Below are 144,179 nucleotides of genomic sequence, written 5' to 3' on the forward strand. Positions count from 1 at the left end.
TTTTAAGTAAAACAATCAACAATCTGTCTAAATTCATAGGAGCAAAATAAAGATATCAGTACATATTAACAATCTAATAAAATTGCCGGGGGCCTTTAATATTTTATATTTGTAGTGGTCTCCAAACATCAGCCTGAGGACCAGATTGGGCCTTTGCTAGCCTTTATCCAGCCCTTGGGGCACTTTTCCTCCCAATGATATGAGGCACTATTCCTCCCACTGACACCAACAGTGGGAAATAATTCCTGCCATTGACACTAATGATGGGACATTATTCCTCCCCCTGACCCCAACAACAGGGCACTATTTCATCCACTGATACCAATGATGAGGTACTATTCATCCTACTAATTCAAGTGATTATTATTATACAGGATTTATACAGTACCAACAGTTTGCACAGCGCTTTACAACATGAATGGGCACTACTTCTGCTCCCACTGACCACCAACCCTGAGGCCATATTTATTCTCACTGCTGGGCCTAAGACATATTCTACTCCCACTGGCCACAATCCCCCCCTCACCAAAGTCTTAGAGACAATAAACTGCCCCTTTGAAAAGTTTGGAGACCCCTGTTTTAGATGATTTGGTATAATCACCCAGACTTAAGACATTTTTGATAATGTTGAGATGGGTTTTGAAATAATAAAGTTTCTTAACTTCCCTTGCAGCATTATTCTTACTTTTAATATAGTCCATTCATCACCATGTGTAGCACCCTGCAGGCAACTCCCATCAGCCATGAACTTCCTGCATTGCATAAAGAAGCACAGAGATCCAGCAATGATGCCACTGGTCAAAAAATGGGAATAAAATAATGAAAATGGAAAGGTTTTATTAAAAAATGTCATTAGCATATCATTAAAGGAAGAAGGAAAGGCAAAATATAAGCAATCAAACCTTTAGCTTTGATCAGATAAGTTACTTCTTTTCTTCTACTTTTACTCTTTATGTTTCCATTGAAGCCTAAAAGAATAGTTGTCCACATTTATCAGTAGAATGTTAGCACACTGGGTTTAATCAGGGGATTTGATCAACAGTGCTTTTAAAAAAAGACCATTAATATAAACCACTAAGCATAATTTCTCACCAATCTGGAGGAAATTCATTAATGGTTTGCAGCATCTTTTGTGAATTCCCCAAGCTTCAAGTGATAAAATAACATCACACCAGTATAACATTCTTCTGATTACTTCTAAATGTAGATTTGTATGAAGTTGAATAATTCAGTATGATGATACATTGTAGGAAAAATATGCGCAACGAGGTGTCTAGGTTTGAAAATAAAGTGGTAACAGGGTTTTAGAAAATGATTATTATAAGAATGCTAAAAATCCCAAATTTTTTGCATTGATTTGCCATCATTCTTTAGGAGAAATTTATCTTCTTAAAGAATATGTAAACCCAACATTTCATATTCCTGATAAGTGCCTGCTGTACCATGTACAGTTGGGCTCAAACGTTTGCATACTCTGGCAGAAATCATGAAATGATCATGCCAAAAAACTGTCCTTTATTTAAGAATAGTGATTATATGAGGCTATACCTGAACAAAAATTAGCTGCATAGTCGAGTTGCCAAAAACAAGCCTTTACTTTGCCAATGCAACAAAAAAGCCTGGTGAGGCGTGGCAAGGTGTTGTTGAGTATATTGTAACCGGGCTTTTTTAAGGCACAGGCTTGCTTTTTGGGGCACTCAGCAAAGGGGAGGAGCGAGGACCGCCAGCGGGGGACCCAAAAAGATGAGGCTTTTGGCTGCTCTGTGCAAAACCATTGCACAGAATAAGTAAGTAAAACATGTTTGTTATTTTTTTTTTAAATTACAACCCTTAGAATCAATTTAAATCTGCTAATGCATCTATCAATACCTCCTCTGAAATTTGCAATGCTGCTCTCCAATCTGCCCCTGTGCGCCCTCATCCCAAGTGTAGGCACCCTAACAGAGGAAGTGTGTTATCAGCCAGATCACCAGGTGAAAACAGAGGGAAAAAGCCTAAAAAAGAAAACTAAAGCAGTAATCTCATCTAACGATTGGTAATCTACAATATATTATGTTTTGGGCTTAATACCGCTTTACGCAGCTCTCTAACAACAAACTATCCTTGCTTTATATTATGGAACAGGTGAGCACCTACCTTTGATGGTTTATGAGCAATAATCTGCAGATGCATACAGGTACCTCCTCTGCTGATATTGCTACGTATTGGTAATTTCTGTATAAAAAGAGGCTAAACAGAGCCACAGAGTGTGTGTTCCTGCTGGAGTATAGGAAGTGGATTAGTTCCACATTAGGGTTAGCCAGTGTCAGCACATCTGCTGAGAGTTATTCTACAGGAGGGGGAGTGCATTCCAGATGAAATGCGAGCTGCGCTGTCTACACACTTTTAAACCTAGCAGCCAGGGAAGCCATTATCCTGTAACAGGGTCCACAGGATTCTCTGGTAAAATGTGTTGTGTGCAGCACAAAACTCTACAGACAGAGTAGCCTCTTCTCTAAAATATGTGTCTTGCAGTCAGGATGGATGGAGCTTGTGACCACACATACTGTATGTAAGTAGAATGACCAACAAGGTTAGGTTCGGTGACTAAACTCTACTGTGATTGCACAATTTCCCCCATACAAAATACAGAACTTTCTGTTATATTTGCATGTGTCACTAACACTGAGTATCCCACATCTCTCCCTTCCTGTCACTCAAGATGAACAATTTTTCATATGGGTGCCCCAAGTAGAGATGGGAAGGCCTGGGAAAAATATGGAAAAGCAATTGGGTAAAAAATGTTTTCAGTTTTTTTTCCAAAGCCATTTTTGGGTTTTTTTTTCAGAAACAAATAAAAAAACAAAAAAACAAAAAGGGGTGTGGAATATGTTCTTTTCCAATGATAAATATTATATCTATGACATGGTATTCAAAATATATAACATGAAGACCTAAATGAAAGATTTCTAAGACTATTTAAAGTCTTAAATTATTGAAAGTTCTCTCAACTGAAGCCAAGCAAATCTTGGAATACAATTCAAGAAACACTTTACATTTCAATGCAGTTCTCAAGGATCAAAGAGAAAGATGCATTTATGTCACTAGGGTCACTGCAGGGGAAAGGCTTCAGTTTAGTTTGCTTGTGGGCTCCATCTTGCACCTCCTACAGTTGGGTGATTGGATACAGTAGATGATAATTTCTGTCCTCCTCTCAGGCCTTAATTGACAGGTAAGAGGGTAAATTTGTCTGAAAAGTGATTCCTATTAAAGTTCTCCACCACCATAGCATAATGTTTCCCTATAGTCTGCTCAGTAAATTGTTTCGCCCCCCCCCCCCCCTGAGAAAAATGGTGAGACCAACATGTGAAGTTTGAAAACATTTCCACAGTGCAATTTCTGCTGAGAGTGAAGCTGCAATTTGCAAATATTGTGAGAAGAAATATTAATGTCTAAATGGTACAAGGATGACAACACACATCCTGGAATGCCAGAGGTTTGCTAAAGACATTAAAAAAAAAACTTTATGGAATTAAATTATGAGGACCAGAATGAAAGTGCAAGTAACCTCCAGAGTTCTCATCCCAGAAACACTCTTTCTGCTGCTTCTGCATCATCACATTTAAAAAATGTGTTTTGTTTATTTACTCAATTGCAAGTTTGTTTGCAAGTTTTGTTTATTTACTGAATATGCTGTACTTTTATATCAAGCATAACAGTTCTATATACACTGCATTTTATGTTCCCAGTGTATTTCACATTCCCAGTAAAACTACTCCACACTGAATTTATTTTTCATTTTTTTCTGGAAAAAAACATGGGAAAAATGTTCTTTTTCTCATGGCTTCAAAATTTCTGGAAATTTTACACCTCTAGGCCCAAGCAACGTGGTTGCATCCCTCAACCTAAAGCTGTTCATATACTGTAGATTGAATAAACCATTCTGTTGTATTGTTGTGTGCTGTGTATCTTCTCTTATGTGGTGAACTTTAATATTTGTTAACCAAGCGGACTCCAGTTCTAAGAAATCTGCTGATGTTATACCCTTCAAATGTCTAGTAGTAGTTAGTCAAATTCAAATGGACTTGTTCTTTAATGTTGAAGACGTTTCATAGCTTATCCAAGTGGCTTGGATAAGGTATAAAACGTCTTCAACATTACAGAGAAAGCTCAGTTGAAGCTAACTACAATTACATTTTAGATGCACCAAGATATTAAATTGACCTGGATAATGAGAACCTTCACAGACATATATCTAATGCATATCAAGAACAATAAATATGTGAACATAGTGTAAAAATTGTGTTCTGCAGCTTTCAGGACTAATCCTTATTTACATGTGGGAAGATCATCTCGCAATCCAATAAATTACCATTAGTGTCCATACATACAGTATGTCTATTGGGCCCATGCCCTTGTTATGCTGCATAACACCTGCCTCCTGATTCTCATATGGCATGGTAGTAGCAAAAGAGAGTTGATTAGTTCTCGGTGCTCTCTGAATTCTTCTATTGCTGACAGGAACTAATTGTGTTTTAATAATCTGGATTAGAGGTCCCCAAACTTTTCAAACAAAGGGCCAGTTTACTGTCTCTAAGACTTTAGGGGGGCCCTGCCATAGGGTAGAAAATGTCTTGGGCCTAGCATCAGTGAGACTAAACATGGCCTCAGGGATGGTGGTCAGTAGAAGGAGTAATGCCCCATCATTGGTATTAGTAGAAGGAAAAGTACTCCATCATTGGTATCAGTGGAAGAAATATTATTATTATTATACAGGATTTATATAGTACCAACAGTTTGCACAGCGCTTTGCAAAATGAATAGCGCCATTGTTGGTGTCAGTGAAAGGAATAGTGCCTAATATCATTGGGAGGAATAGTGCCCCAAGGGATGGATAGAGGCTAGCAAAAGGCCGCAGTTTGGAGACTCATGGTCTAGATAAGTGTTACACAATGGAACTCTTATGCTGGCCATACATTATACATACGGTATTTGTTGTATAAATTTCCTTTAGATTTACCAAAACCATATAATATGAGGTCAAACCTAAACACTACGACCCAACAGAACATGTAGAGCCGCTCGAAGCTGGAGATGTCCTTGAGTCCATGCCGGTACTCTGAATAAGGGAGCAAGCGCCCAGTGTTTCCTCACGTCAAACCAAAACACTTTCAATTTGTATGCAATCAGGCAGGCCCTTACACTACATAGTTGAAGGTAAATCTAAAGGAAACTGAACAATAAAATTGTATAATGTATGGCCAGCTTTACATGGATTTGTGACATGAGATAGTTATCTCCCAGCTGACCTGGAAAGTCCAGGAGATCCTATAATAAACAAAGTGGCAGTCAATGACTAGCCTTAAGCCTTAGCATTTTTTTTCTGCAACTTGCTTGACTCCCTCCATTGAAGTTATTGTGTTCTATGGGGGGGCAGGGGGTAACCATCCCCAGCGGGAGAACACAGTGATTACTGCTAGCGGCTATAATAGCCACTAGCAATAATCACATGTAAAAACCGACAGGCTCGTTGCACCCTAGTTGATCGATTGAACAACTTGGGTACAGTTGCCCTGCCCATACATGGTTCAAATCTCAGCCGGTCTCTACTGAACCAGCCAAGATTCGAACCGGCTATGGCTGGCTTTAGAGAGCTGCGGGATGAGGTACTCAGACAGGATGACCAGAGTGAGAATGATAATAATAACAAAGGACCTGAACCCCTTGTATTGGGAGGTTAATGACTGAACTACAGCAGAAGTTGTCTTCTGCACAAAACACCTCCAAGTAAAGCTTTCTGCTCATCCTAACACACTGAACCACATTTACCATATGCAGCTTATTTATTTTTAAGATAACCCAATTGACAACATTTATTCTGATACAGTACAGAAGTAACCAGTTCAGCCTTTCACTATGAAAATGCTGTGTGGTCTCTATGGCAGCAGAAGGATTAATGTCTAATGTGCCGTTTTATAGCATGAAAACAAAACAGATTAAATGTCATGTTAATGAAAGCTGCCAGAGGGCAGAAACAATTAAGATGAGACAGAAAAGAAAAAAAAAACTGTTCTGGTCCAGATCTAGTAATCTTGATCTTCTCCCTCTGGATTAAAAATGCTGCATGTTTAATTATCCTGTCTTGTACTTTTTTCCTTCCATTTTCATTGGTTCAAGTTGAGTTTTCATTTTCTTTTCATGCTTCATTTCAAACATACCCTTTAATTGGTGCTACTTGATTCAGCACGCTTTGCACTATCATTTAAGGAAAAGGCTTATTTTAAAAAGTTCTAAGTGCAGGTATAATATCTTCTCTTTACTGAAAGTGAGAGTCTATGAAATAGCTAGCTTAAGATATGGTTCCTATCATATGAAAGAAAAGGGTTTTTCATTGATATAATTGGTCGAAAGATCCATATTTGTAGGTTACAAGCCAGCAAAAGTCAAAATGTTTATGCAAAGTTCACAGAAGCTCTACCTACGAGCAAGTCGGTAGCAGGTCAGAACCCTCCACTTCCTGTGTTCCTTTCAACCACAGTTCAGAAAACTGTAGCTACAAGCTTGGCGTACTTTAGACATGGCGTCCTGGTCTAAAACGAACCTTCCTACGCTGCAGGGACAAGCTCATCGGTTGCTTCCCCATTCTTTCCATGATTTCCTTGATACGTGCTAGGTTAGACTTTGTCAGAACAAAGTCACAACGTGTGGCTCCCATCTCATATCCAACTGCACAATTCTTGGTTGATGGTGTGAAGCCTTCAGCTCGAGCGGTTACGGCATACTCTCCTGGGTTCAGAAGTCTCCAGTAATCCCCATCACTCGCTAGGTCCAAAAACAAGAAGCAAAATATCAGCATTAAGAATTTAAATAAAATTTAGGAATGTTATAAATAACAATACTGAACTAGCAAATGTATTAGTAAATAATTAAATAATAAAATACAAAGGTTTCCAAGATAAGGTGAGCATAGCAGTTGCTTATTTTAGGAAAAGCATGGATGGATGAAAGATGGCCACACTGAAGTAAGCAAGTGGCAAATAAATATGACGGATATCCACATCCTACGTTTTGGTAACCCACTGGCAGTAGCCAACAAATTATAACACCATTTAGCAAAATATGGGGGCCACCACTATTAGTCTTGTCAAATTAGAGGTAGGGCCGGGGGTTGGGATTGTTTCCTATGTGGGGTTTGTCCAGGACTAGACTTGCATTTTGTAGGAGGAAGGCACGTGAAATATAGTCACTCAGCAGTACCACCTGCAGGAACAAGGCTACTAAAGTATATGTGAACCCTCACCTTGTAAAACAACCCATTGGGGTTGATTTATTAAAAGTAAAAAAACTGTGCAGTGCAAGTGCAGTTGCTCTACATCTAAGGGGGACATGCAAGAAAAATAAAAAAACAGCATTTTGCTTGCACATGATTGGATGAAAGAAATCAGCAGGGCTTCGCCTCATTTCAGGGCTTTCCCTTGGATCTAAAGCAACTGCACTTGAAGTGCACGGTATGTTTACCTTTAGTAAATCAATCCCATTCAGTTTAAAATAGAAGTGAAAAACAAAACATTTGTGTATACATATAAAAACCACTATAATTACCTTTTTCCCCTTTTTTTATAAGTGATCACATACCCCCTGTTCTCAGCTGCATAAGAGTCTTAGAGAGCTGGGGAAGGAGAAACAGCAGCACACAGGAATGGTTGTGCAAGGAAAGCATGTCAGCACAAGCCTGATCATTGGAGGGGAGCAGGATGAGTTCCAAGCACAGCCAGAAAACTGACCATACTGAAGAGCAGGAATATTATTATTATTATTATACAGGATTTATATAGCGCCAACCAGGGGCGGATTGACCATTTGGAAACTTGGGCACTGCCCGAGGGCCCGAGGACAGTAGGGGGCCCCATGAGATGCCTCTGGTACCTTCTTGATAGGCTTTTTTGAGTTTGGGCAAGGACACAGGGGCCCAATGATCCCCTATTGCCCGGGGGCCCCATAAGTTGTCAGTCCGCCCCTGGTGCCAACAGTTTGTTCAGCGCTTTACAATATAAAGGAAGACAATACAGCAACAATAAAGTGCAATACAAGAGGGTTAGGAGGGCCCTGCTCCTTGGAGCTTACAATCTAAGAGGAAGGGGCTGGTGGTACAAAAGGCAATAACTGTGGGGGATGGACTTGTAGGAAGAATAGAAGATTCCGGTATTAGCTGAAGGCAGGATAGGCTTCCCTGAAGAGATAGGTTTTCAGAGATTGCCTAAAAGTGAGCAGAATAGGTGACAGTCTGATAGATTGGGGTAGAGAGTTCCAGAGAATGGAATATCAGGTATTTCACACAAAGGAAGCAATGCTGAGAGAACAGGATACTTTTTCATACAAGTACATGGTACAGAAGACACATACCAGGAATAAGAAATGTTGGGTTTACATATTCTTTAATTTTACATGTAGGCAGTTATTTCTCAGTGCACAAACTACTTTTACAAATCACATTATCCATTCAATGTATGCTGTACCAGTACCATGGCAGGCAAAATGTATTTGCTGAGCCTGGGTTTTAGCTTTAAAGCCAACAAAAAGCACTGACTGTCAGTAATAAAAATATAAAGAAGGAAGACAAAACATTTCACCCTGACTGATCTGTCTCAAACAGTGAAAAGCTAGAGAACAAGAACAAATGATTTTTCCTTCAAACTGGGCTGAGAAATAAACAAGAGATAGCTGAGCTACTTTTATTGAGAAAGAAAAAGCAGAAGAGAGCGTGGGAGGTTTAAACTAATCCTGGCTGCGGATGCGCCCAGCATGTGGCGGCTGGAATTATTCCCAGTATTACTGTAAGTTTCTAATTACTGAACTGTTAATTACATAGGGAAATATATACTTAATCCTGCTCTCGCTAAGAGTCTGGTTGTTTTAGGATAAAAGAAAAGGAGGAGAAGATTAATGGGATACTGTTTTTGTAATCTTTTACACTTGAGAAGACGTAGCGCTAGTTAATGAAAGGCCCCGAAATGCGCCCACCCTGCGCTATTTTCTCGGGAGATTGTCGGAGCCATTTCTGTGCAGAGAAATATAAGATCTTTTTCCACCCAAAATATTTAAACAATGTTGGTCCTTCAGTTCAGAAAAGAAAGGGTCTGTTTCAAAGTTCCCTGCAGCTTCTATGTCAAATGGATTTGAAGTTTTGTAAATAGGAAGCTGTGGAATGCGTGGAATGAGAAATAGTGTTTCTAGTAATGATACTCATCTATGCTCTTTCTTTTGCTGATCCGGGAAGGTAAAAAAGACGCTGGACAAGTTCCAGTCAGCTGCCATTTACCTGATGTATGTGTTTTTAATTTACCGATATGTCATGGTTACATTTTAGTTGAGTACACTGTTGAAAAAAAAAATAGAGAATGCATATTTGTGAACTGCTCTACATGCCAAACGATTTGTAATTCCTGTCAGTAAGACTGGTGATCCAGACACCCCTGCCAGACAGCATAGCCAAAGTACTGAAGAAAGCATGCAAATACCCACTGAACACTTCATACTTGTTCAAGCATTGATGTGACAGCATCAATATGATAGCCAGGCAGCTATCATTTTCAGGAGAGGTCAGCAATGGTTAGCTACATCTTTCTCTTAGGCTCCATTTACACTTGTGCAACTTGTTATGCGACTTCAGACACTAAAGTCACATGGCAAGTCCCACCCATGTCTTTTAATGACAACCGTTCAAATATGATTTAAAAAAAGTTCCTGTACTACTTTGGTCCAACTTGAGTGCCATAGACTGCAATGTAAACCCTCAAAAGTTGCATGAAAGTCGCACCTAAGTGTTATACATGTGACAGTTTTGCAACAGTTGTCCATTATCCTTGGTCAAAGCCAAAGTCGAATCCAAGTCTCACCCATCCAAAGTTGAATCAAACTTGCGCTCCAAAGTCACAGTTGAAATCACACTACTTTGAAGTCGCATTAGTGTGAATGGAGCCTTAAAGTGATACTAAACCCAGGACCCTGCATTCACTATATCTGGTCTCCCACAGTACTCACAACATGGAAATGCAATTATTTTAGTAAATATAAACTGCTAAATAACTTTTCTCATCAGAAGTTAGCGCAGTCTTGTGATTTCAGCAGAGCTCTGGTTGAAGCTTATAGGAGGAGTTTTCTTTCTACTCTAGGCGGATGTGAAAGTCCCGATCCTCTGTCTGGACACGATTGGCCCTGTGCTGATCACACTCTCCCAAAGAAAAAAAAACAAAACCTCTCTAGCAATACACACCAAACTGAGCATGTGCATGTGACTACGGATTCAGTCTGTATCAGGTAGACATTTCAACAAGAGGAGGGGCAGAGAAGAAAGGATCAAATAGCCTTTTTATACAATGCAGAGGATTAACCACTTAGGTTCCACAGTAAGTATAACATGCGTGCTTTACTGCATATACAGACTGATTTTACTGTTGTGGGTTTAGTAACACTTTAAGGACGCAACAGCGCAACACCACATGTTACATGTACTGCAGTGCCATTCAGTTTGAATGAAGGAAACGCGCACGCATGACAGCATGCCACAATGATCTTTGGTTGTGTTACAAAATTAGTGGCACATCAGATTTTTGGGGACGTTTTGGTTCCGTGGCAGTCCATTCATTTTAATGTAACAAAAATGTAAACTGAAGTACCACACCACTGCTAAAAGGTCCAGCTATGACTTTATTCCAATAAAAGTCATCACTTGCTTCTACTGAAGCACAAAGGCTTAGGCATTCTATGAGTGATAATGTTTGTAAGCCTGAAAGATATCACACTGCCAAGTAACAAAGATGCTTTCATCTTCTACATCGAATAAAAGATCAAAATTCAATTTGTTGATATATTTCATCACATTTTACCAACAGCAACAGCAATAATCTATAATACAAAGGCATCTCTGGGAGATGGCTGTTCTATCAACAATTTTTCTTGAATGCCACAAAGAAACATTACCTTACCTCATTCTTACCATCCCTACAATCACAATAGCAAGACCATGAAAGTGTATGTACAAGCAAAATCAAAATTTTTACTGTCAATAGTATATCAACATATGTGGCCTCTCATTACTTAATGCTCAGTGCTCAGTTCCCCATCCATCGTCAGTGTTGATCCTGCCAGTATGCCCCTTTCTGTACAGACTTGGACCTCTGACACTTCAAAAGTCTTAAAGTGAAGTTAAGGAGAGAATCCTTTTAAAGTTTCGGGATTTGGCCTGGCTCTCGTTCCATGGCACAATCTACGTGAAGGGCAACCTGAAGCATCGCTCTGCAGAGAACCGTGGTTGTCCAAGAGTAGAGTGCGGTGGGGTGGAGGAGATGATGGACCATTTCTTGTTTCAGTGCCCCTTCAATATAGAAGTCTACAAGTGGGTAGGTGGGGCTCTGGGGATCCTTTCCTTTCCCGCTTGAGTTACGCGGAGTGGACTTACAGTGCCTTTCAAACTCACTGGGACTTTAATTTTGAGACACTTTTTCTAGTTAGCTTAGAAGTCCGTTACTACACGTGGAATGCCCGGAGTCAGGTTTCCATTCACAAAAAAGTCCTTCCTGTTGAGGTGGTGGTGCACAACATTCTGGCTGAGGTTGGGAAGATTTGGGGTCTTGAGAAGGACAGGTGGCGGCCGGGAGCCTGGACAAAGGCGTGGAGGATTGTCAGATCTCCGTAGCTGCTGTCTGTCAGTCTCTGGGGGCGTGGCTTCTCTTTCTGTCTTCTCACGTCCCCTAGATTTTTGTAAGATCAGATTTTTGAAAAAAGGCTGCATGCATGGGATCAATGTTTAATTTTATAAATACTGTATAATAATAATAATTGTTTCTTAGCCTGAGGGTGTGTTTAGGTGATGGTCGGGTTTGTTAAGGTGCAATATACAGTAAAGATAATAATAATATTAAAATATGATTGGTTCTGTTTTGTTTTTTTTCTGGCAAAAAGGCTGTTTGTTTTCCTTGATGAAGTAAGCTGTTTTTGTTTAATTATATATATTTTTTTATTATGTATATATGTTTTTTATTATGTTGTTTGTTTGTAAGATTTTTAATAAACAAAAATTTACAGTGTGACTTGGCCCCATAGAATATGCAGAAATGCAAGTTGCATCAAAGTCGCACTACATGAGCGCACTAAAAGTCTCAGCAATATTGCATTGCAGTAGTGTGCAATGAGCCTAAACAACCCACAGCCCTCATTCAGGGAAGCCTACCCCAACCTCACCTAACACCTGACCTCACCTAACAACTAACCTCCTCCACTCCTCCCACCACTCCATCCCCCACAGCCATCTCCTCCTGTACCACCTTCCCCTCCCTCCTAGATTGTAAGCTCGAAAGAGCAGGGCCCTCGAACCCCTCGTGTATTGTATTGTTACTGTCTTGTCTCATGTTCTGTCCCCCTTGCTACTGTACAGTGCTGAGCAAACCCTTTGGCGCTATATAAATACTGTATAATAATAATTAATAATAATAATAATTCACCTTTGTAGCTATAGGAATTGCGAAAAAAATCATCTTCATAGTTTACAACAGTTTACAACAGAAGCCCTGAAATCTTTTTCCCCTTAGGCTCCTTTCACATTGACGGTCCGATCAGACCATCCATAGCTCTGTTAAAACATTAATAATGCCTGTTAAATCATTAATAATATAATAGTGGTTGTCCATAGTCTGGGTGCAGGGACACTTTAAAGAACAGTGGTACCCCTATATTGTTTAAAGGGGTCTCTTGTAAGCAAGGACTCCTCAGTAATATCTGAAGGGGGCCCCCAACAAATAATGAAATTCCATTTTGTCCTGGAAATTTGTGTTTAATATCCCACATCTGTTACTACTTTCAGAAATTTTGGCCAAGTATCTGCCAAATGTTATGGCTTCTAATCCAAAGATATTTGGATACATGGTTCACCGTTCAGAATAGAAGGTCAGAAAAATAAAGATTGAGTCACGTCACAATGAGAAATCTGGAAAACACACAATGCTTGCAGTCTACAAGTATTATTTCATGTGCCTTCATTGAGCCACGTAACTTTTTAGTCATTTGACAAAGATTAGAGGCCCGTGTAGCCCTCGCTCCTCACAAAGAGGTAATTGGAGGTGCACTGTAACTAGGTCTGTTTCTATTCACGCTGCAGAGAGTTATGGGTAATAAAGGGCTCCGGGAGCAGATTACGGGACGCACCTTTGGTTGTGCCAGAGGTGGGGTACAGACAAGGGGAGGATGAAAGCAGCTTTCCATCAGGCAAAGTCATTAAGACGGGAGATATTTCCAGAGAATGTGTAACTCCACGTCCCCAGAGCTGGGAAGGCTGAAGTAGTTATAAACTGTAAGAAATGCTTTCACATGCCAGCATAGTAATGAGAGTGTTTTATTTGTGTATCCTAGCAAATATTAAGGGGTGTAATTCCATGTATGGTGCGCACCATGGCAGCGAGAGGACTTTATAAAGGCCCCAACATAATCTGGTTTCTAAGACTCCCAAGTGTCTTTGCACATAAATCATTTAACATAGCCCTACAGATCCCTCTTAAAGTAGCCATATCATCAAGATCAATATGGGGGATGCCATTGTTACCTGCTTCTGATAAGCCAGGTGCCTGGCTATCATGCTGACCCTCTGGCTTCAATACTTTATTTAACCGATTTCCGACTGCCCTATAGCAGAAATACTGCTACAGGGCGGCACAGGTGTGAAAAATCATGTATCTATACGTGATTTTGCATTTCCGGGTAGGGGGCACGCACTACCCGCGCCGCCATTCGCGGCCACAGCTGTCAATCACTGGATCCCGGACGGTGATTACTCGCCCAATAATTACCGAAGATCTCCGACAGGGAGGAGAACTGTTTTGTTTACTAACAGTTCTCTTCCCTGTCAGCTCGGGCAGCACAGCCATCCAAAGCAGTGTGCTTAAAGTGAAGCACACAGATACCGCCCCATAGTAAAACACTCACAGCACACAGTTAACCCTTTGATTGCCGCTCATGTTAACCCCTTCCTGCCCAGTGCCATTAGTACAGTGTCAGTGTTTTTTTTAGCACTGATCACTGTATTGGTGTCACTGGGGATGTCAGTGACACCAAGTCAGTTCCCCCCAGTGTCAGAATGCCCGCCACAGTCCTGCAGTCCTGCTATAAGTCATTGATCTCCGCTAATATTAGTAAAAATAAAATAAAATAAAAAAAATCCCAGTATATGTACCACCATTTGTAAACACTATAACTTACTCATAAACCAATTAATTTACACGTATTAGGATATTGTTAGCAAAGACATGTAGCAGAATACATTTTGGCCTAAATTTATGATGAAATTTGATTTTTTTTTAATTTTTTAGTGGACATTTTTAATAGCAAAAAGTCAAAAATATTTTTTTTTCTCAAAATTGTCTGCCTTTTTTTTTAATAGTGCAACAAATAAAAAACGCACAGGAGATCAAATACCACCAAAAGAAAGCTCAACTCATGGGATAAAAAAGAACGTAAATGTAATTTGGATACAGCGTTGCATGACCACGCAATTGTCAGTTAAAGTAACGCAGCGCCGTAACGCAAAAAATGGCCTGGTCAGGGAGGGGGGTAAATCCTCAGGAGAGCGGTTAAAGTATTGAATTCAGAGACACACAGGCAACTAGCATTTTAAGAAGAACATTGGTATTGACGATCTGTGTTTTTCTCTGCAGGGAGATATGAGATGCATTATACAGAAGAGGAGGCATTAAAACAGCATTTTTAAAACCTCCCTTGATACAAGCAGTTCTAAGACTATAAAAGTCACACAGAGACTATGAATACTGATTTATTGCTAAGTCTTGGAAATCATAAAAGATGAGAGTCTGATTTGCTTAAAGTGGTTGTAAACCTCAGACATGAAATATGAACAAAGTATAGTGTGTATTTGTCTCAATTAAGAGCACTAAATGTCATTTCTGTCTGCTAGTTTGTTTCTCTACTATCAGCAAGAGTCACTTCTGACAAGTTCTCCTGACACCAAGAGAATAATGGTGACAGGGGATCGACCACCAGCATATTGACATTCTCATCTCTGTTCCAGTGTTCTGTGTGGAGAAGGGGGGACTCTTTCCTCCAATCAGCTCTTTGCCCCCTTTTTTCTGACCAGCAGTTTGAATGGATGTAGAGAAAAGAAGACTGCAGATAGACAGGCACAACTTATGTAGGAGGATTGGTTTCCTCTGTGTGTGTCACCGGAGGCCAGTCACTTCACTGGGTATATGTAAGGGTTTACAATCACTTGCATTTTCTGCATTAAGGTAAAAAACATTCTGAAATCAGTTCCCCTTCCCTCCACTTACCTGAGCCTGATCTTGATCCAGCGCTCTCTACACTCTCTCCCTCCTCACTGGGAATGGAGGCAGCAGCGGGAGCCATTGGTCCTTGATACTGTCAATCATACTAACTCCTATATAAGACAGCACTTTTGTTGTTTTCTTCGCTATGGTTAAGCACGAGATCATGTGAAACGCGTTAATAGGTCCTGTATTCATGTCCTGGTGTTTTGTGTGCCCTATGGATCAATAAATATACACTATATTCATCAATTCTCCAGTGTGCGGCTGATCCTTCTTCTGTTTGCATACTGTCAATAATAGCCTGTGAGGAGGAAGCGGGGGTGGGGGGGCATGATCTGTATGTCAATGGCCACACAGAGACCGGATTGGGATCAAGCCTCCACGAGTTCCCCCATAGCAAGCAGCTTGTTATGGGGGCACTCATAAGTGGGGAGGAGCCAGAAGTGCCAAAAATAAAAATAAAATTTTCCTTTACAATCACTTTAAAGTAAGTTTTGTTACAAAGAGAGCCGCTGCAGGTAATAACTCCTCCTGTGCCTCTACCCCCTCCCTCCTAGATTGTAAGCTCGAAAGAGTAGGGCCCTCTTACCCCTTGTGTACTGTTTGATGCTACTGTTCTGTTTCATGTATTGTCCCCCCTCTATTGTACAGCGCTGAGCAAACCCTTTGGCGCTATATAAACTCGATAAATAAATAAATAACAGCAAATCAATAGCATGACTCTTGCAATATGACTTTTCTGGGACTCCATCCACCTGACCTCTCATATCCATCTCAACACTACAGCCCATCCTAATGACTCATAACAGTTAATGCTATTCACTATAACCTAATATTACCCAAGATGCAGTGATCTCAGAGACTGCTACACAAACATGGGTATTGGCTCACAAATGCTCCCACCTCGTTCTATCCAGTCCAACGATATCACCAGAGACAGAGAAAGTCCAAATGTAGCCAAAGATCCTGTAACATATACAGCAATAACAGCAGTGCACTATGGCAACTTAGGCTAATAAAGTGCTATCACATACTGCAGAACAGGAACCACTGTATTACTGTATTGCACAATCAGTTAACAAGAGTTCTCTGACCTCTATCCATGGAGGATTATATTACTATTTATGTGGAAGGAGAGTTCAGAATCATACATAATTACAGGAGTAAAAACCAATAGTTTGCATTCCAGCAACAAAGAAGGACATGTAGATGGCTAACTGGGGAATTTTCGACCAGGCTTTCGGGACGGTTGGGCTCAAATGGTCTACAAGTATGACAATAAAATGACTTAACCTTTTACAGTTTTTTTTAATCCCTTCTGTTAAAGCCAGACTTAGACTTTTGGGGGCTCAGGCACTTGAGGTTTGGGGGGCCCCTCATGCACAGTGTATGTTTACATTCTCAATGGCAGTTACACAACGTCATTCTGAGGTCAGGCATGCACACATACATGCAGTCATAGTCGCTCTATGTGTGGTTCGCTTGAGCTGCCAAAATTTGTTTTTAAAAACAATACAATATACCAGTCCAGAGAAAAGCCTTTTACAGAGGATGACAGCCAAAATGTCATTCCCCAAGATACATTTAATAAAAACAATTTTTGTTAAATATATAATTTTAAATTATTTTGTATTATTTTATATAATTTTTTTTTATATTGTTTTATATTATTTTTGTATAGAGGGTGCCTTTCTGTGAGGGGGCCCAGGGCAGTTGTCCCTAGTGCCCTCTTCTAAATCTGACACTGCCTACTGAGGTCCTTTGCTGCACTATTTTATGGCAAAGGCGAATCTAGCTTTTAAAGCAAACCTTTGTTTTGCCAATTCAAAGCAAAATGCTTTCAGTACAGGCTTCAGCTTCTAATCTGGATTTACCCTGCAATCCCACCAAATATATATCATGCCATTTTGGGCGTGTGGGTTGCAGGGTAGGGTTTAATGCTCCTTGCTGTTTTATAATGTCTCTGGAACTCAAACCTCCTAAAACCCTTTCTTTGTTCTTGCCAGACTGCGCCTGTTTTTAAAGAGAACCAGTCACGAATGGCTTACATAAAGAAAAGAGTATTAAGTGATTATACATGTGCTGGAGTTTTTATGAAAATATTTTATTTCCTTCTTTATTCAGCTTTCCTTACTTTACAGGAGTCTCCCTCTTTGTAGTGAATGCCATAGGTCACGTTGTATTTGACAGTTGCTCCCTTGTTAAGTGTCTAAGATCACGCGTGGTTTTCCAAATCCTGAATACGCATTGTGGGAAATTAGACAAATAACAGGAGGACCTCTCACACCCTGACTCAGGTTTGGATCACATTAGCCCCCATGCTAAAACTATCCAATTTATCATGGGGGCTGATTTCTGATGTGCTTGGGTGAAGAGTGCCTTGTGTTGTTTCTACGAACCACTGCGGTGCAGTGAGTGGTAACTTCAGGTGAGCTCTGGCACATTGCTGGAATTTGCAGCATGTCTGCATTTTTATATAACTCACAGGACACATAGAACACAATCATTTTCTGTGTGCCCAGGCATTGAGCCTTCATTGATCTCTGTAGATCAACATAGTTAACTGATGTGAATGAGCCCTCAAACTGAAGAGTCAAGAACATACAGGGCAAGAAGACTGAAAGAAAGGCAAAGACAACACTTTTTTTCAGGTAAACCATAAATGTTTAATGGAATATTCTTGGGTAAGACCTATCATAGTTAGTTCTCTTTAATACAGCAGTAATAGTAGCAATGCTCACTTTCAGCTATTGGGGTTGATTTACCAAAGAGAAACAGGCTGTTTGCTTTGTAAGGAGGTTTCACTTTGCGAGAAATTTTTCTCCAGAGCTCAGTGAGTGAAAGAATACCCAGTCATGTGCAGGAAAAATAAAATACAATATTTTTGCTTGCACATGATTGGATGATGGATATTTGTAGAGCTTCACCTTATTCTCTAAACTCAGAACATTCCCTTGCAAAGTGCAACTTCCTTTATAAAGTGATTAGTCTTTTTGCCTTAAGCAATTTAATTCCATACTCTCTAAAGGCATACATGCATGAGCTACTTGTCTCTCTTAGAAATATATGGAATAATTAGCTCAGGATAAAAGCCACTGCCCAACTTAGGTGATGTATGTCAAGGACATAGCAAAGTTAGAAAGAGATCTCCCAAAAACTTGGAAGACTTTGGAGAGCAACCTACAGTTGACAATGGACCTTGGAGGTTTTCTAATTCTATTTTTTGCGAGCATTCTTTCTTGTTGTCATAGGACTTTTTCTGAATTTCAGTGACAAACATGGATGTTCTTTGCCTCTGACTAAGCACTAAATTGAACACTATACTTCCCAATTGGTTTCAGCTGTTGTTTCTATTATTCAGCTGTTCCTGAGTAGTCATGGCATGTGACTATGTTTGTTATCTCATTTCTTTAAAAAAGATTAAAACAAAAAAGAAATACCGCTTCTAAACTTGCAGAGATCTCTGTCAAGCCCTATCCCACTCCATTCAAAACTGAATAATTTGTTCTGCGCAGCATACTACTGTCACTGACCTGTACGTATGTCATGATTGATTCCTTCCACAGATATAACAGCATTTCCAATTCCTCGCCCATACATATCCTTCACAATACCCTTAATCCCACGGTGAACCTGAAGAAACAAAGGGGAATAAACACAAGGCCGACGTCAATCATGATCACCTAAAGAATATTAATAATATTCAAAATACAAAGAATGACAAGCTTGTAAGAAATTATATTTATTTCCCTTAAGTCTCTATTTAGTTTCCAAGCCTTGAACTACAAATTCCTGTGCAAGAATTAACATTTGTTGCCTATAAGCCATCATGAACCATAATATCTTTGTTTTTCTTCAGTATTGCACCAATATGTAAAAATATACTAAGACCAATAGGATAATATATACAGAGAAAGCTTTATTGGTCATCACAATATTGGCTGCAGTTGTCTGTTAAGCTGGCCATAGATAGATCGAATCTCAGCCAGATTTGGCCGAGATTTGATCCATCCATGGGTAGGCCGGTTTTACTGAAGTTGATCCATCGTTGACTTCAGTACAACCAGCCTTTCAGATTTTTTACATACGATTACTGCCGACACCTAGTCCTCATGCACACTTGACATTTTTACACCTGCTGTTTTTGGCTTTTGACGTTTTTTTCTACAGCTTGTAAAGTCCCCAGCATGTTATCCTATGTGTCCATGCACATATAGACTGTAATCAACGTTTTTTGGCAGGGACGTTTTTTGGCTGGGAAAAAAACCCAGGACTAGTGGATTTCTAGAGGAGTTTTTTAGCTGTAAAAATGTTCTAACGCTGAAAAACGTGGCAAAACGCAGTAAAATGTGGTAAACCGCCAAAAATGAGCGTTTTGGACCTTTTTTGTAAAAAAAAGCTAAAATGCAAACGCGGAAAGACACGGGAAAACTCCGATAAACAGAATGCCGCTAAACGCTAATGCAAAAACGAAAAAAAAGCTGAAAAACTCATGTTTTAAACATGACTTTACACAGCTAACGTTGTGCATAAGGGCTTATAGCCACTAGTAGTAATCATGCTCAGCTGGCAGGCAAGGCTCACCACCAGCAGAACACAGTAGCTCCGCGGGAGCGATTCCTCCAACACTGACTGTGTTAATGGGGGAATCAAACGATTTTCTTTCCCTTCATCCGCAGTTGCAGGAAAGAAAATCATATCATCTATGGCTTGCCTTAGTTCCGCCAAGTCCAAGTCATCATTACTAGTGGCTGGATGGACAAGAAATGAACCCAATGAATTAAAGCATAGATCAATTGAATGGACTCTGGTCTGATTAATAGAAAAGTATTAAAAAAAAACACACAGATCTGACTACACTAATAATGCTGCAATAACTAACATTTCATATTTAAACCCCTATTCAAATATACAAGATTTTACTAATCATTGTAGTGATATTCACAGCAATAATAAGAACTTTAAGGGGTTAAAGGGTTACTCCAATTAAATAGCTAAACACATTGCTGAAATAGGAAGTGGTTTACCTGCTAAATGTCTTGAAAAGTAATACGCTTAGTCCACCCACACTACTGTGGTATATGACTGCATTTTAAAAGGAGAGTAAGAACAGTTTTCAAAGCCTTCAGATTTCATGCCTCTGCTCCACCCCCTTCCTTTGCTTTGGGCTACTATATTACTGATGCGCACAGTGAGCTCATTTCTTACTATATATACAGTATCTCTGTTGGCCATCAAGCTTACAGAACAGACACCACAGAGCTTTTTTTCAGAAGCAAATAGGCTATTCACTTCAGGGAATTTGCATTATGCAAGATACATTTTTCCAAAGTCCAGTGAATATGCTAAAATGTCACTTTGCAAACAATATTCAGCAACAATAATCGTGCAAAAAAAAGACAGCATTTTTGCTTGCAAATGTTTGGATGATGGATGCAAACAGCTTTGCCTCTTTCACTAAGCTCTGGGTGAGGTTCCCTTGCAAAGTGAACAGTCTATTTACCTTTAATAATACAACCCCCTGTGAACTGGACGTTTCCTTGATTTTTGAAGGAATTCTGAAGGACCCTCTGCACACTGGTATGTACCCTTTCAAGCAAACTATGCAACAAATAGGGATATTTGGTTCACACATATTGCAATACATGTTTAAGATGGCCAACTGCGTCAAAGCGTGAACCTTGTAGCTCTCCCCATTGTGTCTTTTCCCCTATGTTAGCATTGTGTCCACAGTAGCACTTGTGTAGGCAGGGCAGAGTAGGACTGGCCATAGAGGGATTACTTTCACGCAGTTGGCCAGCTTAAGCATGTATTGCAATATGTGTGAACCAAATATCCCTATTTGTTGCATAGTTTGCTTGAAAGGGTATATACCAGTGTGCAGAGGGTCTTTCAGAATTTCTAGAGTTAATGTGGTTACACCCCTTTAGCACCTGATGGATAAATGCATGCACTAGCTGTATGGATTTGAGCACAGGGATCTCTTGTTTCTTGATGGAACACATATATGAAATAAAGGGTGTTTATCTGCTTTCTAGAAATCTGCACACATGCTTTATGTGAATTGTGAGAAAAGCAGCATAGTCAGAATTTATCATTCTAATAATAAATTTTATCATTTTCACCTGCAATATACAGCCATGTGCAAGTGTTTTTAAAAGCTGTGTCCATTCAGCCAAAAGAGCATTTGTGAGGCTGGATGATAACGTGAGCCAAAAGAGATTTATGAGGTTTGGATTTAAGTTTTGGCTCACAATCGGAGTTCCAATTCATACTGAAGGTGTTTAGTAGATTTGAGGTTGGGGCTCTGTGCAAGTCACTTGTGTTCCTCCACCCAAAACTAAACCAAACCGAACCATGTCTTTATAGGGTTTGGTTAAAATGAAAAGGTCTTTCCCCAAACCTCTGCCCCAAGGTTGGAATTCAAAAGATTTTTTTTTTTAATCTCTTTCAAATGCATATCTTAAAATAGAAATACTTGGAAAAGACTGAAGACTGCACCACATTGTAAGTTGCAATATCTACTCTCTGAGTTACCATAGGAAAGGATAGTTTCACATACGTATCTGCAAATGTTTGTAGTAGCTCCTTTGCCTAAAGTGAACTCCGGAGTATTAAATTCCTTACTTTTGGCTGATCTAGGCGTTCTCTCGGCTGATTTTTGCCACATTTCATCTAAGGTGAAAATAACACAGCAAAATCTCTTTCACAGATAATTTCATCACTTTATAGAGTTTTTTCCCAACTTTAATTTGCCAAAAACATATGCCCCTCTAAACCAGCTGTAATCCATTCTTTCCAGTGGCAGGAAGATGGAATAAGAATTCTCTATGGTGGCTTGTTTAAGTTTTGTCATTTTCAACATTAGTTGGGAGTTGGGACAGTGTGTAAAATCTACATAAAAACAAAATGCAATGATTTAGCAAATTACATAAACCCATACTTAATTCACTATAGAAAATAGATAACATATCAAATGTTTAAACTAAATAAATGTACAATTTAGGGGGAAAAAATGTCATTTTGAAATTGATAGCAGCAACATGTCTCAAAAAAGTTGGGACAGGGCCATGTTGTAGCATCCCCTCCTCTTTTACTTTCTAAATGTCTAGGAACTGAGACCAGTTGCTGAAGTTTTGGGAATGTTGCCCCATTATTGCCTTATTTAGGATTCTAACCGCTCAACAGTTCTGGGTCTTTTTTGTGGTATTTTTTTGTTTCAAGATGCACCAAATATTTACAAATGGTGAAAGGTCTGGACTGCAGGCAGGCTTGTTAAGTACCTGGACTCTTCTGCAATGTAGCCATGCTGTCATCATAGATGCAGTATGCGGATTAGCATTGTCCTGTGGAAATATGCGAGGCCTTCCCTGAAAAAGATGATGTCTGGATGGGAGCATATGCTGCTCTAAAACCTAAATATCTTTCAGCACTGATGGTGCCTTTCTAGAGGTGCAAACTGCCCATTCCATATGCACTAATGCACCCTCATACCATCAGAGATGCAGGCTTTTAAGCTGATAACAAACCGGAACGTCCCTCTGCTCTTTAGTCTCTTTAGGAGGCGGCGCCAATGGTTGCCAAAAAGAATTTCACATTTTGATTCATCTGAGCACAGAACAGTTTCCAGCTTGCAGCAAACCATTTTAAATGAGCTTTGACCTAGAGAAGACAGCGGTGTTTCTGGATCATGTTAAGATATGGCTTCTTCTTTGCATGACAGTTTTACCTTGCATTTTGGATGGCGAACTGTGTTCATAAACTGTGATATTTGGAAGTATTGCTGGGCCCATCCAGTGATTTCCATCACAGGCTCATACCTGTTTTTAATGCAGTGCCGTCTGAGGGCCCATGTTACAGACATGGTCCAAGCATACTGCTTGGACCTTGAACCTTGAAGAAGGTGGTACACCTCGAGAATTTGTCCTGAAAATTTGGATGTTAGTGCAAATAAAAAAATGATCACAAGTAATTGTTTTTGTAACAAGTGAACTGATAGGGCTACAATCACCTCGGGCAAAATCATCAAACCTTGTTCACTTGCAGTGATTTAAGATCTCAGCATTTAACACTTTCGACTGTCCCTGTGCCCATCCCTTCTCCCCATCTGCTACATCACTGGTGAGCTGGGAGGATGAAGGACCCACAGCAGGGGTACACACCTGGAGGTTTTCGATGCTTATAATTCTAGGTGTAAAACGTTCTGCAAGAGAACCAAGTATGGATGCAACCTACATGCCAAGGAAATGCACTGAACCTACATTTAAATTGCTGTAGTTTAAAGTTTTTACAGTCATGATAGTATCTCCTAATTCAAGACTGAATCAAGAAAAAGAGTTAGTTATGGGTGAGATTATATGTTAAGGGTTCAGTTTAAGGTTCAGGTTAAAGGATAAGTTCAACTTTGGGAGCATGTTACAAGTTCCACCCGTTTTTAGGGTGGAACATGTAACATGTTCCCATAGCTGCAGCCGCGCCAGCTGACCCCCCTCCCTTTGACAGATAGTACAGGAAGAATTTCCCCCGCACTATCTGTACTAGTACTAGCTGTGGAGCGCCGTAGTAGTTCATTGAAGCTTCCTGTCAGAATATCTGCTTGCTCATACATCCCGTGTGGCAAGCAGATATTCTGACAGGTCTGCAGGAGACATGCATGGCATCAGCAATCTACTGATCGCTGATGTAATGCTTTCCAGGCTCCTGCAGACAAAAAAAAATGAAGTGCACATTTTTTTACCTGCAAAAAAATGTGCATTTATTATTTTTGTCAAAAAGGTGAACTTATCCTTTAAGTATTATGGGGAAAGTTAGGGACCCATTTAGATATATCCACTTTGTTTTTGTGCATAAATGAACGCAGGTTAGCTTGTGTTTTTTTGTGCATTATTATGTTTTGCATTAAGACTGCCAACACACCACAATGCAAAGAAAACTGGTCATTCACTAGATTTTCAAAATTAGTGCATTACCATGCATTGTGGTACCCTGCAACATAGGTGTACTGGTGGAGCCCTGGGGTATCATTCAAAGGGAACGTCATAGCACCACACCACATTATATAGGTGTTGTGGTAATGCTCATTGAAACGTTTGTTACAACAATGCAACAATGTCAGTGGGCTCATTTTAAGGGTTAGCTTAAATGTTAGGCTTTGGGTATGGCAGCTTTTCTCAACCTTTTTTCAGTCATGGCATCCTTTAAAAGTATGCAAATTATGAAGAACCATAGTCTAGAACAGGAGTACTGAATTAAAATTCACGGAGGTCCAGTAGGTAACATTTTCTTTCTGCAGAGGTCCAAAACTCTTTTTCTTCTATTACTCAGGTCTTTCACATTACAGCCCCCTTTGCATTAATGTCCTCAGTCCCCCCTTTCCTATCACAGCCCCCTGTACATCACAACTCCCTTTCACATCAGAGCACCCCAACATTATAGTCCCGCTTCCATCACAGCCCCCCTTCACATCACAGTCTTTCCATGACATCACAGTCCCCCTTGCAATCACACTTGCAATCACACTCCCCCACATCACAGCTCCCCCTCTCCTGGCATCACAGACCCTTCATATCACAGCGTTCTCCTCTCACATCACAGCCCCCCATATCACAGTTCCCCCATATAACAGCTCTCATCACATCACAGCCCCCAATATCACAGCTCTCCTTCTCACATCAAAGCCCCCCAGTATTATAGCTCCCCCCTCTCAAATCACAACTCCCCTCCTATCATAGCCCCCCATTTCACAGCTCCTCCCCCTCACGTCACAGACCCCATATCCCAGCTCCCCCCTCTCACTTCTCAGTCCCCCATATCACAGCTGCCCCCTCTCACTTCACAGCCCCCCATATCACAGCTTCCTTCTCTAACAGCACCCCCATATCACAGCATCCCCCTCCCACAGCCCCCCCATTTCACAGCCCCCCATATCACAGCTCCCCCCTCTCACTTCACAGCCCCCCATATCACAGCTCCCTTCTCTCACTTCACAGCCCCCCATATCACAGCTTCCACCTCTCACTTCACAGCCTCCCACCTGAACACATTGTGGAGGGCGGGAGGAATGGCGAGGTAGACTCCTGTTCTATATGTACTCATCTGCCGCTGCCATCATCACCGCTGCTGTTGAAATCACAGCAGGGAAAGGAAGGGAGGATTGGAAGGAAGGACTCCTCTTCTGAATGTACTGGCTTGCCATCGCCACCACTGAACTTGGAGCAGAGAGGAGAGTGGGAGGAATGGAAGGACGGATTCTTCTTTTGAATATACCAGCTTGCCGCCGCAGAACTCCGAGCAGGGAGGAGAAGGGGAGGCATAGAAGATTTCCACTGAGGATGGAAGCTGCCCAACTCTTCCTGGTAAAAAGCAAAGGACCTGCATGAAAGGTTGGCTCCCCTTCCCCACTCCATTGTAGAACTGCAGTGTTTCCTGCCCTCCTCCCTGCTCTCAGTTCAGCAGAGGCGAGCCGGTACATTCAGATGAGAAGTCCTTCCTTCCATTCCTCCTGCCCTCTTCCCTGCTGAAATTCAGCAGCAGCAGCAATGACGGCCACGGCAGAAGAGTACTTACAGAACAGGAGTGTGCCCTGCCATTCCTCCCAATTATTAACAGCTGCAGCAGCGGGAGGAGGGGAGTCCACTCAGGCTGCTAAGTGGTATGATGTGGCCACGGTCCAGACAGGACTGTCATTGGTCCGTATTCGGACCGAGTGTCTGCCATTTAGTGATGCCTGGTCTAGAATGTAAAAAAACATAAATGCTGCTTATTAATGGAAAAACCTGAGTCTGGCATGATGCACACAACCGCCTTGAAAAATATAACTTCACATCGGAGGCCCACTTTCCAATCAGAGATTACACCATCACATCAGAAGTGCCCCATCACATTAGAGGACCCCCTTCACATCATAGTCACCCTCTCACTTCAGACTATCCCAATAAATGAGAGCCCCATCACATCAGTGTCACCCCAATACATCAGAGGCCCTTTATACAGGAGTCTCCATCACATCAGAGTACTCCCATCACAGACCCTCCCAGTCACAAACCCCCCACCACAGAGCCTCCAAATCATAGTTAGCCATCACAAAACTCCCCAATGACACAATGGCAACTCATGATACTAATACAGGGCAAACTAGGTTTTGTGCTTTCTGCACCTGGGAAACCCAAATGACATTCTGGTTGTGAAACACTGGAGGAATATATTTCTGCATGTGCATAACAATTATAGAACATGGACCCTTAAGAACCTATGTTATTTTTTCTTTTAAAGCCAAATTCTCTGTTAGTTCAGTTCTACAGTGTGTTTATCAAGTGATCCCACTCTCTGCTCAGGCACAGTACCAGCTGCATATACTGTATACAGTTGCCATTAGTGGGTATCTTCAACCATAGGAACTCTGCATTATATGGTCCACAACAAATGCTAAGTTACCAGTGGTCCACGATAAACTTTTCAAACAGTCTAAGGTGTGATTTATTTACGGATACCAGAATCTGCCAAGATGTATTTACTGGGGCCCCCAGCTGCCACTACATTTTCCATACATTTACCAATAAGAGAATTTGACATCACACTTTCACAGGTATCAAGGGCTGGTGTTATACTGTGTACTTATTGACACCACATGCTGGCATTCTGCTCCCACATTCCCACAGTTACCTGCTCCATGAAGACAATCAAAGACTCTCTGTTATTTTCCCACTGTTCAGCCAATTCATTCTCATGTGGGTACTTGTCACAGTCCAGATATATGGAAATCTCAAAGCAGTTGGTGTGGAGGTAGCTGAAGTCATTGATACCTAATGGCCGTAATAAAGAATATGCATGAAATACAAATGAAAGAATAAAAAAGCAACAATAGGATAATAAAACCAGGGCTTTTTTCAGCTGGAACTTGGTGTAACTGAGTTCTACCACCTTTGGCGTAGGCCCTCTGCGCACCACTATCACTTGTAAACACAGACGTCTGGCTTCTGAGTTTACAAGTGACAGCTTGTCTCCATTGGATCCCACAGATCTCCTGAATGGTTTCCAATGAGTGCAGGATGAGGACACGTGAGATGCAGGTGCTCAGGGTGCAGTGCGGAAGCCAACATCTCCACTGGATAATCCTCCTGCAAGTGAGAGAGGCAGAGCCACCTACAGTGTGCAGGGAGGTACTGCAGTCAGCTGGGTGCTTCAGCTTAACACAGAAACAAAAGTAATACATGTTGAACATGGTGGAGCTTTTTTTTTTGGGGGGGGGATGGGGACAGTAGAGGGGGGTTTGCATGCTGAGGCCAGAGTTGAAGAGGGGTGAAAGTGAGATGTGGATAGGGGATGCAGAGGTTAGCAGCTGTAAAAGAAGGTTGAATCCTGCACTGTGTGCGTAGCGCATCCCAGAACTCTGCACTCTGTATGCAGCTTACCCTCTGTACCATGTACATAGCACACCCTCAAACTCTGTACATAGCACACTCCTGAACTCTGCATTCTGTGTGTAGCACACCTCTGAACTCTGCATTTGTGCGTAGTGCACCCCTGAACTTTGCACTCTGTGTGTAGTGCACCCCTGAACTCTGCGCTCTGTATGCAGCACACCCTCTGCCCAATGTTCATAGCACACCCTTGAACTCTGTACATAGTGCACCCCTGAACTCTGCACTCTGTGTGTAGTGCACCCCTGAACTCTGCACTCTGTATGCAGTTACCCTCTGCACCATGTACATAGCACACCCTCGAACTCTGTACATAGTGCACCCCTGAACTCTGCACTCTGTGTGTAGTGCACCCATGAACTCTGCACTCTGTATGCAGTTACCCTCTGCACCATGTACATAGCACACCCTCGAACTCTGTACATAGTGCACCCCTGAACTCTGCACTCTGTGTGTAGAACACCCTGAGCTTTTCACTCTGTGTGTAGTACAACCCTGAACTCTGCACTCTGTATGCAGCACACTCTCTGCACTGTGTACATAGCACACCCTCGAACTCTGCATAGTGAACCCCTGAACTCTGCACTTTGTGTGTAGCACACCCTGAGCTTTGCACTCTGTATGCAGCACACTCTCTGCACTGTGTACATAGCACACCCTCGAACTCTGCATAGTGCACCCCTGAACTCTGCACTTTGTGTGTGACTCCCCAAACTCTGCACTCTGTACATAATGCATTCCTGGTATTTGATGCCACTTTAGGATGTTCCCACTGTTAGTGATATTTAACCACACCCACTATTTGATGCAGTTTGGCGTGTGTGTGTGTGGGGGGGGGGGGGGTGAAGTTCCTGCATATATTTTCTGAGAAATAAAAGCCTTGAGTAAAACTAACCAAGAACAGAGTCTCTTGCAGAAAGATTTTTGATTTGAAGTCTTTTTTAACTTTACGTTTATTTAAAGTACAGCGAAGAGTGTCTAGATATCTGTAATGCAGAGGACATTTAATTAAACCCAGTTGGATTGTTGGCATGTTTATTGTGTCTTTGTTGATTTTTCACACAGCTGCTTTTAATAACTGCCATTTACTGTACCATTAAATGTAAATAGGATGGTTATAGACTAAAATTTCCATTGAGTCTGTTATTTGCCTGGATTTGAGAACGCAGCTAATTTATGCTGGTGCAACAGGTGGCCCCATGGAATACAAGGATCCTTTGTCTTATTAGATTTTTCTTGTTTGTTGAGCATTGTAGTGTGTGGAATGAATTAACTGTGTACATTGTCATCCACATGACCACCCATTGCTGGAAGAGCCCTCGGGAAGCCCAGTAACAAGAGGGAGAATAATGCAATGAGTAAATACCAGTTTTCAATGTCTTTTATGAAGGCAAGGTTGGGGCTCATTCACACCCATGCACACATTATTGTGCAAATAAAGTGCGCTAGTTGGTGTGCGTTGCAAATGAGTTCTGACATGCACTGCATTGCATTGTTAAAATGCATTGCAGTGTTTGCTCTTTTTTTTTTCTCAGCTGCATGTAATTCCTATGCCCTGCAGTGCATTGTTATGCTCTACAACAAGCTGCACTGCACAAAAATACATTTCCAACAATTATCAATGTACGCCAACACAGCATGACACCATAGATAAAGCGGAGCTCCAGACAAATTGAAAAAAAAAAATAAAAGTCAGCAGCTACAAAAACTGTAGCTGCTGATATTTAAAATACACACACTCACCTGTCTCTCGATCCAGCGGTGTCCTCACAGCAGCTAGGTTAACCAGCCATCCTATCTCCCTGGCACCGGCATCTTCAGTGTGGGCACCCGGCTGTGACAGCTTGCGGCTTCATAGCCAGGTGCCCACTGTGCATTCGAGAGCAGCGCTGTGCTTTGTGAATGGACCCATAGTCTTCTGGGACCTGTCACATGTCCCAGAAGACTACGGGGAGAGGGGGGAGGACAACTTCTGCTTCCGATCACCTAGGAGATCATAGCGAAAGTACCCCGCACTCCTGAACGGTGCCAATCCTTAACGGGGAGCGTGGGACAAATGCTTAAAGCGGAACTTCCTCTTTTGGGTGGAGCTCCGCTTTAAAGAAATTGGAAAAATAGTGCTAGACCCATAAAGTTATCTCACTGGTATTGTTATCTTAAAGTATTGATGTTGATGCAAATGATCCAGTTCCCAGGTGGTTCTACCCCAGTGGTTCTGCACGGTTTCCTTGGCTTGAAGTGTAATGGAACAAAAATGGAAATTAAGCATCTCACCACTGCTAAGAGGTCCAGATAAATCTTTATTCCAATAAAAGTCAGGGGGACAATCCATAGATGGTGTCTACGTATGGCTATATAAGCCAGCACTAATAATATAACCACAAATTTCATACTTTCAATTTATTTCATACTTCAAGTGGTAAAATTTGTGTTTTTTACATAAAATTGACAAAAAGAGCTCCAGACAAGTATCTTAGGATTCCATGATCATTTATTGTAGAGCAACAGCAGGAACATGAAGGTGTATAAAAGGTAGCCAATGCTTTTCAGATGCCAACAGTCCCCCTTCATCAGGACTTTAATATGACAATGTTTCCTAAAGGACTATGATCTAGAAATTCTGGGTAGTGATCTATATCAGTTGTGATGGACATGTGCTGCTTGTCTCAGTACAATTATCTCAGCATACGTCCATCATGACTAATATAGATTACCACCCAAAGTTTCTAAAATAGAGTCCAATAGGAAATATTGCCCTGATGAAAGGAGGTTGTTAACCCCGAAACATGTTGGATAACTTTTACACCCTTTTAAATCCCTGAGATGACTGTTTGGTACTCTTTTTGACAATTATGTGTGGCTTTCTCAATTTGGGAGACCACCACCCCTTAAGAGGGCCATGGCATCTTGATAGAACATCCAAGCTTTAGTCACTAAGCCCAACAGGGGCATATTGACCATTCAGGGCACTCGGCACTGCCTGACAACTTCAGTAAGTTCAGGGACAGTTGGTAAAAAATTGTGATTTCTGTGAAATCTGTGATTTTTACATCCCTGAATGTTCTATGGACATCCAGTGTCTGTAAAAATCTACAAAAGCTACCGATGTGCCACTTCTCCACTGCCCCCTCAGCCAATGGGAACACACTGTACCTGCCCCTTTCCCCAGCGTGCTTTATTTGACTTTATTACAGGAGATGCTGGGCCGGGAGAGGGAGGAGAAAACACAGCCTGCAGTGGAGGACGGACTTCAGCCTACTAAAAGGTAGGCTGGCTGGGCTGAGCAAAGTGTAGTCTTGTTGATGGCTTACCTTGGTGGGCAGGAGATAGGGGGAGAGGCTGTGATCCCCCTAGCAGGGCTCCTGTCTTTGAGGCTGTTAGATCAATTGCCTGTGTGGGAAGAACTGCTCTGCTTCTGGAAGAAGGGCCTGTTCTGAACTTCCCCAATCTCTGCTACACCTTCCTGCACAGCCTCCTTCTCTCATTCAATACCACCTCCTGTGTCTTTGAGCTGCTGGGGCACCACAGGTCCCAGCATGTCAGAAGCTTGGGGTGGCAGGAATGTGTCGGATCAAGCTGATTTTTAGATGAAAAGTGCTGGTGTGTGTGTGTGCTTGTGTGTGTGTGTATATACTGTGTCTATATACTGTATATGTTTGTTTATATACTGTATGATCCATGAGTGCCCACTGCCAAAAAACAGAAGTCGATCTACCGATCGACTTCTGTTGAACAGACATGTTAGAAAAAAGCCACTCGATTAGTTGCCAACTGTCCATACATGTCCATAGACATGAGAGATATGCTCATAAAAAAACACTTGGTGTCATTCTGAGCCACCCGAATGGTGAACTGATGAGCTTAGTCACAGATATGGCAGCAGAGCAGGTCTGGGTGCTCACCTGAGCGATGTCATAATGGTCAAAAGGTGTGTGTAAGGGGACACTGATGAAAGGTGGCACTGTGGGGGCTCTTCTGAAAGGAGGCACTCTGGGGGCTGTGCTGTAAGGTGGCATTCTGGGGGCTGTGCTGTAAGGTGGCATTCTGGGGGTTGTGCTGTAGGGTGGGACTCTGGGGGCTGTGCTGTAGGGTGGGACTCTGGGGGCTGTGCTGTAAGGTGGCATTCTGGGGGCTGTGCTGTAAAGTGGCATTCTGGTGGTTGTGCTGCAAGGTGGCACTCTGGGGGTTGTGCTGTAAGGTGGCACTCTGGGGGCTGTGGTGTAAGGTGGCACTCTGGGGGCTGTGGTGTAAGTGGCACTCAGGAGGCTGTGGTGTAAGGTGGCACTCTGGGGACTGTGGTGTAAGTGGCACTCTGGGGGCTGTGGTGTAAGGTGGCACTCTGGGGACTGTGGTGTAAGTGGCACTCAGGAGGATGTGGTGTAAGGTGGCACTCTGGGGGCTCTGCTGCAAGGTGGCACTCTGATGTAAAATGAGACTCTGATGTAAGGGGGAACTCTGGGGGCTCTGCTGCAAGGTGGCACTCTGGGGACTCTGAGATGTAAGGGGGACTCTTTGGACTGTGATATATAGGGATAATTCTGAGGACTTTGATGTGAGAGAGGACTCTAATGTGAGCATGGCACTCATCCTGACTGCTGCACTCTGTATGTTGTTACTTACTCCTGACCCCTGAACTCACATACATACACTCATATACATTATTCTGTACATAGACCTGATGAAGTTCTTCTGTAAGGTAGGCTCAGTAAGACAGAAATATCCTTTATTTGTACATACAAACATATGATGTTAATGTTTATTATAAAAACAAATGATTCTTTGACTGAGATTTATTTGTGTCTGTGAGACTGTCAGTTGTGATACACTATTTAGTATTTTGTGGATAAAAGGCCTGTGGTATATGTGTGCAGTGTACACAGCAGACAGATTCTGTTCAGTGCTCCTTTCAGTCCTCCTCCCACTGACCATGCCCATTGTTTGCCATGGTGCGCTATGCGTGCCACAGGCACCATCTGCTTGGTAGGGGCCCCAGAGCATTACTTTTACCAGGGGCCCATGACTCTGTTAAGGTGGCAATGCCCTCCTGGTCCTTTTGTTGGGTCGCCAGCTTTAAGTCTCCTGCCACTCTGCATGTCACCAAGCTTGGTGCCCCTCCAAGCAGGCCTGCCGCATTAATGTTGCTTCATGAAGATGGCTGCTGCATGATCTCCTATTGTCCGGGGGCCCCATGAGGTATCAGTCCGCCCCTGAAGCCCCACCAACATTTTCTGTTTTGAGGAATTAAAGTTCCAAGTCTAGCACCTCATCTCAACTTTTTCTTGTGTTTTCCTGGTGTTTGTCAGCCTGAAAGTAGGATTTGTGCTTTACAATTCAAAAGTCCATTCCATTACCCAATTCAAGCTTGCTACATCTAAACCAAAGACTTACTCTGTTTCTGAAGTGATGGCACCATCCTGAACTTTATGGAGCCAAAATATACTTTTACTGAACAAGGACAATAAATGTTGGCAAGTTACTGAAACATCTACACGTACAATATATGTGAGTACTGCCTGTAAGGAATTATATAGAGGAAGTGCACTTACTGCCAGCAACTGTGTGCCATGAAGCCCCATTCACAGTGCCCTCCTCTTTGTTAAAGTCTTCAGAGTGGCAAGGCCTTCGGCTGGAGTCAGTCATATGCCGATGGGTAGAGGAGTATGAGTAGGCCAGCCATCGGAACACATGATCATCTGGTGTTCCTGTATATTCCTGGGTCTTCCATGGAGAACGCACCATGTCAAAGGGATATGACACCACCAGCTCCCCACCCTGCAGGTTTCCTCCCAATACAAAGGGGATCTTTTCCATCCATGTGATGACAGCACGGGTCTCTACTGCCACCTACAGGCACAAAAACAATGAACTAATGTATTTGTGAACTAAAAAGTGGCTTGAACAATAAAACCGTCAAAGAACAAAACACAAAGCACACTAAGTTGTACCTGTTCATTCGTCACAATCCAATTAAAGGCCATACACATGAGAGCATATTCAATATAGTGCAGTGAAAATGGGCAAAATGCATTAAAATTACAGTAGCATTAGATTCCAGATTGCTTTAGTCAAATCATTAAAAAAATAAAAATCAATCCAGTTGGTTGGTATGGGTTATTGCACTTTACAGATGGTAAGTTACACTTTGCATTGACTTCTTGTATAGGCCTGCATGCCAAATTCACAGCAAATAGGGGTGGGAGTGGCGCTGAATCTGAAATAGTTTTGACTCTTGATATAGAATAAGGCCTGGAGCTAGATGAGCAGCATAGGAGGAAGGCCTGATATGACTAGGTTGGCAGGATAGGCGGAGCAACGTAGGGTTAATAGAGGAGTTTTTGTTTAAAAAGGGAAAGTGTTAGCTGATTGGAGGGGTTTAGGGTGCTGCTTAAGAGGGGCCAGGTGGCTCGGGGAGAAAGTTGGGTGGTACCAAAGTGGTCGGAGTCAGTCGGAGTTGGGACAGTGTAGAACAAGCTTCTCCCGCCCTCCCTCCTGAATAACTTGTTGGCAGCTTCGTGTTCATGGGGTTCACCTTGTTTGATCCTTCCCGGCCTTTAAGTGGTTCTTGGGCAGTTTCCTAGATGGGTGGCTGCTTGGTCGTGCTCCTGTGTTTTGGGGGGTTTGCTTGTTTTCTTGGTTTCTTTTGTCATAGCAGTTGGAAGGGGTCTCAGAGGTCTTTGAAGGCAGTGACGGTGTTAAAATTTTGGAGAATGGTGGGTTGGTCCCATCACAGGTATGGGTATACCTACCCTAGCAAATTTATTGCAGTAATGGTTCAGGAGTAAGTTGGATGTATCAAGGGTAATTTGTAGGAAATTGTCCCCGAGTTTGTGTATTTTCGGCTGGGGGCCTTGAAGTCTATGTTGGTGGCAGATACAGCCAGTTGGTCGATATACAAATCACCTTCTAAGACCCTAGACTTTAATGAGGTAATCCGGAATAACAGTAAAGTGATTAATGTTTGGTGAGTTATTATAAAAATTTTGTATTTTTGGTAACAAAATTGTAATCTTTTTGTTTAATAAAAATGGCTGCTATGGCCTTTAAGCTCCAGTGTGGGTCAGTGTCGTTTTTTTGGTTTGGAGAGGTCACAGGGGTAGGTGGGGGTTTAAAGGTTTAGGAGCAGCTGTAATATCTGCAATACCTTAGTCATGTAGCATTGTAACACAATGTAGTTATTCAACTGCTCCTTGGGCCATAGATCCCCTCAAACCACTGGAAGACGTATGAAAATTTGAAGTGTAATGATAAAGAAGCATCAAAGAAATAAATCAAGAAGATTAGGTAGAACAGCATTAATCCTTATTTAGGTACTCCGTTGTTTAATTATAGTTAATAGCTTGTGCATCTCAGGGGTTACATAAATCCCCCTATCCTCAGGGTTAACAAGTGCAGAAGAATAAAATAAAATGATGTTATATTATCATATCTATTTAGAACTAGAATTATTACTTACCATAATTTGATGGCAATCCAAGAACCACTGCCATCCTCCTCTCCAGCCTGTGGGTGCACTCCTCCGGGATCATTCTTCCCACACATCGCACACATCTAGTTTGGAGTTGCACATCAGTTCCTTGTTGTAAAAAGCAACTTTATTGCACCAGAACAAATACAGACTCTCCACCTGTCTCTCTCCCTCTCTGACATGTTTCGTCTCCGGCTGCGACTTATTTGTAGAGCAAGGAACTGGTATGCAGCTCCAAATTAGATGTGTGTGGGTGTTGAGATAAAATTCCGAAACGTAATATAATGCAGCATAAATGACTGACACATAAATAAATCCACAAGTTGTACATACCCAGAATTGTTAACCAAAAGTAACCCAAAATGTATGCATTGCTATATTTTATTGTATTTCTCAGCACTTGTTAGCCCTGAAAAAGGCAGGGTTGCGTATAACCTAAAACGTGTTGGCTATCAACTCTGAATAAAAAATGATTTTATCATACCTTTTTACCCTCTTGATCCATTTGGCTCTCTATTTTTCATTATCTATTGTGTTTCAAAACAAAAAAAAACATTGGATTTTCCCTCACTTTCAGTCCCAGTGAAAATGGTGATAAAGAGAAACAGAAAGGGTGAATATACCAAGCTAGGACACTAACAGCAATAACAAAACAGAGGTTCTCATTCCCTCACCAGCTGGGATGCAACAACTGAGCCAAGACCCAAAACGTTGTATTTCTTTTTATAAGAAGGTTAACAAAAACAGAATAGACATAAACATACTAATTTAACTGACAGACCACAGCCACCAGTGCAAAAGATGAAAAGCTTTTGTTCATAAATATATGTGGTTGTTAGTAAATTATCCGAGATGTTTAAAACTGAAGAAAAAAGCTGCACTGCCTCAATTACCATGCAAGCTATATAAGATTTCATTACTGAGATAAACTAAAATAGATCAACAATCTGGCAGAGACTTCATCCCACGTTGAGGCACTTAAAAAAGAAAAAATAATTATACTGTGAAAAAGTCAAGTTTATTAAACAAGAATACGTAATTATATGTGGATATGCTGTATACTGATAACAAACACATTTCTTGATCTTGTTTGGCACAATGGTGGGCAATATGTGAGACATAAGTGGCCTCATAATACTCCCGAGGCAGTACTTGAATGCCTACCAGTACTAATCCCTGGACTCTCAGTTCTGGCTGTCCCTGTATTGTTTCCTCAGTGTCCATGGAAGCAGAACGTAGCTGAGTGCCAGAAAAGGAGGTGACAAACTTGTCTGATGTTTTTACCAGACTTGGGGGGGGGGGGCTGGCAGCGAAAACAAATCTCACTTTGCCTAATGGCAAGATGGCAAGAACAGTTCTGGTCCTGACACTTTCATTGCCCACACATTGTACTGTTTTAGACTTCTGACCGAATCATCATGTTAAATAAGAATACATTCTTATAGAAGTTGACTGGGCTTCCTAAAGAGTGACTAAACTAATAATGTAGTTATTAGACATCAGCACTAAATAGAAACATTGGAGTTTACTTTGTACATGCTTAGGAAACAGAAAAGAACCACAGAGATAAAATACAAAAGGTACATAAAGGTACAATAAAGTCACAGAACAAAGTAGGTAGAAGAGAAGAGTCATAGAACCGAGAGAACAAGAGAAGAGTCACCAAAAACAAGAGTCAGAGAATCACAGAGGTAACAGTAAAGAGTCAAACAACTACAGAGGTAAGAGAAAAGTCACACAACCACAGAAGTACAGGAGAATAGTCACGCAACCACAAAGGTAAAAGAGAGGAGCCACACAATCCCAGAGGTACAGAACAAGAGTCAGAGAACCAAAAAGGCACAACTGAAAAATCACAGAGGCACAAGAGAAGAGTCAGTGAACCACAAAGATACAAGATAAGAGTCATACAACCACAGAAGTACAAGATAAGAGTCACACAAATACAAAGGTAAAAGGGAAGAGTCACACAACCACAGAGGTACAACAGAAGATTCACACAACCAAAAAGGCAACAGTGAAGTCACACAACCACAAAAGTAAAAGGAAAGACTCACACAACCACAGAGGTAAAAGGGAAGACTCACACAACCACAGAGGTACAAGAGAAGACTCACACAACCACAGAGGTAAAAGGGAAGACTCACACAACCACAGAGGTAAAAGGGAAGACTCACACAACCACAGAGGTATGAGGGAGGAGTCACACAGCCACAGAGGTACAAGAGAAGACTCACACAACCACAGAGGTACAAGAGAAGACTCACACAACCACAGAGGTATGAGGGAGGAGTCACACAGCCACAGAGGTACAAGAGAAGACTCACACAACCACAGAGGTACAAGAGAAGACTCACACAACCACAGAGGTACAAGAGAAGACTCACACAACCACAGAGGTAAAAGAGAAGACTCACACAACCACAGAGGTACAAGAGAAGACCCACACAACCACAGAGGTACAAGGTAAGAGTCACACAACCACAGAGGTACAAGAGAAGAATCACAAAACCACAAAGGAACAAGGGAAGAATCACACAACCACAGAGGTACAAGGGAAGAGTCACATAACCACAGAGGTACAAGGGAAGAGTCACATAACCACAGAGGTACAAGGGAAGAGTCACACAACCACAGAGGTACAAGAGAAGAATCACAGAACCACAAAGGAACAAGGGAAGAATCACACAACCACAGAGGTGCAAGGGAAGAGTCACATAACCACAGAGGTACAAGGGAAGAGTCACATAACCACAGAGGTATGATGGAGGAGTCACACAACCACAGAGACAGAGAAATGTCACACAAAACATGGAGGTAAAAAAGAAAAGTCAGGGAGCCACAAAAGGTACAAAAGAAGAGTCAGAGAATCACAGAGGTACATTAGAAGAGTCACAGAGGTACAAGAGAGGAGTCACATAACCATAGAGTAATCAGAGAAATGTCACACAGAGGTAAAAAAGAAAGGTCAGGGAACCAAAAAAGGTATAAAAGAAGAGTCAGAGAACTTCAGAGGTACATTAGAAGAGTCATAGACCCACAATGGAAGAGTCACAACGATAGACCAATGGAAACACACAGGTACAATGGAAGAGCATAGAAGTAAAGTGGCAATGAGCTACAGAGGTACAAAAGAAAGGTCACAGAGCAACAGAGGTACATAGAAGTGTTGCAGTAAAACAGAGACACAATGAAAGAGTCACAGAACCACATAGGTAAAATGGAAGAGCCACTGAACCACAGATATACATGGGAAGAGTCAGAGAACCATAGCAGTACAACAAAAAAATCACAGAACCATAGATGTACACTGGAAGAGCCACATAAGTGCAGAAATAAAAGAGTCACAGGAGTCACTCAGGCATCAGTTCAGCCACTAATGCGGTCCTTTGATGTTTTTTTTCCCATAAGCCCACTTATTGTTTCTAATCTCACCGTGGCATTCTGGTACTGATACCAATCAGGGACTGGGATGTGGTTATTAGGGACTCTGCGGAGATTCCTGGGGCGATCCTCGGACTCCCACAACAACGTGTTCAAATCTGGAAAATTGTTGTTTATGTCAATCCCATCGGACGTCCATCTTCCCAGTGACCAACCACCTAACTCTGAGCCCTGGAAACGATGCAAACAATTAATCCTTTCTGACCTAATATAATTAAAACAGAAATGTAATACTTATGTTATTGGACAGCATACCATGACAAGAGCTCTTTAAACTAGCGTGTTCATCATTTAGCTCCATCATCCAGTGCAGGAAAAATACATTGACAAAAGAAAATCCATTGTTTTAAACAAAGTCTATTCACACCAATGCATTGCATTTCAAAAGATTCGGTATTGGGTACATTGACTTGCAATTTATCATTCAAATCTATTTAAAGATTCTTTATAAAAATGCATCATATCTAAACATGTTAACACATCTCAAGGCAATGGGGTTGATTTAGTAAAACTGGAGAATGCAAAATCTAGTGCAGCTATGCATGGTAGCCAATCAACTTCTAACTTCAAGTTGTTCAATTAACTGCTTCACGACTGCCCTATAGCAGAAGTACTGCTAAAGAGCGGCAGGGCTGCGCAAAATCATGTATATATATATGTGATTTTGTATTTCTGGGTAGGGGCGCCATTGGCAGCTACAGCTGTCGATCACCGGGTCCCGGCCAGAGATTTCCTGCCGGCACCCAGCGATCATCGAGGAACACTGACAGGGGAGAGGTCTGTATGTAAACAATACAAATCTCTCCACTGTCTGCACCAGCATGCTGCTTTGTATTGTTCTGCATAGCAGAGCAATACAAAGCAGCATACTTACATTGTAAAGCACACACAGACAAAATAGTAAAACAGCACATAGTTAACTCTTTGATCGCCCCAGATGTTAACCCCTTTCTGCCCAGGGTCATTAGTACAGTGTCAGTGCTTTTTATTAGCACTTATCACTGTATTAGTGTCACTGGGAATGTCAGTAGCCATTAGTGAATTTCTACCCCAGTGTCAGAATGCCCGCTGCAGTCCTTCTATAAGTCGCTGATTGCCACCATTACTAGTATTAAAAAAAAAATTCCAGTATATATACCGTCATTTGTAGATGCTATAACTTTCATGCAAACAAATTAATTTACATGTATTGGGATTTTTTTATAGCAAAGACATGTAGCAGAATACATTTTGGCCTTAATTTATGGCGAAATTTGATTTTTTAAATTTTTTTACTGGATACGTTTTATAGCAAAAAGTCAAAAATATTGTGGGTTTTTTCAAAATTGTCGGTCTTTTTTTGTTTATAGCGCAAAAAACAAAAGCCCAGAGGCAATCACATGCCACCAGAATAAATCTCCATTTGTGGGGAAAAAAAGGACATACATTTAATTTGGGTGCAGCGTTGCATGACCGCACAATTGCCACTTAAAGTAATGCAGCGCTGTATCGCAAAACATGGCCTGGCCAGGAAGGGGAGTAAATCCTCTGGAGGGCAAGTGGTTACGTTTTGACAAAAAACAGGAAGCTGATTGGTTTCTATGCATGGCTGCAGCAGATTTCTCCAGTTTTAGTAAATTAACCCCAATGTGGGCTAATGTATGTGTTGGGGTGAAAGCAAGAGATAACATACATGACAGAGAGATAATTGTGGGGATGGTCACAATAATCTTCCAGCACATTGGAAAAAGTTGGTTGGTGCATAAATCCATTTTACTTAGCAATCCATGGAGAACAGACATTTAACTGTGCATATGTACTATAATAATAAATTATACATATATAAATTATAGTAATTAAAAAAAACATTTCAGTATGGTGATTCACCCACTATGGGGGTTCATGATGACTTGGAGAGAGTGGAATATATGTTTTCCTTATTACAAACCAAAGACCTGGCTCTGTATAGTCAACTGAACACATGCTGACTATCATAATTACAACATCAGTTTAGCTTATTAATATTCTTTAAAAAAATGTCTTTAATACTCCAAACCATTAATGCATATAGAAAAGGATAAAGGACTATGCTAAATAAATAACTAGATTTCTGCTTTAAATCTCTTTAGAGATTACCGCATTGTATAAATGATTTTCTCCAACGTGAACTATAAACATATGGATCTAATAAATACAACATATGTAATGATGGACCTGTCTGACATGAATTTGCTCACCAGTTCTACAGCCTTCTCATATCCATCAGGGTTGGCAGATGGGAGGAAATGGAGGCGGGTGTTGTGAATTAGCCGTAAGATGCGTTTATTGCCTGCCTTGTACTCCTGACAGAGGAACTGCATCAATAACAGTAGGAGTTCTCTTCCTAAGACTTCGTTTCCATGGGCTCCTGCCATGTAGCGAAACTCTGGCTCCCCTGCATAAATGGAAAGAACAAGACCACCAGAAAAGAGTAGAATTACGTACAGTCCTGTGTCATAGGAATTGTGGGCCTAGCAGCATTGTCATCAAGCATGATAAAAAGGAAACTGCTGAGATAAGATTAATTAGTCACATAGTGCATCTGTTTTTTAAGCGAACTGCATTGAAAGAGATGAACAATAAAGCACAATAATTATGCAACATATGAATGAAGAAGACCTTGCACATATAGTATAGACATAAGATTTCTGAAACACAAAAAAATAGATTTTTAAAAACGCACCTCCAGTTTCATATATTTCTGAAAGACTCTGATGGAGAGATCTCTACTCCTAAATTCCCACTTCTGCCCATCTGTCCTATACATTACAACAGGGCCTATTCTCTATGATGGATTTCTCTATAACCGTACATCAGTGAGACTGTATTATGAGGTCATTGATTCCTTTTACTGCAACAAAGGGCAAAACTCCAAAGCTAAGCAGGTAGGGGTTGGATCTCCATTAGGAAAAAAGTATTGCCACTATAATCTCACCAGCACCCATACTGAGTGAATGGACCCTTTAAATGACAAGTACCATTTCAGTGCAGGTTGATGGAGAAGCCTTATTAAAATTTTGTTTGAACTAAAGTCACCTCTAAATAATGCACGCATTACAGGAACATATTTTACACTGGATTTTTTTTAATGATTTCCTCTGTCCTGCCCTCACCTGGCCACTGCTGTCTACAACAGTTCGCTTTCATCCACATTAGACTCACTTGCTCCTCTAACAACAGGAAGCATCAGACCCCGACCATTACAACCTTGGCAGACTGACGACACCAGAAATCTTAAACGACATAGCCGTGCGCTGGAGCGATTGTGGCGTAAAACCAAATCTCACCAAGCATTGACCCTATATAAATCTGCTTTCTTAACATACAATTCTTCCCTTCATGCTGCCAAACAAGCCTACTTTGTCACTCTTATTAATACCTTGTCATCCAGTCCTCATCGTCTCTTCTCTACTTTTAACTCTCTACTTTCTCCACCTCCACCCAGTACCTCACTCACTGCTCACGAGATTGCAAATCATTTCAAAAACAAGATTGACACAATTCGTAGGGGCTTTGCCACTGCACAGGCATCCATCCCACTTAGCATACCTTATACTAAACCTCCCTCAACACTTTCCTCTTTTGACCTTGCTACTACCGAAGAGGTCACTAAGGTTTTTTCAGAAGCCCGTCTCACTTCCTGCTCTCTGGATCCTGTCCCCTCACAACTACTACGGTCACCCTCTTCTTTCATCCTATGCTCTCTCACTCACATCTTCAATCTCTCCCTCTCTACTGGTGCCTTCCCCTCCCCTCTAAAGCATGCACACATCACTCCCATACTTAAAAAGCCCTCCCTGGACCCCACCAACCTGAACAACTTAAGACCCATCTCTCTGCTGCCATTTACCTCTAAACTCCTAAAACGCTTAGTCTACAATCGCTGAACTCCTACCTCATTGACAACAACTTTCTTGACCCTCTACAGTCTGGCTTTCGCTCACTACACTCCACTGAAACTGCCCTACTAAAACTCACTAATGATCTACTAACAGCTAAAACCAATGGCCACTACTCCTTACTCTTACTACTTGACCTATCTGCGGCTTTTGATACGGTTGACCATCCCCTCCTCCTCAAAAAACTCAACTCTCTTGGCCTCAGAGACTCTGCTCTCTCCTGGTTCTCCTCCTACCTATAGCAGCACTCCTTCAGCATTATCTATAACGTTGCCTCCTCCTCTTCACTCTCTCTTTCCGTAGGGATCCCCCAAGGTTCTGTCCTTGGACCCCTTCTCTTCTCCATCTACACCTCCTCCCTTGGTCACTTGACAAACTCCCATGGCTTTAAGTACCATCTCTATACTGATGACACACAAATCTATCTTTCTATCCCTCATCTCACCTCTTCAGTCTCCTCTCTCATTTCTAACCTGCTAAGTGACATATCGGCATGGATGTTGCTCCACTTCCTCAAACTCAATCTTTCCAACACTGAGCTCTTAGTATTCCCCCCAGCCTGTGCCCTCTCCCCTGACATCTCCATCAAGATCAATAACACAATCATCATTCCCTCCCCTCATGCCAGGGTACTAGGTGTAATCCTAGACTCCCATCTGTCCTTTCAGTCCCAAATCCATTCACTGTCCAAATCTTGTAGACTTCACCTCCGCAACATCTCCAAGATACGGCCATTCCTAACCTCGGAAACCACTAAGCAACTTATTCACTCCCTTGTTATATCTCGCCTTGACTATTGTAACTCCCTCCTCATTGGCCTACCTAATCACAGGCTATCCCCTCTTCAGTCTATCATGAATGCTGTTGCCAGACTCATCCACCTTACTAACCGTTCTGTATCTGCCACCCCTCTCTGTCAATCCCTACACTGGCTTCCCATTACCCAACGGATAAAATTCAAAACATTAACAAAAACGTATAAAGCCATTTATAACTCTGCCCCAAATTACATCACCGATCTTGTCTCTAAATATCACCCAAACCGTACTCTCCGCTCCTCACAAGACCTCCTGTTCTCTAGCTCCCTTGTCTCCTCCTCCCATGCTCATCTCCAGGACTTCTCCAGAGCTTCCCCCCATCCTCTGGAACTCTCTACCCCAATGTATCAGACTATCGCCTACTCAGCTCACTTTTAGGCGATCTCTGAAAACTTATCTCTTCAGGGAAGCCTATCCTGCCCTCAGCTAATAATGGAATCTTCTATTCTTCCAACCAGTCCATTCCCCGCAGTTACTACCTTTTGTACCACTAGCCCCTCCCTCCTAGATTGTAAGCTCCAAGGAGCAGGGCCCTCCTATCCCTCTTGTACTGAACTGTATTGTTGCTGTATTGTCTCCCGTTATATTGTAAAGCGCTGAGCAAACTGTTGGCTATATAAATCCTGTATAATAATAATAATAATAATAATAAAAACTAACTTTAATCAACACTGGTGCTCCAAAGTATTCATTATGATTCTGGTATAAAATTAAAAGAAAACTATCAGTAATTATGCTAAAGGGAATAGATCAATAAAAAGTATTTGGACATGCAGCAGCTCACTACTTTAATGTTTGTACAAAATTTGTCAATACTAAAATACTAAATTCAATGCAGATGTGGACATTTTTAAGAATTATTTGCTGTGAGCAACACAAACCATGGTAAAATCTGCCAACTAGAAGGAAAATGTATGATACAGAGTAACACAGGCACTATTACTTTAAAGAAGAGGCTTCCTGCTTTGTTGCAACCTATGTTTGAACTCTGTTGTCCTAATCCACATATGACAGATTCACTTTAGTGTCTCTGTAGTTAAAACCAAAACCTAAAATAAAGCTGCCTTTCTCAGCTGAGCCACTAATCTCTGCTGCACTGAAAAAAAATTACCAGCCAAACAAACTTCATAAACCGACACTTCTGGAAGTGTCAGTTTCCTGGCCCTCCTGCTGTGCTCACTGGTGCGATCCACTGGCATCGGCACATGGAGAGAGACCAAGAAATCTCCTCCACTCCTACATGTTTAGGTTTCTTATGATTTTTTATCTGACAATTTGTCTTCGATACAGATATCAGCGGAAATGGGACTGTGGGAATGGGGCAGCTTTTTTTTTAGGTTTTGGTTCTAAATTACGTTTAGCTTTAAGAATGTATCTTATATATACACCCCAGAACATCACCAGAGTACTTAAAGAGTATCTTCTTTCAAAATTTAAAGTATATTATACAATTTAAATACGTTGATTTTGCCACTTAGTGACCCATTGGCAAGAGACTACATCAAAATTACTAGTTCTATCTAACTACCATGGCCATTACAAGGCCACGTGTCACAACACCCCTAATAGATTCTCTATAATGAGGAACAAGCAAAAACTCTTCTGTGAGAATGTCACACCTTTGAGAAGGAGCCTATATCTACATATCTGTTTTAGGTCAACTTGGCCTTTAAGTTCTCAGGTATCATTATTACAGCGGACAGATCGAAAAATAACTTGAAAAAGCCTACAAGATGTAACATAAGTAGAAAGGAAAAGTTCAGGTTCTGACTGATCTGATATTTGTTTCAAATTATATGTTTACCATTGCTGGTGGCATCTTATTGGTTGTTATGGACATTATTCTCACTTTTCATCCCTACTAGATTTTAGAAATCGGATCCATCAATATTTAGAGCATTGGTCTTTCCTCTATAACCTGAAAGACACTGGTACACATAGTTGCAATGAAAGGGTCTGCCTCATACAAATTAGCACATTCAAAAAGTATTCACATGGTCTAGGTTCAGCATGCGATTAGTTGCTTTGGGCAACACACTGATGTGTAAATCCTTTTTTTCCCCAGAATGCTTCTAGGATGCCAGGTTCTGTTACACAGACATGAGTTTGCACACAAGGGCAGCAAAGTAAAGAGACAGCGACAGCATAGACAATGGACATGAAATCACAGAGAAAGGGCTGGCAACTCTTTCTAAATACATTATACAACACAGTCAGGATGAGGGCTTGTGTCAATGGGCTATGGGCTTGTATTGATGGCATCAGTTTGACATCAGTATAAGATGCTTATGAGATCATTCAAAATTCATTGACAGGTGCAGTTGACCTCCATATGACATGCATGTAATCTACTTCTAGCACGTTTTGCATACCCATAGTCGCGAATGCACAATCCAGTTGAGGCGAACAAAAGCTGATCAGCAAAAGTCCTTATGACGTTTCAACCTTGTTTGCCAGGATATATCTGCATTTAGCCCTCCTAAATGCAGTTATCCTTATTAACCTATTTGTATATGTATCAAGTAGGAACAGTTCATTTTGTCCCATAGCCACCATTTAGATCAAAGCTCTACTGTAAAATGAGAGCTGGATAAGTAAATTGTAAAGTACAAATCCAGCTAATACTTTAAGGCCAACTCCTTCAAGTAATCATCCATTGGGTTCTTACATCTCTCAAAGACTCCAATAGTCAAATTCCCCAGTAGTAGTTTACGACTTGTAAAGATTTAGTCAAAGCTTTACAGGATCTGAGCTCCTCAATAATTTGTTTTTTCTAATTATATGGCAACTCCATTGGGCAGCATGACACCACATAATTTGGCTCTGTAACGACTGCAGCCGTTGGGCCAAACTAGTGAGGGTGAGAGTATCTCAACAATGGAGTGTTCTAAATATGCAATACAAGTAGGCAACTTGTGATTCAGCTTGTCATCATTACTTTTAGCCTTTAACGTGTAAAAACAAAGTGAATGGGGATAACGCAAGAAAAGATTAAACAAAGAAAGCTTCTTTCAATTAGGTTGAATGTCAGGAACATATGGTTTTTATAAAAAATTTAAATTATTTGTATTTGTTGCTATGCTATAACTTCCTGTAGGTAAACATTTATGTAGCTCTGGTGTTGTTGAGTTCAGAAATCATAAATAGATATTGTATATAAATGTGCAGAAAAATTATTTCCTGGCTTAAAATATCATCTCTAGCTGCCTCTCAATACTTGACATACCCTTGGTGCCAGCCTTCCCTAGGTGGAATCACAACACAGAACCAGCCAATTTTAATGCACAGGAATAAGGGAAGATGTAGAAGAGACAGGCGGGAAGTCGCAGGACATACATAGAGTGTGTTTAGTCTCCTAACCGACTTCGTGCTCCCCGGGGTTGTCAGACATCTCCATGGCATAGAGCTTGAGGCCCTCGTGACTACGTCCAATATTATAGACACGGGTAATGTTAGGACACATTTCATTCACCACCTTCATCAGCTGAAAAAGATGAGTAAGTCAACTTTAGCAAAATGAAATTGTAAAAAACATCAGGAAGAAATGGTCGAGTAGGACATCTAAAGACAAGTTCCTGGAGTCAACTCTGCGGTGGATAATTCAGTAGTATTCAGAATAATGACAATGGCTTTCTAAATGGATTACTATTCTCTGCAGTCTTTTCTTGGCCTTATTAAACACTACAGGGTTATAATGTCATGGGGATGTACCTGTCTCATTTCCTTATAGTTGTGATGTCGGAAGTCCAGATTGTCTGATGTTGTCAGCTCATTTCGTCTATAATAATAATTATTGGGATCTAGGGAAGGAAACAGAAAATATCAAATTAATGCATATGTACTTTAAGTTTTAAGGTTCTCCTGTTAGTTTGCATTCCCCCTTTTTTTTTATAGGGAATGTATTGTAAATAAGATCAGATTTACAAAATAATGGTATAAATGTATATTAAAGCTTTTTTTAAAGTTCAGAATTAAATCTGTACATGTGAGCAGCCATGTTTGTTCAATACATACTCAGGTTTTTTTTTGTGCTTTGCAGTGTAATCCAGTAGTTGTGCTGCTTCTCAGCCTATATAACAGCCAACTCCCTGAAAACAATGCACTCCCTGAGAGGCTGATATCTTATTTCAACAGTTGTTAAACAGGAAGGCTAAACTGGGGCTCAGTCAAACACAGAGCTCCCTCTATTGGTTGGTCTACAAGCCTCTATATGTAAAACAAAATAGACTTTTAACCACTTCCCGACCGCGCTATAGCCAAAAGACGGCGACAGCACGGTTGGCTAGTTCTGGGAGGGCGTCCATGGATGTCCTTCCATAACCACACCCTCCTGTGCTGTGCACAATCTGTGATCACTGTGTCCTTCGGACACAGCTGACCACATGTTCAAGTAGGGGGCTAATCAGAGCCGCCTTTTAATTGTCCAGTCACAGCTGATCACATGTAAACAAGAAATGCCAGTTATCAGCAGTCCTCTCCTCACACTGACAGCACGTGAGGAGAGGAGAGCCAGCAAATGGCATTTCTACACTGATCATCAGGGCACTGATCATCAGTGCCCTGATGATCAGTGTAGTCCCATCTGTGCCCATCTGTGCTGGCTTTTAGTGCCCATCTGTGCTGGCTTTTAGTGCCTCCTCATTGATGCCTGTCAGTGCCCATCAGTGCTGCCTATCAGTGCCCTTCAGTGCCGCCTATCAGTGCCGCCTATCAGTACCACCTATCAGTGCAGCCTCATCAGTGTCCATCAGTGCAGCCTCATCAGCGCACATCAGTAAAGAATAAAAATCACTTATTTATAAAACTTTTTAAGAGAAATGAACAAAAACTTTTTTTTGTTTGTTTAGCAAAAAATAAAAAAACCCCAATGGTGATTAAATACCACCAAAAGAAAGCTCTATTTGTCTCAATAAAATGATAAAAACTTAATTTGGGTACAGTGTTGCATGATCGCACAGTTGTCATTCAAAGTGCGACAGCGCTGAAAGCTGAAAATTGGCCTGGGCAGGAAGGGGTTAAAGGTGCTGCTGTTCCTTCACTGTGCAGTCACCAGGCAGATAGGGTAAGGAAAGTTGAAAAATAGTGCTGGCCCGTTAAGGTTATGTTTTTGGTAATGCTATCTTATCCTCAGGTATTGATGTTGATGTAGGTGACTATGGTTCCCAGACAGAAGAGGATCTCCATGGTCGCCTAGGCTTGTGGTTTAATGTAACAAAAATGTAAATTGAAGTGCCACACCACTGCTAAAATGTCCAACAACTTTCTTCCAATAAAGGTCAAGCGGGCAATCAAAAGGGGCTTTTCGGGAATCCAAAACGGTCCCTTTCCTCATGGCTTGAGATTGGGTACAATATAAATAGATTAGGAGCGAACTGGACCTGTAATGGTATTTCTTCCAGTGTAATTACAAGGATACTCTGTGCTTTGCACTACACAGTAGTTGTGCTTTACTGCTGCTGCTCAGTCTATAAATCAGCCAACTCCCTAAATTCAATGCACTCCCAGAGAGGCTGATATCTTATTTGGACAGTTGTTAACCTCTTTGGTCCCAGAGTACCCAAATATGCGGCCTCTCGGTGGGTGGTCCTTGATTCCAAGAGACTGCATACTTGCATACCAAAATGTGACAAGAGCGTGCACACTGTAGGTCCCTACCACAGTTACCAGTGCCTAATAGAAAGCTCCGGATCACTTCTTGTGATCATGAGTTTTCCGATCATACGACCACTGTGACAGCCAATCACGGCGGTCACATGATCATAAACCCCGCCCTGCCTCCTGGCTTTAAAAACCCCATTTAAGGGCCGGGAGAAGTTGGTATTCAGAGGTTAAGCAGGAAGGCTAAACTGGGGCTCAGTCAAACACAGAGCTCCCTTAGTGGTTAGTCTACAAATCCCTATATGAAATACAATAACAACAATATGGAAGCAATAAAAAATGTGAATATTAAAAGAATATTAGGGCAAACACTACAATAATAGCTTTACCATAAATACATTATGATTTTCCTACTACTCTACTCTTCTCCTACAAATGCTGATATTTGAGCAGATGAAAGAAAGGAGATCCAACACAGCAGGCACGTGAGCCTCAAAAAGACCCAAGACTAGAACACAGCAGGATACCTCATTAGTATTGCATTAGTATTACTGGGGGCCACTCTTTCCCAACTGCAAATATACAGTGGAACTGACTTAACATGGCAATTATATGGTATGAAAATTGCAAAAATATCTATAAAACTATTTATTCATATATTATAAATTTAGATTTTTCCATATATCAATATTAACCTTTCACTGGTAAGGGCATTCAGAAGTCTGCTTGCCTTTACAAACTCAAAACATACCAATAGGCTGTATGAAAAAGACTAAAAAGCAATAAAAATAAAGACAGCATCACCTGTCATTATGAACAAATGAATTCACTGTATTGCCGACCAATGGAAGACAAAAATAGAAATAACCAACACCTGTGGGATGGAATGAGGGACATTAATAAATCAAAACTAGTCCAGGTATAGAGGAGTGCCAACGAGGGACAGGCAGGTGGCCATCAGGAAAGCAGGGTGCTTCCATTTACACATTTCTGGGCACAGCCCCTTTATCCGCCATGACACCATGGGGTTTATTTACTAAAGCTGGAGAGTCCAAAATCAGACTCCCTTCTGCATAGAAACCAATCAGCTTCCAGGTTTCATTGCCAAAGCTTCATTGAACAAGCTGAGGTTAGAAGCTGATTGGTTTCTATGCAGAAGGGAGTCTGATTTTGGACTCTCCAGCTTTATTAAATAAACCCTCATGTCTCAAAGCAGAGGTTTACGACCTGTGATATGCAATTTATCAGGTTTTTATTCTGTAAGTGCATCTTTTTAAATGGATTTAACCAGGTGACAATTCAGTGTGCTCTCTCTTGTTGCATTACAGTCCTTCAGCAGGTAGCCTAAAGTTATAACTTGACAAATCATTATAAATGTATAAATTCTGTAAAAAGAAAGCAAAGATGTTACACTAATACTGAGTATTATTTTTGGGTGGGTTCCCTGTCTGTTCCGAGCCTGCTTTTGAACTACAGCCCCTGCTGACACCACCATGAATCTTTGACCAGAAGGACTCTCTGACTTTGAAACCATAAAATAAACACACAGTTTAAAGTGAGCAAATATTCTAATTGTACTGAGGTCAGAATATAAAGAGTGCAAGCACAACATGAATAGATGTGCATAAAAGAAAAAAAATTAACCACTTGCCCTCTGGAAGATTTACCCCCCTTCATGACCAGGCCATTTTTTTCTATATGGTGCTGCGCTACTTTAACTGACCATTGCGTGGTCATGCAACACTGTACACAAATGAAATTTATATAATTTTTTTCACACAAATAGAACTTTCTTTTGGTGATATTTGACCATCACTGGGCTTTTTATTTTGTACTATAAATGAAAAAAGACCAAAAATTAAAACTGCTATAAAACTTATCCAATAAAAAATTAAATTTCTTCATACATTCCAGCCAAAATGTATTTTACTATATGTGTTTGTATATGTATTTGGTAAAAAAAATTCCAATAAGTGTATATTATTTGTTTTTGCGTGAAAGTTGTAGCGTCTAAAAAGGGCAGCATATATACTGTAATTTTTTTTTTAATACTAGTAATGGCGGCGATCAGCAATTTATAGTGGGACTGTGGTAGTACAGCAGGCATTCTGACACTGGGTGGGAACTGACTAATTGCCACGAACATCTCCAGTGACACTAATACAGTGATCAGTGCTCATAAAAAGCACTGACTCTGTACTAATGACACTGGAAAGAAGGGGTTAACATCTGGGACGATCAAAGGGTTAACTGTGTGTTAGGGATTGATTAAACTGTGTACTGTGTAGTGCTTTACTAAGGGACGTGCTGGCTTTTATCTCCCTGTTTTACAGAGAGATAAAAACCAGCATGTCCCTACTGACAGGAGAAGGTTCTGTGTTGTTTGCATTCACAGATCTCTCTCATGTCAGCTGCTCCACTGATCACCAAGTCCCAGCTATGAATTGCTGGTGGTTGACACCTATGGGAGCCAATGACAGCGTGGGTAGCATGGTGTGTGTGCGCCCCCTACCCGGAAATAAAAAATCATATATATATATATGTATATATATATATATGTATATATATGCACCCGTGATTTTGCTCTGAGTAACCACCCTGTAGCAGTCTGCAAGTGGTTAAACACTTCAACGAAGATTCAACAAAGTAATAGGGTACAGTATCACTTTAAGCAAACCCAAATGTCCTGCAGGATCAGAATTTAAACATCAATTCCTGCTTCTGAGATATCTCTCCCCAAGTGAACTATCACGTTGTCAGGCTAACTCACTTTTGGGTTCTCAGTTGCTGGTAACTGAGTTTAACTCTTGAAATGAATAATTTTGCTATAAGCAGTAATGTCCCCCTTTTGTATCTCATTAAAGAATGGAGACACAAATCTTCTGCACACTTGATGGGGCCCTAATTGTTGCACATTAAAGTGTTACTAAACCCACAACAGTAAAATCAATCTATATATGTAGTAAAATATATGATATACTTGATATACTTACTTTGGAACCTAAGGGGATAATCCTCTGCATTGTGTAAAAAGGCAGTTTGATCCTGACTTCTCTGATCCTCCCCTTCTTCCAGTGTCCCCCTCTTATCACCTGATAATACATATTATGTAGAGACACTGTGCACATGCTCAGTTTGGTGTGCATTGTTAGAGAGAGTTTTTTTTTTTTGGGAGGGTGCATGTGATCAGCACAGGGCCACTCAGCACTGTCCAGACAGAGGTCAGGGGTTCTGCATCCTCCTAGAGCAGAAAGAAAACTCCTCCTACAAGCTTTAACCAGTGTTCTGCTGAACACTGATAGAAGTCACAAGACTGCTCTAACTGCTGATGAAAAAAGGTATGTAGCAATTCATATTTACAGACATAATTGAATTTCCATGTTCTGTGTACTGTGGGAGACCATATAGTGAATGAAGGGTCCGGGGTTTAGTAACACTTTAAGGTTCAGATCCCTTCTTGTGTAAGGACAAGATTTCCTCAAGATGGTAAAGCCATAGAGAGATCCCCCATTTGAGTGATGTTTAAATTGAGTAAGGCTTCTTTAACAAATAGGATGAAGGCTAGAATTGGATAAAATTGAAGGAAAAGGTGGAAGCCGACTTCAGCTGAGGTTGATTCTCTAAGGATGGTGAATTAGACTGGTGAAGCAAGTTCCTTTGGAGCTGGAAGAGATTTGAAATGAGATACTAAGTGTAATCCTGTCTGCAACAGGCATGTGCTGTAGCCAGAGTCCTGCAGTTTCAGGATTTTAGTGAGACAATAAAGCAGTAGACCATAAAACTGAATGGGCTAGGCAGTCTGAGCCTCAGCGTGATAATCTGTGGTGTAAGGTTTACTGAACAAAAGAAATGAACACAGTCACTTGCGATGTTCTGGGTTATGGAACCCTCTCACCCAGTTCGTACCCTTTGCAGGGTCTCTCTGTGGGGGGGAGCCCATATTCTCTCGGATTGACTTCCTGCTCGACTTCCAGTAGTCTGCAGTCCTTCTTTCCTTCTCTATGAAGTGGCCTGATCAAGTCCAGATCCCTGGATCCCTCACTGCCTTCTCCACACACATACACCCGTCTTCCACCTCTCACCATTTACTTCCTTCCTGTAACATTCCTGGGTTTCTCAATATATATACATGCTCCTGCCCCTTTGTCAGCTCTTCTGAGAAATGTAGTCTGGTCACTCCTTGTCTGAGTGCAGAAGTCATGCTACCAGCATACAAGTTCAACAAGGCTTTGCTTCCATAGAGTCTACATAACTGAACCGCAGAACATTGCCATCTTGTGTTTAATTAACATCCTGCAACCCGTATTAATGCAGTGTATTACATAAGTATTAGATTAAGAAGCAGCAGAAGGACCAAGCTTTTTGAGTGCAATGGATTTATACACTGGTAAGTCAAAGGATCAGAAGTAACAGATACATGAAGCTTTGTGAGTGTGATGAATTTTTATACTGTTCAAAGTGAGAGAGGCCTAAACTGTGTGAGGTCAAGCATTCACAAATCCAGAACATAAATACTATTGTGTCATCTCTTTGTCCAGAAAGCAGATGCTAGCCCGAATGATGTCTGAACAAAAATTGCACTGGAGAATACAAAGAAGGGAAGTAAATAAGATAGAGACATTGGGAGTGATTTTATAAAACATAGTGTAGTGCATGCATGAGCACGTTTTTATTATTTTTCCTTGCAATTGATTGGGTATACTTTGTAAAGTGCATTTTCACTTAGCTAAGTGAAAATTCACTTTGCAAAGTGAATATGCTCTACAGAATTTTGTAACTAGTTTGTGAATTATCAAATACCTATGCTCTGCCATTTGGCTTCCCACTACCCACTGAGAGTTGTTTTACAGGCCACTACCCAATGAGAGTGGTCTTACAGGCCACTACCCAATGAGAGTGGTCTTACAGGCCACTACCCAATGACAGCGGTCTTACAGGCCACTACCCAATGAGAGCGGTCTTACAGGCCACTACCCAATGAGAGTGGTCTTACAGGCCACTACCCAATGAGAGCGATCTTACAGGCCACTACCCAATGAGAGCAGTCTTACAGGCCACTACCCAATGAGAGCGGTCTTACAAGCTACTACCCAATGAGAGCAGTCTTACAGGCCACTACCCAATGAAAGCGGTCTTACAGGCCACTACCAAATGAGAGTGGTCTTAGAAGCCACTGAGATGGTCTTGTTGAACAGTGGAATGGAAGTCAGCTTAGCCTATCCAATAGGTCAATAAAAAGTCTAGATCAAAAATCAAGGACATAAAAGAAGTTTTTCTGGCTAAAAAGGTATTTATTTATTTCAAGTTCTATTGAATGCTCTTTTCCAGTACTTTTGCAATAAAATGTTAAAAATAGAGAGCAATAAAACTACAGGTACCGGAAATTTAGCTTTCCATAATACACTGCACACTAGGACACACACAGTGTCAAGCGTCTGTGATAGTGAGCCCTTGTAGAACGCCAACTTGTGGTTCCACGGGGCACAGAGTCTAAGCCCCATCCTGCTTCTACACCAGGGCTCTTTATGGTGGGGATGGACTTGCAGCAAGCTGGAACCAGATACGCCCAGCTGAGGATGCTGAGACCACTCGCATTAGCAGAGTACAGCAGCAGGAGACAACAGGAACTCCAGTAGACAAGCCGAGGTCTGGATGGGCAGCAAACAAGCACAGACTGTGGACGAAGCCAGGATCGGTACATGGGTAGTCAGACACAGGATACACAAGTAGCAAACAAACAGGAGCTCAGAGAACTATGAAGTTGCTCGGGCAATGTGAGCTAGACTGAGCATATCTTATATAGGAAAGCAAACTAGGAGGCAGGCCAGAAAGTGATGGAAGGAAATTTACCCACAGAATAGCAGGCGATGCACATAGGTGAGCACAGCCAAACCACACTTGTGAAAGGAATCAAGGTAGGAAAGGCACTGCAGCAAGGAAGTAAGAATACACAGGCAAGAAACAGCAGGCTAACTTGTGACAGACAAGGAAAGGGTCAGCACTCTGAGATGATCAGGGCTCTCAGGCTCCATGCACACGGGGCGTTTTGATAATGTTGGTAACGTTAGCTGTGTAAAGTCAGCTTTTTTAAGCGTTTTTGCTCCTCTAGAAACCTCTAGAAACTCCTCTAGAAACCTACTAATCCTGGGGTTTTTTCCAGCCAAAAATCATTGATTACAGTCTATGTGTGCATGGACACATAGGATAACATGCTGGGGAGTTTACTGGCTGTAGAAAAAAATGTCAAAAGCCAAAAACAGCCGCTGTAAAAACGTCCCGTGTGCATGAGGACACCATACAGCGAGGGAGACTAGCACTGTAAGCCAGTCAGAGCTTTAATACATTGCACAGTGCTAACAATGTGAACTACCTGTGAGAAATAGAGAAAACGTTATCAAGATTCTGAGGTTGCTGAGATTTCTTCACAGTGCAGGCACCAGGCAGGTAGGGTAAGGAAATTGGAAAAATTGTGCTGGACTGATAAGGCTATCTTATTGGTAATGCCATCTTATCTTAAGGTATTGTTGTTGATCTAGGTGATCTGGTTCCTGGGAAGGAAGTTTCCACACCCCAGAGGATCTCCATGGTCTCCTTTACTTGTAATGTAATGTAACAAAAATTTAAATTGAAGTGCCATACCACTGCTAACATGTTCAGATACAACTTTATTCTAATAAAAGTCAGGGGGACAATAGAAAGAGTATCCAATGTGTTTTGGGGTCCAAAACCACCACCTTCATCAGGTCTTGAAACAATATAAATGGACTAGAAGTGAACTGGTGCATTCAATGGTAATTCTTCCAATGCAATTACAAGCACAGGTATTGTTAGCAGTTAGTTTGGACCTCCAAAACATGTTGAAGATGCTTTCAATTGTCCCCCTGACCTTTAATGGAATAAAAGCATGCTGGGACTAGTGGTGTGGCACTTCAATTTACGTTTTTCTAACTAGGCAGGTAGGTCACCAAGCTGTATTTTTTATCTGTAACAGAGAAAAATTAAGCTACCATCTTTGGTCATGTAATCACATATCAACTGCTTTTAAACGAGGGCTCCAGCCAAATAGCTACAGTTCTGTTCAAAATAATAGCAGTGTGCTGAAAAAAGCGAATAAAGCTCAAAATCCTTCTAATAGCTTTTATTTCCATACACACAAATGCATTGGGAACACTACACATTCTATTCCAAATCAAAACATGAAGAAAAATAGATCAAATTTGTGTTGTTCCTCTAAAAAAATTGAAGAAAAGTGAATATTAGACTGTTCTAAAAAATAGCAGAGTTTGTATTCTTCTTTACAAACTCAAACATTCACTATATAAACTGAAAAATGTTTGAAGATTTTGCTTTCCTTTGAATCACTTAATGAATATTTAGTTGTATAAGCACTGTTTCTGAGAACTACTGTACATCTGTGTTGCATGGAGTCAACCAACTTCTGGCACCTGTGAACAGGTATTCCAGCCCAGGATGATTGGACTACATTCCACAGTTCTTCTTTATTTCTTGGTTTTGCCTCAGAAACTGCATTTTTGATGTCACCCCACAAGTTTTCTATTAGATTAAGATCCGGGGATTGGGCTGGCCACTCCATAACGTCAATCTTGTTGGTCTGGAACCAAGATGTTGCACATTTACTGGTGTGTTTGGGGTCGTTGTCTTGTTGGAACACCCATTTCAAGGGCATTTCCTCTTCAGCATAAGGCAGCATGACCTCTTCAAGTATTCTGATGTATTCAAACTGATCCATGATCCCTGGTATGCGATAAATAGGCCCAACACCGTAGTATGAGAAACATCCCCATATCATGATGCTTGCGCAACCATTCTTCACTGTCTTCACAGTGTACTGTGGCTTGAATTCAGTGTTTTGGGGTCGTCTGACAAACTGTCTCCGGCCACTAGATCCAAAAAGAACAATCTTACTTTCATCAGTCCACAAAATGTTGCGCCATTTCTCTTTAGGCCAGTCAATGTGCTCTTTGGCAAAATGTAACCTCTTCAGCACATGTCTTTTTTTCAACAGTGGGACTTTGCGGGGGCTTCTTGCAGATAGCTTGGCTTCACATAGGCGTCTTCTAATTGTAACAGTACTCACAGGGAACGTCACACCTTCTTTGATCTTCCTGGAGCTGATTGTTGGCTGAGTCCTTGTCATTTTGGCTATTCTTCTATCCATACGAATTATAGTTTTTCGGTTTCTTCCACGTCTTTCAGGTTTTGGTTGCCATTTTAAAGCATTTGTGATCATTTTAGCTGAGCAGCCTATCATTTTCTGCACTTCTTTATATGTTTTCCCCTCTCCTATCAACTTTTTAATCAAGTTACGCTGTTCTTCTGAACAATGTCTGGAACAACCCATTTTCCTCAGAATTTCAGAGAGAAATGCACTGTAACCAGCATGTACAACATTTGCTGCCTTCCTTCCTTAAATAAGGGCAATAATTGCCACCTGTTTTTCAAAGAATGAATGACCTCACTAATAGAACTCCACACTGCTATTATTTTGAACATGCCCCTTTCAATAGTGATTCAATTACACAGAATCAGCAGCATGCATGTCATGACTGTTGGGTCTGTTGGATTTCTATTACTCTACTACACCTGCTAGTAAATTATTTGCCATGTAGAAATATCATTTCTACCAAAAACAGTGATTGATCAGGTTAGTAATGTCTGACTGCTATTATTTTGAACACAACTGTAAATACACAGCTGAATCCTCAAATGGAACAGTTCAGCTACCAATATATTAGTGACTTGTTTTTGCCACTCTGGCAAGAGTTATTAACAGGCTTTCTCTCTCCGGTCTGTTCAATGGACCATGAGTGGACCACGCCAAATTTGGGAAGTCCATCTTGTACCCTCCCTTTTTTCTAAGCCCCTAACCCCAGTGCTTGAAACAGGTCAACTCACTGGCTCACGGCACTGGCACTTCCACTCACAACTATTAAAAATACATTCTGGGCACACAGCAACTACAGACTGTTTTTTTTTATTTGCATGGAGTTGTTTTAAACTTTCTTTAATCTTTACAGAGCTTCTCCCTCCAGCAACAGATGGATGATAATACTAACAAAGTTCAGGAAATGTAAGAGTTTTAAAAGATGTAAACTAAAAACTGGATGGATAATTCCAGAAAAAGTTAATTAAACCAACTTCTTTTATTTACTAACCTGGCAGAGGACATCCGAGTATTTCAACCCTCATACATATGCTCCCATCTTCATACCAAGAGCGGGGGTTAATCCGAATATAACGGCCAACCAAAGGTTCTAGAAATTCATTTAGGACAGGAATCTCCTTCTCACTGTTGCCAGGAAATAGCTGTAAAAATGACAAGTACTCTACTGAGATACAGAAAGCCAAATGTACACTGACATGCCAAGGATAATGCATCCTTTATCCAAGGAAAGAATGGATTCAGACAATAAAAATCTTATACAATAAGTAACCCATAGTGATTAGTCAGAAATCATCTGTGAAAGGACTGTTATAGTGGAAAAGCCTGTATTCGTTTTACTGTGTGTTGATTAAAATGTGTCTAAACCTCAAAAGAAGAATGTAATATATTGCAGCTTTCAAGTCCTTAGATATGTTCTCTGCATTCGTTTTTTTAGATTTTTTTTTCCATTATTTTCACAATTTTGTGTTACTGTCATTGCAACTGCTCAAACACCCCATGGTAGTGTTATAGTTTGTTCCAGCCCCTGTCATTAACACAGGAGATACTGTCTGCATCAATTCAACACAAACTGGGACAAGGTTGTGCAAGTGACAGCAATTTAGCTAGGTACAATACAGTCAAAAAAATATGCAAATAATCCCCATACAGCACTATTGGTCTACATTAGCATAAACTCTAAAAATTGCATATAATAAAACATGAATAGCATAATCAACATAATCACCAAAGTTATATCTAATAAAATATGAGTAAGCATATAATCCAAAAATCAGTGTTCAAAGTGTCCATACATGCATAAAGTGTCCATTTAGCAAACAAATCCACAAACGTGCTCTTGCGCAAAGATTCACAAAATAATTTAGGCTAAGTGCTGTTCAAGAGTTCTTCAGTGATCTTCCACCATTAATTCAGAGAATTGGGGTGATGTGATTTCTTACTCCGACCAACGCGTTTCGTGACTTGGACGTTTTTCATAACAGCAATAGCACTGTATAGGGAATAGGTGCATATGCACTAAATGCTTTTAATGCATTTGAATACAGCTGCTGTGGTTCTGTTTATTTGAAATTCTATCCGCTGGTGTATAGCAGTAAAAATAGTCGAAAAATTGGAACAAAGCTTTGGACTTATATGATACCACCAAAGAACTAAGAAAGAGCATACTACTTATGTTCACAGTTCTCTAATGGTTAAAACTGAAGTTTAATAACGTTTTTTGTTGAATGCAGCACCAAACACATTAGTTATACGTGAAGGTGTGTATCCTTTATCTTGCATGCTGCTGCTTCTTGAAAAAATCCTCCTTTAAGTGCTATCTTCATAGCTGTCAAATATTGCCCTTAGTGGCCACAGTCTTCCTGTGTTGTATGGGTTAACAGTAACTGCTGCTAGTGTGAAGAGTTGTGTCACCAATCCCCTTCTGCCCTCTTTGCCATTCAAGAACCATGCACTACTATTCACCCACAATGCAATGCTTTCTGTGAATAGACAGTGGAGATCCTGTCATTCATCTCTCCGTCTCCTTTCAAAGAGTATGATGCATTGTAGGAGAATAGTAGTATGAATTGTAAAAGGTAAAAAGGACTAAAGAAGAGTAGCAAACAATGATATGCAAAGCGCAATTGCAAACAAGCTCTTTTTTTTATCGGTGAAAGATAACTCTCAATAGGTTGCAATTCATTTTTTGCCTTCCTAATGCATTTCATCCATTCCCCTACAGAGAACTCGCCATTGGAAAGAATGGAGGCTTCTGTGATAGACCCAACCGGGACAGGGGATTTTGGAGGGGACTAGGGGCTAGCCTTCTACCCTCTGATTATGGTACTTGGAGAGAGAAGATCATTTTCTAATGATGGACAACAACGTGATGAATGTTGAGAGCGGGGCTTGGATTAATTCTTTGCATAAAGACAATAAATCTTCCTTTCTGGAGTGGATGGAAAGGTGTAATATTAATCTTATACAGGTTAATGGTCAGAGGAAATATGGTGGCCCTCATGCGGACTGGATGGAGTAGCATCTCTATTTGGGACAGAAATATTTATCAACAATCTCCCTCAAGTAATCTATGAAGATAAATTAATTCCACTTTTTCAGGCTATTGTAATATTGTATGAGTTTTGTCTCATGATGGACAGATTGCATCGGTGGGGGCCAGACACCTGAAAGGCAGCATGTGTATTCCTATGTAGGCACTCGACTGTCTGGGTGTGTTCCCTGATTAATCAGCTCAAAACAACCTGATGATGAGGACTTTTACTGCATTTTGTTTATTAAGGTGGGATGTGTTTATTGTGTCCTTGTCCCATCATTAATTGAATTAGTTGAGTCACCTATTGTTTCTGTCTGTCTGGCTAGTCCTTGGAGGTGCCTATATGATGGGATTAGTCGGGTGTCAACTTCACCATGTTATCTAGTCAGTGTGGCATGTTTATCCTAATATATAATATTTGTTTTATTGTTCATGTGGGGATTGCCTATATTTCTGAAGTGTATAAAAACACTGTTCAATAAAGTAGTTCCTGTTTTGCATCTAAGCTAGTGTCAGTTAGTCTTGGGTGAAATGCCCAGCTATAATATCTTGGTCTTGCGTCCCAGGGGCGAGGAAGCAGTTCTCTGACAGAGTCAGTGACAGGCAGTCCGTCATAGTTTCCATTTCTGGCCTTATGAAAATACTAATTGCCTGGCTGTTTGCTGCTTCGTGACTTTAAGTTGTCAACACAGTATGCTTAAAAATCTTTGACTTTTTCTAACACCTGATCTCCAAGCCAAGATTGTATTGAGCCAAAGGGTCAAGTTTTGTAAATGCCAGGCAGTTAGCATTTTTTTTTAAAAGGAGGTCAGCAATGGTAGCCCAAATGTTTGTCTCATGACAGGTTTACTTGAATAGGACACCCACAATTCACATGCCTTGTAGCAATTAAGCACTTGAACCATATCTGTAGAATAATAAATACAGGCAGTGACTCTTCATCTCAGCTCACTGCCATGCAAAATATGAGTTTCCCATATGCCGCTTTTCAGCAACTGACCTGGCAGCTTTGTCTCTTCCTATCTGTAAATCCTGCAGGATAGGGATTTTGTGCACTCAGCCGCTGCTAGTAAAACCACAGCTTCATAAACTGCAGTTTTATGGAAAGAGTCTTCTTCCAGAAGAAATCTGGCAGCAGAATGCAGTTCTCTGAAGATTCCACTGAGCATTTATGATTAAGTAACATTAACTACTTGCATAGGGGTTACTGGAGAATAATATGAGCAAAGCTTATTATTAAAAACATGCAGCCAATTTCTATAAAAAAAATCAAAGTATAATAAAGTGAACTTAGACTGCTAACACTTTGCAAATTGCTGTTATGTAGATATACAGTATAGTATGTGGTAGTAGCAAGACTCATTAATTGGCACTCTTTTGCTAATGAAAGCTTAAAACCCAATTCCAGGCAATTATTTTAAGCATCCTCCAGCAATATGTGATGCCCAGCATTAATCATCCCAGAAATCTGAGGACATAAGGTGAGTGTAGATAGGGTGTCAAGGACCTACCCCCTAAGGGAGCATCACCAAGATGCCCTACAGAGCTTGTGTGTATTGAGAGTGGTGCTGACATCAACACATCAGCGCTGCCCTAGGATTCTAATGATTTGTTTTATATACAAGACACCATGTGGCTAAAAGATCTCACTGGCTGACTGAGAAAAAAATTACACTTTTCCTATTTTCTACTAAATTATGATGACATAGTTGGCATTACTAGAGACTGAGGCTGGACATTTTCCAGAAATAATTGGTGGTGTGAGATGTGTCAGCTTCTGTAGTGTCCCTCAGGTGGCGGGATATTACACAGGACATGGGGTTGCAGGCAGTCTGCAAAAAATGGGCAGGCTGTCCTGGAGAACGAGGGATACTGGCAACTATACGGCTGATGCCACATTGCACTGCAGACTGATTACTTATGTAAAACGTGATGTAAACCAATTCCCTATACAGTGCCTTACTTAATATGCTAAAAGGTATGTAAGTTAATACTGCTGTCAGGCTGTGGCCTTCCTCCTTCTGGAATTCCGACCAACTGTATATCCCCTAACCTCCCACACTGCTTTTTAGCTCCCAAAGTGACCCCCTACCTTCCATAATAGCCTGCAGTGCCCCCCCCAACCACATTGTCCCCAGACCCCCTGAGAGCCCTCAGCACCCAAAGTGCCCCCAACCTCCTGCAGTGCCACCCAGCACCGTACAGTGTCCTCTGGCTGGCTTCACAGCCTCCAGCTCCACATAGTACTCCCAACCTCTAACAATGTTCCTTAGACCCTGAAGGGCCCTACAGTCTTCCACAGTGCCCTTGTAAAGCCCCCATCTCCTTCCAGAAACTACATCTCTTACAGGGCAACCATGTCTGCTGCAGAGTCCCCCAACTCCCTCCAGCACCCCCATCCCTGCACAGTAACACTCCACCCCCCTTCAAGTGTTTCAATAATAATTGTGTATTCTCATACTTTTATTGTTCATTACCTGTTTTTTTTTTCTTTTTAATACTATTGGAGCATGGAAGGTTTTGGAAGAAGTTACCAGGTCCTGGTCTCAATGAGATTGAGAAACACTGCACTAGTAAATAAAGAACCAAATACACTGCAACATACAGTAATAGATAGATATTTAAATGTAACTGCCTTACCACATCTCCAGTTCCATTCTTTGCCACCACCCAGCTGTGGCTGTCATTGCTGACCAACACTCTAAAAGAGGTCACCCAGTCACTCCTATGAAGAAATAGAATTAGTGAATTCTAACATCTAACCTGGCACAGTCCATTAACCACTGATGTTTTCACAATACTGCTGTAATACAACTATATTCTCAAAACCTGGAGCAAAAATGGAGCTGCTTCCCATAGCCAAATAACAGGTCACATCTTTTGTTTAGAATCAGAATGAATATGGGCTGGACATTTTTATTGTCCAGTTTTCATAAAACCAGACAATAAGCAGTTTCTGTAAAAACCTATTTGGTTTATACTTAAAAAAAGAATGTGGCTGCCATGGGTATGTGTTGCTATGGCTAAGTTGGTGATTTTTTTTTACAGCTTAGATAGGTGAATTGTTATTTTAGTTACATGTGTTGTGTTTGGAAGATGGTTTCCCCTATGGAAATGCTAATGAACTCGTGGGACTGGTTTATGAGCTCAGCACAGGAAACTTGCTACAAGATATGATGTAGCAAGAAATAGGGGGAAGGAAATAGGATTTGAAACCATGTGCTCAAGACAAAGGGGCACTAGAGCTAGGTGTGGTTCTGAGGACTTTGGAGAAGCAGGAAGCAGTCTGGAAGATCCTGGATCCTAGAAGATGACTCCATCTTAAAGAAAGATACAAGTTAAATAACTGTTTAGTTTATGGCCACAAACATTGTTACATGCTTATTAGCTAGGAAGATAGTCAACTTGTGCATGTTGTAGGCATATTTTATTAAACCGTACTTTGCATGCTATGAATTGTTTTTCCTACAGTTGTATGTGCAGCCTTTTCTGTTTAGTAGAGCAAATATTAATACACTATAGAATTGTAAGTTTCCTTGACTTATATCACAAAAGAACCTTCATAGACACCAAGCAGAATAGGGTAACAGCTCCACTTTTGTTTCTGTAAACCTTCCCGGTTTGGCGGATTTATAAAATGCGAAGAAAATAAAACTCACATTCTGTGTTTTATGTGGTACAAAGGATCTATTAGTTCCAAGGCATTAATGTTAAACTCTGGGAATCAGACAAAATCTACCCTTGCAGTGTCCCCCATCCCAACCATGCTTGGCTGATGCCCCAGGAAGCTGGAAATCAGTGAGCTAGAAACCTCTGTTTCAGTGATCTCCATTTCTTCCAGGTTCCGAGTGGCTACCCTGATGATTTGTGAATACAGGAGGTTGACACTCAGCATGGGCTTAATTCAGAGAATGCTTTCATTGGATAAGGTAGACAGTGTGACGTCACCGCTCCACCTCTCCACCTCATCCAATCAGAGAATGTAATGTTGATGCACAGTTGGGAGACAATTGTCACTATAGCAGAAAGTGCATGACAAATCACCAAGGTATTCTTTTAATGAAAGCTGAAATTTTTAAAGTAACTTTGAACATTGTTTTCAGCTTACATGACATATTAGTGATTGTTTAACTTTATTTTTATTTTTCGGCTTAATTTTGTATAACTCTTTTCTCCATAAAGATTACATAGAAAATGTAAAGGATTATAAAGGAAAGGGTTGTTTCTCATAGCAACCAGCTGTCAATTTTCCAATGATAACAAATACGATTATGAAAACCAGAATCACTGCCGATAGTAATTGGATTCCAACTGTCACTTGTTCTATGGCAAAGCAATGGAGTCGCAAGACCCAATAAAAATGGAATTCAACTGAATGGAAAAGTCAAAATAGTCACATCTCAATCATATCCAGATTTGCGAAAAGACTATATAATCAATAGCCCTGGCCAGTAATAAACAAAAAATGATTTTACATTGTTAAAGTGTATTTAGAGCCCCAATTTTTTTCCTTTGGTTAGACTAGGTGAGGGTTAAAACCCCAGTCAATTTTTCGTGATGTTGTCTGTGTATCATTGGGGAAATTTCCCTTAACTTTCAGAAAACTAGATGAAATCTTCAAAAGTGAGGGGAATTCCCCTTCTCGGCTGAGGGAGGGGGCAGTTACAAATAGGCAGTTTAGCCACAGTTTTACTGCCCCCTTTGTGTGTAAATAATCCCTTAGATAGTTGTTCTAAAGGCCCCAAAAAGCAATTTCCCCTTATCTCTTGTTCCGTGGACAACTCTAAAATGTAATTATCTTTTTTGGTGACAATGGTCAATAGTATAAACAGAGGGATCAATCTCTCCTGCACAGACAGACATAAAACCTTGACAGAGGGTCTATACCTTCTCTACTTTATCTGAAACTAAAAAAAAGGTTTTTGTCTAGAGATACACTTTAATGGAAACCTGTTACATGAAATTCATGGAGGTTGCCATAGCTGACCTTGACATCTGAAAATGCCCTTTAACTTGCTTGGTTCTAAATTATTTTGGCTATATTTGTGAAGGTTCTCATTTAATCAGGTCAGGTCAAGGTACATCTTGTAATAGTCACCTTTAGCTGGTTCTGTAATACTGGAGATGTTTCAACACTCATCACAGTAACTTTCTCAGCTCTAAGAAAGTGTCAAGTACAGATTCCATGTGGCTATAGATGCTAGAATATATTCTTGGCATTCACCAGAGCTATTTAGATAAGTTGCAAAACATTTTCATCATTACAGTAGAGTTGAAGTTAACTAAGTACTGCTAAATATTGTGGTTATACATTGATTAAGCAGCCTGCCAATTTCCTTTTTTACATTAAAGTAAACCTCTCATGGTTGATATGCTGTATGCATACATTTCCAGCCTTTCCTTGTGAAACTACTGGTTGCCTAGCTGTTATATGCTCTTTTTGGCTTTAATACTTTGATTCACAGATCTGTAATAAGCTTGCAGATAAGGAGTTCTGATTTTCCTAGTCTGCATACTTGTCCCAGGCCAGAATTTAGAGAGTATTGAATGTACAGCATGGGTCAATAAATGGCGGACCACAGTCCAGGACCGGACCGAGCAACAGTCCTGTTCGGATTGTGGCTGTGCCACTGTCACAGCTGGGTGTTCTTTCCCGCCGACTGTAAGGATGACGTCGGGGTGGGAGACTCGAGAGAGGACCCCAGGATAATTAGTGCCTCTGCCCAGCCAAATGCACTGTAGCACTGTGCAGGGGAGACTTGCATTAAAAGGGGTACTGTGTTGTGAAGGGGCACTGTTAAGGGGCACTGTGTTGTGAAGGGGCACTGTGTTGTATTAAGGGTCATTGTAATGTGGCACTGTGATGAAAAGGGACACTGTGATGCATTATAATGTGTAAAGTGGCACTGTGATGTGTAAAGGGGTACTGTGATGTAAAGAGCACTGAGTTGTAAAAGGGCAATGCAAGGTGAAGGGGAACTGAGGACACTGTGGGACCCCTTTAAAGGGGGGACTGTGATGTACAGGGGGCCTGGATAAACTGATGTAAAGAGAGGACTGTGATGTAAAGGGCACTGTCATGTACAGGGGCACTGCCTTGTAAAGGAGGGCTGTGATGTGAAGGAGACTTCGATCTGAAAGGTAGGCTGAGGTTAATGATGTACAGGGGGGACAATGATGTGTTATAGCACTAACACGCGAGTCAGTAGGAAATTTTGTTCACCGGACCTCTATAAGTTTTAATTCAAGACCCCTGATCTAGAGGATCCATATAACTGCCAGGCAACCATAAATTTCAAAAGGAAAGGTCATTGGAATGACAACAGCATATTTCTTTCATGAGTAATTTTTTTTTTTGCTTTACAGTGATCTTAAACCCATTTTTGTAAGATGCTTCCTCTGCAGTTTAAGTTTTTCTATCCTCCTTGTGAGGCTTCCCTCACAATGGCCAATAGTGATAGAGGCTCTCCTTACACTGTCCACCAGCTAAAGAATGCCCACTGCATTGACCAGCAGTGAAATCAGGCTCCCCTTACATTGGCCATTACTGAACAAAGACCCCCTTCACAAAGGCTACCTGTGAGAGAGAGCCTTCTTTTACAATTTCCACCAGTGAAAGAAGCCCCGCCCCCCTTACATGTGCCACCAGTGAAATAAGCCACTCTTTACATTGGTCACCAGTGTAGTAAGGCCCCCCTTACACTGGCCACAAGTGGGGGGGAGACTGTCCTTATATTGGCCAACAGTGAAAGAAGCCCACCCTCCCTTAAAATGGCCACCAGTGAGAGGAGAGCCCCAGATACGTTGATGGCCAGAAGATGTTGTGACTGGGGATCAGTTGGAACAATGCTCCTAAATTGCTGGTCAGTGGAAAGAATGTCCCTCATTACAGATAGCTATAAAGAGCATTGCTTATCTGAGAGTCGAGGGCAGAGGTTCCACTGGCTCCACATTTCTTGCTTTGCCAAGTGACACCAGCCCTGGAACTACAGTGTGAAGGCACTATAAGGTGGGAGATTAATTTGCCACTACTCAAGGAACCCCTGGAAATCTCTGAAGTAACACTAAGATTTCATGGAATCCTGGTGGAGAAAAGTCATTCTATTTTTTTTTAAAGTCTGCAAACGTGCAACTATAACGAAAAACCCGTAAGTGTTCACAAAAAAAGTGCAAGTGCAAAACACCACACGAAAAAGTGCACTTAGGGGTGTGCTTTGTCCTTACCCCGAAGGGGATGGACCACTACACTGATCCCCCGGGGCATGAAGCTCCTGACAGGGACAAGGTTCCCATTTGGTCCTCCTGGCCAAAAGGCCTGGTGGACCACCGTTCCTTGTGTTCAGCCGAAGCCGGACACCCAGTACTTGGTCAGGGGGCTCTCCCGAAGAGAAAACCCCCTAGGGACAGGGGAGGAAGGAACCAAAAGGCCACACATCCTCCCCCTAGACTTCAGGGCAGGCCCGGGGACCCACACCCTCCATCCTGTGAGGAAAACACACACATAAGTAAAGAAAAAGTGACAAAACGTGGGAGATGTTAAATTAAATAAATAGAAAATAAAAAAAAGGTCGTGCCAAATTGTGCACAGACCAGGCCCTGAGGCCTGTAGCAAAAATTGCCCTGATCCTAGCCAGAAGGCCTGGTCCTAAGGGCGCTGTGCAGAAAAAGTTTGTAAACAAGTAACCATGTGCCATTTTCACACAGTGGGGTTCCACACCCAGGTGCTACTAGTGGCACCCCTGAGGCGACTACTCAGGGGGCACTGGTTTGCGGACTCTCTGCCTTCCTGACGCCTGGCCAGACAAGGTAGATCCATCCAAATCAGGAGGTACTGGGTCCTTCAGACGTTCCAAAGGGGAATTACTACCAGGCCCCAGCTACGTGTGGGCGTCCCGGGTTCTGTTCCCCCATAATAGCCATCCAGACCCCCATCGTACCAGCAGGGGTACTATACAAACAGTCATCCCCGCAAAGCTAGAATGACCGTGGAGCACCCCTACTGGACACTGACAAGAACAGATACTACACTTGATCCTAGCCAAAAGTCATTCTATATCATACTAGAAATAGGTCTTCTATTTGCAAATATATGGAAGCCATGCAGTACTATTAAGGTGTCCCTACCAGTAGGTCAAACCATAATTCATGGAGAAAGTAACCTCTAAAGAGATTGAAAAGTAATGCGGTAATTCAGAGAGAGTGGAGAGATGCCACATAAGGCCAGCTTGTCTAACACTTGGCCACTTTACAACATCCTCATTCTAGGCAGACCGCAACCGCCACAAGTTCAGTTCTGATTCCAATAAGACAACCAACTGTGTGTGTGTTTTCTCATTTGTGTGTCACATCTCTAGTCTGTTGTAGAGAAACAGCTGGTGCCTTGTAAATAGAACAAGTGAGAGAGACAGATACCTCCTCCGCGACACCTGTTCTTGCCCATGTGCCTATCTCACCACGCACAGGCACAGAACTGCTAATGGAAACATTGAAATCAGCAGGAACAGGGCTCCAGCACAACAGGGGTTAAAGTCAGAACTGTCATTAGAATCTCCTTGGACTATACAGATTTACTTCATTGCGGAGTAAATTAATAGATAGTTGTGTAGCATCTCTATTCTCATTACGGAAAAGCCTGCAGAGAATGCCTTGTTAGTATGAAATAAATAGAAGGAATCTATGATTACAGATATGTGTATTGTGGATCTACTTAGGAACCAGGCACCATCATTTAAAGGAAACTTGTACTAAGAGCAATGCAGAGGTTGCCAGAGCTGAGCTCAGAAAATGCCAGTTACCTGTCCGTTTCTGGTTTATTTGAAATAGTAAACTGGAAAAGGGATGCAATTCAGGAAAGCCAGACAAAAGTCAGAGCCTTTAATCTGCAAGCTTGTATTCTGAGAAAGTACTGAAGCCACTGGATCAGCATGACAGCCAACAAATGAGTATATTTAGAAAGGATTCACCAACAGCAGCCTCTATTCTTTCTCAGTATCTTTCCTTTAAATGGGAATTCTACCTTATGACTTTGTACTTTGAGTGCAGCTGCTGCCATATTGTAATATACAATCGTATTTATTTTTGATATCCACAACCTCAGACTCTAACCCATCTTATATTGCCTGAGCTTTTCAATCACAACTGAATTCTTAGAGCTATAGAGGCCACTTCTGGGTTTAAAGTAGGCCTAAGAGAGATCACGGACCCAGTGCCAGGACAAGGTTTTTCAGCACCAAAGGCAAGCAGGCCAAAATGCATGCCCCCTCCCCATCAGCAGGTTGCAGGTGCTGCCCATTTTGTGTCCACTTCTTGCTGAATTGCCCCAGCGCTGCACAGATCAGAAATCAGAAGAGACAATGAAAGTATATTAATAAAAAATTTTTTTGCAGAGCATACATAGGGGTTTTCAACTGTCTTCAGCAACATGGAAACTCCACTAATTCCCACCAAGGACACCACAAAACTATGAATTAACTCCCTGGTTATCTCTCACCTCAACTACTGCAACTCCCTTCTTGTCGGCCTACCTTTACAAAGGCTATCCCCCCTTTCAGTCCATCATAAATGCTAGTGACAGACTTATCCACCTTACCAACCATTTGGGGTCTGCTACCCCTCTCTGCCAATCCCTCCATTGGTTTCCACTCACCCAACAAATAAAATTAAAAATACTAATAGTAACCTATAAGCCATCCACAACCTTGTCTCAAATTACCGACCAATTTTCTTTGCTCCTCCCAAATCCTCTTACTCTTGTCACTTCTTCCCATGCCCGCCTCCAGGACTTCTCCAGAGCCTCCTTCATCCTGAGGAATTCCCTACCCCAATCTGTTCATCTTCTACTTTATCCACCTTTAGGCAATCTCTGCAAACCCTCTACAAACCTTTTGTATCACTTGTCCCTTCCTTTTGGATTGTAAGCTCTAACGGGCAGGACCCTCTGATTTGTCTTACATTGGATTGGATTGTAAGTGTACTGTCTCCCTCCAAAATTGGAAAGTGCTGAGCAGCCTGTTGGCGCTAGAGAGATCCTGTATAATAATAGCATTTGGTAGGAAGGCCTCTCCACGTGGTAACCAGTTTACCCAGACACACAACAGTATTGTGCGGCAAAGGGAACATCATAGTGATGGATCTTTACATCACGGCTACACAAATAGAATTCCAAACCATCGGGCCACAGCAAAACAGGAGCTTGTGACTTTTGGTGTTGAATGGGGTTTAGTAATGGTGCGAAAGGGAAAACTGCATCTAATTTCAGTGACTAAGTCCAAGCTACTTACTGTGAGTTAAATCCATGGAGAAACAGAAAAAGTGTGATAAAGCACAGAGCTGTGAAAGGAATGACAAGGTGTGAAGCTGCAGGAGGAGACAGGATCAGGCAGCAGATGTATTTTGTTCCTAATAACAAGGGTATGCTAATCTGTGCTCATTTCTATCCTTCATGTATGTAATGAGCAGCACACAGAAAAATGGCAAATAAAGAGAATAGGACATTTAGGGCTAGATATAAAGAGAAGACAAACACAAAGGACGTATTCAATGCAGAACGAAATGATGCTGTACAAAGACTAATAATTAAAACTCAACTCTAGGCACAATAAACTTTCATTTAAATGTGTTACTTAACAGCCACAAAGGATATAAATCCACTTTATGAGCAATAAATGCCTTTGCAAATCTAATTATCTTTTAAATGTGGTGACATCACCACTGTGCTGTACATAGCCTGTGCAGAGATCAGAGATGTGGGAGGGACCCAGCAGGCCCACCCACTACAGGCTGTATGCAGAAAACTAAAGGGGGCGGAGACAAGACCAGTCACCCCGCACAAGGAGAGAGAGCAGCAGTGCCTGGTCTTTATTACAGGAAGCTGCTTCACAGAGGCAATGTTTCACACAGAATTACTGCACAGATAATTCTGGAAAAAATAGACAATGCACACCAAGATTCAATTAAGAATGCACATACCTCTTATATTGTGGCAATATTAGATTATCCTGTAGTTCAACTTTAAGAGAAACTAGTCAGATTTCAGGTTTCTGTAGAGTGAAAGGAAGGCTGACTTCTGATTGGTTGGCAAGAGGAAATTAAATTTGGCCGCAGCACTTTGATTTGGTGAATATACCAGATTGGGTGCCGTAGTTTAGTCAGATCACCAGTTATGGTGCTAGGGGGTTAGACAATTATACAGAAAAATGTGTTGATTTAGGCCTAAAGAGCAACTCAGCTATTGTTCAGGAAAATAAATACCCTCTGTGAGCAATGTACATTGCAGGGATTTTAATAAAATCTAGCAGATTCCTGCCTTTTGTTGCTCAGAAGAAATAACTGTTTATCTTACAATGTCCTTTGCAGGCTGAATCTGAATGGGAGAGTTTGGTTCATTGCAATCACCTGGTGCATTCTCAGTGGTCTAATGAGAAAAGCTGCAGGGTGTACATCACTTTAGGCTAGGATCAACCTATTGCAGGTGTGGGAATGTGTGTAAGTCGGCTACAGGCATCTGCAGCCAAAATGCGCAGCTCTTTAGCAGATGCGTGGGGATGTCATTAATTCGTAATGGCGCTCCCATGCATCTGAACACATGTTGTGCAAAACCGCATGGTGCATGAGCACCATGCAGTTCTGTGAGGCTGCCCTGTGGGTGTGTTTTGGAAAAAGGTTCAGAAGGAACCTTTTCCCTGCATTTCGCACAGGCACAATAGCCCATTCAAATAAATAGGCTGATTTGCCTGCGCAAATGTGATATGCAGGAAATGCAAACGCGTAAACCTAGCCTTACAGTATTTTATTACAGGGGAGTATCTCACCAAAGCTGAAACTCCAATTGCAGGGGGGTGCCAATTTTTTGATTTGTTTCTTAGTGCAGACCTCTGGAAAAATCAATGACTAAATCACACAAACAAGAAATTACATTTTTATAGAAAATTACATGTTGCAGTGGCTGCAGACCCAAAATGAAAGCTAATCTAATAACATTTAATTGCAACATGGCTTTTGCAGCAATTGTGTATGCTCTATTATTTTTTTTGTTATACTTTTTTTCCATGAAAATGGAGTTATGCTTTAAGGGCAATTTAGGTTATTGTTACGCTCGGGGGTAAATTTGGGTGTTACAATTAAAGTTAGGGTTAGTTTAGTTTAGAACGCATTTACACATTGAAGAATTTTGTTTCGTCATATTTGTTATGTTGAACTGATTCATTTTCGGAATTCGTTTCGTATCTTCAGTATTCCTTTCATATATTCATTGGTCCAGGTGGATTTTGAAAAATTGTGCAGCTTTTCCAGAAGATTGCTATATATTCGATATATTATCAAATCAGATATATTCAAAATCGGAAAGGATTTGATCTTTTGGGATGCTGGTCCAACCCACCAAGAGAAATGGCATGAGCTAATTGGACAATATCGACTTGCGTCATGTGCATCAGAATTAACGAATGGAACGAAATTTGGATCTATTCGTTACCCAAATCAGAATTATTGAATGAATTCAAAAAATTGAACTCAATCCCCCATGGGCCGAACTACTATTGTATTATGTGGTGTCATCTGAATTAAACACATACATTTGTTAATTTTGGTATAACTGCTTTTTGGATTCGTTGATATTCGTTACTATGTCCATTCAAAGGTTCGTATACATTCAAATCTCCGAAAATTACGTTTTCGTCTGATAAACAAATCATAACGAAACGCACATGTCTAGTTAGGGTTAGATCTTGGAAGGGTGGTTAGTATGGTTCTAAAGGCTTTACCCTAATGCATTCCGTGCATTAAAACAGAAGTATGGCCAAACCTTTTTTGGCCATACTTCTCTTCTGGGTCACAGGAGTGCACTTATTTTTGCACTCTTGTGACCGATGTTGGCTGACATCACAAAGCTGGTACAGGCTCTGGAGGGATCCCGACTTTAATTTCGGGATCTACCCAGATGCTTGACCCGCAGCTGGATCAGCCTCTCACAACGCTGCTGGGTGCATGAGCCAGCAGCTCCCATCCCTTCACCAGCCTGGTGCTCCAGTGAGCACTGGAGGGGCAGTGAATAGGGCAGTGAAGAGAGCAGTGACTGAGAGTCACCTCTCTCTGCTCAGTGAAGACAGAGAACTGAGTGATCAGTGGTCATGTGATTGCTCAGTTTTCAGTCTTAAAGCCAGCAAAGGACAGCTGCAGCATTGGACCGATGCTGCAGCCACACAGATGAGTATGTGTGTCCCACACTTCCCTCTCCAAGTAAAAAATTTCCCATTAGTTGTATTGCCCCCTCACCACCCTATATACTTACCTGAGTCCTATCTTGATCCAGCACTGTGCCCGTCTGTAGCAGCTCTCTTCCCTCTTCCCACTCTCAGAGGCTTTGCTGAGGCAGCGGCAGCAATTGGTTCTCCCTGATGTCAATCAAATCCTGTGAGGAGAAAGCCAGGGTTGGGGGTGGGGTCAAGTCGTTCTGTGTGTGCCTATGGACGCACACAGCCCGGCTCAGGAGCAAGCCCACATGAGTGCCCCCTCAGCACATAGCTTGCTATTGGAGCACTAAGAGAAAAAGGACCTCAGAAAAGCAGGTTTAGGCCACTCTATGCAATTCCATTGTGTGATAATTGTGCACTTGGACACATGGACGCTGACAATCATTTTAGTATCATACTCTACAAATATCATTCCTCCCCCCCTGTGAATGGAATGTGGCCTGTATGTGAACTGGGGTCACAAGTGCATAAGGCACAGCTGAATAAACTTCATGTTTGTAATTCCTAATTAAGCCTGGTGCCAGAGTGTCTGACAAACACTTGCCTTGGCCCGTCGTAAAACCATAACTCAGTAGGTCACTTGACATGTAAGCATTACAGCAGGGGCCATAAAACGTACATCCCACATGAGTCATTTTTCATACAAATTCATAAACGTCAGCAGGAACTGGGCACATTGATTTAAAGCATATATTCATATAGGTCATTTTAATACGAGTCACATGACACCTTACATCCCTATGTAGCGTCTACAAGAGAGTAGAAAGCAATATATTTTTGTCCGGAGTGGCAGGATATGCCATAATTTGGTATCTGGAAGTTCGGAATATGATTCTGCATATTAATCTGCCAGTTGCTAGGATGCTACCTGTACCTATTGAAGGTTAGTGACCATGGTATAAACTTGGAAGGGATTTGGTCATAGCCTGGGTCCCCGCCTAACACCCATCACCAAATGAGGTGATTGGCCCTTTGCTTTCAGGAGACACCCCTTTGGTTTACTAGAAAAATGGCTGACATGCCTGGAGAGAGGTAAGAAGAGATACCTCCCTTTTAACATCAGGAACATCTTTGGGAGAAAGGCAACCTTTTTGTTCAGACAACTGGATTCTGCTGAAGCCAAGGACTCTTGCAAGTATCCTGCCTTCTGAAACTTCTTTCTTTTATTCCTCTGTTGTTTTATTGCTCTCTTTATATATATATATATATATATATATATATATATATATATATTTGTGAGTTTCTTCCTTCTCTGTAAAAAGGTGGTGGTGGCAGTGTGAAGGGTTAATTGCTTTATTAACCTGACCCACTAACAATCGCTCTCAGGCTGCTGGCACATAGATTGTGGTCCAGTGAGCTGGAAAATCTTTGTGCAGGGCGCAGCTGAGAGTGGCATTGTTACGCAAGTGGCTGCCCGGTCTTAGATCGGCTGGTCCTTCAGTCACAAGTTGGTGAGAAGGGCTGGGGTCTCACGCCACGCACATTGCACAGAGCAGGTAAGTATGAACCTGTTTATTATTTAAAAAAAAAATCAAGTCTTTACAATGTATGGGGAGATTCACAAAGTAAGTTTACAAATTTCAAAATCATTCAGAGTAATATTAGTAGACTAGAAATAATTGAAATACAAGGTGGAAATGAATAGATGATTTTACATTTTGACCATAGATCTGATTTAAATGAAACCCAATTACTATGGGTTACTGCACTTTGCACATATGCACTTCTCCAATGCTATACCAAAAAATCCCACTGGATTTCTAGAGGAGAGGAAAACTTTACAGTAACCAAAACATCAGCTCGACTGTAAATCATGACAGGACACATTTCACAAGAAAGCTATAAAACCTTGGGCTATAAAATTCACACTGCAAATGGAAAAAAGACATCAGGGCATTACCAATCAGTATACGTTCGGAAAGTTTGTAGGACTACTACTGGAATCCTATTTCACAATCATTTCTGAAGAGCAGTAAAGAAAGGATTCCACTTCTGGCAGTCAATCATTTGATCTTAAATATTCCTTTCCCCTAAACTGGAATTTACTGGAAAATATAGAGGTCTTATATTGAAAAGTGGAGGAAAAATGGCTCTAATGCGTCCAGCCGCCAACGCTTACAAGTGAAAGAGTGAATTTAGTCACTAAAGGCAAAGTTTTAAATTCAGCTGGAGCTTCAGTAAACCAAAGCCATTGTTTTTAAAGTGGTGCTTAACTCCCCTCCAACCTATGTTTTTCCCCACTTACCTGAAGTGCTGTAGTGCTGTTCACAGTACATACTCACCCGCACAGCAAATCCAGCTTTCTCCCGAAGCGATTCACTATTTGTGGGACACACAGCCAGTCTCATGCCACCATCTTGGTCCTCTTCAGATAGTTCCCCTTCTGGGTGCAGACAGCCAGCTCTGATGAAGCGTGGACCCACCCCCTCCCCCGTCACTCTTTGTGCCAATTCTGCAGCCTCCTGGTTGATGTGATGTAAGTATTCCAGGAGGCTGAGGGAGTGTTAAAGCGGAACTAACTTCCTTTTGAGAGTTTAGTTCCACTTTAAGTTTAGCCTATGCTATCAATTTGAATGCAAAACATGCTAATCTGATATGTATCACTGCAGGAAAAAAAAACAATCACGACTGGGCTAATGAAAAGAATCTGAACATTTTAGGAGTTTATTTATTAATGTTATCATCAGTCACACAACTTTTACCCAAGATTTACACATCTAACTAACTGAATCTTATGTAAATAAACAGTGACTCTTGGGATAAAAGTTGTAAAAATTTTGGGTCAAAACATTGATAAATAGAATCCTTAAGCCAGGCATTCATATATCAAAGTTCAGCAGGGACCGGATTAATTTTGATCCACTATTGGGAATGCTGGTTGTACACAACTTGATCTATCAATCAACTTGTTTACAACCAACCTGTTGGAAATGTTTCACTTGATCAGTGCCACTGGCAAGTTCACAGCCTCTGCTAAGTCTCCAAATTTCATTGGAGCCACTGTGATCTGACTTTCATTTTAGTGGGTGGCTACATTCATTCCCCATGGTCCCACTGTATGTAGGAATACAGCCACCCTCAATTGCTCGCTCCTGAGACAGACTAGGACTATGGACTAGGAGATCTACAGTGTGCATAGAGCAGTGCATATGATCACAGCTAATGGAAAGCTACACATGTGCAGATATGCTGAAGATCTCTGTGCAGAAGCCTGACAGAACCCTAAAGCACATCTGCATATGTGGGTGCAACATCATTCTTGCCTAGGCAAGAAAGGATGAAGTGCTGCCCTACAGCACAGAAAATGTACAAAAACACTAAAAAATATCCAACTGTGGCCAGATGCACCCACTCATTAGTGTGAAAGTCTGCTTTAAGTAGTGGCTGTATATGGATTACTTTTGGAGAATAAGGATTACTTAAAGGTAAAGGGACAGTAAGGTGTACATTTTGGACAGGGAGGAACTGGATCACAGGAGGCATGGAAGTGCCCAACTACACCAAAGTAGAACAACCATTCATGAACAGGTGTGGTGGTCCTCAACACCATCTGTCTGCCATAGATAATGCCATTTTAACATCTTCAGCCTGGTTATTGAACAAAAATCACACCTTTAGCCATGAACAAAATTGAGCAATTACCACTCCTGCTGACTTTTGGCTGGGAAGGACGGCATTATGTAACTAGAACATGGTGGTTCCACAACTTTCATACCTCCCATTTTGTTCTTGAACAATCAACATCTACACATCCCATGGTGATTTGATCAGAGTGTTTGTGCTACATGTGTGTATATAAATGATGGGGTATCTTCCTGACTTTCATTGGAACCAAGAAGGTGGCTGGGAGAAGATATGAAACATTTTCAAGATTACAGAAGAAGTCCATTTAAATGTGACTGACTACTAGTAGCTCTACCATGACCTGGAGAAACGTGAATCTTCACTACAGGATCTAAAATGTATTTTAGCATCCTTTAGAACCTTTGGGTTGGATTTACTAAAGGCATATATTTGCCTTTAGTAAATTAACCCCAGAGTGCAATAACATCTCTTCAGATAGTCTGCAGATCAGCAGCTATCAAAAATTAGGCTACACCTAACTGCCAACTTCCAGGGCCTAGAGTCATCCTTAGAGAAAGTTATGCTAAGTTCTTATTTACTAAAATCTTATATAGATAAGTCTGTACATTTCTAGTTTAGGATGAATATTATCAATAAGCCTGCATAAGAAAGTGTGAAACCTGTCCCATCAGATGCTAGCTAGGTACCAGCTATATATGAAAATTGTCAATCACATTTACCCTCTCACACTTTAAAAGTTTGTAAACAGAGGAAGAAAAAGCAAACCCATATGACCACCATGCCCAATATTGCTTCTCAGAAGAAAAAACATATGGACCTCACCAGGCAGTCAGACTAGTTCTCTGGATCCAATTAAAAATAATCGCTAGCAGAAATCACCACCAGATGTAAAGACCTTGGCAAACATTGGTGGCAGACTGTAGGACTATCATTGTGAAATTTTCATTTGAGAAGGCAGTTAAGTGCAAGGTATAGAGCCAAACACCCTGTACATAGTTCAGCAGCATAGAGCGTAAAATGTTAATAACCATGTATACAACTGACCAGTGTGGACTGTATAATGTGCAGCACAATGTATACTGTTGAGCAATATGGCATTTATAATTTACAGCACTATGTATACAGCTGAGCAGTTTGGAGTGTATATTGTACAGCACAATGTATACAACTAAGCAGTATAAATATATACATTGTAAAGCAAAGTCTATAAATCCAGTTAGTGCAGAGTACACAATGTACAGGAGTGTGAAGCATTATGTATAGTGAATGTAAAGTGTATAATTAATGTACACTAAATGTGAACTGCAGAAGTGTCTGGAAAGGTTTAATTTACACTGAATGGGAAGTGGGCATTAAACAGTTAATGTACAATGCAAGAAAGTGATCCCATAAAGAGTTAGTAACCAGTGAAAGAGGCTCCATACTAGAAGAAAATGTATTATAAATGGGAAGTTAACAATAAATGATTAAAATAATACAGCAAGCAGGAAGATACAGAGACTTACATGGGTAATTCAAATTTCATTATAGTAACTCTGCTTCTTTTTCATTGCAGGTAAATAATGGATTCCAAGCAGAAACAACTTCCCATCATTGAGTTCCACTCGCTGATGATTCATGTCAGTGGTCGAGGTGCTGGTCTCCCACTGTTTGGTCTGTCTTCGATGATGGTTTCCCCTTCTTTAAACTTTCTCATCCATCTGTGCACATTGCTCTAGCCAAGGGTGTCATCTCTGCAAACATTCTGTAACCTGCTGTGGATGTTGGATAGCCTGCACCCGTCCTTTGTCAAGAACTCAATGATGGCTCATTGCTTCTGCTTGGAATCCATTATTTACTTGCAACGAAAAAGAAGAATAGGAAGAGTTACTATAGAGTAAGAGTTACTGCACCAATATGTGAATTTTAATGACCTATCTAAGTTAAGCCCACTTTTGCAGTTCTATCAGTACAGCCCTTATACAGTATGTGAAGTGCATAAAGTTTGAAAACAATACCACTCCACAATGTGTGTGTTGTTAAAGTCAACTCCAGGCAACTAAACAATTATCCCTTGCAACGGAGCTGCACCCGCACTGCAAGAGCTAATTGCTTGTTTAAGTCTAGGAACAAAAAAATTAATTTTACTTAGTTGATCCTCCACAGCTTGTTATCTCCGATGCCCTAGCAGTCTAGGATCCTTACATCATCAAGACCAAGGAACAGTCAAACGCCAGAGAATAGGGGAGCTCCATCTGCTGAGGGAGCGGAGGATCAAGTAAGTAAAACTGTTTCTCTTCTCCCCTAAACAAAAAGAGCTATTAACCACCTCCGTATATAAACGGCCGATGGTGGCAGTGCAGGGTTGGGTGGCTGTTTATAAACGGCCTCCCCGCCCCTGCTTGTGCGTGCTCCCTGGGAGTGCGCAGCACCGCGATCCGGTGCCCGCTGTGTCCTCAGGACACCTCTGTGCGAGGTCACGATCATGTGATCACTGATTGGCCAATCAGTGATCACATGCAGAGTAGTAAGCAAGATGTCACTTCTGACATCATTGCTTACTATGTGTGAAATCTGTGAATGATCACAGAGATCACATAGTACAAGGCTATTCACAACAGCCTTGTACCATGTGACAAGCTGTGACCAATCACAGCTTACACAGTAGTTCTCAATGGCTGCAAGAATGCAGCCTTTATGGGTGTAAAAGCAATCAGGCAATCAGTGTAAAAAAAAAAAAAAAATCTTCATCAACCCCCACAAGTAGTACAGTGTCACCATGGTAACACTGTACTGCTAGAGTGACAGTATGTTAAAAAAAAACCCTAAATAATAATATAAAAAAATAAAATAAAAATGTAAAAAAAATGCTTCAAAATTATAATTTTTGGTTATAAACTAATTTGAATTTTTTTTTTTTACTAAAAAGATTACAGAATAAATGTTGGCCAAGATTTATGATGAAATATTATTTATTTGCAAAATTTTATAAGAAAAACACTTTTTTTCAAAATTTTTGGACATTTTCATTTACATAGAAAAAAAAATAAAAATCCCAGTGGTGAATAAATACCACCAAAATAAAGCTTTATCTGTCTCAAAAAAAATGCTAAACATTTCATATGGGTACAGTGTTGCATGACCATGCAATTGTCATTCAAAGTGTGATGGCACTGAAAGCTGAAAATTGGCCTGGACAGGAAGGGGGTAAAAGTGCCCAGACTTGAAGTGGTTAAGCCTTGCAGGATAGGCACAGCCCCACTGCAAGGGATCATTTTTTAGTTACCAAAAAATTCTTACATAAAAAATTGAATTTGGCTCAACACCTTGACCCAAGTATAATTCATGTATCAAACATTGAGAAATTAGTACCAACAGATATTGACTTACTAATATCTTTTATTGATTAAAACCAAGACATATTAAACATGTAAATAAACCTATTACTGTAAATGGATGCCAAGGGTCACATGTACGGATCAATTGGATATCTCCAAACCAAATATCATATAGGTAATTATCCTATCTTTATATTAAACTGATTGAATTCCAATCAAGGCTGACAGCTCTCAGAAAAGAAGGGACAGCCATAGAGAAAAGACAGGGATAGACAGAGTAGCCACAAAATAAAAAGATATACAACTGCTAAGCAAATATTCCCTCCCAGTCAGTCCTTCAGGCAGTTAGCAAGATATGTTAGATGGATCACTGCCTCTGATGCAGCCAGGGGGTCCGGCGAAATTGGTTAGGCGGGTCATCGGCCAAGTCAGGATCGACATTGGATCTAATATACGTATACCATTCCTCACATTTCCTAAAAAAGAGGACAACTTCCACTCCGTACCAAGTAATGGATTTTATCAAATAATGGATTTCATCCACCACATTGCTATTTGAGCAGCCAACCATTCTGTTTTTCCATTGCACCAAGTAATGGATTGAAGAATGGCCACCATCTCTATACTGCTATTATATCCAGAATCTCTGTCTTGCAGTGGGGTCAACATATGCATGGAATATCTGTGCTGGCCATTCATAACAGAATGTATATGAATATCTTGTAGCAGCAGCTATATGTGCGAGGGAGGTTGATGCCTATACAAGGTGGATTTGGGCCAACATACATGTTTAGAACGCCTTCACAACAATTGATTTTCCTCCTCTGAACCACACTGTTGTCCCCTTTTTGGCTTGGACTTTGTGGCTATATCAAGAACATTTACTGTTTATGCATAGAACCAAAAGTAGAGTCATAGTAGATAAAATTCTGAGTGCAAAGTGGATTGGAACTTATTTGGCTCACTTTTTGTCCCCGATACACTGCCAGGCCTTGAGACCCAGTGATCCATCTAACATATCTTGCTAGCTGCTTGAAGTACTGACTGGGAGGGAATATTTGCTTAGCAATTGTATATCTCTTTATTTTGTGGCCACTCTGTCTATCCCTGTCTATTCTCTATGGCTGTCCCTTCTTTTCTGAGAGCTCTCAGCCTTGACTGGTATTCAATTGGTTTAATACAAAGATAGGATAATTACATATATATTATATTTGGTTTGGAGATATCCAATTGATCCATAGACTTGACCCTTGACAACCATTTGATGGGTTTATTTATGTGTTTAATATGTCTTGGTTTTAATCAATAAAAGATATTAGTAAGTCAATGATATCTAATTTCTCAATGTTAGATACATGAATTATACTTGGGTCAAAGTGTTGAGCCAAATTACATTTTTGATTTGTTGGTATACATTTGTGTGGTGGACTCCCCTCCCCTTTGTTATATGATTAATAAGAGTAGAGCCTAGTAGGATCTTTGTCTTTTTATTTTTCTTTCTTTCATAATTTTTACTTGCCTAGAGTTGTGTTTTAAGCAATTGGGGTCTGCTCAGTCACATGCAGAAATGGGTTGGGTATTGGATAATTCACAGTTTGTGTAGAAAATTCACTTTATGGTATTTGTAATTGGACTATACATGCTGTTGAGCCCCTAGCACAGGCATTAAGTTTTTCCCTAAGTAGGATAAAGATGACATAACCATCTAATCTGTATGGTCCCACTGCAACAGTGGAGTTAATGGGGCCAGGAACGCGATATTTCAGGAAGACAAGATGAGATGTGGGATAACGGTGCAGTCATTATCTTCAGACTTCAGCTGAAGCCAATGGATCTTGGCAGTGAGTCCCAGAAGTGGAACTATTCTGATCCGTGAATTGATTCACTACACCCTGCATGCCATAGAACAGCCTTAGGCAGGTCAGTAACAGGTAGCAAAGTGTATTTATAGAGGAATGTGAAGGGATAAAACCGGTTACTATTCCCTCTTGCAAACAGCATAATTAGAGAATAAATAATAATTAGCATGGTAGCCATAGAAACTGGTGTTTGATGTAGGAGAATTATCTAGTTTGATACATTCTGTGCACTTATAGATGAAGAGAATTGCATACTCACAGCCACAGCGAGTTCCGGCCTTGAGTAATGACCCCTGTAAATTTGGTAAGTCTTCGAGCGTCTATTTCTAGCCACTGCTGCAGATCATTTCTCCCAGCACACCAAGCACCATCGTACAGATCATTCTCATTTACCCCTGCCTGTGCAAAAGGAGCAGATTTTGATTTAGTAGTGTTCAAACTTATTATCACAGCAAATATTGTACCAATACCAAGGCCAACCTAAGACAAAAAAAGTGCTTTCATTCAATGCACATCATTCCATTTAACCCATATCCTATTCAATAAGATGAATTTCTGATTTAAAAAAAATGATCCTTGTGCATAATATGATCGCTAGCTTTATTGCATTAGCATTCAACATTTAGAACTAATTGCTGAAAACTTGATGACGATGATCATGCAAAATCTGATTACTAAGGGCAAAAAAAGGACATTTTGGGTCTAAGTATGTTCTCAATTTAATATTTATCAGAGAAAGTAGAACATCTGCTAATGCAATAAAATCATCAGTACTTTCTTTTGTTCTTCAAACAATCCTGAGGTTTAGCAGGGACAGCAAACAATTACAATGAACAGATGTGGCCATACACAAGATAGAAGCAATATAGATCAAGCCTAAGGGCAGGTTCACACTACCAGGAGAGTAAAACATTCAGTCTTTCTCTCTGGGTAGTGATTGCAGTGGGGTAACGGGGGCTGTACCTTGAATTTTTACCACGCAAGGCACTGTTTCCCCCCTTTTTTTCTTAAACTTTTATGGAATGTCACAAAGTGACATTCTATGCATTTCTATGTACAGCAGCTCAACTGTTGAACTTAGAAAAGCAGGGACACACAGACATCTGCGGAGCAGAGCGAAAAAATGCAACATGTCTGCCTTTTTCAGCATCGCTATGGGCGTGAAAGTGTGAATGGGAAACACAGAAAACCATTGTTTTCTATGTGCCCTTGCAAAGGGCACAGAAAAACGCAGTTCTCTGCTATAGTGTGAACCTACCCTAATACAGATTGGGTGGCCAAATCTTTACATGTAGACAGCATAAAATTAACCATACACAGGATGGCAGTCTGTAAGGTTTGAAACAGTTTCCAGCTTTATTAGCAATGACTTAGCTGTCAACATTTAGAAATAATTACTCGGAGCACTTTGTAGCTGAGCTGTGTATTAGAGCTTCTTGGAAGACGGCAAATCACTATATATTAAACAAAGACATGTTTATTTTACTGGAAAGTGAACAATTATTTTTGCTTTTTCATGCTGCTCTTATTAGGAATTAACGTAAGAAGCCAAGAAAACATGATGATGAGAATTGAACATAACAAGCACAATAGATGAATTTTATGGTAGAGCTGGCCAGGAAATAAAATTATGGTTATTCTCTGGGACAGAATTTTCAAGGGACAAATCTTCAAATCCTCAGATAGTCCATGGCAACCAGGGACAGCTGAGAGACAATTGCTGAGCTCAAACACTGGAGCAGATTCATGTGCAGAGACGTAGCTCCTGCATGGCTACTGGGCCCTTATGTGGTTTATAATATGCCTGTACCTACTGCTCTGATGGCGGACAGGTGGTTACATGGCATGAGGATGTATGGTTACAACAGGTCTGTTTTTACTCCAACTTTGTTTCTCTCTTGTGCTCCTTGTATTGTGTTTTGAAAATCATTTTCAATAAAAAAGAGATTATAAAAAAAACCATTGGGGGAGATTTACTAAAACTGCTGCACTCAGAATCTGGTGCAGCTGTACATGGTAGCCAATCAGCATCTAGCTTCAGCTTGTTCAATTAAGCTTTGGCAATAAAACCTGAAAACCGATTGGTTTCTATGCAGAGTTGCACCAGATTTTGCTGCATCCAGTTTTAGTAAATAACCCCTACTGGGTCAAACAAAGAAATTGTGCCATGTGCTGGAAACATTCTTGTAGTCAGTACTGTCACTTCACACTCAGTGAACGCATTCTACTTTTATAACAAAACAAGGGCAGTTGTCACTGGTACATAGAAAACGGTTTGGAGACGTTTGGGTGGTCTTTTGGGTTTTTAATTACTAACTGTCTATGGCTGGTCTAAGGCAGGCAAAAATGGACCTGTCCCACACCTAATTCCACAGCCCAATGCAATGCATGGATGAGGACTGTTCAATGCAACCCCAAGGGGGCAATAATTAACATTGCATCAATCAGGTACAAAGAGATTCTCCATTCTTTTAGAAGAAGTCTGTATGATGGACTGGATGGATTTATCCAACAGGTAAATTGTGAAGGTGAACTACAGCAGGTCCCAGAACAAATGACAACAGTCAGATATCTTATGATTCTTAGGATGACATCTCTGGCCACTTTTAGGTTGGTCATACATATTGCAATTTTCAGTTAATTTCAACCTTTGAATGACTAGTTATCACAAATATGATTGCAATCACCAGAAACAAAACATTCTACAACCCGTGAGTTGGACTGAGCTCCAGAATTTAGATGATTGTGATGTCGAAACTGGGAAAAGAACTGACAGCTTCTATACAGTTTATTGAAAGATCAAATGAAATGGAATTGAAATGAGAAAAAAACTAAGGCAATTTCTGAAAACATGATTGAATTTTTCAGCCATGTACATTTGGAGCCATTTTGATCCTTGCAATTGGCCACAACCACCATTTTCTGCCTTCAACTGCTTTGCAATTTCAACAAAAAATGAAAAAGTTTGCTTTATCAAATTGGCAAATGTATGGTCAGCTTTAGTGTGTCTGAAAAGCACAGCAAAGTGTTTTTTCAATACTGAAGCAACTGTGCATCTATCACACATTTATTAGAGAGGGATCAGTCTTTTGAGAGCTGTACTGTGTTCATCAAAGCGCTTCCAGTTTAAATTTCCTATTACTCTGACAGACATGGGGATTAATTCATACGGTTGTATCTAATGGAACATCACTGGCATCCCTTAAGATATACACACTCCCCTCTGGTTGTGGGGTAGTATGCCCATTCTTTCTGTGGTCCTGCATGGGCTTGTGTGGTCCCTTTCGAGCACTTTTCGTACACCTCATACTCCCCTTCTTTTTACTTTCTTTATCCTGACCTGTTTTTGGCAACATATAAGTGGGTTCTTTATCCTACTTCCTATTCTTGTACATTGGTTTGTATTGTATTATTTGGTACTGTATACGTTGTCTAGCCATAGCACAGTTATGATATCTTTTTCATGCATGGTTCTCCTTGAATGTGCGCTATATTTTGGAATGTTATGAATCACAATATAGTGTAGCACAACAAACTAATACCTCATATAAAAATTAATCATAAACAAAAATAAAAGTCCCATTAAAAAGTCTCTTAGAACACACTGTGCAATGTGTACAAAATAAATCTCTCTTCTTCAGTGCCAACCGTGCTACCACCACTAGGTGAAAAACCTGCTCACTTCACTTTATAACCTCATCTATAGGTCATTATGCACTCAACATGAACAAACTTGTGTACACCCTCTGTGGTCTTCCTCCAGCTTTTCTCCCGCTACCACCACAGTATACACACCTCTGACTGACACTCTCATATAATATGTATTACGGAAAACAGAAAAGTGGAACCATAGTGCTCTCTATTTATAAACGATTTATTAGTGCCCAGATTAAAAACACCTACAAGATGTAAGAAACAACAGAGCATATAATGTACGTATATTTCGTTACATGGCTCACCACCCCGGATGGTCATCAATTCAAAATGTCCAGGGCTCAGTTTCTTCCACCTATATTGCATTACGCCCCAGATTCGGGCTTCCTCAGTAGGCCTACCGAGGAAGCCCGAATCTGGGACGTACGCGTATGTTCATCCTCATGTATGTTTGTACCCTGAATTTTGTCTGATTAAAAAAGTTACTTAACTCAAGATATACACACTCTCATATGGGCAAAAGAGGTAGCTGCTCTGAGCTTACAAATCCGGGTGTTCCACCGGACTCAAGACCGATTCTAGCCCTGGAAAGCCTTCAAATAGCCCTATGGATCCAGGTTCAGGAGGTCCAGAAAAGCATGCTTTATAAAGTCAGGAAGGACCATACTTTATAAGTTTCTTTTTCCTTCCTTTTGATCAGCTGTGGATATAGGATTGTGCATGCAGAGGTTACACTTATGGAGTGTGTATGGAGGTTCTAGTTATCTATTCTATTGGTTGTACTAGTGGAACTTGTGTCTTTGTTCAACCTGACTAACCATGTAACTACATAGTGGTCCAGTTGTTTCTAAATGTCTGTAACGATCCCCATTTGCCAGACCACAGATCTCAGTGATATTGCTACATGTACATACATGCAAGCATTCCAGCACTTCATATAAGTCGAGGAATGACATAACTTCTTCAATTTGAAATGAGCTACAAAAGTTCTAATTGTGATGCATGAAAGTCTGTTTACCAGGTCATCAAATTCTGAGATCTTCTAAAGTGGGCACTATCACAATGAAAAGAAGACAACAGCACCGCCGTAATAGCCAAATCATACTTTTTCGACCACATCATGGTACCAGAGAGAAAGAGATAAACCTATATAAGACTACATATTCCAGTGTGCATTCCATCCCACTAAAGAAAAAAAGCTGTATTATCCCAAAAAACGATAAAAATGGAAATGTACCTGGATATTGAGGCGTCCCCTATGAGCTCCAAGACCATAACGTTTCACTGTAGACGCATGTAGTTGAAAGTCTGTTACCTTTAGGGTCTCCAACCCCAGAGGGGGACAACCTGCTTTTAAGACAAAGAGATGCAGCCCAGTTACTATAGATAAGCAGCCATTTATATATTGATTTTGTAAGCTAGTATTGCAGTTCTGCAGTTGTACTCATGTTATTAAAAGAACCTTCCAGTCCAAATGTTCTCCTTTTTCTCAAATAAAGTTGCCTATATGCACATGTATTTCTACCTTGGGAAGTATGTCAAAAACCATAATTAGCATCCTTTTATAGGTATATGCTCCCTAACCTAGTTCATATTAGGCTAGCAGAGATGGTTAATGAGCATAAGAGATGCCAGGAGGGGACTACTTTCATAAAATATCAGAAAAGATTGCAGCCTCTTCCTTCTCCTATGTCTTTACATATTTCAATATGTAGACACATGGCAGAAGACATGCTGTTTGTAGCTGTTAGACTGAAAAAAATAGAGCTGCTGCAATCTCTAATAATATCAAACACCCACTATGCACCTGGCACAGATGTGATCTTTAGATTTACACAAAGTGTAATTTTAAATAATAGGTCCACTTCAGCTGGTATGGGATCAAGTCACCCAAACATGAAATCAACATTGCTGTTAATTCTTATTTTCTGAAACAAATGTGTACTCATTATTTTTAATTCAAAGAAAAAAATGGCTTATAAATTAAAATTGTATTTCTGAACTTCTGATGGGATTCAATAACTGGGTATAATTATTGAAAATTTAAAGATATTTCCCTTAAGCATTGCCATTTCAGAAACATTCTCTATAGGAACCCCAAATTACAGTAGATGCTTGATGTACTGGTACACTTCCTGCGGTGGCAAGTGTAAAATATGGCATTAATATATATTTTTCCATAGCAGGTATGAAAGATTCATTGTCTTCCTGCAGCATTCTGGCTTATTATAAAGCCACATATAATGAACGGAAAGCCACAATTTTATTAGGAAAAGCCCCCGGCAGTGCTGGAAAGCCCTAGCACAGAGATCAGCCGTCAGGCTCATTCATGTTGCATAAGGCAGCCGACGTCTCTTAAGAAATGGTAACATTTTCCATTTGCACATGAGCTGATCTCAGCTTCAACCTAACATAAACTTGAAGTCCACTCTGCAGCCAGAAACAGAATAAGTATTTATAAAGGCGTTGGAATTGATAAGCAAAGAGAGATCTTGTGGGAGATTAATGAGATGACAGGGCCATTAGTTGTCCCCTCCGCCAAAGCATTACATACCCAGCTAGAGCATGAAAGGGAAGAATGACTTTGAAGTATCTCATAGTTCAGAAGCGTTAATATTCTCATCTGCTTTAGCATCTTAGATTCATGAAGTTTTAGCACTGTGCTAAGTATTAGGTATCCCAGCAAAGCAGCTTCAATAGACATTCACATATAGAAAGACGTCTTTTTCATCAGATTACTGTGACTGCACATTTTTTAATGTTGCATGCCAGTCAAAGTCCTTCAAACAGTGAAACAGTGGCTTAGTGGTTAGCACTTCTGCCTGGCAGCACTAGGGTCATTGGTTCAAATTCCAACAATGACCCAACCTATATGGAGTTTGCATGTTCTCCTAGTGTGGGTCCCCTTCCACACTCCAAAGACATGCTTAAAGGTTAGTGGACTCCTGTCTAAATTGGCCCTAATATGTGTATGAGTGTGAGTTAGGTTTCTTAGATCCAGTGGTGTAACTAGAACCTTCAGGGCCCCAGTGCAAGAAACCATGAAGAGCCCCCTGATCCTCAGCAGGGGCACTTCCCTCCAAGCCCGATGGCAGAATGCCAGGGCTCGGTCGCAAGTGCGATCTTTGTGGCACTGGTGTCAGTATTTTTTTTTATTTTTGTTATATAATTTTTTTACCATTTAAAAAAAGAAAAAAATTACCATTTTTTTTATTATTTTAAAAAACATTTTAGGAACCCCACATAGGGGCTTTGGTGAGATATCAGGGGTCTAAACCGACCTCTGATGTTTCACCTTTGAGATAGAGGAAGGAGATTGAGGACACAGCCATCAGTCTACACCTCTTCAGCCTCAGCTGACAGAGCGAATAGATAGGATTGGTATGGATCACTGACTCTATATTCAGATAAGGAAGGGGTCGGTAAATGTGTCACCCCATCATCCCTGCTCCTGGCAGGAGAGGGGAACTTGGCAGAGCTGTGGGGGACAAGGGGGGGTCAGGAGAGAGCACAAGGGGCCAGGAAAGAGCACAGGAGGGCTGCAGAGCACAGGGGGGGGGGGAGAAGAGCGCAGGGTGAGCCAGAAAGCATGTTCCTCCTGCAGCCGTTGAATGCTGGCTTCTCCTCATCTCCCCCCCACAGGCATTCAGTGGCTGCAGGAGGAACATGGAGAGATTGCTTCCTCTATATGCAGCCTCCCCGTGGATCTTCCTATCCAGGCATGCGGGAGGGGGGGTAGTAGTTTCCTATAGGCAGCCTGTAGTGGGTGTGTGAGTAGGTGCAGCTTGGTGCGCCGGCAATAAAGACACAAATCCCAGTTGCAGGTAGCCTTGGAACTTGTATTGCAGAAAATGACAACTAAAGACAACCCCAGCAGAAGAGCACCACTAAGGGTAACATTCACAGTTCAGTTAAATGCAGAGAGGCAGCGGGTAAAGGTGCACCAACAATGTCTGTCTTCAGAGGGCGGAATGCGGCCTGGCCAGTCCAGTCTCAAAAGGGGAGGCTTCTGTATAGGATTGTGAGTCCCTAGCCTACCCATGCTCATTAGGAACCTTTCCCTGCCGCTATTACCTTCCTTCACAGATTGGTGCTCTTTCCCTACTCTAACCACTAAGCAAAAGTGAGTCAAAATCTGGGGGTAGGAACTTATAAAGCCTCTGCTGACCCAAGATGGATGCCAGAGGTCACCTGGATGCAGCACAGCCAATCAGAATGCTGCCTTCAGGGACCAGGAAACCATAGAGAAACCAGGTTTTTCCTGAATTCCACTCCAAGTTGTGGTACCACTTGGGTCGAGCGCAACCTATAGTGGAGAAAACAGACTGCACCTGCCTACACGTGTGGCCTACTGGGTCCCTCCCACAGCTCTGCTCTCTGCACAGGCTATGAACAGCACAGTGAAGATGCCACCACTGATTTTACAAGATAATGAGGATTATTTACTAAAACTAGAGAGTGTGAAATCTGGTACAGTTCTGCACAGAAACCAATTAACTTTCAGGTTTTATTGCCAAAGTTTAACTGAACAACCTGAAGATAGAAGCTGATTGGTTACCATACACAGCTGCACCAGATTCTTAGTGCACCAGTTTTAGTAAATCTACCCCCATGTCATGGAATTCAAACAAGTAAATGTGTGCGAATCTTCCCAAAGTGAGTTTTCTCATTACAATATCATTCAGGTTAACAGGAGTAGGCAAGAAATTAAAATAAAATGTGGAAATGAATATATGATTTTGCAATTTGGCCATTGCTACACTTTAATGGTACTCCGGAGGTTTGATATACAAAATGCCTGAAAATCTTTCAGATTGGCAGAACTTGTTTTCTTGATTTTCTTGTTTTTGAACCAATATTCTGCTGTATCATGACATATGCACCTGCAGGTTGGCTAGGCTGAGTTGATTAATCCCAAAGGCAGATCATAAGAAGGATACCAATGGAAGATGTTTCCCCTCTCTGCACCTCTAAACAGCTCCATAGATAACACATTACGCACACTGCCGAGTTAGGAAACAGAAAAACATTCTCACGCACTTTCTCTGACATCTTGCACTATCTTCTCCTCATTCATTCCATAAACAAACTTCTCCGAAGCTTTCTTGTTTTTCTCTGTCTTCTTGCTACTGTTTTTGGCTGAAAGAAAGAACAAGGAAAGTTATATTATTATGATGTCTATTTGATCATAATTTTATTAGAGAAGGTTGGGAGAGGTCACAAACACGGAACATCTACAGAGTAGGATCAAATCTATGACTTGCATTCCATGTCCTTACCTAAATATATGTACTATAGTCATCTGGAGAACATTTGTCACATTGTCATGCTTTTATGCATATATTGATATGTATGTATCTGTATGAACTTCCCATGCTCAGATATGGAATCACTTCACAACTCACGTTAATACTGCTACAGGGCAGCACGGGTGCGCAAAATCACATATATATTTTTTTATATATATATATATATGTGTGATATATCCAGGCAGGGGGCGCACATGAGCCTACCCGCACTGCCATTCGTGGCTGCAGCTGTCAATCAACTGGTCCCGACCAGTGATTACTTGCCGGCACCTGGTGATTTCTAAGGATCTCCTACAGGGAGGAGGACTGTTTTATTTACTAACAGTTCTACTTCCTGTCAGCTTGGGCACACTACTTTGGATGGCTATGCACAGCACAGCCATGCAAAGCAGTGTGATTACAGTGAAGCACACTGACACCGCCCCCTAGTAAAACACTCCCAGCACATAGTTAACCCTTTGAGCACCCCAGTTGTTAAACCCTTCCTGCCCAGTGCCATTAGTACATTGCCAGTGCTTTTTTTTAGCACTGATCACTGTATTGGTGTCACTGAGGATGTCAGTGTCACCAAGTCAGTTCCCACCGGTGTCAGAATGTCTGCCGCAGTCCCGCTATAAGTCGCTGATCAATAGGATGAAGGGTCAGCCGCACACTGGAGGATAGATGAATATAGTGTGTATTTATTAATCCATAGGACACACAAAACACCAGGACATGAATACAGGTCCTGTATTCATGTCCTGGTGTTTTGTGTGTCCTATGGATTAATAAATACACACTATATTCATCTATCCTCTGGTGTGCGGCTGACCCTTCTTCCTATTGGATCGTGTGTGGTGGCGAGCCAGAGCCTGCACCTGTTATGGATTGATCTGGATTGTTTGTCTGAGCGGTATACCTTTGTTCTTTATAAGTCGCTGATCGATGCCATTACTAGTAAAAATAAAAAATAAAAAAAAATCCCAGTATCTATACTGCCATTTGTAAACGCTATAACTTTCACATAAACCAATTAATTTACTCGTATTAGCAAAGACATGTAGCAGAATGCATTTTGGCCCAAATTTATGACGAAATTTGATTTTTTTAAATTTTTTTACTTGACATGTTTAATAGCAAAAAGTCAAAAATATTGCTTTTTTTCTCAAAATTGTCGGTCTTTTTTTTTATAGCGCACAAAATAAAAACTCACAGGCGATCAAATACCACCAAAAGAAAGCTTAATTTGTGGAAAAAAAGGACACAAATTTCGCAGCGCCGTAATGCAAAAAATGGCCTGGTCGGGGGGGGGGGGGGGGATTGGGTAAATCCTCAGGAGGACAAGTGGTTAAAAAGCAAAAAAACAAATAAAATATGAACCTTTATCATTACTTTTATAAAATAACTAATGCATGCATTTATGTGTCTATGTGTAGTGTGACAATACTGCCTGGTCAGGAAAGGGGGTAAATCCTGAGGAGGGCAAATGGTTAATGTCTGTTTATCTTCTAGCTGTATAATGGCGCCCTTACCCGAGTCGATGTACATTGCATTGCATGCAGGGCACCTGCTCAGTAGCACAGTGTGTCTGGAAAACGTATTGAAATGTTGGCAGCCGCCATAGAGCTGTCATTATTCTGGGAAAAGCTTTATTACCGAATTCCTTGTAGATATAATTTTACATTTTCTATCACGCTGGGCTGACACATTGGTACCTGCTTTGTCAGTCACACTTCTGCTTTGTGTGTTAAATATTATACACGCCTGGAGACCTCCATTTTTCTCCGTCACATGCTTTGTCACCAATAATTATGGGAGACGCATAGCTCTGAGCTGTATGGAATTTGAAGTTACTGTCTTCTCTGCAGTGTATAGCTGAATGGCAGAGATTTCTCAACCATGATATCAAAGGATAGATGAATGGATGGATGGATGAACTGATGAATAGATGGATAGAAAGATGGAGAGGAAACTAACATTAGCCTCTTCATGCCGACGGTACGCAAATATGTGGTCTCTCAGCGGCTGGGCCTTGATGCCGAGCAGCCGCATATTTGCGTACCATTTGTAAACAAACATGTGCTGAGAGCGTGGGCCCTGCGTGCTCCCAGCACATGTGTCGGTGTCCCACGCAAAGGTCCCGATCTCTTCTTGCAATCGGGACCTTTCTGATCAAGTGACTGCCAATCACGGCAGTCAAATGACCCTAAACCAAGCCCCCCCCCCGGCGGCAGAAACCCCGGGGGGCGCCGGCGTGAAGGGGTTAACATGTCAGGACAAAAATACTGGATAACTAATGCAATGTGAAAGCAATTTATGATGGATCATGACTGTCAAGGAAACACATTTAGATATTAGGACTACTTCATTTAGGACGTTTTATTTTAAATAAAAACACAGACAGCACAAGAACAACATTCTCCTCAAGATAGATTAGGTGCCAGAAGTCTTAAAGCTTTAGACAAAAACATAGACAAACTGTAATGAATCAGTAAGGATGGAACTAAGATAGATAGATACATACATACTCTTGGAACTTCACTCTCTCAATCAACAATGACTATTTTTAATCCTCATGCTGCTAGCATTAGCAAATGGATAGGAATGTACTATATATCACAGTAAAAGTAAAAGCAGGGTGTAGCGCTAAAATATCAATGTAAATGACTAAAAGACAAATATTTGCAGTTATAACAAAAGCACACTAAAATAAAGTGACTTAGTGATATGAAAACATGTCAGTTTCCTAAATAATTATTACATATACGCATCATAAAAATGCATCATAGAAGAGCATGAAATCCAGTGACAGAGTGCTTGTATCTAGATAAAGTGCAATACAAAGTGATAGCTGTGTCACTTGATGGTGACCAATAAAGTGCAAAGCCAGACGTATTAACCAAACAACAGTCCACAGTTAAGGTGCATGAAAGATCGTGATGATCTTCAAAATCCAGTGATCTGATCCGGTATTATGGTGATGTGATTCATATAATAGGCTTGCGCACTCACCAGATCCGCAATCAAACTGCGCATTGAGAAATACCAATCTCAGAAAACTGGAGGTCCCTTTATGGTCTGGTCTGGTCAGGTGCCACTCACTATCCGATATCCACTGCCACACTTGGTACAGCTGTTCTGTGGGTGTTTAAAGCTCACAAGGAGCCCTCCACCGTCAACAAGAAGAGGATCTCCAGGGCATGACTTAATATGACTTCTGCCAGCTGCTCTCTCTGTTTCACCATATTAGATCAGTCTATCGAATTCTCTCTCTCTGGATAGGCAAGGTATATTTTGAAAAGCTTAATAGCACCCTGCTTCTACCATGTGAGTGGGCGGGGCTGCTGACTCTCAGCCCTCATTGGTTCACCTCTACAACTTCCCAAAGGCATTGTGGGACTATATAGCATATTTACTAGTTTTACTTTTTTTGTTTGTTTACATTACTTAGGTTACTTCCTGGTTTCCATTCCTAGGCAAAGGACATCATACATCCCAGCAGTCTTCAGGAGGGGAGGGAGCTAAGGGCAGATGAATTCCAGGAAGTAAATGTTACATGAATCATCTGCCCTTACTCAAGATGGCCACTCCTATAAATGTCAAGGGGTGTTTTTCAAAATGATTTTTAAAAAAATTATAATTCTATACCCACAGTTGATCCAGAGGAAGGCAAAAAAAAAACCCCAACAAAGTATGATCCAATTTGCTCCTGCAGGAGAAAAAAATCCTTCCTGATCCCCCGAGAGGCAATTGGATATTCCCTGGATCAACTTTACCTATAAGTGTTAGTATCCAGTTATATTCTGTGTATCTATGAAATAATCCAGGCCTTTTTTAAAGCAATCTACTGAGCTGGCCAGAACCAACTCTTGAGGGAAACATATCATACCTGCTTTGTGCAGTGGTTTTGCACAGAGCAGTCCCGATCCTCTTCTTCTTGGGTCCCCCACCAGCACTCCAGCTCCCTTCCTTCTGCCTAGTGCCCCAGTAGCAAGCAGCTTACTATTATGGCATCTGAGCAGGTTCGCTCCCGAGCCACTGCTCTGTGTGTCCATTCACACGTGAGAGCGGCTCGGTCCCGCCACCATTCCCTCTTCATTGGTTTACTGGCTGTGATTGACAGCAGCGGAAGCTGCCGTCTCAGCCAATGAGGAGGGAGAGACCCAGGAGAGCCAATGGTCTCTCTGGATTGCAGGATTCAGAGGGAGCTCAGGTAAGTTTTGGGGGTGGGGGCTGGAGGGCTGCTGTACACAGAAGGTTTTTTTTACTTCTATGCATAGAATGTATGAAGGTAAAAAACCTTGAGCCTTTACAACCACTTTAATGAACATTGCTATCCTGAATGTGTTCCTGTCCTAATTATGATAAACCTTCCAGTGCCAGGTAGGATTCTTATCAAAGCTGTTGCAGAATATTTGTAAACCACAACCATATGGACACACCCACTTTGCACTGACCACGCCCCTTTCGCCACAGTGTGCTATGCAGGCCACGTTCTGCCCCTTTAAAAATTATCCATTTTTTCAACTTTGAAAGTTGGGAGATATGACACTTTAACTCCCGCCTATCCACCTTGGAATCCCTTTAAGAAGTTATGAATGCCCAGGGGATAGGAAGGATCAATGATTGGGATTCAGTCCCTCCAGGTACTGATTGTTGGAGGAGACTGAGAGCTGTCATTGACAGCTTGGTCTCTGTGCTGAGAGCATACAATAAGAACAGAAACATCAGATGCCCAGTGACGCATATGTGTGGCATGTGGGGCTAAAGCCCACCCTTATACCATTGCACATATATGTTACGTGGGCAGCAACAGGTTAATGTTCGCAGAACAAAACACTCTGCTTGCATTCTGTAGCTAACCTATATTACAGTCCATATGCTACAAAAATTCAAGAGTGTCATCACAACGCTGTATTCTTAGAGTTGAAAATGATTTATAGTTTTTCAGTGAAAATTCTGATAATGTAGATGGGGTTATATAACCAATAGTATTCTTGCTCATCTGTGTTCCATTATATGAAGGTCAGGTGGTTTCTCCAAAAGCTGATTATATTGGCTGGATAGGCTCATGCTCAGTAGTTTTTGGCTGGGATTGTAGACTGGGAATGGATGGAGTATTAACTGTCCAGAATGTTAAACTTCAATGAGAGAAGCTGTCAGCCTAGTACAGCCTCTTCATCTGTCTGTTTCAGGCTGCCTATCTATGTATGCTTCAGTTCGAAATGGCAGCAAGTATAGTCCACACTGAAATGGTGGGTTAGTTGGGCCTGCAATAGATGGATGCTGGTAAGTAGGATGGAGTCATACTGTGCTGATGAGCAGGATGGGCTTGCACTGTGTAAGCCGTGTACCGGGGTGGGCTCCCCAGGATACAGTGATGTCACGAACGAGGAAAGCAACCCCAACACCAGCTTTTGCCACAACAGAATTTTACTTAGATGTGGCAAATAAACACAACCCCAAATGCTGGGAACATACAATAAATTTACATACACCCAGCCCAAAGGCTGAGACCCTTGTGCTGCACGGCACAGCGCCTTCTGATGGATGAAGGTAGAAAGTGTAGTAATTTACCTACTGGCGGGCACAACTAAGCTGGCACACCTTACCCGTTATTACCCTAAAAGAGCAGGAATCAGTGTATGGGTGTACGGTATGGGCTAGACTGTGGTGCAGCACAACAGCTTACAATCTTACACAAATCTACAGTAGTCCCCCTCCCATAACTGGTCCTGTAGCACGTGCCTGAGTATTCCTTCTGAGCAAAACGCCAGTCTGGCTTGAGTTTGTGGGATTTTATCAGCTCTCCAATGTGAAATGTCACTTTAAGTTATGGAGTCCTTCCAATGATCAGTAACAACACTTGTGGCCTGACACAAACAGAGACCCTAACTAATTAACTATAGGCCTGGTCTCAGTCTATAGACGCCAACACTGAAATGAGGTGCATGCATGATCTTACCGACCCGGGTCTGCTTTTCATCCGCTGGTGACTCTGAACAGAACAAATGTCTCTCCAACAAGCATGTGATATCGCTGTATAGGTTGCGTTATTCTTCTGCTCTCATCAGCATTCCTGGCAGCAATCTTCCTTTCTCTGAACACGATCAGGGTCTTGGACACGATCAGCTTCACTTAGCTGCAGCTCTGGTTACTGAGGGAGTCACTCACACCTGGATGTCATCGGATTCTCAGCTCACACGGCCCCTTCATTCAGCATTGTCCAAAACATAGCTGCAGTCTCCTCTTCCTGTTCACTAAACTCTGTGTGAAAACCCCACCTCTTCATGAATATAGAAATATCTATGCAGTCTGAGGCTGTGTTAGAAAAAAAGTGACATCTTGTGGCTAAACCGCAGAATGTCACTCCAGAACGTTTAATTTACTCCACACAATCAGTGTTCAAACAATGAGAGCTGTTTCCCCATCTTACAACTGTACTGGAGAGGGGGGTGGCCTTGTGCTGTGCTGGTGAATATGATGGGCTTGCACTGTGCTGGTGAGCAGGGTGGACATGCACTCTGCTAATAAGTGGCGTGGGATTGAACTGTGTTGGTGAGTGGGATGGGCTTGCACTGTACTGGTAAGTTGGATGGGCCTGCATTGTGCTGCTGAGTGGGATGGGTTTTACTGTGCTGATGAATGGGATGGCTTTGTACTGTGCTGCTGAGTGGGATGGGCCTGCACTGTGCTGGTGAAGGGGATGAGCCTGCACTGTGCTGATGAGAGGGATGGGCCTGCACTGTGCTGGTGAGGGGGATGGGCCTGCACTGTGCTGGTGAGGGGGATGGGCCTGTAGTGTGCTGGTAAGCAGGATGGACCTGCACTGTGCTGGTGAGAGGGGTGGGCCTGCACTGTGCTGGTGAAAGGGATGGGCCTGCACTGTGCTGGTGAGAGGGATGGGCCTGCACTGTGCAGATGAGAGGGATGGTCCTGCACTGTGCTGGCGAGGAGGATGAGCCTGCACTGTGCTGGTGAGAGGAATGGGCCTGCACTGTGCAGATGAGAGGGATGGGCCTGCACTGTGCAGATGAGAGGGATGGGCCTGCACTGTGCTGGTGAGGGGGATGAGCCTGCACTGCGCTGGAGAGAGGGACGGGCCTGCACTGTGCAGGTGAGAGGGACGGGCCTGCACTGTGCAGGTGAGAGGGACGGGCCTGCACTGTGCTGGTTAGTGGGATGGGCCTGCACTATGCTGATGAGTTGGACCTGCAGTGTGTTGGTGAGTAAGGTGGGTCTGCAATGGGTTGGTAAGTGATTTGGACACTGTGCTGGACTCAGCTTAACTTATAAAAACAAAAATTCAACATACCCTGTTACCAGGACAAATATGAATACTGAGGTTTTCATACAATAATATTTAACATTTGTACAGTTGAAGGGAACGGTAACTGTATTCTGTAAATCATTTTATCTTTCAAATGTATGTGTTTACAATATAACAGGAGACAATACAGTGAGAATACAAGAGGGATAGGAGGGCCCTGCTCCTTGGAGCTTACATATTAGTTTTTGCTATTTAAATTAACTCTCTGTTTTACAGTTTACTAAAACTGAAGAGTGCAAAATCTGGTGCAGCTCTACATGGAAGCCAATCAGCTTCCAGTTTTATTTTGTCAAAGCTTAATTAAACAAGCTGAAGTTAGAAGCTGATTGGCTGCCATGCACAGCTGTACCAGATTTTGCACTCTCCGGTTTTAATAAATAGAGCTCTCTTTTCAGGCGCAATGTATCCTGGATACAGCCAAATACATGGAGGAGAAAGAACTGGAGGTGTCACTACTCTGCCTCATTTACTTTTCTGTGTAAATATCAAGCTTTTTTTTCAAGGTGTAGTTAAAAGAAACTAGAAAACGTGAAAAGAAGCCTAAAGCTCCACCTACTGGCTAAAAATGAAAATATATACAAAACTATATGACATCCCTCCTCTTTAGCATTCTCCTGTGAGCCCAAAGCAACCTGATGACACCTGAGAGGGACTTCTTTATGTCCAGGTCTTACAGGAAGCTTTTTAAAAGGCCTTGAGTCTTATTTATTCAAGCTGAACAGAACTATCTTCTGGTGAAAATTACCAACAACGAGATGTCACTTCTCAATATACTGTACATTGCAACATGACCTATTTTTTTTATTTTGCTGCTGGGGATCTAGAGCAGGGGTCTCCAAACTTTCTAAACAAATGGTCAGTTTATTGTCCATCAGACCTTAGGTGGGCCAGACTATGACCACTGGGAGTAGTAAATACATCAGCATCAGTGGGAGTAGACACTGGTTGGTGTCAGTGAGAGTACATTACATAGTACCTGTTGTCAGTAGGAGTAATAGTGACTCATCATTGGTGTCAGTGGATGGATTGATGTCCCATCATTGGTGTCAGTGGTAGTTACAGCACTCTATTGTTGCTACCAGAGGGAGGAAAGTGCCCCATCATTGGGGTCAATGGGGGGAATAGTATTCCATTGTTTATATCAGTGGGAGGAATAGTGTTCCATTGTTTATATCAGTAGGAGGAATAGTGCCCCATTGTTGGTGTCAGTGGGAGGAATATAGCCCCATTGTTAGTGTCAGTGGGAGAAAAAGTGCCCCATGGTTGGTGTCAGTGAGAGGAATATAGCCCTATTGTTAGTGTCAGTGGGAGGAATAGTGCTCCATTGTTGGTGTCAGTGGAAGGAATAGTGCCCCATTGTTGGTGTCAGTGGGAGGAATAGTGCCCCATTATTGGTGTCAGTGGGAGGAATAGTGCTCCATTGTTGGTGTCAGTGGAAGGAATAGTGCCCCATTGTTGGTGTCAGTGGGAGGAATATAGCCCTATTGTTGGTGTCAGTGGGAGGAATAGTGCTCCATTGTTGGTGTCAGTGGGAGGTATAGTGCCTCATTGTTGGTGTCAGTGGGAGGAATAGTGCCTCATTGTTGGTGTCAGTGGGAGGAATAGTGCCCCATTGTTGGTGTCAGTGGGAGGAATAGTGCCCCATTGTTGGTGTCAGTGGGAGGAATAGTGCCCCATTGTTGGTGTCAGTGGGAGGAATAGTGCCCCATTATTGGTGTCAGTGGGAGGAATAGACCACTGGTTTAGAGTTAGAGTTGAGCTATAACTACTGTAGTCCTAGTGCTTTTCCCACCAAATTTACAGAGCATTTTCTTTTCATTTCAGACATGTCAGAGAATAACTTTTACCTTTTGAAGTTTATTCATCCTAACATATTATACATCTTTTTTTTATAGGACAGATAAGGGTTTAATTATTGGAAAAAATGCGTCCTATAATTTTCCCAATTCAACTTCTGTGTAGTTCATGCTGCCTCAGATATTAACCACTCCACATACTGTAATCTGCAAAGTCCTCCAACTAAAAGGCTTTTTACATTTGTACAATTTTGTATAAATTAAGGAAATTTGCATGACACTGCCCTTTTCATAGGTTTATGATTGCAAATGTTCAGAACCACATATTCCTATGATTTTATAAAACTCACAAAATGAGCACAAACAATTTGGAGCTTGTGAGTTATTGGGCTGGAAAATTAAAAAAAAAAGGGAGCATTTTTTAGTCATTGGTTACTACTTTATTGAATACATGACTGAAACAATACTTTTCCCACTATTTTCTTCCCAAGGGCTCATTTACACTAGCAGTTGAGAGATAACACCACACAGTTGAGCCACGTTTTACAGCCCCTCAACTTCTTCCCTTTAGCTGGAAAGGCAGTGGCTTGGGGTGTACACGTGCCGCAACTGCGATGTCTTGCTTTGTTGTTGTAGCAGGAATTATACCCCCTGCCACGATTGGCTGGCGCTTCAATCCACTGAATGTGACAAATGGGGCCACACAATGCACACAGTGGCAGCGTGGTACTGTTGCATTTAGGGTGTTAAAATAGGCGGTGAGGAGGCGATACAACATTTCCCCACCACGTGTCAAATGTTCTCTAAAGAGCAACTTAATTGTGGATCGCTCTTCAGGGGTAGCTTAATCCAGCCCCCTATGCACATCTGTAGAAGCCGATCAAGTATATGGGTGTTCTGTTTGGTTACTAATATTGTAAATATATTATCAAGTAATCAACTGTCACAGGGGTCAGACCTGCCTTGTTTATGAGGGCTGTCAGAACTCACTGGAAATGCTGATTACATCAGTGACAGAATGAATTACGCCATTTCCTCTATAATCACCATACTAAAGTCTTGTGTTTGATTCTGATACCAAGAATTTTTACTGAGTGTTCTGTAGCAGTGTAACAAACGGAGGAGTTTGGCAATGAACCACTGCTGTCAATGTAACCCTTTTGCTGCCACCGATGTTTGCCATAAATCGGCAGCAGCAGAGGCTTTTACACATGTGTGCAAATCTGGCAAGCCAACTGTCAATTTTCCAGGGAGGTAATCCCACAGCTGTACAGCCCCCCAAACATTTCCATGAACTCCTGATATGTTCGTCACCCCTTCCTACATCGGACCCCAACTGTCCGATCTGCAGACCTGGGACCAGCATGGCAGGTGCCACTCAATAGAGGGAAGAGGGACTAACTAATGCCGGTTTGATGATTACCCCTACCTAGTAAGAACCCAAAAGTGACACGTATTAACATCACATCTGTGTTGGTTGTCACTTTCCCCAGCCTCTCTGGCCACGGAAGAAGCTAATGGAGTATGGACTGTGCCATGTTAGCTTCAATGGAGGGCAGGTGAGACACCAGAGGTCTCATTCAAAAGAATCTGTCACAACAAAATAGCATCACATAGGGAACTTTTGTTCCCCTATAGGATAAAAATAAAGTTTATTAAAAAAGTTACACCCAAGCACTTGGATCCCCTTCCAAATAAAAAATGAGAACGCCCCCATACACACATACCTCCCAATAGTCCCAAATTGTGTGGGACTGTCTCACATTTAGACCCTGCTCCCACTGTCCCATGGACAGGGGATAGATCCACAACTCATTTACACTATAGGCATGTGGGTGGGTGCAGAGTGGTGCGGCGGCAGTGAAGACACAGAGTTGCAAGAAACAAAACTCGTATTAAGAGAAAGTTCAATGGTACAGATAGCCCAGTGGGAAGACACCCAACTGGGAATACTCACAGCATGGCTGGCCAAAGTAGAACTGAGCAGTTCTTGAGAGTGTTGACAGCGTCTGTCCTAGAGTACAGAATGTGGCTTGCCGGTCTGCACCCAAGTGGGAGTATTCCAAGAATGAAGGCATGTACCTAGCCTGGCTTTACTCATCAGGAACCTCTCTTTCCTGTTAGAAACTTTCCCTTACAGATTGAAGATCTGTCCCTGACCTGTCTACTCGCAAAAATGCACACCAAACCCTGGAGCCAGGGTCTAAAATAGACTTTACCTGACCCAAGATGGCTGCCAGAGTCACATGGGGTGGCAGCATCCAACCAGATCGCCAATGTAAAGCCAAAACAACGTGCAAACAGGACTGTAAGCGTACCATTTTATTAAGTGACATGTGCTTTGATTGGCATTCAGAGCGATTTGAAAAAAAGTGTCCAGTGCAACATTTAGAAACTAGTGTAAACAAACTCTAAAAGTTGGTTGGCTGTCAAGTAGGACTGTCAGGAATTCTCAGGATTTAATGGACAGAAATCCAAATTCCTCCACACACAAAAAACCCAATTAATGTATTTAAATCCATTTAACTATCTGAGAAGTGTTCAACCTAAACAACTGCCACAGCTGCTAAGACTGGAAGCTATTTTAAAACAGCAATGGAACAAACAAATGTTATTTCGGGACAGTTTTAAAATTTTGCTTGGTACTTGAGTAGTTAAAACAGGAGGTACTTACATCATTTCTATCACGTATCCAAAAACAAGGAGCCCTAATGGCAAAATATTAACTGTTTCACCCCATCAGTGCAATATTAGAAAGCCACAACTCCTAAGGTAAGACTTGGGTTAAAAAAAAAAAAGGTTGATTCACTAAAGGCAAATAGTGTTCAGTTTGCAAGGGAAATTTCTTCAGAGCTTATGGAATGAGGTGAAGCACTGCTGACCTTCACCATTCAATATATTTTTTTTTATTATTTTCTTTGCACACAATAGGGAATTGTTTGCAAAGCACAATTTCATATAATTTGCTAAACGCTAGGGAAAATTCCCTGGCAAAGTGAACAGCCTGTTTGCCTTTAGTAAGTCAGCCCCAACATACAAATCAATCCAGCTCCAGGTGTACATTTAAAACTGCTGGTTTATAGCACAGGTTCAGGTTACACAGTGCCATTTATCCATCATGCATACAACTGTTTATTACCTTGCTCTGGTGATCTGCTATTCTCTTACATTTTTTAAAAAAACATTTTAGTATTGGACAGAGTGGGGAAGGGTTACAATTTCCGGCTAACTTTTACTCCTGTCTGTGTCTTCCTTTCCCAGTGACAACCGCTCTCCTTACTTCTTGTCATGTTGTCACAGGATCTCCCCATTGTAGTCATGGGTAATCTTAAAGTGAAACATCACCCCCCCCCCCTTCAACTTTTGGCACATTACATTTTTTGAGGGAAGCGGATACCTAGTTTTGATACCCACTCCCACTTCCACTCAGATCGCCTAGGCCCCCCGCCCGCAGCCTCTTGGGGCACATCACAGGTCCCAGAAGGCTGTGGAACCATTCACAAATCGTAGCATGGCTTGTGCATGCACAGTAGTAATCTGCAAGGAGTCAGGGGTGGACTGACAACTCATGGGGCCCCCGAGCAATAGGGGATCATGGGGATCCTGTGTCCTTGCCCAAACTCAAAAAAGCCTATGAAAAAGGTACCAGGGGCATCACAGTGGGCCCCCTACTGACCCGGGCCCTCGGGCAGTTCCCGAGTTTGCAAATGGTCAGTCCGCCCCTGCAAGGAGTATCAGCCGGCTTCCCACAATAAAGATGCCAACACCGGGCCTCTAAGACTAGTGAAAAAACAGTCCAGGTGAGGACACCACTGGATCTTTGGACAGGTAAGTATCCTTTTATTAAAAGTCAGGAGCAACAGGTTTTGTAGCTGCTGACTTAAGTTTTTGTTTCTAGGGTGAAGATCCTCTTTAACAGAATTATTTGCTGTTTCCATCTCTATACACAATTAAAATAAAAGGTTTTGGCTAGAATTAGACTTTAATGTAGAAAGAAACCTTTCGATTTCAACAAACATTCCTGTAAAATCAATTATTGTATGGCGGTCTCATAACGCAGGCATGGCACAAGACCCGCAGTGGTCCCCATTCAAAGATTATGTTTCCACGAAGCACATAGACTAGGGACCAGCCAGAGCCAAGCCTCATAAATGGATGTGTGCTTACCATCTGGTGTGCGGGCCCCACTTGGCAAACCATTAAGACAGTTTCTCTTAAGTGCGCTCCAGATGCCTCTTTGGCATGAACCTGACAGCTTTAATACATCACAGATTTCAGCGAAGGCTACATATTGCTAAAATTTGTCTAATTGATATTTTAATGCAGAAAGCAGTGGAGATGAAAGAGGTGAGAAATAAGTTTTATTTGCCCAGGATCTATTTTTTTTCCTTTCCTCCAAGTGGTGCTCTGACTATGGCTACGTCAGTACTGTTTGGGGTCAATGTCAAAAGAAAGCGTCACAAATAAATCAAACAACCAAAGAACAAGCCAAAGCCACCAAGTATGCAGACACGGGGCCACCAATATAAGAAACTGAAAACACAACAGTGGGCCCCTGCCAAAAATAATTGTCTGCAACACAAAAATGTTTGAATTAAAACAAGCCTTTATTGTAAATAGCAAGCATAGCCATGGTATTCCTAAAAAAAAAGCCCACAAAATAATATTTAATAAAAAGTCAGAAGTCAAAATCACAGCATCTCATTGGTTGCCAATGGCAATGGTCCTTTATTTTTCTATAATATTCCACAGACAGGGCCTATGCACCTTGGCTACATTCAGAGAAGATACAGAAGGTCATCCAGTGTCCATGCCTTACAGTCACCATATGACTCACCCTGACAATGTTCTTTCAATACTTCAATTCGAAACTGGTTGGGTGCAGTGCAAAACAATGGCCAATAAATACAGAAGTGTGTTTTGAAATAGAGGAACTTGGCAGGTATTGAAAAATCTTGCAAACCCCCCTTATCGAAATCCATATGGATGAGCCTTTAGGCTAGGTTTTTCACTTGTGCGTGTTGGAAAGACTTGCAAAATTGTGCATGCTCCTGACCCGCAGGCAAAACACAGTTTAGCAGACATTCAGGGGTGCCAATAATTGTTAATGGCACCCTCATGCGTCGGCAAATGAGGCGTGTTTTCGTGCAAGTCAAATCACATGGTGCTGTGGCACCATGCGACTTCTTGGTGCAGCACGGTTTTAAAATAAAGAGTTTTCCCTGCAATTCTATGGGGAGGGCAGCCCATTTAAACAAATAGGCTGCCTACATGCGAACACAGGACCTAGCATGCATGTAAAAACAGTACCTAAAGGGGTTAATTTACTAAAGGCAAAAAGGCTTTTTACTTTGCAAGAGAATTTTTCCTTTGCTTAGTGAATGGGATGAAGGTCTGCTGATGTCCATCATCCAATCATATGCAGGCAAAGATACTTTTTTTTTTTTAATTCCTTGCATGTTATTGGGTATTCTTTGCAAAATGAATTTTTACCATATTCACTAAGCTAAGGGAAAGTTCCCCTGCAAAGTGAACAGCCAACCCCAAGGTGTACAAGGAGAGTTGGTCTACAGCCGTCCATTTTGTTACAGGGTATTTTTCATAAACTATCCAGAAACTGGAAGACAGAAAAGTATTATTGATTGCACCAACCTATCCACCTATCATTTCAAGACCAGGTATGGAAGCAAAATCAGTTCACTGGTTGCTATAAGCAACATCAATTTTCATTCTTATTACCAATGTTTTAGTGTAAATAAATCTGCCAAACTTTTCTAATCAAGAAGTTTGTCTGCCTACTTGTAGAACCTTTTAAAGAAACTTGCCTGGTTTCTGTAAGTGGGATTTTTCCACCTTCTTGGTAATCTTTTTAGGTTTGCTGATCTCTTTCTTTGGCAATGGGTAGTTCTCCTCCCTCGTGTCTTGGCTCTGATGTATCACCTCCTCTATGGGCTCCGGGGCCACCTCCTCCACTCCTTCTGGCTCCAGGGGTGTCTGTATCTCCTCAGGGTCCGGGTAAGAGTAATAATGATCCCTGGATACAATTTCCTGGTGATAGTAGTCATTTTCATCTGGGGGTCTTGCAAGGGACCCGTGGACAAGCAGAAACCCCAAAATCCACAGGAAGTCATGTTTGTGTGCCATTGCTGGTTGTCTGGAGGAGGGGGGAGACTTGTAGCAGAAATATAGCTGCAGCTGTATAGAAAGAGGAAAAAGTCCTGTCAAGTTCAAAAAAGAAATGGGGGAAAACATATTGTATAACACATTATAGCCTGAAGCAAAATTCCCAAGGACTACATGAGTTCCAGCAGCAATGACACAGGTACCTCTGATGGTATTTTTAAGCAGCTGTAACAAGTATTTCTTATAAAAAAAAAGTAATTCCAATACAATTTAAAGAGTTTACCCCTGCAATACTGAAATATGTTGTAAAATTTCCAATTTTGGCTGACAGTTATGACCTGAATATCTTCACTCCTTGCAGCTCCCTGATGGAGTTTCTAACTCAACTCTCCCACCACCCCACCACCATCGCCATAAATTCTCACTCCTACTGCTGATTTTCCATTATAAATATTTTTTTAACTCCAAAAGATGGAGTGCAACCCCTAGGTAGCAGTAAGGCCAGCCTAAGAACACAAGGGCAGTAATTATGTCTAAGAATACCAGCACCCTCCCAAAATGTAAAATATTAGCTCTCAGTAGAGAACTTTAAGGATTAGACATTAATTCAGAGTAATGTATATTTTTGCAATATTACAGCATAACGGGATTATTTACAATGGATTATCACAGAATATGGACAGCAAATGGAATTCAAATACAAAGTTGTAGAGTTGAGAAACAATGGACTGTACTTGGTCATATTGGCCAAAAGATTTTTCAGGGACATTTGCTGATGAACGAAGGAGTAAATCTTGTCATACTCTGTACCAGCCTTTGCAATCTTTTTACCCCAGAGGAACCCGTAAAATAACTTTCAGGTCTCAGGGAATCCCTGCTAAACCCAATTCATTGATAGTGGGAAAATGTCCCTTATATTGGGGGCCAGTAGACAGAATGCCCTCCTTATAATGGTGGTCAGAATGCCACCCCTATTTGATCCCTGGTGTCATTGAGCTCTCTCTGCCAGGTGCACAGTAACAACGCAGGGACCATTTAATGGGAGGTAAATCAACTGCAGCTCAGGGAACCCCTAGCAACCTCTAGGGCAGAGTTTCTCAACTAGGGTTCCTCCAGAGGTTGCTAGGGGTTCCTTGAACAATGAGCAATTTCTGCCTCTCAGATGTGTTCCCACTGACACCATTGATCTTTTTAGCTATCTGTAAGGGGGTAATTCTTCCCAATGACCACAAGTGTTACAAGTAATTCTTCCCATTGACCATGATACTAATGTACATGAGTTGTAGATATAGTAATTTTACGCAGGGGTTTACTGAGACCAGAAAGTTGTTTCAAGGGTTCCTCTATGTTGAAAAGGCTGCTCTAGAGGAACCCTAGGGTTCCATAAAACCTTAGTTGAGAATGGCTGCTCTATGCTATATTCTACAGATCATATTATACACTATTTATTAAGCAGGAATATATTTTTTCATATTATTAAGGTGCTCCAATAAAAATAAGAAAGCATAAATAATCAAAAGGCATAGACTAATTCTGGCATTTACAAAATATGTTATTACCAGTTTAGTTTGTTTTTTCCATGTATCAATATTAAAATTCAAGAACAGTTGGAATCTACACTTTCCTACATTTAAAGTTCAAGATATTACATGTTCAACCTTCCTTAGTAAAGTGAATGACAGGTATGTTTAAGACACAACTCAACAAAACAAAATCTAGACAAGGGTTGGAGGATCCACTCTTGTGACTTACCTGAAAAGACTACGGTAACTTTCTAACCGGAGGTGACTTATACAGGACACGACTCAGGTTGCATAAAACCTTAGTTGAGAATGGCTGCTCTATACTATATTGTTACAGATCAGATTATGTACTATTTATTAAATAGGAATATACTTTTTCATATTATTAAGGTGCTCCAATAAAATGAAAAAAAACCACAAATAATTAAATGGCAAAGACTAATTCTAGCATTTACAATATATGTTACTGCCAGTTTGGTTAGTTTTGAAACCCAGGGACCTAAGTTTACATGTATCAATTTTAAAATTCAAGGACAGTTGGAATCTACACTTTCCCACGTTTAAAATTCAAGATATTACATGTTCGACCTTCCTCAGTAAAGTGAGTGACAGGTATGTTTAAGACACAAATCAGCAAAAAAACACGTAGCCAAGGGTTGGAGGATCCACTCTGGTGACTTACCTGCAACGACTACGGTAACTTTACAACTAGAGGTGACTTAGACAGCACACGACCCAGGTGGGTTCCTCTTCAGAAGGCTGAAATCTTGGTAAATACAGAGTTTGTCCCCTCTTTCTAAGATCTGCATCTTCCAGAGGACTCTCCAGTTTAACTTTCTCCCTCTCTTGCACTGACTTTGCCCAAAACACAGAACTGTTAAGCCTGGTCTTAACCTGGAAGGATAAGCAAAGGATCTCCAGTAAGTAGGTGTGAGAAGTGTACAGAGAAAAGTGCTCTGCTGCGTGCACTGGGCTGTCCAGATCCTGAATACAGCTCAGTAGACAGCTGTATGGAGGTAAGACAGCCAGGGTGAGACTAAGGGGAAGGAGGCAGCTCCTCCTGTGTCACAGCCTGGGAGAGGCTCTGATGATTGACTGCATTCTGCAATCTCTGATAAGGAAATGGGGAAGAAAAGTTCAAAGAATATACACAACTTATATAAATGTGACTGGAATAGACGGGGGAGTATGAATGGAATGCCACTCACAACAAGAAAACCCAACCGATTGGTGGCATCAAAATGAATGAATATTTTAGGGGAAAAGATGCCTGATATACGAGGTTCTTTAACCCCTTAATGACCAAGCGTAAAACAAGTCTTACTGTTTTTCTGGACAAATCGAGCTTTCATTCTGTGGTAGATGGTAATGGATATTTCCTGATTTTTTTTTTTTTGTTATTAACCACCTTCCGCCCGCCCTATAGTACAATGACAGGCGCAAGGTGGTTCTCTCGTTCTGATAGGACGTCATATGATGTCCTACCATTCTCACTGTGCATGCGCGGCTCAGGGAGCACGCAGCGCGGCGATCGCCGGTGCGCTGTGTCCCTTGGACACAGTGGATCACGGAAAGAGCCAAAGATGTTGGCTCGGTCATGTGATCAGCTGTGTCCAATCACAGCTGATCACATATAAACACAGAAATGCCGGTTATCGGCATTTCTCTCCTCTCGAGCTGTCAATCGGCTTTCCGCAGAGGGGACATGTACACTGATCATCAGGGCACTGATGATCAGTGTGCCCTGATGATCAGTGTGGCCCCAGAAGTGCCACCTGTCAGTGCTCATCAGTGCCACGTGCCAGTGCCCATCAGTGCCACGTGCCAGTGCCACGTGCCAGTGCCACATCAATGCCACATATCAGTGCATACCAGTGCACATCAATGCCACATATCAGTGCCCATCTGAGCTGCCTTTCAATGTCACCCATCAGTGCCAGTCAGTGCCACCTATCAATGCCAATCAGTGCCACCTATCAGTGCTGCCAATCAGTGCCACCTATCAGTGCCAGTCAGTGTCGCCTATCAGTGCCGCCTAACAGTGCCAGTCAGTGCCACCTATCAGTGCCAGTCAGTGCCGCCTAACAGTGCCAGTCAGTGCCGCCTATCAGTGCCAGTCAGTGCTGTCTGTCAGTGCCGCCTATCAGTGCCATATATCAGTGTCATGTATCAGTGCTGCCTTTCAGTGCCCATCAGTGATGCCTGTCAATGCCCATCAGTGCAACCTACCAGTGCCTCCTCATCAGTGCCACCTATAAGTGTGCATCAGTGCAGCCTATCAGTGCCCATCACTGCAGCCTCATTAGCGCACATCAGTGAAGGAGAAAAATCACTTATTTACAAAATTGTATAACAAAAAGTAAGAAAAAACTTTTTTTTTCAAAATTTTCTGTGGTTTTTGGGTTTAAGAAAAAATAAAAATCCCAGAGGTGATTAAATACCACAAAAGAAAGCTCTATCTGTCTCAAAAAAATGATAAAAATTTCTTATGGGTACAGTGTTGCATGACCATGCAATTGTCATTCAAAGTGTGACAGCGCTGAAAGCTGGAATTTGGCCTGGGCAGGAAGGGGGTATAAGTGCCCTGTAGGCTAGTGGTTAAAAAAAAATTGCACAAAATAGTACAAAAATATTTTTAAAAATCTAGCTGTAAATTTTTTGCTATTATGATAATTCACCATCAAAGAACAACACAAAATATATTCTCCTGCTCCTGAGGATCTCAGCAGGACCACATATGTGTACGTTATTTGTTGTGCAATGGTATTACACAGAGCGGCTCTGAACCCCCGCTTCTGGGGTTCCCCGCTGGCACTCTCTGCTTCTACTCTTTTGTGTCTGTCACCACAACAAACCGCTGAGGGCAGACATGTGGGCTCGCTCCTGAGCCGGGCTGTGTATGTCAATGGAAACACAAAAGAGCCACTCAGCCTCGCCTCCCTCTTCTCAAGGATTTGACTGACAGCAGCAGGAGCCAATGACTTTCGCTGCTACCTGTGTGACTGTAAGGAGAGGAAGAGAGGAGAGCGCTACATTTTTTTGCAGGGAATGCATTAAAGTACAAAAAATGTTTAGCCTTTGAACCACTTTAGGGTCCATTCACACTTGTGTGACTTAAAAATCATGCGATTTTCATTGCAACTTTACAGTACAACTTGATGTTTGACGTAACTTTGGTGCAACTTTGGCTTTGACAAAGGATGATTGTTTGCTGTACAAAGTCACATACAAGTCGCATGTACAACATTCAGGTGTGACGTTCATATGACCTTGGAGGGTTTACATTGAAGTCTATGACCCGCAAGTCGCATGAAAGTCAGACCAAAGTAATGCAGGAACTGCTTTGAATTTGCTGCAACTTGAAGTCACACAGATTTGAATGGTACCTACTGGGAAACATGGGGTTATCAGCAGCGCGTGAGGAGAGGAGTGGCCTGATGATCAGTGTAGCCCCATCAATGCCACCTGTCAGTGCCCATCAATGCCACATACCAGTGCCCATCAGTGCAGATTAATGCCACATATCAGTGCCCTTCAGAGCTGCCTTTCAGTGCCAACTATCAGTGCCCATCAGTGCCACCTATCAGTGCCAGTGTCGCCTATCAGTGCCGCCCATCAGTGCCGCCTAACAGTTCCAATCAGTGCCGATTATCAGTGCCCATCAGTGCCATCTATCAGTGCCAGTGTCACCTATCAGTGCCGCCTATCAGTGCCGCCCATCAGTGTTGCCTTTCAGTGCCCATCAGTGATGCCAGTCAATGCCCACAAGTCATGCCTGTCAATGCCCATCAGTGCCACCTACAAGTGCCTCCTCATCAGTGTCGCCTATTAGTGCCCATCACTGCAGCCTCATTAGGGCACATCAGTGAAGGAGAAAAATTACTTAGTTACAAAATTTTAGAACAGAAACCAAGAAAAAAAGTTTTTTTTTTTTAATTTTTAGTTTTTTAGTTTGTTTAGCCAAAAATAAAAAGCCCAGAAGTGATTAAATGCCACCAAAAAAAATCTCTGCCTTGAAAAAAGATGCAAATTTTGTTTGGGTACAGTGTTGCATGACCGCACAATTGTCATTTAAAGTGTGACAGCACTGAAAGCTGAAAATTGGCCTGGGCAGGAAGGGGGTAAAAGTGCCCGGTAGGGAAGTGGTTAAAGAAGCTTTAAAGTGTTACTAAACCCACAACAGTAAAATCAGTCTGTATATGCAGTAAAGCATGCTTGTTATACTCACTGTGGAACCTAAGGGGTTAATCCTCAGCATTCTCTAAAAATGCTGTTTGATCCTGACTTCTCAGATCCTCCCCTTTTTCCAGTGTCCTCCTCTTATCTCCTGATAAGACATACATGCGGAGTCACTCTGCACATGCTTAGTTTGGTGTGTATTGCTAGAGAGGGTTTTTTTTTGTCTTGGGAGAATGCATGTGATCAGCACAGGGCAAATCAACACTGTGCAGACAGAGGTCAATGGTTCTGCATCCACCTAGAGCAGAATGAAAACTCCTCCTACAAGCTTTAACCAGTGCTCTGCTGAACACTGATAGAAGTCACAAGACTGCTATATACTGCTGATGAGAAAAGGTATTTAGCAATTTATATTTACTAAAATAATTGCATTTCCATGTTCTGTGTACTGTGGGAAACCAAATATAGTGAATGCAGGGTCCTGGGTTTAGTAACACTTGAACCCCAAAACAAAACAGAAACATATTACATTGCAGCTTGCCAATTCTTAGATATAGTGATTGCATTTTTTTCCTCTGGGACAATTTTGTGAAAACTGAGATTGAGCTCTGCAGTCACTTTGGCAGCAGAGCTTTGGCAACAGTTAGATCAGTCTGAATATGCAGTAAAGCACGCTTGTTATACTCACTGTGGAACCTAAGAGGTTAATCCTCTGCATTGTGTAAAAAAGGCTGTTTGATCCTGTCTTCTCTGCCCTTCCTCTTGTTGAAACCATCTGATACATACTGAACCCGTGGTCACATGCTCAGTTTGGTGTGTATTGCTAGAGAGGGTTTTTTTTTTCTTGGGAGAGTGCATGTGATCTGCACAGGGCAAATCAGCACTGTCCAGACACAGGGTCAGGACTTTCACATTCTCCTAGAGCAGAAAGAAAACTTCTCCTACAAGCTTTAACCAGTGCTCTGCTGAAGTCACAAGATTGCTCTAACTGCTGATGAGAAAAGGTATTTAGCAATTTATATTTACACAATAATTGCACTTCCAAGTTGTGTGTACTGTGGGAGACCAGATATAGTGAATGCAGGGTCCTGGGTTTAGTAACACTTTAACAGAGAGCTGCAATTGTTTAGTGACTCCTGCTCGGTGTGTTGCTAGTTCTGCCTTTGGTTTTCTTTGTATCCCATTAACCTAGGAAGGTTCTGCATGTATAGGTGGAACTCATGCAGAACACAGTATGAATATTAATTCTACTCCAGCCAGTCCCAGGGAATGTAGCCCTGAAGGATGCCGGGGGAGGGTATTTATTCTCAGAAGTGGCTGATGCTAATAACAGAGGAACAAAGCACCACAGAAAAATGACATTTAGAGCTTTGTAGAGAGACTAGTAAACACTACAGATACAGTATATACGCTTTATTCAGATTTCATGGCTGAGGTTTACAACCACTTTAAGTTGAAGTTTCTGTCCTCAACTGTAACTAGTTCTGTTCTTGGAGTATCCTACTCAATCCTCTTCTCCCTATCCAAGTTCTCAAACAAAAAAAATGACATACAGTTGTGACCAAAATTATTCAACCCCCAATGCTGTAAAGGGGTTTAGGGACTATAGTGTACATTTGGAATTGTATTCAGAATCAAATCCTACAAGGACGTTGTAACTACCCAAATGCAACTAAAATGACATCAATTGTTTATGTAATACAGTAGTAAATGGTTCTTATGTGGTTTCTTCATTGCCACAATTATTCAACCCCTTAAAGACTACCACTCTGAAGAACAGAGGTTCATACAGGTGCTTTCCATCAGGTATTGAAAACACCTGTGGATGTCACCGAGCAGCAATCAAGCATAATAAGCACCAATTAGGCAGCTTTAAAATGACTGTGATACTCAGCTCCTTCTAGACATTTACTGGTGTGGTTACAAACATGGTGAAGGCAAGAGAATGGTCCAGGAAGACAAGAGAAGAGGTGATTTCTCTTCACAGGAAGGGCAATGGCTATAAGAAGATTGCAAAGATGTTAAACATACCAAGAGACACCTTAGGAAGCATCATTCGCAAATTCAAGGCAAAGGGCACTGTTGAAACGCTACCTGGTCGTGGCAGAAAGAAGATGCTGACTTCGACTGCTGTGCGCTACCTGAAGCGTAGAGTGGAGAGAAGTCCCCGTGTGACTGCTGAGGAACTGAGAAAAGATTTGTCAGATGTGGGTACAGAAGTTTCAGCCCAGACAATAAGACGCACACTGCGTAATGAAGGCCTCCGTGCCAGAACTCCCAGGCGTACCCCCTTGCTGTCTCCAAAGAATAAGAAGAGTCGACTGCAGTATGCCAAAAGCCATGTGGACAAACCACAAAAGTTGTGGGATAGTGTTCTGTGGACTGATGAAACAAAATTAGAACTGTTTGGGCCCATGGATCAACGCTATGTTTGGAGGAGGAAGAACAAGGCCTATGATGAAAAGAACACCTTGCCTACTGTGAAGCATGGTGGAGGGTCAATCATGCTTTGGGGCTGTTTTGCTTCTGCAGGTACAGGGAAGCTTCAGCGTGTGCAAGGTACCATGAATTCTCTTCAGTACCAGGAGATATTGGATGGAAACGTGATGCAGTCCGTCACACACCTGAGGCTTGGGAGACGTTGGACCTTTCAACAGGACAATGATCCCAAGCATACCTCCAAGTCCACTAGAGCATGGTTGCAGAGGAAAGGCTGGAACATTTTGGAGTGGCCATCGCAGTCACCAGACTTAAATCCGATTGAGAACCTCTGGTGGGACTTAAAGAAAGCAGTTGCAGTGCGCAAGCCTAAGAATGTGACTGAACTGGAGGCCTTTGCCCATGAAGAATGGGCGAAGATACCCGTAGATCGCTGCAAGACACTTGTGTCAAGCTATGCTTCACGTTTAAAAGCTGTTATAACTGTAAAAGGATGCTGTACTAAGTACTAAGATTGAATGTCACTTGGGGGTTGAATAAAACTGATAATGCTGTGAGCACAGAAAAGACATTTGTGGTTATTTCATTATAACTGTTATGTTATATTTGTCTGACCTACAAGTGCCTCTTTAATGTAAATGTAAGCAAGATGACTGAATGATCAAAAGCAATGTCAAACTGGCCAAAACACTCAATTTCAGTGGGGGTTGAATAATTTTGGTCACAACTGTAAACAACCCCTTGACAGATCATTGGAAACAACGAACGAAAGTGCATGTGTGTACCTGGCTGTAAAACTACCTTGTGCCTGGCTGCGAGCCAAAAGAGGGAAGACCTGGACAGTATTATAGCGGCTCTTACAGGGGTAGCTCTCTCTCTCTCTCTCTCTCTCTCTCTCTCTCTCTCTCTCTCTCTCTCTCTCTCTCTCTCTCTCTCTCTCTCTCTCTATATATATATATATATATATATATATATACATACACAGGCATACCTCGGTATATACGAATTTAATGCATTCTGCGGGACTTTTCGTATTGCGAGAAATTTGTAAACCGAAACACTGTTTCCCATAGGAATGCATTGAAAACCAATTAATCCGTTCCGGAGGTCTGAATAAAGTAAAAAAAAAAGTATTTTATCTGTTCAAAACTCTTTATAAAGTGCACTTTAAAAGCATAGTATTGTACAGGGACATGATTAAAAAAAATTGTAAATGCATTGAATACCAATTAATCCGTTCCAGAGGTCAGAAAAAAGTCAAAAAGGTCTTATCTGTTCAACACTCTTTATAAAGTGCACTTTAAAGGCATAAATTCTGTACAGGCCAGGGGCGGACTGACAGCTCATGGGGCCCCCGGGCAATAGGGGATCATGGGGCCCCTGTGTTCTTGCCCAAACTCAAAAAAGCCTATGAAAAAGGTACCAGGGGCATCTTATGGGGCCCCCTACTGACCCCAGGCCCTCGGGCAGTGCCCGAGTTTCCAAATGGTCAGTCCACCCCTGGTACAGGCACATGATTAAAAAAAAATTTGTAAATGCATTGAAAACCAATTAATTAATTCCAGAGGTCAGAGAAAAGTAAAAAAAAAGTCTTATCTGTTCAAAACTCTTTATAAAGTGCACTTTAAAAGCATAGTATTGTACAGGGACATGATTAAAAAAAATCGTAAATGCATGGAAAACCAATTCATCCGTTCGTATTTTGAAAAAAAATCGTAAACCGAGCCATTATTTTCAATGGATTTTCATTCGTAAACCGAAAATTACATTAACCGAGGCATTCGTAAACCGAGGTACGCCTGTATATAATTTTTTTTTTTTTCAAAAAACACCTGCACATGGAGCCTAAATTTTGATTGAAATGATGGAAGTGTGATCAGGACCAGGAGTGTAGAAGTTGTGCCCATCTTTTTCAGCTCCATTCAGTGGTCAGAATGCAATATTTCTCCCAGCCACTTTATTTTTTGTGAATAACATTCGATCTGTAGAGGAACTAGAAGGGGAACATTTGATTTTTCTGCATTCACATAAAACAAATGTACCAGTTGTTTCGCAGGATGAACAGCTCTGCAAACCTTTTTTTTTTATAAATACAGACCTTTAATTCAGCTACAGCTAATATATTACCCCTATGAGTTAACAATTGTAGTGACCAGTTGGCACTGGCCGTTCGGTGCAAAGGAACATGATAATGAAGGGTTCAATGAACTGAAATACAAGTTAGCTTTTTTAGAAAAGTAGGTAATTTTTTTGTAAATTTGAAAGCCTCTCATGAAAAATAATTGAATGCTTTTTAAAACACATGTATACTGTAGCTACATAAGAGCCACCTAAACTCCTGCATGCCTTTCTTCTTATAAATGAATAGTTGGTACAGGCAGCCCTCAGACACCCTCTGGACTTGCATAAAACACCGATTCAAATGCCCATGGTGATTTGTCGTGTGACCTGATGCCTAAGATCTCAGTTGAAGGGCTTCAAGGGACTGTTTCCATCATCTGAAATCACAGCTGAATGGAAGGAGACCAGGCAGGTGTTATTTAAATATAGGTTCTGAGATGAAAGCCCTTTATGAGTTCTTCTTTAAACAGACACTGACAGATATAATACATAGGAAACATTCCCATCACCAAAGGTACACAAGGTATGCATGGAAGGATTTTTTGGATTATTTGGCTGACGGGTCACATAGATGATCTGAAATTATATGAGCAAAGGTTGACCCTGGACCCAAAGTCTAGAGTTGGCAGCCCATGTTCAGTCCAGATTTCTTCTTTAGTCAGACACAGAGAGACAATACACATAGGAAACATTCTCATCACTGAAGGCACTCAGGGTACACATGGAAGGATTTTGTGGCCAACAGTTCACATAGGTGATCTGAACCTGTAAGGACAAAGATTGACCCAAGTCAATGAATAGCTCTAGAGACCTTAAAGCGATTCTAAAGGTTCCTTTTTTTTTGTAAAATAACAAACATGTCTGTACTTACCTGCTGTGTACAGTGGTTTTGCACAGAGCAGCCTGGATCCTCCTCTTCTCGGGTGCCCCGCAGGCTCTCCTGGCCCCTCCCTCCTGTCGGGTGCCCCCACAGCATGCAGCTTTTCCATTCACACACAGAGCCACAGCTTGGCCCTACCCCCCTTTCTCCCCATTGGCTGACTAGTTGTGATTGACAGCAGCGGGAGCCAATGGCTCCTGCTTGCTGTCTTAGCCAATGAGGAGGCAGAGACCTGGAACAGCCGAGGCTGTCGTACACATCGCTGGATCACAATGAGGGTCAGGTAAGTATTGAGGGGGCTGGAGGAGCTGCTGCACACAAAAGGTTTTTACCTGCATGCATAGAATGAGCCTTGAGCCTTTACAACCACTTTAAAGCATAATTAAACCCAAAAGCAAATATTTATTATATTGCAGCTTATTAATTCTTAGATGTGATAGGCGCATTAGTTTTCTTTTTTTGGGGCTTTCTTTCCTTTATTAAACTTGGTGATCCTGCTAATAAGTCCATCCTGCAGATGCAACAGTCAGCCCCAGTTCACATATATGCGGCCGTGCGGGCCGCGTTTTGTGCAGGCACGAGAGCCCAGTCATTTGAATGGACTCCTGTGTCTGTGACATGCAGGGAAGAAGTCCCTACACTTCTTCCGAAAATGCAGCCCGTACGGGAACCTCGGTTCCCAGTATGGTTGCGTTTTCCAGTGCGGGCGGCATGCCATTAGAACTAATGGCACCCGCCCGTGGGTCCGCATTTCTCTGTGCGGGTGGTGCGGCTGCACGGATTTTTGTGCGGATCCGCAGCGGCACCACCCACACAGATTTGAACCTAGCCTTAGAGGGTTGAAGCAAACCATTTACCACTGACAGAGGCGCTTACAATGGTCAGCATTTATTTGTTAATATACAATCTTTTTCTCAAAAGAAAAAAAAACATTTGCTGTAACTGCTTTAAAATTATTAGCTGGAGTTTGGCTTCAGTTTGTTATTGTATTTAAATCTGCTAGTACATATAACACTCCTCTAGCCCTCAGACTGACAAAGCTGCTTTTTCAGTTGCTCCTTCATCCAGAGTGTAGGCCCCCTAATACAGGAGGTGTATTACTGCCCAGATCACCAGGTGAAAATAAAAAAAGTCTAAAAAAGAAAAGTAATGCAGCTACATCTAAGGATTGGTAAACTGCAGTATATTACATTTTCGGTTTGGGGTTTAATACCGCTTTAATAATAGACCAATTTTCTTCATGGCGGTAAATGTATTGCTACACTGCTAATTCAGGATCCAAAAAACACAGACATCTGTGACCACGTGGAGGAAAACGGCAGCAAGTACACAGCTGCCAGGAGACGGCTTCCAGCTGCTGTACATCAGCAGAGCACTTTGCTCCGAGCCCCCAGAACCAGCCGGCAGCCAAAAGAAACGTTTAACGGCCTACAGAATCCGGCTCCGATAAGCCAGCTGCTCCAGAAGTCATTAAATATACAATCACAACAAAATTCCCCAGATTCTCAGAAATAAAACAATAACTCCCCCAAGCCAGCTTCCTGCTGCTAAGGAAGAATATAAATATCACTGCAAGGAAATCATCTGGCTGGTGGCACCAGGTCAGTCTCTGTACACTGGACACGTAGGATACACACGTGTGCTATGCTACGATATAGAAGAATTCAAACTAAGCGCTCATTCCCTATAGCCAGTGCCAGACTGTGGATACAAACAGCCCCGGTATGCATAAAAGACCAAATAAAATCTCTGTGCATAACAATATTTGGTCAAGGAGGAAATACTTTGTAAAGAACAAAAAGAAAATGACACTTTTTGTGGGTTACCTGAGCTTGGTCTCAGACCACACCCAGGTAAGGGATCATGTACACGGGGAGTCTGGAAAACTCTTCTGAACGATGGAAACTGACTGCTGGAAAACGTAAGTTAAAAAACATCAGTTTAGCCGCGTTTGCATAATGTGTTTATGCACGTTTGCGTTTAGAAGCGTTTTTTAAAAGATAACCTCAGGAGATCTTCCCAAATGCCCAGAATGCTCTGGAAAACAGTACAAAATTAACTATTTCAGACATTTTGAGAGGACTAGAGAGAGCAGAAGCAGATAGAGCAGTATGTGTTGAGATGACCTGTCTTTTCTGGTTGTATTCACTATGGATCCCATCATGAGCATAATGCAGCACATTCTACCATTTTTTCCTTCACGCGAAACCTGCATGCATTTCTGATGATGAAAAAAGGCTCTGGACAGCATCTGGACATGGAACAGTTAAGAAACACTTCGAAACGCAAATGCTTCTAAACGCGTTTACAAGCGTTTGGCATTTGAAACGCCGGTAAAATCTACTCCTGAAGTTTGGTGCGTTCAAAAAAATGACTGTAAACTCAACTGCCTGTAAACGACTATGTGTACTTGGACACATAGGAAAACATTGGGAAGAGTTCAGGGGCTGCTGAAAAAAAAGCAGAAAAGCTCCTGAACATCAGTTCAGGAGCTGCAGTGTACATGAGTCCTAACCCTCTAATTCACAGATGTCAAACTGGCGGTCCTCCAGCAGCTGCCAAACTACAAGTCCCATGAAGCACTGCAAGATTGACAGTTACAAGCATGACTCCCAAAGGTAGAGGCATGATGGGACTTGTAGTTTTGTAACAGCTGGAGGGTCTCCAGTTTGACACCCCTGCTAATTGCTTACAGAAACCTACTAAAGTACAAAAAACAAGGAATTCAATTGTGGATATAACCAGCCTCTTATGGGTGTATTTATAGCAAAAAATGTGCAGAGCTATTTGTCCTGTGAAACTGTGTGTACATTCATTCTGTCCGCAAAATCGAAAGTTACTGGGCTATTTCTCTCCAGGTCGGATGTTCTTCATTCATTATACACAGGGAAAATAACACATTATGGTCACTAGATGGAGCTGACGATAATAGTAAATAAGTATTTATTCCCCATAATTATCAGCGCCATCTAATGACCACAAAAGAGTTTACAATGCTGTCATGTTCAGCAATACTTGTCCTTGTGACCATTGACATTGGCACTGAAAGTGATGGGGTATACAAAATGTTAGAGTTATCTCCAGAGCAAGAAGAAAGGCCAAATCCTCTAATCTGTAGACACCTCTTCCTATGGCAGTTCGCTGAGATGGGATTTCCTCTCATTTCCTGGACAGGAAGTAAGGGAGATCCTCCTAGGGAAGGCATCACTAAATGTCCATTTGTTTAGGAAAAGCTTGCTTGGCTTAGGTATTATTTGTACAGGCTGCACATGTCCTCACTCCAATAATTTGGGGCACTGTTCACAGGGGGTTGAGATGTGGAGTGGGGACTGTGATGTGAAGGGGGGTTGAGATGTGAAGTGGGGACTGTGATGTGAAGGTGGAGGTTGAGATATGAAGGGGGGGGGGTTGAGATATGAAGGTGGGGACTGAGATGTGAAGGTGGGGGTTGAGATGTGAAGGGGAGGGGGTTGACATGTGTAGGGGGTTGAGAAGTAAAAGTGGGGACTGTGATGTGAAGGTGGCAGTTGAGAAGGGGGGGGGGGTTGAGATGTGAAGTGGGGACTGTGATGTGAAGGTGGGGACTGTGATGTGAAGGTGGGGGTTGAGATGTGAAGGTAGGGACTGTGATATGAAGGGGGGGTTGAGACGTGAAGTGGGGACTGTGATGTGAAGGTGGGGGTTGAGATGTGAAGGTGGGGGTTGAGATGTGAAGGGTGGTGTGATGTGAAGGGGTGGCTGTTATGTGAAGGGGGGGTTGTGATGTGAGGGGGGGTGTGAGTTGAAGGAGGGGTTGAGATGTGAAGTGTGGACTGTGATGTGAAGGTGGGGGTAGAGATGTGAAGGTATGGGCTGTGATGTGAAGGGGGGGTTGAGATGTGAAGTGGGGACTGTGATGTGAAGGGTGGCTGAGATGTGAAGGTGGGGTTGCGATGTGATGGGGGGCTATCATTTGAAGGTGGGGGTTGTGATGTGAAGGGGGGACTGTAATTTGAAAGTGGGGGCTGTGATGTGAAGGTGAGGGCTTTGATGTGAAGGGGTGGCTGTGATGAGAAGGGTGGTGTGATGTGAATGGGTGATGTAATGTGAAGGGGGGGCTGTGATGTGAAGGGGGGTGTGATGTGAAGGTGGGGGTTGTGATGTGACGGGGGAGTTGTGATTTGAAGGGAGGTGTGATGTGAAAGAAGGGTTGTGATGTGAAGGTGGGGGCTGTGATTTGGGGGGGGGGGGTGACTGAGGACAATAATGTGAAGATGGTGCTATGGTGTAAAGAAGGGGCTGTGATGTAAAGGAGAAGGGGGCTGAGAACACCGATGTAAAAAGCAGAATGTGATGTAAAGGGAGGGGGGTGGCTTTGATGTGAAGATTTTGAGTCATTGCACAAACATGAGATTTGGACTTCTGCTAGAAGAAAATTTTACTGACCATACATGCAAAAATGTTAATTTAACTCTTTCACTGTCCTGGGGGAAACAGGCAATAGAAATTAACTGTTGGGGTTGTAACCTTTCTGTAATGTACCTGGTCGGGGCAGAGTTGACAAGAAGGCTTCTCTTACACCTCCTGTCCTGTTTCCCTTGGAGTTGATGAGAGAGTATAACAAGGCACAGAGTGGCATGGATACCTATAGAAGATTCTGGTCAGAAGACCCTGAAGACACTTGGGGAAGTGTAGGTCTGTAGTAGGTGCAGAACTGAAGTTAGTGCATCAGGCAGTCTGGCAGAGGCAAGATTTGGCCACGTGGTCAGGCAGGCAGAAGAGGACAACAACTGGGCAGCAGAAGTGCAAGATCAGGAAACAGAAGCAGAGTCAAGGTCGGGACAAGGTGAATATCAGGCAAGCAGAGAAGGTACCAAAACAGCAGGCAGAAGACAAGGTTGGGTCACCAGCTGGAGTCAGCAGCAGAGTATCAGGATCAAACAGGGTCAAATAAATCTGGGTGAGATCACAGGAACAAGTACAGGATGTGGCCTCAGGTCACATAAGCTGACGACCACTCAGCGATTTTCTGAACTCCAGTACAGCTTTATATAAGTCCAGGCACATATACTAGGCACCAAAACGTCCATGCTCACACGTTTGCTCATCCATACTAATTGTCACATATACCGTACACGCATTGAAGCACGTATAGTTCTGTGTACAGACGCATAGATCATGTTATGTAAATGCCCATATCTTTGTGCATAGCTGCACTCCTGGCACTTTCCTTACTCTTTCGGCTTTGTATACACTTTAAAGAACAACAGGAACTAAGTCACTATATGGAATGTGCTGGCTTACAATGGGCTAAATCTAACGAGGTGTATGCAACTTTGTGGACTTCTCTCATTTATTTACATTTTGTAGTTTTACTGAGTGCAGATACCTATCACTATACCCCTGGCACTCTAGCAGGAGAGATGTGGATTCAGCATTTCCACTCTACTGTCCATTTACAGGAAGGAGGCTTTGTATTTTGTGAATGGGTTAACATAATACAAAGCCTTCCATGATTGGGCAAGAGGAGAGAAGGGGAGGGCAGAGTGGCAGCAAATGACTCATCAGCTGTAGGATTTTGAGAATTCATTCAGTGTTGGAGCTCTGCAAGTATAGTGATAGCTGTACTCTCAGCACTCAGTAAATATGTAAATTGTAAGCTCTCAGTAAATATGTAGATTGTAAGCATACTGCTAATGTATCCATGATTTATGAGGAAAAATGGTGCATGTGTTTGTATGGTATTATTTAGTAATGTGCCCTTTTTTTTTTACTCATCAGAGAATTTTACTCCATAATACATGGTTCTGACGAAGCAATGCTTTATGTGAAACTTTTTGGACCTGTGGATTTGGACCTATATACCAAACTTACCCTGGTTGGGTGTATCATATATGTATAAGTTACTGTCCTGATCCTATTGGGGTATATTTTAGACCTTATGTTGATTATATGAGACACCATTTTGGTGCCCATTTTATGGATGTACACTTTAATGTTTTTTATGTGATTTGGTGTGAATAAAGATTTGAACTTTTATATTTTCTTCTGTCTCTTGATGTGCCATTAAAGTCCAACATTTTGTGAGGCTCTTATCCTACATTTTTTTTGTTTGTAAGAAAGGGATAAGTCCACAACGAGGCACCTTGTTGGACTTAACCCATTGTAAGCCAGTACAGTTTAAACAGCAACTTAAAGGAGAGCTACAATCACTGCATATACTTTCATTTTATAACACAAACATTGTAATAACAATACGACAAATATTTATATTTGACAATTTGTTGTAAACTTACTTGAAAATTCATTCATGTTGTGATTGCTGCCTGTCTGCTGGCCATCTCTTTCCACAATTTCCTGGATTCCCTGCATGCTTTTGCAGCTTCTCCTTTGCTGATTCCTGTATTGACTCCACCTCCTGAAACTCCTTATCTCAGCACCTCTGTTGTTCAGAAGGCAGGCTTTGTGAACTGTGTGACACAGCAGTGCCTGCCCACAGGGCTTAGTGAATATATGTGATAGAAAACAAGGAATATATTGTAACGTGTGTGGATCTTCACAAAGTGAGTGTACAAGCTTCAAGATCAGATTAGAAAGTGTAGGCGGGAAATAATTGAAATCCGATGTGGAAATGAATATATGATTTTAAATTTTTACACCCACCCCCCGGGCTCCCTCCTCACTGGCTGGGACTGACAGCAGTAACTCCCGCTGCGATCTCTGAGCCAATGAGTAGGGAGAGACCAGAGAAAGCCCCATCTCTCGTGCACAGCACTGTATTGGGAGCAGGCTCAGGTAAGTTTAAAGGGGGTCTGCACACAGAAGGTTATTTATCTTAATGTAGAGAATGCACTAAGGTAAAAAAAAAAAACCTTCAGTCTTTAACACCACTTTAATAAAACCATACTATTTTTTATTAAGATTACATTGAAATGGTCAACCAATTATGACAAATTATTACTTTTTTTTGATTAGGCTAGAGTTTTTCTTAAAGAATTCAAACTTGTAGAATGATAAACAGATTTAGAAGAGAAATATTGGAAGCCTGGAAGTCCATATATATATACACTATATTGCCAAAAGTATTGGGTTGCCTGCCTTTACATGCACATGAAGTTTAATAGCATCCCAGTCCGTAGGGTTGAATATTGAGATGGCCCACCCTTTGCAGCTATAACAGCTTCAACTCTTCTGGGAAGGCAGTGCACAAGGTTTAGCAGTGTGTCTATGGGAATGTTTATCCATTCTTCCAGAAGTGCATTTGTGAGGTCAGGCACTGATGTTGGACAAGAAGGCCTAGCTCACAGTCTCCTCTCTAATTCATCCCAAAGATGTCCTATTGGTCTGAGGTCAGGACAAGTTCCTCCACCCAAACTTATTATCCATGTCTTTATGGACCTTGCTTTGTGCACTGGTGCATGTTGGAAGCATGAAATTGTCCAAAATGTCTTGGTATGCTAACGCCTTAAGAGTTCCCCTCACTGGAACTAAGGGGCCAAGCCCAACCCCTGAAAAACAACCCCACTCCATAATCCACCACACTTTACATTTGGCACAATACATTCAGGCAAGTACCGTTCTCCTGGCAACCGCCATACCCAGACACGTCCATCGGATTGCCAGACTGAGAAGCGTGATTCTTCACTCCAGAGAATACATCTCCACTGCTCTAGAGTCCAATGGCGGCGTGCTTTACACCACTGCATCCGATGCTTTGCATTGCACTTGGTGATGTAAGGCTTGGATGCAGCTGCTCGGCCATGGAAACCCATTCCATGAAGCTCTCTATGCACTGTTGTTGTGCTAATCTGAAGGCCACTCAAAGTTTGCGGGTCTTTAGCTATTGACTCTGTAGACAGTTGGCAACTTCTGCACACTGTGCACTTCAGCATGCGCTGACCCCACCTTGTCATTTTCCGTGGCTTACCACTTCATGGCTGAGTTGCTGTTATTTCCAGGTGCTTCCACTTTGTTATAACACCACTAACAGTTGACTGTGAAATATTTAGTAGCAAGGACATTTCACAGTTGGACTTTTTGCACAGGTGGCAACCACCACAATCACTGTACCATGCTTGAATCCACTGAGCTCCTGAGCGTGACCCATTCTTTCACAAATGTTAGTAGAAGCAGTCTTCATGCCTAGATGCTTGCTTTTATACACCTGTGGCCATGGAGGTGATTGAAACACCTGAATCCAATGATTTGGAGGGCTGGCCCAATACTTTTGGCAATATAGTGTATATATATATATATATATATATATATATATATATATATATACACATATAAAGCTGTATTTTATGGGTAATTGGGAACAAATTCCTTCCTTTACATTTTTACCCTTGACTTTCTATGAAGAGTTCTTACTGGCACATTGCTGGTTATGCTGCACATCTTGTTTCCATCAGTAGCTCAGCCCACCAGGATTATCCAGTAAAGCCAGGTTTAGTGCTGGTTCAGGACAGAATGGTGATCATTAAGAAACACAGGCAGTAGCAGTACATGGTGCTCACCTGACACCTCTCCCCCCTTCTCTCCAGCCATTAAACCTGACATGTTAACATATTGTTTCAGACTGATAATCCTTAAGGTTTTAAGGTCTATTGAATTAATCTCAAAATCCACAACCCCTAGAAAAATCCTTTGAACAAGTTCCAGAGCCTGAATAAAAGAAGAAAAATAATGTGAAGTGCCAAAAACAGCACTGTATCCTCCCTGGGATGAGTGTCATTCATACCAGAGCAGTCACATATGTAGTACACATGGAGCATGGAAGTCAGGCGGTAGATAATGGTTCACAGTTATCTAAACACGTCCCAGAGGTGAAACAACCCAGCAATGGGCAGCAGATTAGCACTACCTGAGCTCCTTATCTGCTCTTCCCTCCATGTTAGAGGCTTTGTATGGAGGTGTGCAGTATAAAAATAGCTGTAGTCAGTGCAAGGACAAGGTCATCTGCCACGCAAGACGAAGATACCAAATGCTGCCCCCCCCCCCCCCCCACAAAAAATGTATGAGCATTATGCACCAGCAAAAATCCCCTCCCTCCCCCCCAAAAAAATTCTAGCAATAATCTTCACACTTACCCCCTAACCATTATTCCCCTTTGCAAGCCAACATTCTCCCTAAACAAACATTCCCCCTCTTCCAGTACAGATCCCCCCTCCCAGCTCAAATCCCCTCCCTTACCAATTTCCCCCTCGTAGCACAAATCCTCTACCAATCAAATTTCCCCTCTGAGCATAAATCCTTTAACCCCCTCCAAATCCCCCTTTCCCAGCATAAATCCCCCTCCCAAATACCCTACCTTAGCAATAACCCCCCCAAAGTTTCCCTCCTAACACAAATCCCCCAATCATCCCTACTAGCACCAATCCTCTCCCCCAAATCCCCCTACCTAACAGAAATCTACCCTCCTAGTACAAATCACCCCCTCCAAACCACCCCTTCTAGCACAACCCCCCCAAATCCCCACCGCCCAGGGCAGCCGTCCCTCCTGCCCACCCCTTGTCCCGGGCCCTGGTTGTAGTGTCCTATCATGAGTGTATGCTAAAAGCAGTGGAAAAACACTCCCGTTCTCTCAGCATGCAATAAAAAGCAGGAGGCAGAATTGTGAGTTAAAGTGGTATTAAAACCAAAAGCAAACATTTAATGTTATTGCAGTGCACCGATCCTAATACAATGCACACACAAGAGAGAATATTGTACGAAAAACACCGATTTCGGAGCGATCATCCAATAATCTGATCATTAGTACACAGCTTTCAAAGAGCCAATCACTACAATTCGAAATTATCCAAACGGACCAGCACAAAATTTTTTCTCATACAACAATAGAACAAACAATTTTTGTTTAATCAGTACAATATTCATTTGTAAAAAAAAAAAAAAGAACAAGTGACTAAGACCGCGCATGCTCAGAAATGAAAGAATACATTAAAATACAATACATTACATCATCATGGGAAGTTGTATTCTGTATTTTTGGGTAACTTCTTAATTTTTCGATATGAGACTAGTATGCAAAAAATAAAAAAGGCAATCATTAATTCAATATTCTCATTGTGTGTACGAGGCATTAGATGTGATAGATGCATTCGTTTTCTTTTTTAGTATTTTTTTCTTTTTTTCCCTGGTGATCCTGCCACTAAGGTAGGTAATAAATTAATTTTCTTTCCTGCAAGCATGGGTTGCAGGAAAGACAATTGCTCTACTCAGTGTTAATCAGGGAATACATCCTGCAGCACTATTGCGCCTCCGGAGTGATTGCATGAAAAAATTCTGACAGTCTGGTTGTACTGAAATCAATCGATGCATCAACTTCAGTACAACCAGCCTGCCCATAGATGGATAGAATCTCTCCCAGTCCCTGCTGAACTGGCCAAGATTTGATCCATCTATGGCCAGCTTAAGTCTTGTGCTTGTCAACAGAACAAGCTGTCCTTCAAATGTATCCATTAAGAGTGCTGAGACAAACCATTTACCACTAACAGGGGTGCTTACAATGATCAGCTATTTATGTAAAACCTTTATCCCAAAAGGAAAGGAAACGGTTTGCTGTAACTACTTATAAAGTGTAAGCTGGAGGTTAGCTTCAATTCTTGGTCTGTCTAAATCTTTTAGCCCATCTAACATTCCCCTCCCCCAAGGCTGACAATGCAGCTGTCCAGAGGTGCCCCTGTGCTCCTTCAATAAGAGTGGGGGCACTCTCATACAGGAGGTGTGTTACTGGTCAGGTCACCAGGTGAAAACTGAGGGAAGGTGGCCTACAAATAAGAAAACTAATGCAGCCATCACATCTAATGATTTTTAAGCTGCAATTTATTAAATTTTTGGTTTTGCGTTTAATATTACTTTAAGCTGTCCAGAGATTGCTAGAATTTTTAAAAATAATTCTTAGGAAAGGAACATTTAAAGAAAGTTTGTTTGCTTTTCTAATCACTAGTGGGGTCAAATGGGCAATTCAAAAGAACAGGATGGAATTTTTTTCTCAAACGAACGAATTACTAGCAGTGTATTTGGTTTTCATTCTGGAAAGTTCATTCATTGCAATATCAAATATGAAAAGCAAACAACAGCTTTCAAATAACATTTGAATGTTCAGAGAATTTTCGTGCAAATTTACCTAAGACTTTTCCTAGGAATTTTTGTTCTAAATTTGTTGGAATACAGTGCTCATGTATTTTTATATAACTACATCCATATCAGTTTTCAGATATTTCTTTAACCAGAAGATGGCAGTGTTTATAAGTTTGTAGCTACATCTATGGTTAAACTCTATGTCTTTTCTCAATAATAAAGTTCCTGTTTCCTGTTTGCAGAGAAGCAGCAGATAAAATGTAGCACTACATACAGAATTTCTAACAAAATTCTATTCATCTATGACCACTCATGGTGTACCTATAAGGCCTATTAAATACCGTGGGCTTAAAGTGGAATGCAGAGCTCAATATCTACTTTGGCCACTTACATCTAGAACAGGGCTGGAATGATTTCCAACTTTTGTAATGAAAGCGCACAGTCAACATTTGATGTGTAAAAGGTTTTTGATAACATGCAACGTCAAGTGATCTTGAGACAGATAACAGCATAAAAAGTATTCTACAAGAAAAAAAAAACACACACACAAACTACTTAATAATATGAGACTTATTAAAAAAACTGTGGCAATGCCTATAACAACCTAATATTTTTAAATAAATAACAATCCAGTTATAACAATTTTGTTTTTCATTTTGGAAAGAGCACAGAAGAGTTAGAGCCTCTGCCAGGTTTTTTATTGCCATTTGTGTTCCTGTTGGTAAGATGTGACCTCACTTCTTAGGACAGGAAGTGGTGAGAAATCTTTTTAATGGGGACACAGGTAAAAACAACAACACATATTTAGCAGAGAAAGGGAAGGGTTACAATCACTAATGCTTTCAATGCTGTCTGCGACTTCCTGTCTCAGTGATACCCTCAGCCCACATTTTTTTGTACAGGCATTACATGAACAAAAAATGAAGGAGAATCTCCACAATGGGGTTAAAGACAGGAATGAAAACCTTTAAAAAAATGTTCTCCACTGTATACAAATCTAAAAAAAAAATGTTTTGGCTGGAGTTAGGCTTTAAAGTGTTACTAAACCAACACCAGTAAAATCAGTCCGTATATGCAGTAAAGCATGTTTATTATACTCACTGTGGAACCTAAGAGGTTAATCCTCTGCATTGTGTAAAAGCACTGTTTGATCCTGACTTCTCTGATCCTCCCCTTCTTCCAGTGTCCTCCTCTTATCTTCCAGTGTCCTCCTCGATCTCTATAGTGTGTGGAGCCACTCTGCACATGCTCCGTTTGGTATGTATTGGTAGAGAGGTTTTTTCCTTCCTGGGAGAGTACATGCGATCAGCACAGGGCCAATTAGCACTGTCCAGACAGAGGTAAGGGATTCTGCATCCTCCTAGAGCAAAATAAAAACTCCTCCTACAAGCTTTAACCAGTGCTCTGCTGGACACTGATAGAAGTCACAAGACTGCTATATACTGCTGATGAGAAAAGGTATTTAGCAGTTTATATTTACTAAAATAATTGCATTTCCATGTTCTGTGTACTGTGGGAGACCAGATATAGTGAATGCAGGGTCCTGGGTTTAGTAACACTTTAAGCACATCAGTAAAAAGTTTTATAGGTAGATCTTAGAATGACGGTTCTGAGCACAGGTAGAGGACATCTTGTCTAAAGCTGACTATACAATGAAAGGGTTTTTTTTGTTCAGTCTGCAAGATTCATGATTCATTCTATCTTGTTGCTGGAAAGATGGTGCCACATCAGTATTGCTGGAATACACAGGGAGAACATTCACCTGCTTTGTATGAGTGTCTGTTGGCCAGCTTTGGCTCCTTCACAGCCAAAAATGATTGAGATGATAAGTCATTGGTGAGAGACCAATAACTTGCTCCCTCAGGCAATTGTATACTTGCCTCAAACCAAAGTACTGAGTGTGATTTCTGTCTGCAGTCTGGTTCCTCTGCTATCTGCATGTCATTTCTAGCAGGCTGTACCAATTCCAAGGAGGGATGAGGAAGGGGTGCTCTAGCACACAGCCTGTAATTGACAGCTTTCAGCTGTGCATGTTTCCCTATGAGATTGTGTAGAAGAGGAGGGTGTCAATTCCCTCCACTCAGGTCTCAGTTTACACTGAGCTCTTCATCTCTGAGCTGTGCAGTGTGTGACATCAGATCCCCATCCCTTGCCTTTGGAAGCTCAGAATAGCTGTGCAAAATCTGGATTTTAAAGGGATGTAGAGAAGTATTGGCTGCAAATAAACAGGTACAGCCTATATAGGAGGATTTGTTTCATCTCTGTGTATCACCTGAGACCAGTCACTTCATTGGGTGTATGGATGGGTTTACAACCACTATAACCTTAGTGTTAGGGATTGACATTTCCTAATATATAAAAGTATAGATAAAAATAAAAACACACACACAATGTTATTCACTTACAGTGTTAATTCAGTGCCTCGGGGTGATTTAGTCTACGTCTTAATATTACATGTAACCTTGTTGTAAATGTCTTTCTGGAAATAAATAAAAATGTTTCTGTTAAAAAAACAACACACATTAATATCCCAGTGCTTAGTGTATTGATATTGAAGTGCCCAGTGCAAAACAAACCAGGACTAGCCCATGTCTAGTATAAAGAATGTAAAAAGACAGTCCAAATACACCAGCAGAGAACAAAAAAACATAAGTCCACCCAAGAGTCAAAATTTCTGCCAAGTAAGTTTCAATTAAAGAAAGGTCATTGTACACTCTTCCAATGAACAGACGCGTATGCAATGTTTTCTTCTGGGCCCGTGTGAGCCTGTTCAAATCCAAATGACATTTGCAGTTTGTGTAGGGTTGTATTCTCCATGGTGACCCTCATGGGCCAGTGCCTAGGGCAGCAGGGTTGAAAAGGACAACACCAAGCCTCCGCATTTACAAGTCTTCATAGCTTTCTGTGTATGTTACTTTTCTGTTTTGTTCACTTCTGGACATTGGTGGGTTAGCAAGAGAACTGTAGGAAAAATGGGTTGCAGGGAATGATCAGAGTAGTCACAAGACCCTATAATTCAGGAAACATGAAAGCCTAACTACCTGTTTCATTTAACTTTAAATAGCTAACAGGGGCGGACTGACAACTCATGGGGCCCCGGGCAATAGGGGATCATGGGGCCCCTGCGGCCTTGCCCAAACTCAAAAAAGCCTATGAAAAAGGTACCAGGGGCATCTCATGGGGCCCCCTACTGACCCCGGGCCTTCGGGTAGTGCCCGAGTTTCCAAATGGTCAGTCCGCCCCTGATAGCTAAGATGGTCCAAACAAACTATTTCCCCCACTAATACATGAGTGCAGTATACAGCGCTGGGTTCCCGTAGAGGATTAACCCTTGCAGTGCAAGAGCTGCTCAATGTAACGTCATCTGCCCCGGGTTCTACCTCAGCCAATCAGAGGAAGCTTTGTATTCATTCAAAGAATGCAGAGCTCCCTATGAATGGCTGACTAGCACTTGGCCCAACTCCATTTTGTTCCAGGAACAGGACAGGAAGGTCTGTTACTGCTGCCAGAACACAGCACTGTGTACTGTATGAAAAAAACAAAGTAGTGTTCCCCCTGCGCTTAATATGTACCTAAAAAGATACTAAGCAGCTAGCACCTCAATCCTTTACTAATAGGTGAAAATGCCAAATAAACAATAATATGATGCAGCGCTATATATATATATATATATATATACTATAAATAATCTCTAAATAATAATAATAAATGAACCAGTGATATGATCCTCACAGGATCTCTATTAGACGTGAAAACCAGTGAACAGATGTGAATCCACACAAGGTCCTATGCTTGGACCCAATAAGTGAACTAGTATATATAAGTGATGATCAAAACGCATGTAATCAACCCAATCTCTGTCACAGGATGAATAACATACACCAATTGTGTACACAATGAATCCCAAATGTGGGATATGAATATGACAAAGTGCTGTAAAGTGTATACACCTGTCTGTGTATACAGTGATTCCCAAATGCGGGATATATTACAACTGCGTGACAAAGTGTTCAGCCTGACCCTCGTAGGAGGTGGCAGCATTTTAGTGAAGCTCCTGCATGCCAAGGAAATACACCGATAGCTACCATATAACTACATGAAAGTAAGTTGGCATTTCTGAGGGTACCTATCTACCTATCCAGTGGAAGGGATATCTGTGTTGCTGTGTGGTGCCATTGTGGATAATGTCCCAGGAGATCAGATAGCAAGGAGTGTACATTCAGGAAGGATCCAGGTGTGATCCAAAAGGCGCATTGGCCCTTTGGGGTCGCTGGCTTGAGGTGAGAGGCCATTTTAGCCAGTGAAGGATTATCTATCGATGTGTTGTGCACATACACTACACATGTTGCATGCCCTGGAGCAGTGAAGCACCTTAGTTTCATATTTGCACTTTAATTGGACTTTTTATATATTTTTTTCATGTATTGATTTATTGATTGTGTTTTTTTACATGCTTATTGCTTTGAGCACTTTGTCACGCAGTTGTAATATATCCCACATTTGGGATTCACTGTATACACAGACAGGTGTATACACTTTACAGCACTTTGTCATATTCATATCGCACATTTGGGATTCACTGTGTACACAATTAGTGTATGTTATTCATCCCGTAACAGGGAATGGGTTGATTAAATGCGTTTTGTTCATCACTTATGGTGATGGGACCTTGTGTGTGGATTCACATCTGTTCACTGGTTTTCACGTCTAATAGAGATCCTGTGAGGATCTTATCACTGGTTCATTTATTATTATTTATTTAAAGTTTATTCATAGTATATACTGTATATATATATATATACATATAGCACTGCACCATATTATTGTTTACTGTGTACTGTAAGGCTGATGCTTCATACAGTTCATACAGCGCTCACCGAAGGTGCAGGTATTAGTGAAAGAAATCGCTCATTTGGTTCATTTGGAACCGGCTTGGCTCTAACAAACTATCAAGGCAATCCTTTATGCTATCTAATGGTCTGTACTGTCACATAAAAAAAAAAAAGTATATCAATTAGATCCCATACTGCTTTACTGCTAATACTACTACTATTACTACTACCACTACTACTGCTACCACACCTACTACCACTATTACTACTACCACCACTACTACTACTACTACCACCACTATTACTACTACCACTACTACTACTACTGGCATTATTTAATTTGTTTTCTATTGCTTTCTTATTGCTTTAGATCTACTAGTGACTAGTGCTTTAAAGGGGCATTACACAAGTCAATTGCTGCTTTCAAAGGGGGTGCTGTTCTTCCCTTTCTTTATTGCATTGTTCTCCAGAGAACCATTATGCACACTTCCTCTAATTGTGCACTAACTGGGCCCTATCACACGCGCAGAAGACTCCTCACTACATTTAAGAGAACATTGGGTGTTTTGAATTAAAGAGCTATTTTCTTATTTCAGGCTACCTCCCTCCCATCAGGTCTTGAGGGCCCAAAGTGAGCTAGTCTACCTGTTTGGTTGTTCTGCTCACTGGGGACTGTAAGACCACCTCAGGTTGAAAGTATTGGGTTGGTTTCTGAAAAGCAGGCCTGCCAACACTAACTGAGACTCTGTGGTAAGTGTTGTCTTTTTCTTGTTTAAAGCTGACACAAGTGATAACTGACTCTACACATGCCAATTCTGTTTTTGCTGTGTAACCAAGATACATTAGAGTTTGCTATAAACCTCTCACCAGTTTACCCCAATCAGTGTGTGAGTCTACTTTTTGGTGGTCCAGAGCAATAGGGAGCCTGAAAATAATCCAGTGCTACATCTTGATTCCTCTTCATCCAGAACTCTATATATGACTTACCATATGTTGATTCCTCTTCATCCAAACCTCCATATATGACCTAGTATATGTTGATTCCTCTTTATCCAGAACTTCATATATTAACAACTGTAGAATATGATGATTCCTCTTCATCTAGACCTCCATATATGGCTTAGTATACTGCATGTTGATTCCCCTTCATCCAGACCTTCATATACAGTATGACCAAGTGTATGTTGGCTCCTTTTCATCCAGACCTCCATATATGACCTAGTATATGTTGATTCCGATTCATTCATACCTCCATATATGACCTAGTACATGTTGATTCCTCTTAATCCAGAACTTCATATATTACCAACTGTAGCATATGTTGATTCCTCTTCTTCCATATATGACAGTATATATATGTTGATTCCTCTTCTTCCAGACCTTCTCATATGACCTAGCATATGTTGATTCCTCTTCGTCCAGTCCTCCATATATGATCTAGTATATGTTGATTAGGTCTGAAAAAAATTGATGCCATGTGAATTTTGTAAAATATATATATAAACTGTTGCATGTAGAACAAGAAGGGAGCCAGATTACAATGTGATGCAGGGATGCTGAAATAATAGATATAGGTGCCCTCAGGTCCCTGCTTACCCAACATTATGGGGATGAGGAGGGCCGGGATGGTGACTACCCCTCCTCGCTATGATACATGACTATGGAATTTAGTGTGGTCTGCGTTCCTTTTCTTTCCACTTGCTCACTAGGCAAAGTTGATGTGGTTATGTTTGTGAATGAACTCAACAGCTTGTATTTGTATTGTATGCATATTGTAAAACATGCCAATAAAAATTATTGTAAATTAAATAATGGATATAGGATAAAATAAATGGATTCCTCACATGAACACAAGAAGAAAAATACTGTATGTAAAAGTACAGAAAAAAAGGATAGCAAAAAAAGACAGCCAATGGGCAAATAGTGTATATCACATCAAGTATTTATAGTGGAGCTGCAACCAGCACAGACTGCAATAACAATTAGAGACAAACATTCTAATTCTTTCTTTTACTAATACAAAAAAAAATATTTCTTCTGTTGTTTCCCTGTTAGGAGGTTTGTCCCACATTTCCTGTCCCGGTGAATGTGACTGTAAATCATGAAGGCTGGATTCAGACAGTTATGTTGAAGTAATGCCTGTTGTGCACTCCAGTGCCATTCATTCATTAATACACCACAAAGATGTGAATAAAAAGGAAAATGTTCCTAAGAGAAACATGAAGACTGCCATTGCTATCCTTCCCTTGTGAAAATAGTTATTGCTTAGCTATAGTACTGAACCATAGCAAAGCCAAAGCTTAAAGTAACACTACACCTACAGCTTTGTGGTTAGCACTCCTACTTTGCAGCACTGAGGTCCCTGGTTTGAATCCCAACCAGGACACTACCTGCCTGAACTATGCATGTTCTCCCTGTGCTTGTGTAGATTTCATCCCAGGCTCCAAAGACATGCTGGCAGGTTAATTAGATCCTGTTGAAAACTAGCCTAGAATGTATATAAGATACAAACCTTAGATTGTGGACTCCTTCAGGGCAGGGACTGATGTGAATGTATATGTAAATGTAGCACCCTCTAGTTGTGCTAGAGAATTAGGAATATTTAATGGCTCACTCAGTAGTTGGAGTAAGTATGTCTGAGTGGAGGTCAAGTCCAGGTCAGTCCAGGTTAGGCTGGTTGGCCTATATTGTCTCCACCTGGTTCTGGAGGTTCATGGAACCTCCCAGAAGCCAGTGGATGAAGGGGTGGAGACCTAGATCTGCAAATTTATGGGAGTCTGACCAATCCCAAGCTGGAGGCCCTGGTAGTGTGGCAGACTGCCCCTGGATGTAAGGCGCCATCTCAGCAGGGGTATGGAGTCGAGTGGAAGATGAAATACTGCATCTACTACTGTTTAGCCCGGGAGGAAACCCCAGCAAGGGGGGTTCTGTCACCAGGCTGGAGGCTGCAGGAAAGATAAAGGAGGCTAACAGAGGGAGCTCCACTGTCTTGCAGACCTCCGGGGAAGGACAGCCTGCAAGTGGGGACAGAAACAGGCTCAGTGAGAGGCCTGAACACAGTTTACCCAGAGCTACAGGATACAAGGACAGTGTGAGCACCTCTACAGCCCGGGGGCCAACAGGAGAGAGGGCTGCTGGGTGTAACACTTAACCAGTTCTTCCTGGGACAGTGCTGTATGTCTGCCTTGGAATCTCTTGCTCCAAGGTACTCTTCAAAGGACAGCCAGGTGGATGAGCATTTCCTAGTTGGGATCTGAAGAGAGTTCACTTAGAAGAGACCAGGTACTCCTCACAGAGACTGTGCTATTGATTTATTAAGAGACTGTGCCACTCCAGCTGGAGTAGAAAGTTGCAACTCAAGTTGGGCATCCCGTATATCCCTAACCCTATATAAGTTGTTTATACCCTACAAAAACAACAAAAACAAGCGTTGAGACTGGTCACTGACTCTGAGTAGAAGTCTGAAAATGTATTTTGCGTGGATGTGCAGGATATAGGGGACCCAATACTCAGTGGCTCCTTTGGAGGTGAGCACTACATAAAGTGCTGCATAAACTGTTAATGTGGTGCTATAAAGATATCTGTAATAAATAAAAAAATGACCCTATCAGAAAAAAAGAGAAAAATCTAAATGAACATTTCTTGTAAAAGAAAAATGCTTAAGAATGATTAAGAAAGCTTAAGAATGAACATGCAGTGATTACCTGTAGATGATTGTCCCTCAATGCAAACTGATCATTCACAGGTAATCACTGCATGTCCGATAAGATGGGAATTACTTTGTATGAGGCTTCCAACAGCTGTTTGCATAAACCCTGCTGTATCTTCTGCAGTAATTCATAGTCTACCCTAATCACACATGTGAATGAGGTCTAATGGTGGCCACACACGGTTCGATTGTATTGCCTAATCGATGTGTGATTCAATTAAAGAATTTGAATCTGCAAGCAATCGAATAGCCATAACTTCCCTTTCCGATCAATTTAGTCCCCATTTAGAACTGATTCAATCAAACCATGTCAATCAATCAGGATGGAAATGTATTGACCGTTTTTTAATGATCAGCAACACTGAGATACTTTGTTTATGAACATGATAATATTTTAGTCACATTACGAGATTACACACTGTAAACAGGCATGCAAGTGATAAATTACAATCGTAGGTCACTATCGTATCTTAACTATCAATCGAACACCATTTCAATTTTTTTTTTTAATATCAAATAATTTTTACTTAATTCCACATTTTTAATTTCCATACAAATATAAACAAAGGTTCAGGATATACCAATTTTTCCTTGACCCCTTCCCCTATCTAAATAAAAAAAACTGTGCACTTATTTCTATAATCTTTTCAAAACCAAACAGAGACATCATCATATAATTCTATATCCAGGTACTGGCCTGAAAGCATCACAACCTTTCAATTTTACCCACACCCACTCATCGCATAGGCAAGTCTCTCTCTTATCAATATATTGTCAACCGCTTTTAGCCAATCTGCGTGAGAGGGTGGTAAGGTGGCCATTCATTTTTGGGAAGTTAGCTTTCTGGCTTGATAGAGACACCTCAGTCCTGTGTTATAAAAGGGGCCCTTTGGCCCTCCATATAACCCAATACACAGTTTCCTCCAGATGGATGTGTCAATATTTGTGATTGAGGCAAGGATATTCACCCAATTGATTCTAAATGATAGTTCCACTGCTCATCTGTCAATTCACCCACATCTCTTTACCCATTTTGCTCTACATGGTAAATCTACCTCTCCCTCCAATGCCGCCAGATGTATACTGGCATACAACCTCGATATTAGCCCTTTAGAGGAATTAGCGCTTACTATGGTTCCCAAAAGAGGGGCACTCCAGTCCTCCTGTTCTAAAGTGAACTGTCAATGCATGCCTTATCTGCAAATATCGAAAAAAGCATTTATAGGCCTCATCTCTCAACTCCTGGAAAGTTTTCTTTACGCTAAAAGAATATAGCTGTGACAGTCATACTATTCCCTTTTGCTTCCAGTTATTAATATTCTCTAGCCCTTCCAATTCTAATACATTTTTATTATCCCAAATGGGGATGTACTATATAAACTCTGTATAATGAAGTATAGCATGTGATATTCGCCAAAGCTTTAATAATAACTGAATTGTAGGACATTGCGGCTCCATCCATAATCAACCCACCTTTAATGTTTCAACTAACAGACTGTGGTGTTCAGGTCAGCAATACTCATCCACTATACCATGTAAAACCCCCTCCCATTGTGCAACCCTGTAAATGCTGCAACTGTGCTGCTACAAAATAACTCCACGGATGTGGCAAGGCCAGTCCTCCTTTTTCCTTTGGCAATTGCAACACCCGAAGATGTAGCCTAGTCTGTCCCCACACTCCCTAAATAATGTATCTATCTTCTTAAACCAGGTCCCAGTAACCCATATTGGAGAAAATGTAAAACATAAAGAAGTTGCGGCATCCACACCATCTTAATTAAATTGCATTGACCCCCCCCCCCACACACACACACACACTGACAGAGGGAGGCGGCACCTCGCTTTACATTTTCCCTTGAACTTAGCCAACAGAGGCACTTGATTGTTTAAAATAAAAATGTAGGGTTTGCTGTTATATGTACTCCCAAATAGTTAAACCTTTTTAATCACTTGTATATGCCTGGCACTATCAGACAATGCCCCTTCTAGTAGGTCCACTGGAAGCAAGGTAGATTTTTCAGAATTGATAGCTAGAACTGAAAAGAAGCCAAACCCCTTTAAAATCTCCATCAATGCCATCAGTGATTGGCCTGTGTCCTCAAGAAATAAAAGAATATCATCCGCGTATAGCACAATTTTTTCCTCGAGAGTACCCTGCCGAAAACCTTTTAAAACTACTGATACTCTGATAGCCATAGCTAATGGCTCCATGGCCAAAGCAAAAAGCAAGGGTGAACCCCTGTCTCATCCTCCGGGCCAAAAAAAAAATAATCTGACAACCCTTCATTTATCTTCACCCTCGCCTTGGGAACAATATAAGGCAGCCTTAACCACCTTATAAACGAAGGACCAAATTTAAAGACCAACTAGACTCTCCACAAGTAATGCCACTCAACGCTGTCAAATGCTTTGGCAGCATTGAGGAATGAACCCAATTTCTTCTGTTGGAATTTGTAAATTTAGAATTAATTTTCTGATGGTCAGAGCTGTTGACCTACTAGGTATCAACCCAGATTGGTTTGGGTGAATAAGTCTATGTATAACCTTACTCAATCTTGTGGCCAAGACTCTCGCCAAAATGTGTACAAAGCAAAGAAATTGGTTTGTACGATGAAGGCCGGAGAGCATCCTTTCATTCCTTAGATATCATTATAATTGTGGCTAATCGTGGAGGTAATTCCCCTTTGTCTACAGCCCAGTTTAACTCCTCCAAATTGCTTATAAATTTCTGTTGGCAGCCCATCAGGTCCTGGCACTTTATGATTAGGCGAATCTGACCCTGCATCTTTGTTCTAGAGTTCCTCTATAGTGATAGGGGCTTCCAACATCTGCGTCTCCTCATCCAAGAGGCCGGGAATATCCAGGTTCTACAAAAAAAACCCATCTCTCTTTCAACTTCCTCCTTTTCAGAGCTGTATATCTCAGAATAATAATTTTTTTAAATTTTCACTATTTCATGACGACAAGTAGTAACCCTTCCAGTACTAGTCTTAATAGATGATATAGATGTAAACGCATTCTTGGCTCTTGCCATTAGTGCCAACATATGACCACTATCCTTTTCTTCCTTATAATACTGTAGTATTATAAAAAAAACTTTTATTTTCTGCCTTAGTTAACCACTTGCCCTCCAGAGGATTTACCCCCCTTCCTGACCAGGCCATTTTTTGTGCCACGGAGCTGCGTTATTTTAACTGACAATTGCACGGTCATGCAACGCTGCACTCAAATGAAATGTATGTCCTTTTTTTCCTCACAAATAGAGCTTTGTTTAGGAGTTATTTTATCACCTGTGCGGTTTTTATTTTTTTGTGCTATAAACAAAAAAAAACACTTTTTGCTATAAAACATTCCAGTAAAAAAAATTTAAAAAATCAAATTTCTTCATAAATTTAGGCCAGAATGTATTCTGTTACATTGCTAAAAAAAATCCCAATACTTGTAAATTAATTGGTTTACATGAAAGTTATAGCTTCTACAAATGGCTGTATATATACTGGGATTTTTTTTTTATTTTTTACTAGTAATAGCGGCGATCAGCAACTTATTACAGGACTGCTGTGGGCATTCTGACACTGAGGGAGGAACTGACTAACTGCCACTGACAACCCCAGTGAGACTGATACAGTGATCAGTGCTAGTAAAAAGCACTGACACTGTACTAATGACACTGGGCAGGAAGGGGTTAACATCTGGGGCGATCAAAGGGTTAACAGTGTGCTGTGTTCTGTTTTACATAGTGTACTATGTGTGTTTTACTATGTAGACAAGCTGCTTTGTATTGCTCTGCTGTGCTGACAGGGGAAACATCTGTGTATAACGGACTTCTCCCCTGTCAGCTCCACTGATGATCACCAAGTCTCGGCCGGGACCAAGTGATTGACATCCTGAGGAGCCAATAGCACGTGTTCCCCCTACCTGGAAATGCTAAATCAGGTATGAATACGTTATGTTGCGCATCCCTGCCACCCTGTAGCAGTACTTCTTCTTTAGGGCAGTCGGGAAGCGGTTAAGGTTACTGTATGATAGACCTGTTGTAGCTCAATCCACTTAAATAAATTATCTAGAGAAGGATTTTCTATATATGTTTTTTCCACCTCCACCACCTTTTTCATTACTGACATCTCCCAGTCCTTCATACGTTATTTAATCTTAGAAATTTGCTGAATTAAGAGCCCTCCTATATAGGCCTTAAGTGAGTCCCATGCCATACCCTGGGGGGCTGTGGTTTTATTGTGCTCCCTCAAACTATCTAGTATAGCTTATGTAGATGTAATCAAATTTAACTAAAATGAGTTTACCTTCTATTCCCTTAGCTTTCAGAACCCAACGTCCCTATTTTCAGTACTAAGAGGGAATGATCCAACAGCCATCTAGCTATACTGTATATCTAATGTCTGTCACCATTGGCATAATACATTCATTCCCTAGTGCCAGATCTATTCTTGAAAGCGTGGAATGAGTACCAGAAACACAGGAAAAAAAATGGTCCACTGGGTGGCAAAACATCCAGATATCTCTCAGTCCTGCTTCAGTTATCACCTTATACAATGGCGTATATAAGCTGTGCCCCACTCTCTTTCCAGAGGAAAGTGTATCCATCTGCATATTAAAATCCCATATCACCAGGACTGGTACTCTTGGCTTATCAGCCATGAATTCCAGCAAGTGTCTTATCACCTCCATCTTAAAAGGAGGAGAGAAACACACATTTGCCAATAAAACATAAAATACCTGCTAATGAAAAAAAAATATAAATATATATCTTCCTTCACTGTCAACCTTTATTTGTCTGCATTCCATTTCCATAGTGATAAAATGGGTTGTCAGCTATAGATTGATTATTCCTATCAGAAGGGATTGATTGGAAAATAAATGAATCTATTGAAGCGTATGGCCACCATAAGACTGTGGTGCTTATATACCTTTTTTATTGCTGAGCTGCTTGTTTTTTTTTATTTTATATTGCAGACCCGGTATTTGCTGGAAGAAATGGTTAATCCGAAAAAAAAAAGTAGAACAAGTTGAAATGAGCAAAGTTCAGCAGGCCCTCACATGTGTGACCCGTATTATACAACGTTCACTTATCAGATAAGACAATCGGGTCAATTATTCAGAAAAGGATTCCAGCGAAGGATTCTGAGCAATGTAAGGAAAGCGCCATCAGCTGTGTCTTATGAAACAACTGCATCTCTAAGCTTGTGTGCAAATATTCAGTGAGAGGATTCTACTACCCACTCTGCCAGAGACTGTGTATAAATATTGTGTAAGGGGGATGTATGCTCTATCTCACAGTCATGAATGAGCTCAGCAATGCGTCTATGGTACGGGAAAAATGCTTCATCCAACAACAGCAGAGACTACCACATTGTTGTACAGATCAGGAAAACCAGATTACGACATTGTGGAATGTCAGATACATCCACACAATCTTTACAAAAATAATTGAGGATGGGGTGGGGTTGCCAATTGCAGACTTGCTTCAAATGATCTTTGTGAGAAAAGGTTAAGTCTGATGTGATCAGACCAAGTGTTACCCACCCAAAGCTTGGCAGTCTTGATATTGTGCCAGCCATGATGCCACACCGTACTGTTTATTAGCTAGGAATTCCGTGTCTGGAAATGTAGACTGGACTTGGAGCCAGAAGTATACAGAGAAGGAGGTTGTACAAATCAACCTGGCACTGTTTTAAATTCATTTCGGTTTGATTTTTTATTTTTTGTAAGTTCATGCTTTATTTCCAACTGCAAGGGAATGACACCTTCATTGTGACCTTAGTCCTCTGTCATCTCATCACACCAGAAGCTGACCGTACCCATTGCCAGCTGAAATATAAATTTTGGGTGATGCTGACCTTTAGTAATCTTTTTCCACCAGTGTTTCTCAACCAGGGTGCTGTCTGGGACCCAATCTGCCCTGGATCAGTGTCATAAGTTGCCATGGTGTGGCCAGGCTGGGGCCAGCACCATAACAAACAATTGTCACCTTAGCAAACTCTAGGGCCATGTATGGTGTAATTTGTTGCTATGGTAATGGTGGCACATGACTCTGGTCCAGGGTAAGCAGTATGCAGGGCCAACCCGGCATTTAGGAAAAGGTTAAGGTCCACCTCCCCTGGCCCTCTTCCACCACCTGACATTTCTGTTGCACAGCTGCAGTCAAAGCACAGGGCTCTGATGTGGAGGGGACAGTGTGATTTGAGGGGGCTCTGTGATGGGGGGGGACTGTGTGACTGAGGCAATCTGGGAAGGGGAACTGTATAACTGGGTGGCGCAGTGATGGGGGGGCTCTGTGGTGATGGGAGATTCATTTATGGGAGCCTTTGAGGTATAGGGGCAACTCTGTTGTGATGAGGGGATCTCATGCATAGGAGGACCTTTGATGTGATTGGGAGAATTCTAATGTGATGGGAGAACCTCTTATGTGAAGGGGGACTTCTGATGGGAAGTTAATTTCATCAAGGAGCTCAGGTTTTCTATTGATCGTTCACATTTACATTTTTTAGCCTGGTGTGCCTCAAGATTTTGCATACTTTCAAAGGGTGCTGCAACTGATAAAAGGTTGATTAACGCCACTCTGCACCTGCAGTTTCAAGAGCCACTAGAACATTTGCCAATGTTTTTATTAATGCATGTGCCTTCCTGTCCTAGTAAAGTCCTATGTCCATGTAACAAGACCCACTGTAACTGAAATGTGCAGGTTTATTAATTGTCATTGTCACTATGAACATTCTTGCAAGACATTACCTTTTTCTGCTTTGATGGAAGCTTTGTGGTCTCTGATTCATTTTTAGTTAGAACACTGCATGATGGGAAATGTGGTCCTAGCCAGCACTATCCCACTATCACCACAGACACAGGAACCGTCAAAATCCAGTATGCCTGTGTGCCAGAGGGGTCATATAAATTAGAAAGCCCGGGAAACCAGGAGTCAGTTACGAGAGGGATGCCGCTGTGTGTGGAAGGGAAGGTCCTGTCTGGGAGAGAGACAGGGAGGAAAGTACATCACTAAAGGAGACCTTCTACTACAAATATCCTGGAGCCA

The 144,179-nt window shown here is 41.5% G+C and overlaps 1 protein-coding gene across 2 annotated transcripts; it reads right to left on the reverse strand.

Annotated features, from left to right (window-relative positions):
- Nucleotides 1–817: 817 nt before the first annotated feature.
- On the reverse strand, nt 818–108,932 carry CPXM2 (carboxypeptidase X, M14 family member 2). Of its 2 annotated transcripts, none has more exons than XM_089668976.1 (15): nt 108,596–108,932; nt 106,093–106,462; nt 90,894–90,992; nt 87,091–87,200; nt 82,459–82,598; nt 62,829–62,913; nt 58,146–58,296; nt 47,083–47,171; nt 46,732–46,855; nt 40,853–41,049; nt 38,628–38,807; nt 33,274–33,571; nt 26,970–27,109; nt 18,842–18,941; nt 818–6,801 (listed from the first exon to the last, which is right to left on the reverse strand). In XM_089668976.1, exons 2-15 carry the CDS (start codon nt 106,409–106,411, stop codon nt 6,551–6,553), a joined length of 2,283 nt encoding a protein of 760 aa, XP_089525102.1. In that variant the 5' UTR covers nt 106,412–106,462; nt 108,596–108,932; the 3' UTR covers nt 818–6,550. The 2 variants fall into 2 exon arrangements, with proteins under 2 accessions (XP_089525102.1, XP_089525097.1); XM_089668971.1 differs by having other exon boundaries at nt 87,091–87,203.
- Nucleotides 108,933–144,179: the final 35,247 nt, after the last annotated feature.

This window comes from Staurois parvus, unplaced genomic scaffold, assembly GCF_062004578.1.
Source record: "Staurois parvus isolate SC_StPar_1 unplaced genomic scaffold, SC_StPar_1.0 ptg000009l, whole genome shotgun sequence".
NCBI classification, from domain to species: domain Eukaryota; kingdom Metazoa; phylum Chordata; class Amphibia; order Anura; family Ranidae; genus Staurois; species Staurois parvus.

Excerpts from the sequence above, each read along its gene's own strand:
- CPXM2 (XM_089668971.1), bottom strand. The coding sequence starts at position 106,411 with ATGGCACACAAACATGACTTCCTGTGGATTTTGGGGTTTCTGCTTGTC. Across the intron at positions 58,297-62,828 it reads AGAATGGAACTGGAGATGTG|CTATTTCCTGGCAACAGTGA; the intron begins GTAAGGCAGTTA and ends TCATTTTTACAG. Across the intron at positions 41,050-46,731 it reads CCCCGGGGAGCACGAAGTCG|GGGAGCCAGAGTTTCGCTAC; the intron begins GTTAGGAGACTA and ends CCATTTATGCAG.